Below are 144,179 nucleotides of genomic sequence, written 5' to 3' on the forward strand. Positions count from 1 at the left end.
TATCATTGTTGGAACGGGCAACATCGGTCCATGTTGCCCCCGGATTCCCCAAAAAACGTCGTTTAGGGCCTCAAAACGGCTCCGGAAGTTCAGGACCCGAAAAACGGCTAAAAATAGTAAGTTGTGCTATAATTAAGGAAACTGAAAATGCTGAGAAAGACAATGGTGGGGGTCCAGGTGGACTTGGCAGGTGGCCAGCAATATCCACCTGGATCAGTAGGAGAGTGAAAGCCCTAGGTAGGTCGCTAGGGCACATGGTGTCACAACTAGAGACTACGGTTAAATGTTTAAACGAGTAATTGAGACTTGAGGAGGTCAAAAGAAAGGCCTCATAACAGCTCTGATACCAGATCTTGGGATAACAAAGCACGAGAGAGATGTTAGTGTCTAAAGACACCGTTGTTTTTCTCAGTGGCCATCGAGAAAAATTATCTTTGATCTTTCTAACCTTTAAATAAGCTTCATTGAAGATGAATACCATGGGAAAAAACCATGGATGCTCGTATAGTTGGAGCCGAAATAACAACACTAACTTGAATGAGTTAAGTTTACTTGAACAACCCTAATAATCCCCCCTTTAAACTTGACACTAGGATATTGAACTAGTCCCATTCATCAACCTTCTACCATGAGTTTTCCCAATCCGCCTTTCAAACTAGGATTCCAGTACACTCTCACTCTGGTATCTCTTCAAGTGGTCCATTCCACAACGTGATAATTCCATGTGCCACTCACACTACATGTATGCCTAAGCAAGCTCTTAAGGCCTTACAACTATTTGTGATCCCACGCAACATGTCTGCCTGAACATAGGTCTTACAACTTCTTAGGGAAATTCTTTGGACCAAAAACCCTTCGGGTGTTCACTCATTGCACATTGGCTCCTTTGTTAACCTTCAACACCATTGATTCCATCTCCATTCTTTTTATCCATCCTACATCTCTCTCGGCTTCTATACCTTTCCAAAACCTAGTTTTTCATCATGACTTGCACTTGCCTAATTCATGCCCCTGATGCACAAATCTTTCATAAACACATCAATTATTCTCTAGCTTCCTCACATACCACTCTAAAATTGCCCTGACTCTGAGGCCTCTAAATTTCATCACATGCATCATTTCCATATCTTGCATACACAATATTATCTAACAAAATATCCACAAACTCTGGCTGGACTTCTCAACAATGATGGCATCTTTGGCATACTAATTATTGAAATCAATAAATGGAAGCAGACAATTTCTTCATGTAGCCAATCATTTGCTCACATTTCCTCTGGTAATTTACATAGTCTCATGAGTCTACCAACACTTCTTTGAATTCTAGATTCATCTATTATTTTGAGGATGCACTTATATTTAATCAATCTAAAAAAAAATGATTAATGCTTTTTTTTCATCATCTCTCGCGATTCTCACTACTGTTGCTGCATAAGGCTCAGATTTGAAAATCTATTGAACAATTGAACACAAGTTTCACTAAACAACTCAGACTGCACTTTATTTGATCTTTCTCTGTCCCCACCACGACCAAGCATGCCATTACCAAGCCACTTCACTTTCTATGTCAAGCCTCGGTTTACTTGGTCGAGGTCCGGTTGTGCACTCACCAGCAATTCAATCATGTGTGTTTGTGGCTCATGGCACTGGGGGGAAATAATTGGAGGATGTTTCTCTTTCTTTTTGCTTCCTCAAGTCTCAGGCGCTTGTTTAAACATTTAACCATAGTCTCTAGTTTTGACACCATGTTCCCTAGCCAGTCGGCTAGGGATTTCATGCTCCTACCATGTCCATATTCTACTACAAGACCCATTCATCCAACATCAACCTTTCAATGACCTCGGTGCCTTTTCTTACACAAGTTTTGTCAACACCATCTTATTTAGGTCAGATGTGTAGAAAGTTTGCCTCATATGTCAAACAACTGATTCACCTCCTTTTTGTCTTCCTTGCAGTGGATTTCCTCTCTTGTACTTTTCTGTTGGGATGATTCCACACTTTCATTTCTGTAGGTTTATATTAACCAAGACATAGAATATATTCTTACTTATGAGGGTTTCCCTCGTCTAGGGTTGAAATCTCAAAACTTGTGGTTATTCTAGCCACGTCTTGTCCCTATCCCTTGAATGCATAGCCATTTTTGGGTTCATTGATTTCTTTCTCAGGCATGTTTTATCATTTTAGTGGCATGGACCTTGGCCATAACAACATTCTCCGACATGTCATCTCCTTGGCTCTTTTTAGCCTTCATCGCCTTCACAGTGTTCTCATCCTTCCTCACTTTCACCAGTCCCTATTATCAGCCTCTCATATTTACCGGGTTTTGCATCTATATCTCTCTATCAACCTTCCGCTCTAATATTTTACCACTTGTGCTCTCATACTAGATGTCAGTATCACAAAGCACCAAGAGAGATGGTGGTGTCTAAAGACTCCATTGTTTGTTCTTAGTGGTCACTAATACAATTTACCTTTGATCTTTCTAGCCTTTAAATAGGCTTCATTGGAGATGAATACCATGGGAAAACCATGGATGCCCATAAATGTGGAACCCAAAACCATAGGTAGATTGATTGATTCAAGTTTACTAAAACAACCCTAACATGTCAAAATCCTAGATTAGTTGCTCTTAGGTGCAAGGTTGCTTGGAAGTGAGAGGGGAAGTAGGAAGTAGGAGTGAGAGTGATAAATTTTAGAAGCTTCTAGGCTTGGAGCTTTTTTTTATATAATATATACTTTATATATTTTGATGCATATATGTCAAAAAACACATGTAGAATGATGAATTAGTTATAAAAACACACAAAAACATGGATTAAAGCATATAAAATCAATAATCTAGTAGTTATAATCTTCATGAGACACATGTCCACAAGTTACAACATCCTGATTCTCATCAACCTTAAAGTTTCAAAGTTTGAAAATTCAATATATAACATTTGAAATCACTAATGTTGTACTTGAAACCATTACCAAACTATAAAAAAGAATATGAAACATGAAATGAAATATAAGAGAGTTTCTTCAGCGTAAATCACAAGAAATTTCATTTGTTGACGCGTTTCGAACCAACAAGTGTGGTTCATTGTCAGGACAAGTTGAATGATCAGATCGGGGTTAGTATGATTAAATAGATAGAGCAGAAACTCCAACGGCTGTATTCCAAGACTAGGGCTATATTGACAACGGCTAGATTTGACTGGATTAGGTGAATAACCAATATTTAGTTACAAAATTGATTTAGGTTTGTTAAAACCTTAAAAGAGAATGGACACTATTTAGCCACTTATATCTATTAAAATAAATTACAACCTAAATTAATTTACATTAATAATTAGTTATCAAATAATTTGTATCTAAAAAGTTAGAATAATTAATAGTTAGATATAAACATTATTAAATATATAACAATACATAAATATCAGGATATATATAAGTCAAAGGGGCTAATTCTATATACCAATAAATAATAAATTAATTATAAATTAAATTGATCTATAATAATAGTTATAAATAGAAATTAATCGAATAATAGAGTAAATTAAAAAAATAAAAAATATAAATAAATAAATATAAATAAATAAATAAAAATATAAATAAAAATAAATAGAAAGTCAACCAAGTTATTAAATCTAAATAATGGAGTAGTTACTTATAAAAGTTATAAAAATAGGGGTAATAGCAAGTTATAATATTATTTACATTTATAATATTGCTCATAAAATAATTAAAAATAAATTAATTTTAATTCAAAGGTTAGTTCGTTCTATATATATATATATATATTAAAAAAAAAAAAACTAGAGTAATTTAAGGGTTAAAAGAAAAGAAAAGAAAATAAATAAATAAATAAATAAAAATAAAAATAAATAAAAAAAATAAATAAATATTTAATATATAAAATTAAAGGTCAAAAAATCAAATTAATTTCAAGCTTATTTTCTCTAAGTTATATATAAAAAAAAAAACTACTACAAACCTTCCGACTAAAAGAACGTCAGGAAGGAAGGACCCAATAAACAAGAAAACCAATGGAAAAAATCTTAAAAGACCACAGGTAACCAAAAAAAAAAAGGGAAGGGGAGGCAGGAAGACCATGACTAGGAGGAGATGGCTGGGACCCAAAAAAAAAGGGGAAGGGGAGGCAGGAAGACCATGACTAGGAGGAGAGGGCTGGGACCCAGCAGCTACTGATCTTCCAACCATCCTCCCTATTGAGATTGTTTGGCTTTTTTTCAATCTCAAGCGCTTCCCTAAATTTCCGGTGATGGAAATGGGAAACTCTAGCAATTGATTGGTGGCTAGTGTGATTGCTAGAGTTTCCCATTTCCATCACCAGAAATTTAGGGAAGCGCTTGAGATTGAAAAAAGGCCAAACAATCTCAATAGGGAGGATGGTTGGAAGATCAGTAGCTGCTGGGTCCCAACCCTCTCCTCCTAGTCATGGTCTTCCTGCCTCCCCTTCCCCCTTTTTTTTTTCCTGTGGTCTTTTATGATTTTTTTCCCTTGGTTTTCTTGTTTCTTGGGGCCTTCCTTCCTTGAGGTTCTTTTAGTCGGAAGGTTTGTAGTAGCCTTTTTTTTTTTAACTTAGAGAAAAAAGCTTGAAATTAATTTGATTTTTTGACCTTTAATTTTATATATTAAATATTTATTTATTTTATTTTTTATTTTTATTTTTATTTATTTAAAGCCTTAAATTAGTCTAGTCATTTTTTTTTAATATATATATTGAACTAACCTTTAAAATTAATTTATTTTTAATTATTTTATGAGTAATATTATAAATGTAAATAATATTTTTTTTAGACAAAGTTCGAGTGCTATATATTGATCTGAAAAAAAGAGAAGGCTGTTCGCCATACATATAGTGCTTCATGAGCATTCTTGATCCAAGGAATTACAAAAAGGTTCTCTTCCTTGATCCTTGTTCTAGTATTCCTGCCTTTGAGGCTTCTTAAACTACTGTAAATCCGGACAAACTGTAGACACCAAAATTTACAACTACATAACATAATTAATCTATCTCTATGTGACTGATCTTCCTTGCAGTGGACGCTTCTGGGTTAGGATCTGGCTCATTCTGTTTAGCGCTAGAAGAGGATGGAGCATCTTTGAAATGTTTGTCCATCATGAATTTGAGGACAGTGATCGATTCTTCAGCATGGCTACATCTATTGGCCAGGCTGCTAAATTGCTCATGTAAGGAGCTGACTCTGTGAAGGAATAGATTTATCTCAGCCCGATATTTCTCATTAAGAATTCGGTATTGATCTTCCAGTCTTGCCTCTAGACTTCGCACTTGATCCTCCAAGGCCCGCTGTTGAGCTTGCAGTTCCTCAAATTCAGCCTGAAGATCTCTACAATGAAAGCAGTCTTCCGGGCGATCCATTAACGCTGGATGGTTCTTGCCTGCTCTATTCACTTCTTTAACACAGGAACTCAGGTCTCTCTGCTTATTGCAAGCTACTTCCATAGCGCGCACAGGGCTGCTATGATTTTGTTGGCTCCCACGAACTGTCTGAAGATAGGCGGATGCGGATTTGCTCGTCTGCTCGTGTACACAGGCGTTCTCGATGTGTTGGAGGTTCATGTAGCCCCATCTATATATAGAAACTGTCCTCAGGCTAGAGGAGCGGGAAAGAGCCCATTTACTTCTCCCAATGCTCCAGTTCATGGTCAAAGACTTATCCTGAATTGCACAAGTGCTCTGCCTACGAGGACGATTTTCACCTGCGTTGCGCTTGATTCCCATACTCTGAGTAGATCTCCCAATCTTATTTCTGATCAAAATCTTGCCTACCATACTTGTTCTGCCAACTGAAATGATTGTTTGTCGGCTGTCATAGATTCTATTGTCCACGGTACACCTGCTGTTGACTAGATGTGGAATATTCATGGTAACGGTTGTAAGGAGGAATTATTGTTACAACACAGAATACCTTTGGAGCGCTCGCATGCCCTGTTGGCGCACTTGTCAGCCTCCTTGTTCAGTCCACGGAGGATGTGATAAAAGATGACGTCTTCCATTGAGGCGCGAAGAATCTGGTTCCTATAGTTTATCTGCTGTAGAAGGATGTTCGGCGTGCTCAGCCTCTGCGCCATGAGTTTGATGATAATTGCTGAGTCCCCGAACACTATAGCCTTCCTTATCCCTAACTTAATCAGCTGAGTGAGGCCCTGGTACAAAGCTAACCCTTCTGCCCTGTTGTTGGACATTTCCCCCAGTCCCCATTCGAACTGAAGTATTCTTTCGCCATTAGCATTGCAGATGAGACCCCCTGCACTGGCTTGGCCCGGATTTAGTTTAGAAGCGCCATCAAAAAATAAGTAAAACTTATTACAGTTTCTCAACCAGCTTGCAAATTCCGCTTCCTTTAACCTCAGCTTCCAAGCCCTGTTTATTTCTTTCCTTTGAGTCTTTCCTTGGCTTAATTCCTGTGCACTAGTTATGTTCTCTTGGACATAACTGACCAGGTTCCTCTCTTCCATGCTGTAATTAGTAATCTCTATCTTACCTTTGGTGTGAACTGTGATTGTCTCCATCGCTAAGTACTGTGCCTTGTGACACATAGCTCTGATGTTAAAGCCTTTCTCCTGGAACACCCTTCTATTTCGTGCCAACCAGATGCTCCATATGAGGGTTAGGGGGATGGAATTCCATATCCTTTGCGTCAATTTACTACCTTTCTCTTTCCATGGACAATTCTTTCTCCATTTGTGAATTGTGTCTGCAATGGTTGCCTCAGGCTCCCATGGAGCATCCCCAATTGAGGCCATCTTTCTCCAGCATTCATCAGCAACCGGGCAATCTATAAACAAGTGTTGAATAGTTTCCTCTGACCTGCAGCAATTCAGACATTTGGATGGTCCCATTATACCTCTTTTCTTTAAATTCTCTGCTGTTAGTATTTTCCCTTTCAGGAGCAGCCAAATGAAGAATTTGACTTTGGGGGGTGCTTCTGCTTTCCAAACAAGTTTCCATTGGTTCCATATATCCTGTGGGAAGGTACTGTCACATAGATGTTGGTGCCCTGCTTTGGCCGTGTATTGAGTTCCTGTTGGGTCCCAACGATAACCGTCTTGCTTGCCTTTCTGAATCGGAGCTTTGCTGTGAAGGAGGTTCTTTAAGGCAGCAAGACTGGTTTCTAGCTCCCTGGGGTAATCCAGAAAGTTCCAACCTACCCATGCTTGGGAGTGGTTGTCCCATTGTGATATTTGAGCTAAATACCATATTCCTTTTCCATTTAGCCAGTTTATGGCAGGGGTTGCCTCCACTTTTGAACCAATAGGATGATGTCCGAGAATTCTGTCTGTGGAGAAATTGATGCTACTTCCCCCTCCTGGGACTTTTGAGATATTTTGAGACATGAAGGGTATGGATTTCTTGCAGAGTTGCCAAATTTTTGTGCTATCTCTGTTGGGAATATTGGTTTCCAAAAGTTGTTGCCTTGAGATGTTCAAGTATTTTGCCTCTAAAACCTTCTTCCACCATGCTGTAGGTCCTGTGATCATTCTCCATATTATTTTAGCTCCAAGAGCTAAATTCAGCAATTTTGGAGATCTTATTCCTAACCCTCCCTTTTCCTGAGACTGGATGACATTCTTCTAGCTGACAAGGTTGAATTTTCTTTTTTCCATTTTCCCTCCTTGCCAAAGAAAATGTCTGAGAGCTCTTTCCATTGTAAGATGGAAAATAGCAGGAGCTTGGCATAAAGAAAAACGATAAATGGGAAGAGAGGCCAAACCTGATTTGAGAAGTACAAGCCGTCCTGCTGGGTTCAACCACATGGTGCCCCATTGTTGGATTTTTCTCTTTATTTTGTCAAGGATTTCATTCCATGTGTCAGCTTTCAGCGGTCCCATACTTACTGGCATCCCTAGATAGGTGAAATGGCTCCAGACAAGTTTGTAAGAGACTCCTAATATACTTGCAATGTTATGGATGGTGTGAGTTGAAGTATTCCAACCATATATGCAACTTTTTTGCTGGTTGATCTTCCCCCCTGAGTATTCCATGAATTGATCTAAGATCTTTTTAAAGCGTCTTGCTATAGTGGTGGACGCTCCTCCTATTAGAAGTGTATCGTCCGCAAATTGGGAGTGGTTGATGTTCTTTGTTCCTTGCTCAAATTTGATGCCTGTGATTAGACCTATTCTCCTATTGAAGTCCAAGATTTGGCTAAGGGACTCGACCATGAGAATAAACAAGTAAGGAGACAAGGGACAGCCTTGCCTAAGGCCTCTAGTGGATTGGAAGGCAGCACACGGCCTCCCATTGATCAGAGGAGAGATCCAGGGTTCCGATATACAGGCTTTAATCATTGTGATGAAGGAGGAGTCAAAACCCATTTTGTGAAGGACAACAAATAGAAAGGAATGCCTTACCCTGTCAAAGGCATTGGCAAGGTCCAGCTTTAGAACAAACCCTTTCTCCTTTCTGCTTATGCTTGAGTGGATGGCCTCTTGCACAAGAAGGATAGAGTCAGAGATGTGCCTATTGGGAAGGAAGCCTCCTTGGTTTTCTGAGATCAGAGATTGAAGATGGGGCTTGAGCCTAGATGACAGAATTTTTGTGATTATTTTGTATGCTGAGTTACATAGAGATATTGGCTGAAATCTAGAAAAGGTGGAAGGTCTATTCTCTTTTGGGATTAGGGCTAGATAGGTAGAGTTGGTGAATCCCCCCATTTTGCCTTTCTTTAAAACCCAGGGTATCATCTTGATGAGATCCTTTTTGATCAGCTGCCAATGCTCTCTGTAAAAGCTGATTGGAAACCCATCAGGTCCTGGAGCTTTATCTGGGTGAAGACTCCAGATCGCTTTTTGGATTTCTTCTTCTTCTACTTCTTTCTTGAGGTTGCTGTTCATTTCTTGTGTGACTCCTTTGGGCAGATGCTGTAACAAACTTGAGTAGTCTTCCTCTCCTTTATCCTCAGTCAGAAGGTTCTTGAAGTGATTGGTGGCTGCTTCCTTTATGGTTTCCTGAGTATTGTAGCTGTACCCTTCACTATCCTTAATTGTGCTCACTGTGTTTCTAGCCTTTCGAACCGTAGCCTGCTTATGAAAGTAAGAAGTATTTTTGTCTCCCTCCTGGAGCCAGAGCTGTCTTGACTTCAATCTCCATTTGGTTTCTTCGTCGTTTGTAGTTTGTCTCAGCTGAGAGTATAGTTTTATTTCATTCTCTTTGATTTGCTGGGTCAGCCCAAAGGCTTCAATGTTTCGCTGCACTTCCTCCAGCTCTTGCTTAATTTTCTTTTTGCTCAACTCAGGCTCTTGGTAGTTGTTCTTTGCCCAATTTTTTAGAGCATGTCTTACTCTTTTTAATTTTGTTTCCCAGATATAAGTTGGGGAGCCTTCCACATGTTGTATCCAAGCCTGCTGCACCACGTCGTTTGCTGCAGAGATACGATTCCATATGGAACAAAATTTGAAGGGGAGAGGTCCTAGCTGACATTGACTATGCAAAGTGAGCGTTATTGGATAATGGTCAGAGGCGGAGACATTAAGAATATTTGACTGGCCTGTAGTGAAAGTGGACAGATACGCTATGCTTATGAGGAACCTGTCAAGGCGCTCCATGATATTGCCGACTCCTATTCTTCTGTTGCTCCAGGTATATCTTCGATTCTTGGGCCTGATATCTACAAGATCTTGCTCCTCCATTATACTCTCAAGTCGATTTCTGAAAGGATCTGGGTTGAAATGTCCCCCTCGTTTCTCGTTTGCATGCAATACCAAATTTAAATCCCCTGCAATAATGAGATTGTTGTCCCGCTCATCTTCTATACTAGCCTCCAAAGTGTTCCAGCATACTTCTTTCTCTCTATACTGATTCAGAGCGTATATATTGTAGATTACTACCGCTGCTCCACCTGTCTTACTTTCTAGATTAGCACGGATCCAGTTCTGGTGTATTCTGGTGGAGTTGCAATTCCATTTATTACTGTCCCACATTGTTAGAATGCCGCCTGAGGCTCCTCTTGCTTCGCTTGCGCATCCACTGTAATGCTTTTGTTGGTTGATGACTCTATTAATTTCTGATTGATCTTGCTTTGTTTCTTGGATAAGAACGATTTCGGGGTTTTCACTTTGGATTAAATCCTTGAGGGCTGCTATCTTGGAGGGGTGCCTTAATCCCCTGCTGTTCTAGGATAGTATTTTCATCATGATTTACTGGTTACGTGGAGAGGTGCTCGCCTCTCTTTGCCCTTGTTGTTGTTTTCTTTATCCGAGTGCCCAAGAATAAAGGATTCTATAGGAGTCTGAGAGCCCATTGCTATGTCTTTCTGGGTACTTTCTTCTCTCTGTTGTTTGGCCGATTTTCTGCTAGGCCCATGTTTCTTTGGAACATCGCTGGGCGCCCCATGATCCTTTGATGAACTTCTGGTAATCCTGGTGGAGGGGGAGTCAGGGGGGGGTGGGAAATGAGAGGGGGAAGCGAAGGGATTAAAGGATGGAGGGATGGGAGGATTGGTAATCCGAGGGGGAGAAGAAGGTTGATGAAGGGGGGGCTGCTCGGAGGAGGAAGAGGGATGTTGAAGGGAAGAGGGTTGGAGGGGAGGGTGCTGATGGGAAGGACGAGGGGCTTCAGAGTCCGAAGGCTTGAGGGGAAGGGATGATTTTTTTCTTTTAACAGTTTCCCATTGCCCATCTTGCTCTTCTGGTTCAACATTAACTATTTTAGGACATCTATTTGCAAAGTGACCATATTCGTGACATACCTTGCATTTGAAGGGTATTTGCTCGTAATCCAGCTGCTGAATATGGCACCAGTCATCTACTTTCAGTTTGATTGCTTCCGGCAGTCCTCGGCCCAGATCAACCTCCACGCAAATCCGCGCACAAGCCTGCATGTTGTCTTTGGGTTCACTGCGGTCTATGTATTTTCCAACCGCGTTCCCTATTGCTTTCACAGAGTCATCCCCCCAGCAGTGAAGTGGGAGGTGAGGTAGTCTAACCCAGACTGGAACCGCACTTGGAATATCTAGTTCAGGATCGAAATCCGGGGTCCATTTGTTGAGATAGAGGCCCCTGGAATCCATAAAGTAAGGCCCGTTTCTGAAAATAAGATCTTTATCCTCTTTGGTTTCAAAATGAAAGGTAAAATATCCTCTACCACAAAATCTGATGGATATTTTGCCCTGGATCTTGTCCGACCAATTTCTTTCGACCCATCTTTGCACTGTTTTGGGTGATGGCCATAGTCCTGTAAATTGGCCGATTAACCCTTTCTCTGCTAGGGAAATGGCTGCCATGCGTGGAATGGTCGGAGGCAAAAGAACTTCCTGTAAAACATCCAGCTTCTTCATAAACTTTGTTGCTGTTGGTCTAGGTCTTGGCGGAGGGAGAGAATTCACCAGGTTTGAGAAAGCTCGTTGCAGCTCCGGATCCCCACTAGGCGGATCCGGAGGATCCATGATTCAGATCGCTCAGTCGCAGGCAGGCTCAGGCGCGTGTGCAAGAGAGGGGGAACTCCAACTACTTCATATTCAAAAATATTAGAAGAAAGTGGGGCTTATGATTATAAATGTAAATAATATTACAACTTGCTATTACCCCTATTTTTATAGCTTTTATAACTAACTACTCCATTATTTAGATTTAATAACTTGGTTGACTTTCTATTTATTTATTTATTTTTTAAATTTACTCTATTACTCGATTAATTTCTATTTATAACTATTATTATAGATCAATTTAATTTATAATTAATTTATTATTTATTGGTTTATAGAATTAGCCCCTTTGACTTATATATATCCTGATATTTATGTATTGTTATATATTTAATAATGTTTATATATAACTATTAATTACTCTAACTTTTTAGATACAAATTCTTTGATAACTAATTATTAATGTAAATTAATTTAGGTTATAATTTATTTTAATAGATATAAGTGGTTAAATAGGGTCCATTCCCTTTAAATATTTTAACGAACCTAAATCAATTTTGTAATTAAATACTGGTTATTCCCATAATCCAGTCAAATCTAGTTGTTATCAATATAGCCGTTACCTAGTCTTGGAATACAGTCGTTGGAGTTTCTGCTCTATCTATTTAATCATACTAAGCCTGATCTGATCATTGAACTTGTCCTCACGATGAACCACACTTGTTGGTTCGAAATGCGTCGACAAATGAAATTTCTTGTGATTTACGCTGAAGAAACTCTCTTATATTTGATATGGATCACAAAAGCCTCAATGCAACAAATGAAATAAAATGTTTCACAAAGCATCATATTCATAATTCATTTCCAATGAGTTATAATTTCCAACTTCAAACTTAAATTGCCATTTATTGTTTACAAAAAATATCATGATAAATGATGGGCCTCCAAATTAGACAAAAATTAAGGCCCATCTAACCTTTCTTAGGCACATGAATGCTATAGTAAACCTGTCCTTTTACACTTAATAGGTTTTTTTTATCTTTAATATGTTCTTAGGAAGTTTAGAGATAATTCCATATTATATGCCTAATATTATTTATTTTTGTCGAATAATGTGAGAATTTTGGGCAGATTATGAAGATTTGGAGGAGATAATTTAGGGGCTTGCTCCCTACTACAAGAAGACCAATATTGGATAATAAATGAACAAATATCATGAAATTATTGACAAATTCTGGAGCTCCAGTGATTGAGAAAATCTAGGAATGTGTTTCGTGTCTTTTAATGCAAATTTATAATGTTGGAAACCAAATCCACTATTTGAGTGGTTTTGGAGGGGAAATCTTCCTCCTTTTAGGATAATTCTTCCCCATCAATTTTATAAGTATCCATTTGAATTCTCCTCTAGAGCCATGTATTTCTTAGTCTTCTTGTGGAAGAAACTTGTTTTTTAGAAGTTCCACTTTCATTTCTACTAGGGATGTACTTAGATGGATTCAAATAATGAAGTTTGGTTCCATTTTTGGAATTCTAAAGATTGGTTTCCTTTATATGACTACGATTTTCCTCAGGATTGGCCATCCCAGGAGTCTCAGAGCCCTCTCAATACAATTTCTCTATTTCCTTTGAATGTCTTTTCACCTGCATCTCTTATTTTTGCATTCAATGTTCATGCTTCTTTTTGTTGTAGGTACATTGGTTAAATGATTGAAGTGAGTTTTTTGTAGGTTATTTACAAATTCACAAGCATGATTCATCCTTAGAACAAGTTTCAAAATCCGTCTTCATCATTGAGCTACTTGGATTGGTGTACTATTTCATAAATCTAAAATTTCTGGAAGTCCCTTGTAGCAAAATAGTAGTAATTTTTGCTATTTTTTAGAACATGTTAATGAGATTAATTTTAGTTGATTTCACTTGTATTGGGTCAAAAAATCATTCAAGTTAATAAAAAAAATTACCCCATAGAATTTTTTCTTGATTAGGTTAGAAATTTGGTAGGTTAACTATCTCACTAGTTGTTGAATTTCCAGTTTTTAGAGGAGTAATTTTTTGCTATTTTTTAGCATGTGTTAATAGGGGTATTTGGAGTAATTCCACTTGGAATGGAGTCCTAAGACATCCTACTTAATAAAAAAAAAATTCCCATCCCATTTTCATTTGATTTACTTGGGAATTCAACAAGTTATCTCCTCCTGTAGCAAAACAAGACCTCCTGTAGCATTCTTGTAGCACGTCTAAACTTGAACATATTTTCTCCAAAAGATTGGTTTTTTCTTCTTAGGCTTGAATAAAATACCATAGGCTCTGAAACCATGATTGAGTAAGACCAGAAACCTCTTAAGCCTTGCCTCTTCTCCATTGCAATTCACCTCTGCAATTATGGTTAGTGGACACATTCATGAATTAAAGAGCATAATGATGATTTTCATGATTACTTCATGAAGTACCTTATGAACTCTATTGAAAAAATATATTTTGAATGTAGTGATTGAAGAACGATTTCATGATTACGTTTTGTTTCATACATATTTAGCTAGGGTTTCCATTTCCAACATTGTTATCTCTATTACATAGACTAGGTTTCCTTTTGATGCAACTTTCAAATAGAATATCATTTACATTCATGCATGTAGGTTAAACTTTAAATTTATGAAAAGTAGAGTAAAATTACATTCCTGCCAATAGATAAGAATTTCCGTTTTTGCAACTATTTTAGGTTTGATTCCATGATATTCACTTCATTGCATGAAATCAACGAAAGAAGGACACATTGCATGTTGCACATATAGTATCGACACCTCTTAAGTTTATATGAACTCCCGATTGATAATTTAAGTTAGTATATTTGGTAATTGCATCATTCTTGTTGCAATATTGGGGCTCATCAATAAATATGAAAGAGTGAATAGTTATAAAATTACCAGAAACCAAAAAAGACAAGTAAATCTACTATCTTCTAAAATTTCTTCTTGCCACGAGAAACTTGTAATTTCTTTTCTCACGATCTATGAACAATGGGAGTCTCCTCCTACATAGTGTGACGACCATGTCCAGAACCAGAAGGCACATGACCTCCATGTAATGCTATATATGGAGGTGGCTACAAAGCTGGTGCAACCTTAGCACTGCTAGTGGATGGGGATGGAATCGTTGATGATGATATTATTGCTACTTCATTCTCGTTGTCCAAAAGTTTTTCTTCCACTTGTTCTAAATGTAAGTTGTCATCCTCCGAATTATCCTCCTTCAGGTTGTTGTCCCGAGTGATATATGCTCTAGAAAATCGAGCCCATTCATAATAATGTGTCAACACTGTCAAGTTGTAGTGCACATAAACCAAGCTTTATCCTCATTTTTCATTGAGGAAGTTTCTTTTGACATTGTGGATGAAGCTATAGGTGCTCCAACACCTCTATGTAGAAGAAGTGTTAACCACTTGTGAAAGAAAATTAATTGCCATTTTTCCCAAAGGTCCCCCATAGCCAAACCTTTTCCACCGTACTAAAGTATTTTCTTAATTCTCCACTAAATATAGCACACTCCTCCCTGTTAGATACCAACTTGTCTAATGCTAGGATGTACCCAATTTATACCTCTCGATTCGTATAGAGTTTTCTCCTAACCCCACCCTTCGGTTGAGGTTTGGCCAACCAATATGGAGAGTTGTATTTTGGTGTAAGGACATATGCAAGGAATGGAGTGGAACATTAATATCATCCCATCTTTTGACCACATGTTTTTGAATATGATCATCTAAGATGACATATTTTGGCTCGACAATATCTTTTATTTTCCCTAGCATGCTATCCATCTTCTCGTACACCTCCCCAATCACTAGTGCATCTAAATATGCAAAACAAACCATTTTATAAATGGGCTTGGTGAACTACAAAACATAGTTCGCACTTTATCAAAACCGACCATCATGAACAATGTCCTCCACCTCTTGAAAATATTCCATCTTAGATGTGGTTGCAGCACTGCCCTTTTATACCTGCCATGATTTACTTGATACGATGCTAGTCAATGCCTTTCTTACCTTTAAAGGCATCTGAAGGTGAGGTAGTAGTTACAAAATATATTCTTTGCAATCTTCAATAGCTCTAGCCTTGAGTGATTGCGGTAAAAAGCCATGGGCATTTCTATGATTGGTAATAAATCATATCATGTAGTTTCCTTCACTACAAGAAAAAAGGACATTGGTGAGGGGTGAAAAATGTCACTATAAGCTCATTGGTGATGGTCAAAAGAGCCTTCGTCACCAAAAACTGAACGTCACCAAAAGTATAGGTGTTGTAATGACATTCAAAGTTTATCACCAATAATGATTTATAATGACGGATAGTGATTGTAACCATTTCATATGAGCAATGGTGATGGACCATAGCCTCCGTCACTAGAAACTGAACATCACCAAATATGGCGTCACCAAAAGTATAGGTGTTGTAGTGACACTCAAAGTCCGTCACCAATAATGATTTATAATGACAGATAGCGATCGCCACCATTTCATATGAGAAATAGTGATGGACCGTAGTCTCTGTCACCAAAAAATGAACGTCACCAAAGGTGGCGTTGCCAAAAGTATAGGTGTTATGGTGACACTCAATGTCCGTCACGAATATTGATTATAGTGATGGATAGTGACCATCACTATTTCATATGAACAACAACGATTTATTGTGATGGATCTTTCATGGCCATCACTATTGGTGCGTATATATGGTGACATTTGTTGACCGTCGCCAAAAGCCGCATTGCCATAAGTATAGGTGTTGTGGTGACATTCAAGGTCTGTCGCAAATAATGACTATAATGATAGACAACGACCATCACCATTTCATATCAACAGCAACAATTTATGGTTACGGACCTTTGAGGGTCGTCACTATTGATGTGTATATATGGTGGCATCTTTTGACCATCACCATTTCATATTTTGGTGAGGGTTGAAAAATGTCAACAAAGCTCATTGGTGATGGTTAAAAGAGTCTCCGTCACCAAAAATTAGTCGTCGCCATTCCATATGGATGTTAGGGCATGATGGAATTGAACCAACAACCTCTTTCTTGTAAAGCAGGTGCTCTTCCATTGAGCTAGCACCCTTTAAAGAATTATACTTTTAAAAATGAGACCTTGAAACTTCATAAATTGTAAATTCTACAACATTCAATAAATGAAAGTCTCAACAATATTTTACTAAAAAAGAAAAGAAACATCGAAGCTGCAGGTCCCTACCTAATGGTTATGGAAGTTATGAAAAGTGGGTGGAGGGAAAAATAATTATGTATAAAAATATCCATATGTTCAGTTGAGTACTCAATTAGAAGTGAAACTTTGAAGACATTTATATTCTATAAATGACCTATAACTAGAAAATGCACCAAATATTGCAAAGGAAATGTCATAAGTGGATAGCATATGGAAGATGAACATTGATAAAGACAGATGCAATATATTATAGGTTGAGTGAAAGAAAAATCTCAATATTGTTGTTGTTTGGTGTTTAGATATCTGAATGATATCTAAACTTTTGTGCAAATGTAACACGGATCTCCGGATACTATGAACGCCATATAATAATAATCATATATATATATATATATATATATATATATATATATATATATATATATATATATATATATATATATATATATATATATATATATATATATATATATATATATATATATATATCCCCTTTACATAAACCAACACGCAATTTGGAATTTCACAAGTCCGCACTCAAAACATGAAAACAACCAACAAATAAAGGAAATTGACTTGGACAAAAAGCAATAGATTCACCTTCATTCTTGAGCTGCTTCTATTTATTTCAATTCGACTCGTGACATTCTTTATCTAAAAAGGAATCAAAATAAACACTAGTATTAAATTCATCCAACACGGACTTTGGATATCTCACTGACATATGTGTTTTTGTTGCCATGCCTGAGAACCATGGAGTCTCCTATCGATAGCAGAATAAGATGAGTGCTTGTTGCTCAAGAACACATTCCTTATTAACCACTGTTACCTAACAAAAATGAAAGGGACAACACAATATCAGCGTACACAAAATCCCCTACTGAAATATAATCATAACTTAGCAAAGAAGTCTAAAAGATGTTCTTAATTAATAAACTTTGTATTTGGAAATACTGTTCCTTTATATTTAAAAAAGACTATGTTGTACAACGATTATGTCTATTTATCCATGAAATTATATCATAGCATATGTCACATAGTAGCAATCTACACTACCTAAAGTAAAAATACAAATTTGCTCAAGAAAATAGATTTAGAAAAGAGCTTTGAAAACTATAAGTTTGTCATCATGCAAGTAGCCATTATTTCAGAATGGTTGATGTTTCAGCCCTAACGGTTATTGTGACAACCACAATGAGCTAATGAATATATCATCTAATTATGTATTACAGTGTGTAAGATTATAGCGACAACAAGGTAAAAATACCAACACTTGAAAGGATATGTCAAATACTTAAGAAGTTTTTAGTTTACATATAAATAGAAAGGTATAAAATCATGTTTAACAATATAAATGAATTAATAAATATGGGAGCTACTATAGTCAAAGCAATGAGACTTTTGTAAAGGTAATTTAATTTGCAAGGCTAAAAAAGGATGTCTACCTATAACAGCACAACACGAGCTCCATCCCCAAAAAGAACGTAGGAGCTTTGGTCTGTCCAATCAACATATCTAGAAAGAGCATCTGCTCCAATAACCAAAACATTTCTAAATCCACCAACTATCATTCTTCCAAGAATACTAACCATAAGTAAATGAATTATACAAAAAAAATTGGATTTATCAGCAATCAGAATAGACACAACAACTCACCATTTAGGAAACATGCAGTTGTTACAAGACCCAACACAAAGCCATTACAAGAAGCTATAATGTTGAAAGCCAAGGCCCTCATACTACCCATCTCACTTTGCACCTGATAGCAAAATTGCATTTTTTCTAATATAGAATCACGAGTATGAATAATTAATGCAAAACTTTACAGAAAAATATCTAAAATCTACACGCAGTAAACTGTATTTGTTAAAATTATACAAATTGACACAAAAAATACCAATTTAATATGGTTAAGCGAAAAAAAGGTTACATACTAAAGACATAGGTTGTCATCATGCAAAAACCTAATCCTAACAATAACATGAAATCCAAAAAAATTGGAACTTTTAAGAGTCAAAAAACAAAATATTTTATAGACCCTTGGTTGGATCCCATTTAAAAACTGGAACAATTATATATTTCCATAAAATCAACACATTCACAATCATTAATATCAATTACTTTTCATTTGGATATCATAAGGAAATCCACTTTGTGGTGGCTACCGCATGCAATTTTCATTCAAACCCAATAGGAATGTAGTTGCAAAAAAAATTTCATAGACCAACATAATTATCAATATAGATGGAATACTTTGTGGTACCATTTTATTACATATGTGAGAATCAAATACTACTAATAGAGAACTGGCAATTTTTTAAAAACATAATACACACATGCGCACAAGAACAAGTTTTGAAGACACCAAATCATGCAAGTGATTGTAAAATGTATCCCAATGAGAAACTCTTACAGTGAAGTTCTTTGATTAAGTCTGTGTAAATACATTTGAAATTGGTTGCTACCTTGCATAGGTAACAAATGTAGCCCCAGTCATAAGGCCCATAACATTGAAGGAAGCTCATTTGTTGAAAATTCAAAACATTAAGCCTAACTATATACTGAAGTGTGGTTTAGTGACCATGGGGACATGTGGGTTAGAGGAACATCAAATTATGTTGAATGATTAAAATAGAACCTGCTTAACTATGATATTTCATATGTTGTGTCGGTTAGTCTAGTTAGTCATGAAAAATATGCTCACTTTCTCGTCTTGGTCATGGTATGCTTTTAGTTTGCTTGTGTTCTAACCACAGGGCCTTCACTTGGGGAGCAATACCATACCACGTGGGTTCATATTGGGGGATATTCATTGAGGAGAAACTGACATAATATATTAGGGGATATATAGGGGGTAGAGGGTTTTTATATTTCTAGGTATAAAAAATGGAACCCAAAGTTAATGGAAAAATATAAAGGGGTATAATAATGTTAATGAAAAAATGGATACCTACAATATCTAGTGAAAGTAGGGGTTTTTAAATTGGGAAGGTGTATTGGGTTTGTATTGGTAGGGGGTTAAATAATCTGATTTTTAGAGGTATTTTCCAATATGTAGTCAAATTAAGGGTATTATTTAATATGCCACGAACACACATGATATGTCATAGGTTCACTGAGTGAAGCCCCTATGGTTCTAACCTCCATCTAGTATCAATTGTTTCAACCATTTGTAACTTTTTGTCTTTATGCAATATGCAAAGAGGTTTTCAATACCTTTATAGATCAAATAGGGAATGTCTAGATCATCATATATAAAATTCTATAAATTTTATAGAATTTTATATATGGTGATATAGACATGCCCTATTTGATATGCAAAGGTATTGAAAACCTCTTTGGATATGCTGACAAGTGGAAACTCTTAGCTATGAGGGTTTCACTGTCCAAGCAAAAATTCAACTTTAAAAAAGGGAAAAACAAAGTCTCCTTAGGGAGTGAAAAAACAATTACAACCATCTTTTCTATACGTCTTATAGGTTATTTCCTTAATGATTTCTTGGTCGAATTTTGAACTGCTGTGAGAATCAACTCAAACAAATTCATGAATAGGTGGCTAAATGGTAAATACATGTATGCTCCAAAAGGATAGAGGATGTTGACAGTGATGTTTTTATAAAAAAAGTCTCTTTAGTCACTAAGAATCAGGCTAAAAAAATAAGGAAAATAGGGATTCTTAGCATGTGGAAAATAAGGATGCTTTGCACATATTATGACAAGGCACTATAAACTATTGCAAGGAATAACATATTAAAATATGATAAAATGATCATATTTGACTCATCGCTTTGCATACAGGAGGCACAAGTTCATTCATAAAGTAGAAGGATTTTCACAAGGCAATACAAACTATTTGTGAGAAGCAATAGACTAAACCAGGATAACAATCATATGCTTTAAGTCAGAAATTTGCACAACATGTACAAATCCCTCCACATGCAACAAAAGATTTTTGATAAGAGAAATTATATACAAGACCTACCCTATATAAGAGAAATTATATACAAGAACGCCCTTGAAGTTTTCTAGGAATCTCTAGAGTATGGCTAGCGAGTCCCTTCATCCCCAATGAAATCCATCACATAAAGGGACATTTCCTTACTCCCCAAAAAACCAGAACAGTAGGTATGATCTTTCTTTTGGTGGGGGGGGGGGGGGGGGGTGGGATGCAAGAATAGCAAAGGATAATGTCAACCATTTTATCATCAACTTGTAGTTAACATCTTTAGATCCATGTTCATCTCAGTGTTGCTAAAATTTGGAAATGAACAATCCAAACTAGAAGCAACTAGTTCTAGTATTGTTTTGAGCATTTCCAATCAGAACCCACCCATGAGACTAGAATATATCAATTTTTACCAAAACTCCCAGTTCAGGAAAAAACCAATCAAACTGGACAGTTTGACCAATTTTGTACCATTACAGCGCCAACCCCAGAAAGAGGAAAAAATAACCTACAAAAAATCCTAAAACTACCATAAACCTCATTTCCCATCTATTTAATCGTTCCCACTATATTTGCTTCACAACCTTCTCATTGATCATTTGAGTAGCATAGAGCATTGATTCAACAATATTCTTGTGGTAATTCATAGTGCTTCTCAATCTGATTCAGAGAGTTTCATCCGATGATTTGGAGCACTCAAGATTTGATTGGGGAGTTTCTTGGATCTTTTACTAAACCTTATTTGGATTAAGACTTGGATTATTGATTTGAAGATTTGATTGGGGATATTCTTTTCTTTTTGGTAATGTTTTAAACATCATGTGAGAAAAAATATCACCAAGAATCAGGAAAATAAAATATTGACAACATCAGGAAAATATCACAAAATATAGGCAAATTTAAAAAATACAAAATTATTCAAAGAAAAATAATTGACTTTTTGCCCCTCCATCGATGAATAGGGAAAATAATTTCATGCATCTCATGATAATATCAAGATATTTACAATATTCTCATGCTCTTTTAGAGAATGAAAACATTGCACAATTTATCGGCAATAATATCGTTCTGGGGTAAAATTTGCCACATTGCAATAATACTAGGACCATGATAATCACAATGTTTGCAACACTGGTTTTTGGAGCTACTCTTTTTTTGATTCCAGATGTTGAATCAATCTGTTCTTGCAATTTATTTAGATATGCTCCTGGAACTGTTTCAGATTTGATACTTGGAAGTTGTAAAGGTATTTACAAATATTCTTCAAACCCTATTTCTCTTAAGAGAGTTTGTTAAAAAAAATCTAGAAATTAAATTTAAGGCTTTATTTGCAAATTATTTATTTCGTAGAAAAAATTCCATGGCTCCCAAACATAAAAAAGGATCCTACATGGAACCATTTCCAAATAGTTGGGGATGAAATTGTATGCAACTATTGTCGCATGGAAATTGGTGGGGTGGTGGTTATACATAGATTGAGAGTCGAAACAACACCTATAAAATATACTAGGGAAAATTCAATATTTATCTAAAAACTCAGCAAAATCATAATCTGACATGAAAGCTGCGATTGAAAGCTATAACACGAGGAAAAATATATCCAAGAAGAAATAGGAAGAAATGGAAGTGAACATGATAATGAAAACCATAGTTTTGAAGACTCCACTACTCATCCTACTAGGGATACATTTAGAATCACAATCCATCCAAAAAATGAGGGGGATTATGGCACAAAGAACACAATCCTAATAGGAAACGAGTTGACTCAATCTTTGTATCCAACAGGCAACAACACCCTTAGTTCTTATCCCAACATTGATAACAAATGGAGGAAGATGCTTGGGAATGCATGGATAGATGGTGACATGATGAAAAGATAAGTTAAATCTAAGTTCAACAGGATACAGATAGGGATCTGGAAATAGATTCGCCAAATATTTGAAAAGCCAAGATCCAGATATAGTAGGAAAATGGCAAGTACAAAGATATTTTGTAATATATACAAGGAGAGACAATTAAAAAAATATAGTCAATAATCAAAACCATTTAGGAATGTGTTGTGCTTTACAACAACCCCCCATTTCATACAAATTTTATTCTCAAAACTATAATATGAAATGGGTCCCTTTTTATTTAAATTGGTATCAACTTATTATTATTCAAAAAGGTCCGAAACAAAATAAAAAACATTATAAAACCTTTTTGATAAACCAATTAATCGGTCTTATAACATATAAATGAGTAATCTTTTATCATTGCGATAAAGCGATTGCAAGATCGCATATCGCAATGACAAGGGAGGCATGACTTAAAAGACCCCATGCCCATTCATTTATACCATCAGAAGTTATGGAAAGCTCACTATAAGCACCATTTATATCAAATCTGCAACGGTTTTATGTTACCCATTCACTATTCCATTTTTGATAAACCTGCTCCTAAGATTTCCTACCAAGCGGGGATTGACTTGACATCCGTAGGAAGATGGTTCGGAGAAGAAAAATTCACCTAAGTAAGATTTTTCGGTAGCCAAGCCAACCCTCATGTCCTCCCTTTGTACATACCTGATAAACTATTAGCCCAGGAGGTAGCCTATCAGATTACATCCGAAGGAGTTACACAAACTCTAAAGAGAAAAAAGAAGTAGGTTTGGCCTCCTTTTCCTCTAAGATGCGGTGTCTACGATCTGCATGACTTTAAACATGCAGAGAAAGAAGCTGATAAAATCAAGGCACTAAGTCTAGCAACTCTTCCTAATAGGCGATTCGATCCAAACAAAGTCGCCTACAATGCACTTGAATAGGCAAAATTAACTAAATTTGATCATAAAGAAGATATGTTCGATGACCTCTTCTCCTAAGCCGAGTCAATATCCCATGTTAAATCGCTGGCCAGAATGGAATCTCAGGATAACGGGTTAGTTGAATTTAACAGACTTAGAGAATAGAGGTTGCAAACTCTGCCTCTAGATCTGTTAGCAACGACCCCAACGACAGAATCAAGCGAGCCTGAGCAACAACTCACTAAGGAACCTCCTGCTACATCAAAAGAGAAGGAGGAAGTGCATGCAAAAGAGCAAGAGGAAACCCATGCAAAAGAGCAAGAGGAAACCCAGAGAAAAGAGCAGGAATAGAGCAGCACAGAGGTGAATGTAGATGCCCAGATTGACCGGAAATTGCTCGAGGAATGGCAGCAGTTCGACTCAATCATAAGCAATCTTGAGAGCTCGAAGGAAGCCGAAACATCAAAAGCGGATGACACACAGGAGACAACATCTAAACAGGTTCCAAGTGGAACCAACGGCCTACCTAGTTCTACAGGAATAGAGATAATTCCTAAGGATCCCTTCGATCAGATTGTTTTGCAAGTAGAAGAAATTCCTCCCTTAGATGTCTTTTACAGCCCAAAGCACAAGGCTGTAGTAAAACGACAGCGGAAAAGGAGAAGGACTGATCAACCTTCCCTATTCGCTGAACAAACAGTGACAGGCAATGTGGTTTGGAAGGAGGAGTTTGATCCCTCTGATGACCAAACAAAACTGTCCCAATATGCTGGAGCCTATTCGACAACCACCATAGACAAGGCATCAGAGGTGAGTAATCTATTAAAAGGAAAAGACTAGGAAATCATTTTGCTACAAGCACAACTATCGGAGGCACAACAGAAGGCAGATCAAGCAGAACAGAAATTGTTTACACAACAACAAATAAATAATCAATTGAATAAACAATTGCAGGAAGAGAAATAGAGAATTGATTCGAGTGCAGTTCAAAAGAAAAAAGAGCTGTTAGAAGCATTGGCAAAACTAAAAGCAATGAATGAACAAATGCTGAAGTTGAAAGATGAGCAAATTGCTCAACTATCAGCCCAAATAGAGAAAACCAAGAATCTTCCACAGCCAGCTGAATTCAGAGCAGAGGCATTACAGATAAACAAGGCATTGGTAACATAGATAAGGTTGTTATGTCAACAAATTGCCCAAGCAGAACCTTTATGTGACTTAACAACATCAATAAGTGATAAATCGGTTGATGCTAGAATAGACTTGGAGCAGGCCGATGAGACTTTGACTAATTTTCTTGAGTGGCAAGACACTGATGAGGGACAGGCAGCTAATTTTCCAAAAATTATAGAATCGCATAAAGAGATATTATTTATGGAGTGGCAGTCCCAGTTAATGAAAGCAGAGAGAGCAGTTTCAAGATGCAAATTAACCACAAGTAATTTGGTTGAATTGATTAATGATACTCTCTACTTATCTAACATGATTTCTCAATGTACCCCAGGTAAATTGCTATCGGCTAAAACATTGGAGCAGTCATGTTATCAAGAGCTGGAGAAAAATGGGAGATTAATCGCAGGAATTAACAATTTGATATGGAACACCTATTGGTTGTTCTTAGTCAAACCATATGGCCAGAGAGACGCCCTCAAGTGCCTCACAGATGCAATCAGGTGTATCATTCCCGATATACAAGATGCCACCTATGCTGCCCAACTCAATTCTTGTCTCAACCGATCACCAGAAGTGGAACCAATGCTTGCAATATGCCAGCTCAGGTCTAAAGGCGAACAACCTAAGTGATGAATCATGCTGCCGACTGCCAGATTGCCGTGAGGAAGATATTCAGAATCAAGTTGTACCAATTAAATAGGATTTTAGTTTCATAGTTAGTTAGTTTTAATCAAGTATTTATAGACCCTTTCATGTATTTAGAAAGGGTCGTAAGTTTTTGTATATGACTTAAACCTGAAGTTGCACTACTGTACTTCAGGCATATTCTTTTATAAAGACTGGGCCAATTATTCCAATTTTGATAACGAAGATTTTATGTGAATTTTCACTACTGCTTTTGTTTAAAAGTGTTTCTGCGTCGAAAGAAGGAATCCAAATAGTGATTGATATTGGGAGTGATTTGCAGCTCATATGGTACTATTATCTATGTCTGAGTTCATTCCTTTTATGTGAATTGTTGTTTGATCACTCTTGCTATTATCAGATATATGCATGTGTTTTAACAACATTCTTTATACTTTCCACTACTGGATGTTTACAACATGCTTTCCTTTTAATCATACATGTATCGGTAATATAAAAAGATAGGTGTAACAATGTGTTAATCACTTTGTTCAACTATTTGAACAAAGTAATCATTAAGTAAAGGAATATCTATGTTTATTGCTTAGAGTCATCTATATGCCTATCAATGAACAAAGATTATCAAACGTTGCACTTCAAAGAATAGAAGCCTCCCAGGATAGAATAGTTATTCATATTTTCACTGATAGATTAGGTCATCCATTCATTATCATTTATTAGAAATCAATCACTCATCCATCCCCTTTTATTCATTATTGGGAAACTGGTCCCATTATATCCAGTCGGAGCCACCATTCCAAATGGAAAAGGAGTTGTATTAAGGTCCGGACCAGGGGGTTATCCCCCAATGTTGATACAATGATTTTCGGGGCATCAACATTGTTGGCGCTAGAAGGAGGGCCTGAACTATGAATGGCGAGAAAATCCAAATCTATAGACCATTCTCAGAGTAACTCTCCCTCCACATCACCTCGTACTTCCCAATTGCATGCTGGTTCTCCAGTATCCAAGCAAGAAGAAGAGGAATCAACTACCACTGCCCTCACCCACAATACTCTAGAACGATTAAGTCCCGAGTCCCCTGAAGTTCAGTTACTCATCCAGAAACTTCAAGGCTTCTCGATAACACCACAAAAATCTGAAGTATCTCAAAGCAGTGAGACTTCGCAGTTCAATTTACCTCATCCCCTCACTAGACTTCAAAGCGGAGAGCTCGATATTGAACACACTGAGTTCCCTTTACCTAAAAGGAAAAGGGCCAAGAAGAACACTGAAGGATCTGACAGTGAAACACTTTCATCCAAATCCTCCATCTCATCTTCCCCTGTGCGAAGTCAACCCTCCACCCCTTCATTACACATTGTTGTTCATTAGGGATTAGGAACTTCAAAATCTCAACCTGCGTAATCCTCGATATCAACTCCTTCCCAAACATATGGAATTTCAATAGTAGTATCATCCACTACTGGTGTTACAATGGCAGATCCATGGACCAGGCCTGGTGCGGTCAATATGCCTGCACCATTACATGCATTACCTGATGCTCCTGAAAAATGGCTACCCAAGTTTAACCCAGATGATGGAACACAAGCTGAGGAACATATTAATAACTTCATGTTATCAATTAATCTCAAAGGAGTAACTGAGGAAGATGTTGTAGTTAGGCTCTTCCCTTATACTTTGCAAGGATTAGCAGGATCCTGGTATTTTTCCTTGCCATCTGGTTCCATTACCAGTTGGAACACTTGCCAAGAACAGTTTCTCACTATGTATGGAGATGATAGATCTTTAGCCACAATAATAAATGATCTCTCCAATCTTAGGATAGAGCATAGGGAACCAATTAAAGAATTCAATGCGCGATTCAATAAACTCTTGAATAAAATCCCAACGGCCTCCAAACCAAGTGAACAAATCAGAAGCAAATGGTATATAACTGCCCTACCTGCCAATATAGCTATTTTTGTAGACAGTGCTGCAAAAACAACTTTAGCTGAAAACATGAAAGAAGCACTTGCTGTGGAGAAATGTATTAATGCTCTAGAGAAGAAAGCTGCTCTGGAAGATAGAAAAGCCAAAAAAGTTTCTTTTAAAGATGATTCAAAGAAGAAAACCCTGAAAGATCCCTACGATATGGAAGGTCTACAAAAGGTCCTTAAGACTTTGTCAAATGAAATGGTTGAAATAAAAAAGCAAGTAGCAGAAACCTCAACTAAAAGGCCCTTTAGAACTTTCAAGAAAACTGAATCAAAACCACCGAATGTTATATCTAATGCAGATTCAGACCCTGAAGAAGAAGAAGAGGAAACAATCTCACCAATTGATGATGAAGAGGAAGTTGTTGAATGCCATGGAATGTGGGATTTCATACTACCTAACTCCGATACAGAAAATGAAGAAGAAGCTTTTCCTGTCACTACTAGGAGTAAGGGTGCCCCTGAACCCATCCAGGCAACTTCAAAGAAAAGAAGTGCAAGTGCCACAACAACAAAGGAAAAGGTATCAACAAGGAAGCCCGCTGCAACGATTTCCCAAAACCAACCTTCAACCTCAAATATGCCCTCAACATCTAAAACATTAGTAGTATCCAATTCAATGGATTACAATATCATTGATGATATGAAGAAAACTAAGGCAAACATTACTATGTTTGAACTTAGTAAACTAAAACATCAGCGGAAATTGCTTCTCAAAGAATTGAATGTTGTTCCTTCCTCACCTCTTCCCAATGCTAAAGCTGCAAATGATTCAGGAAAACCACCTTCTAGCAGGATCGAAGCTACTGATACGATTCTGATTGGAGACAGATCCAATTCCCATACTCCTCCTTTCCTATTAACCTATGAGATTTATAATCGTAATCTGCACAATTGTTCGATTAATTCAGGGGCATCCTCAAATATAATGCCAGCTTCGGTTTGTTCGAAACTGAACATTGAACCCCAGAAATCTGCAATTCACATTGTACATCTAGATAGAACTAAGGTACATGTTGTAGGAGAAATCAACTCTGTAACGATTAGGTTATCAGCCGATTCGCTAGTAGTTCAAAGAATTGATATCCTAATCGCCGACATACCTGAATTTTATGGTTTAATCTTAAGTAGGGATTGGTCCGAGAAGCTCCATGGGTATATTTCTACCGATTGGTCCCATATGTGGCTACCCTACAATGGAAAGCCAAATCAAATAAAAATCAATCGGGAAAAGCACATGACCCACACTGTCACAGAGTTCGAACAGGAAAATCAACCCATAGCATTTAATAACAATATCTTAGGGAATTATTCGTCGGAATCATTCTTTGGCAACTTCACAGCCCAACCATCTCCTTTCTCAGTAAACAATTTTTCATCTCAGATAAAAAATTATTCACAAATAGATAGGTCAAGATGTTTTAGTGATACTGAGAAAATTATAAATACAATTGTAAATAATTCTTTATTTTGGTCTTTATATTTTGATGGCTCTAAATCTAATGAAGGCTCGAGAGCAGGATGTATCTTGGTTAGCCCGCAAGGAGAAAAAACAATGTTGTCCTGTAGGTTAGAATTTGAATGCACAAACAACACAGCCGAGTATGAAGCCTTAGTCCAAGGACTGTACAAAGCAATTGGCCTTAAAGTGCAATATTTAGAAGTGTTCGACGATTCTGAAATTATTGTCAAACATGTGAGAAATACGATTCATTGTCTTTCAAATCACCTCAAGCATTATCAATCGCTGGGGCAAGAACTCACCTCGGACTTTTAAGCATTCAATATCTCTTCCATTCCCAGGTCTCAAAATTCGGCAACCGACTTGCTAGCCAATGTTGCTTCCAAACTCCTACCTTCCGAAGATTATAGCCCAGATATATTTTCAGTAGAATTGCTTTTTAGGCCGTCAATTACTGACAATGTCACTAATTGGAGACTTTTCAATCACGATGAAGACATTTTACAATTCCTGACTTCTGAAAAATCCTATGATGATTAGATTATAGCGGAGAGCGATCATGATCTTCAAATGAGAGAAAAGCATGAAGAAAACTCAACACCGAAGCCTGTGGTGAAACTGGAGGCTCTTTATGACATTAAAGACAGATTTAAACCTGTGATCAATACAAAGCTCCACAGTTCCAGCTTGAGGTTTGAGTTGGTTAATCTTAGCACTGAACAAAATCCTCAAAACATTAATCTAGGATTAGGACTTTCTCTGGAAGAAAAAAAGGCATTCATTAGACTATTAAGAAAGAATAAACATGTCTTCGCTTGGAAGTATGATGATTTAAAGACATATCATACATCTATCATCCAACATACTATTCCAATGCTCGCAGAACAAAAACCAGTTCAAGAAAAGCTCAGGAAAATACATCCGAACCTAGAGAGTCAAATTAAAACTGAACTTAATAAACTCTTAAAGGCCAAGATTATTTTTCCTGTTCGACACTGGAACTGGGTCTCCAATATGGTGCTTGTTAGGAAGAAAAATGGAGATATCAGGATTTGTATAGATTTCAGAAATCTGAATAAGGCAAGCCTAAAAGACAATTTCCCATTACCTACTATGGAGCAGATACTCCATTCAGTAGCAGGCTCTCAATTGATGTCCTTTTTAGATGGTTTTTCAGGATACAACCAAGTTTTGGTCCATCCTGATGACAGACTTAAAACTACATTCAGGACAAAGTGGGGAACTTATGCTTATCAGAAGATGCCTTTTGGACTAATTAATGCAGGAGCCACGTTCCAAAGAGCGATGGATATAGCTTTCAAAGGATTGATCAATAAAACAATAGTTGTCTACTTAGATGATATTACTGTATTTTCTAAAAAGAGAACCAATCATTTGCATGATTTGAACCAAATCTTTCAACGCTACAGAAGGTACGGTATTTCACTCAATCCTAAAAAATCCTTCTTTGCTCTTGACCAAGGAAAGCTTTTGGGCTTTATTGTCTCCAAATATGGCATTTATATTGATCCGAGTAGGATCAAAGAGATCTCTGAAATCCCTTTTCCTCATAATAAAAATCCATGCAGTCATTTTTAGGCCAAATCAATTTTGTTAAAAGATTTGTTCTAGACCTTTCTCACATCATTTTACCACTACAAACTATGATTAAGAAAAAATCGGTTTTTAGATGGGGATCAGAAGAAAAGGAAGCGTTTGATTTAGTCAAACAATCTAATGCCCCCGCTTTAAATACTCCTAATTTTTCTAATCATTTCACATTGTATACTATTGCATCCGATTTGTCTTATGCAGCAGTACTCACTCAGATTAATGATCACAACTTGGAAGCACCCATTTCATTCTATAGTTCAAACTTGCAGGGTGCCGAACTGAATTACTCCGAAGTAGAAAAACAAGCCTTTGCTGTATATAAAGTTGTCAAACATTACAGACCCTTCCTTTTAAAAGCCCATACAAAAGTCATAGTTCATTTCTCTGCAGTAAAGCAAACTATTAATCCAAAGGGAATTAGGTGAAAAAAGGGCAAACTGGGTTACAGAACTTCAAGAATATGACTTGGAAATCAAGCCAGCAAAGATTGTTAGAGGCCAATGTTTTTGCAGGTTATTGGCAGGAGCATACAACATTCAACAACCAGGTGATACAGAACATTTCGAAGAAATCAATTAGATAAGTATTATTGATTCTGAATCACAATATGTAGACTTGATCTTTTATTTGAAAAATGGATGTGCACCCCCTAACCTGTCTTATAAAAGCAAGAGGGCCATTAGGTTGAAAGCAAGAAATTTCACAATTGTTGATGATGTATTTTTAGGCAAAATTATGATTCAATCTTATTAATATGCCTAGAAAAACCTGAAGCACAAAAGGTTTTGCAGGAATTACATGATGGACAAGTAGGAGGACATTTTGGAGCTAACACAACAGCCCACAAAATCATTCATGCTGGATATTATTGGCCCACCCTGTTTAGAGATGCTCATGAATATGTAAGGAAATGTCGAAGTTGTCAAACTTCTAGTGGAAGACAAAGAAAGCCAGTTTTCCCTTTGTAACCAGTCAACTTTGAACAACCATTTGAGATATGGGGATTGGACATCATCGGAGAAATCACTCCACATTCTTCCAAACAGCATAAGTATATCCTTACTGCCACGGATTATTTTTCTAAGTGGGTTGAAGCAACTCTGTTAAAGACAACAAATTCTGAGGCAATTATAGAATTGATAGATCAATTCATCATTACCAGGTTTGGTGTCCCAAATGCTCTTGTTTTTTATAATGCATCTTATTTCTCAGGCAATGCTATGTTTGATTTCGCTATTAAAAGAGGATTTAAATTGAAATATTATGCTAATTACTATCCCCAAGGTAACGGTTTAGCAGAATCTACCAATAAAAATCTAATCAAGATTATAAAGCGAACTATCGAATAGAGTCATAAAAACTGGCATAAATCTTTAATATTTGCACTATGGGCTGATAGGATAACACAGAAAGCTTCCATAGGTTCTTCTCCATTCAATCTTGTGTATGGAAAAGAAGCAGTTCTACCAACAAATCTTGTCCTTCCTTCTCTAGCCCTAGTTCAATTTATTGAGGAAAGCCCTTCTTCTTCTATTCAACTTAGACATGATCAAATCCTAAAATTAGAAGAGGAAAGAGAAAAATCCAAGGTTATTCATGCAAAACATCAGCAAATTATCAAGTCATCCTTTGATTCAACTTCATCCGGTTCAAAACAGTTTCAAGTCGGTGATTTAGTTCTGAAATGGGACAAAGCCCATGAGGATAGACGAAAACACACCAAGTTCCAGAAAATGTGGCTTGGGCCATTTCAGATCTGCGAGAAGATAGGCCATTAGACCTTCATGTTACAAGATTTATCAGGTTTGAGAGATTCTCTCCCTGTTAATGGCCTCATCTTAAAGAAATTCTTCAATTGAGGAGGTAACCCCTTCTGCTTTTTTAGTTTAGAAAAATTTGTAGTTTGTAGGACCATTAGGAAATAAAGTTGTCAGGTATCTTCCATTGACCTTTGCTGTATGAAAAAGTTGCTCAAGAGAAGTAGTGTTGATATTTACTTTTAAAATAATAGAAGCCTTAGACAAAAAGGACAATTTCTAGGAAATTAGGTATAATTGAATTCTAAAACCGCATTTCAATTTTTGTGAACTCTTCTCAAGATTTAGAATTATTGTAAATCATTTTATGTTTTCAAATTGGTCACAAAAGGTTATCAATATCAAAACAGAAACTAATCCAATTTCAGCATCTTCAACTCTTACCTTGTCATCTGTTCTCTCTTAAGGAGAAAATTGTCCATCCCATTCATCGGAGTTTGTAATTACTTAGAGTGTAATTCTAAAATATTTGATATGAAAGATAAGAGGTCTTATTACAAGCCTGCTTACCATGATCATCGGGAAATAGTTTAACCGACATTACCAACACTGCATACCAAAACAGGGTAATGGCTTATTATAAGACAAGGGGTCTCATCACGAGCCAACTTGTTCGGTTAGATTACTACCAGTGAATGGCATTGTCACTCAGCTAGCCACAAAACCAAGACAATGACTTTTTATCTTACAAAATAATAGAAAAGTAAAAGAAATACAAAATATGAAAGCATATTTTGAATTCATTCTGTTAATCATACTCTGAAGTGGATAGGATAATGGACAGTTATATGGTTAAAAGGTATCCCTATAGAAACAATGAACGTTTGCTGGCAGCAGAGGCTCTACCTATGACAGACGAGTCAATTCTAAAAGCTGATTTGGAAAGGTTTTCCGTTTTATCTTTATCAACCAATAGAGGCCAATTTAAAACTTAGAATGTATCTAATTTTAAACAAGAGAGGAAATTAGCAAAGATAGTTTTATTTTATTTGGAATGCATATATACCTAGTTATATTAGAATTTTCCTCTTTGATGAGATTCCTATTTAGAGAAAGTTTAAGTATTTCAGTACTTTTCAGAGATAATTGTTTCTTCCAGCGAATCGCCAATTCTTGTGCTCTACAACAACCCCCCATTTCATACAAATTTTATTCTCAAAACTATAATATGAAATGGGTCCCTTTTTATTTAAATTGGTATCAACTTATTATTATCCAAAAAGGTCCGAAACAAAATAAAAACATTATAAAACCTTTTTGATAAACCAATTAATCGGTCTTATAACATATAAATGAGTAATCTTTTATCATTGCGATAAAGCGATCGCAAGATCGCATATCGCAATGACAAGGCAGGCATGACTTAAAAGACCCCATGCCCATTCATTTATACCATTAGAAGTTATGGAAAGCTCACTATAAGCACCATCTATATCAAATCTACAACGGTTTTATGTTACCCATTCACTATTCCATTTTTGATAAACCTGCTCCTAATATTTCCTACCAAGCGGGGGTTGACTTGACATCCGTAGGAAGATGGTTCGGAGAAGAAAAATTCACCTATGTAAGAGTTTTCGGCAGCCAAGCCAACCCTCATGTCCTCCCTTTGTACATACCCGATAAACTATTAGCCCAGGAGGTAGCCTATCAGATTACATCCAAAGGAGTTACACAAACTCTAAAGAGAAAAAAGAAGCAGGTTTGGCCTCCTTTTCCTCTAAGATGCGGTATCTACGCTCTGCATGACTTTAAACATGCGGAGAAAGAAGCTGATAAAATTAAGGCACTAAGTCTAGCAACTCTTCCTAATAGGCGATTCGATCCAAATAAAGTCGCCTACAATGCACTTGAACAGGCAAAATTAACTAAATTTGATCATAAACAAGATATGTTCGATGACCTGTTCTCCTTAGCCGAGTCAATATCCCAAGTTAAATCGTTGGCCAGAATGGAATATCAGGATAACAGGTTAGTTGAATTTAACAGACTTAGAGAACAGAGGTTGCAAACTCTGCCTCTAGATCTATTAGCAACGACCCCAACGACAGAATCAAGCGAGCCTGAGCAGTGACTCACTAAGGAACCTCCTGCTAAATCAAAAGAGCAGGAGGAAGTGCAGGCAAAAGAGCAAGAGGAAACCCAGAGAAAAGAGCAGGAACAGAGCAGCACAGAGGTGAATGTAGATGCCTAGATTGACCCGAAATTGGTCCAAGAATGGTAGCAATTCGACTAAATCATAAGCAATCTTAAGAGCTCGAAGGAAGCCGAAACATCAAAAGCGGCTGACACACAGGAAACAACATCTAAACAGGTTCCAAGTGGAACCAGCGGCCTACCTAGTTCTACAGGAATAGAGATAATTCCTAAGGATCCCTCTGATCATATTGTTTTACAAGTACAAGAAATTCCTGCCTTAGATGTCTTTTACAGCCCAAAGCACAAGGCTGTAGTAAAACGATAGTGGAAAAGGAGAAGGAACAATCAACCTTCCCTATTCCTTGAACAAACAGTGACGGGCAACGTGGTTTGGAAGGAGGAGTTTGATCCCTCTAAGGACTTAACAAAACTCTCCCAATATGCTGGAGCCTATTCGACAGCCACCATAGACAAGGCATCAAAGGTGAGTAATCTATTAAAAGGAAAAGACCAGGAAATCATTTTGCTACAAGCACAACTATCGGAGGCACAGCAGAAGGCAGATCAAGTAGAACGGCAATTGTTTACACAGAAACAAATAAATAATCAATTGAATAAACAATTAGAGGAAGAGAAACAAAGAATTGATTCGAATGCAGTTCAAAAGCAAAAAGAGCTGTCGGAAGCATTGGCAAAACTAAAAGCAATGAATGAACAAATGCTGAAGTCGAAAGATGAGCAAATTGCTCAACTATCAGCCCAAATAGAGAAAACCAAGAATCTTCCACATCCAGCTGAATTCAGAGCAGAGGCATTACAGATAAACAAGGCATTGGTAACACAGATAAGGCTGTTATGTCAACAAATCGCCCAAGCAGAACCTTTATGTGACTTAACAGCATCAATAAGTGATAAATCGGTTGATGCTAGAACAGACTTGGAGCAGGCCGATGAGACTTTGACTAATTTTCTTGAGTGGCAAGACACTGATGAGGGACAGGTAGCTAATTTTCCAAAAATCCTAGAATCGCATAAAGAGATATTATTTATGGAGTGGCAGTCCCAGTTAATGAAAGCAGAGAGAGCAGTTTCAAGATGCAAATTAACCACAAGTAATTTGGTTGAATTGATTAATGATACTCTCTACTTATCTAACATGATTTCTCAATGTACCCTAGGTAAATTGCTATCGGCTAAAACATTGGAGCAGTCATGTTATCAAGAGCTCGATAAAAATGGGAGATTAATCGCAGGAATTAACAGTTTGACATGGGACACCTATTGGTTGTTCTTAGTCAAACCATACAGCCAGAGAGCCGCCCTCAAGTGCCTCACAGATGCAATCGGGTGTATCATTCCCGATATACAAGATGCCACCTATGGTGCCCAACTCAATTCTCGTCTCAACCGACCACCAGAAGTGGAACCAATGCTTGCAATATTCCAGCTCAGGTCTAAAGGCAAACAGCCTAAGTGATGAATCATGTTGCAGACTGCCAGATTGCCGTGAGGAAGATATTCAAAATCAAGTTGTACCAATTAAATAGGATTTTAGTTTCATAGTTAGTTAGTTTTAATCAAGTATTTATAGACCCTTTCATGTATTTAGAAAGGGTCGTAAGTTTTTTTATATGACTTAAACCTGAATTTGCACTACTGTACTTCCGGCATATTCTTTTATAAAGACTGGGCCAATTATTCCAATTTTTATAACGAAGCTTTTATGTGAATGTGCACTACTACCTTTGTTTAAAAGTGTTTCTACGTCGAAAGAAGGAATCCAAATAGCGATTGATATTGGGAGTGATTTGCAGCTCATATGGTACTATTATCTATGTATGAGTTCATTCCTTTTATGTGAACTGTTGTTTGATCGCTCTTGCTATTATCAGATATATGCATGTGTTTTAACCACATTCTTTATACTTTCCACTACTGGATGTTTACAGCATGCTTTCCTTTTAATCATACAAGTATCGGTAATATAAAAAGATAGGTGTAACAATGTGTTAATCACTTTGTTCAACTATTTGAACAAAGTAATCATTAAGTAAAGGAATATCTATGTTTATTGCTTAGAGTCATCTATATGCCAATCAATGAACAGAGATTATCAAACGTTGCACTTCAAAGAATAGAAGCCTCCTAGGATAGAATAGTTATTTGTATTTTCGCTGATAGATTAGGTCATCCATTCATTATCATTTATTAGAAATCAATCACTCATCCATCCCCTTTTATTCATTATTGGGAAACTGGTCCCATTATATCCAGTCCGAGCCACCATTCCAAACGGAAAAGGAGCTGTATTAAGGTCCGGACTGGGTGGTTATCCCCCAATGTTGATACAACAATTTTCGGGGCATCAACAGAATGTAAAGAGTAAAACTACAAGTTTATAACCAAAACCAAAAAATAAAACTCTAATGCATGTCACTATTAGCCATCCATCTATTATAACTGATAATTTGATAAGTCATAACCACCATTGACTATTGATAATTTTGAAGACCATCTTGGCATGAAACATCGCAATTCAAAACAATATTTTTGTAAGCAACATCCACATGTCCATGTCAATAGTGAATAAAGGGTCATCTTGAAGGCTATGGCAAGACTAAATAACAGTGTTAGTGTAGTGACCAACATCATAGCACATAAGGGTAGAATAGACATTGAGAACAAACCTTGAAATTGTTGATAGATCAAACCTTCTCAAACATTAACATTGTACAAAACATTAAGTAAAATGATTGGCCTCCAGTTTCTCACCATATCCCTTTCTATTCCTTTAAGAATAATCTTGATCAAATCTGCATTTACCTGCTCCCTCATGTGCCTATTTCCAAGGATTTTCAACACACCCCAAGGAAACACTTACATGAATTCAAGACAAATTTCTAGCCATTGAAATGGTAATTATAACACAACAACCCAACATCAAAGTGATTCCCTACATCAGAAACTAACATTAACAAGTTAACAAATAAATGCACGTAGAACTTCACATTTAACTTCAATGTCACTACATTTCATTTTTAGGTTAGGCAGAGTCTTCTCTTTTAATCAATGCAACAAAGGTAATGAGTTTAAACTTTAAAGGTATACCCTTATGTCAAATTATACACAAAAATTGTCACAAAAAAGACCAAATGTTGGCTACAAACATCATCTCAAAACAAACAACACAACAATATGAGGAGTTTTGATATCAACAAATTTGTGAATTGTATAATTTGAAAATCCAACACCTCTAAATTGAGATTAGCCTAGACAAACACAATTGCTCACCAATCCAATGAAAAAGAATTGTTTTCCACTCAATGAAATGCATCTGAACTCCATGTTAACTACTATAACATCAATAAAATATGATACCATCATGATATAGATTCTATAACTAATAAATTCCCATAAAAATGCTAACAATATAGCATAATATCTCTAGTCCAAGTAGCTCCCATATTATGGAAAACATTAACTCAAACAATTTGAACCAAGCAGAAACATGGGAAAACAAAAAAATATGGAGTACAAATACATTAAAGTGTCATAGAAAAGTTAACGATAATTATTCAGCTATAGATCAAATAAATATCATATGATACTTACTTAGGGAGCACCACCAAAAAGATCATCTGGAGTAGACGTACACATCAAAACCAAGTTAACATCCTCTGGCTTGACTTTCGTCATTTCAAGGGCTCTTCTAGATGAATTTATAGCTTAACCAATTATTGTTTCATCACTTGCAAAAAGTGATCTTAATGACGTTTTATTCCATGTAAGTGAGGAGGTTTTGGTGGGCCTTTTTTAAGTATCCACAAAAAATATCAATTCTATACTTTCCTTCATCTATTCCTTCCTTTGAGTACAATAATGCAATCCACATGCTTACATAGTAAGCCTTATTTCCTTCCATATGCAATAGTTCCTAATTAAGTGTTCCTTGTAATGATGCTCCCTAATTCTTCATTAAATATAAGATCTAGTAATACTCGGAGTCTCAATATGTAGGGAAAATATGTTTTCAACTTATAGAACTTTAAATGGTCATTCCAGTTAAAATACCTTCAACAACTTTGTAGTCTTTGTTGTTTCTAAGGCCTTTGGGATTGCATATACAATACCAAGCCTTGTTGGGTAGGGATAAGCTTTCTTAACAGCCTATTAGTGCTACATCCACTCATGTTCCCAACATCAACATCAAAGTTGAGGTGCCTCGTTTGATTAATCCATAAAAACTGAAATGATTTGATTTCGTGGTGACAATGTGTTTGTAACAACACTTTCCAAATAACTATAAAACCTCAATATAGAATTTTGGTAGCTACCTCACATAGAACTTGTTATCAATTTGGAATTCCAACATCTCTATCCACTTTCTTAATCTAAGAAATAGGATTTTCTATCAAGCAATCACAAAAAAGGTATTTTTACATAAAATCTTTGGAGGATTTCTAGCATTAGTTGCGAAAGTAATCAACAAAAAATATTTTACAATAGCTCTAGTCATCATCAAATAAGTAAATGACACTTGTATAGTGATCCATAGAATTTTAATTTGGTTGTGTTGTAACTAAGAGTGAAGGTGGCTCTTAAAATTTTGGGGCACAAGAAGTTGCTTCTGTTATCAAAAAAAGATGATTAGATGCATTATTTCCATAATCAAATGATCCTCCAACATCACCATTATTTTCAAAGAAAATACCTTCCCATTTGGCCTATTGCATGTCAATGCTAATGAAATTTTCTAGAAGACTATTGCTACTGTTTGTTGCAAATTAGAAGATGAAAGATGGGGCATGCCTAGTGTTTTTCTAGGCATGCCACCAATGGGAATGGAAATGGAGATTGTAAATTTCCCACTGCAATCTTAGTAGCACCTTCTATGCCTACTTCCATGACACCACATGCACTAACCGTAGTCAAGTTTGCACACTGAGCATTTTCTAAAGAAAATCAATTGCACAAAAGGGAGCTTAACTGGCTTTGGTATAATGCATTACAACCCAAAATCAATGATCCAGAATTCAAGCTTCTATTTAGGAGTGACCAATATCATCATGTCGTACTCTTTGAGAGGTGAGAGAGTTCATATCGGAAACATCTAATTTGATATTATTGCTCCAATATTCCTTAGCTTGCAATCTTGTTTCAATCACAATTCCACCTACAACAATTGACCCTTCACATGCCAAATGTTTCTACTTGATATGTTAGGGATGGAAATATTGTGGGGCGAGGAATTTCCTTGTGATGCTTGTCCCAGTTTAGTATTTTGCAACATCGGGCATTAATTAAACCTTTGAGCAGGGACCTGTGAACCTAGAAACAAATGAAAAGCCAAATGTTGTTCCAATGAGGATTAGTGAGTGAAGCAATTATTGTGCCTTTCTTATATTGTAGTTAACATTAGACGTCAAGTTAGGCATCAATAATTGAATTGTTCTTGCCAAAAGTTCTCCATAAACAATGCACATGGAATAGATCCAAACCATGAACTAGTGTGCTGAAAGTGTGCTTTCTCCCAAATAAGTAGCCATGTATGTAATAAATGTGTAAAATTCCACCTTGGAAATCAATGTTAGAAGTACTAGACTAGAAAGACAAATAACTTGTTGTTCCTCCATATAAGAAATTACTCTAGCAAACGGATTGTATTCTTTGGGATGAATGGATCTCAAAGTCAAAAGAGATCCAATAATTTGTGAAGTTGTTGCAAATTCTGCTACAGAAACTTTGGGAAACCATACCAATTAGCATGAATAGCCATGCATAGCCTCAAAGCTGCACTATTATGCTTATCATCTCACCCATGTATTTCAGATATCAAACCACTATGCCACTTGTCAGCTTACCATTAATTCTGAGGGTATGCTAAAGTTGTTTACGAAAATCACTTGTGGGAGTTGAGCCCGACAGTTGGTTACCAGATAATCCCTATAAATTCGAACTTGGTACACATGGTTTGCTGCCTACAAGCATTTATCAAATTGAACAATGAAAGGGTAGAAGACTACTATGTATTGCATAGAACATAATGCCCTTGCTGATGCGTATGGGCTCAAACTCTAGTAAATGGCTATTGATGGGCTCTAAGAGAATCACACAGCCCAAATCCTTCATAAATTTTTAGAGTCACCAGTTTATTAGATGGTTCTAGTCCAGTTTGACCCTTGACCAGTTTCAATACCAATTCCAACTTCTAAAACATTGTTTGTTTGTCTTGGTCAATACATTTGTTGTGTAGTTCCTTAAAGCCAATCAAATATTGCAGAGCACATATCTTCTTAAATCTCATGGATCTTCTAGGAATTATATATTTTTGTTAGTATTAAACTAACATAAATGCATAGATTCATATATAGATAGGCATTCTGAACAAACAATCTTTGAAAGGAATCCACATTATTGTTACCTTGACTCTAGGGTGTTGTATTTTAAAAATTTGGCAAGGTCTTGAAAGCTTCATTATTGGCTGTATGATATTTTTTGTCTTTAAATTTGGATATTGGTTTATTTATAATATTGTTGAAACATTCAAGAACAGTCATGTGAATATATCCACACAAGATAATGTTGTAAACCACACTCCAAACCTTATGCCATAGAAGGAAAGTGGAATTCATGCCATTAGGCTCCTGCTTTCCTTTCTAGAATCCATTGGAGACACATGAATAAAAATCAACCAGGACCTGCATATAAATGATGTTTGATCAGACAGATTCCACCCAATACCATGCATCAGAAAATGGTGAAATCCCAAGGATGATACTCAACCAAGATTTTCATCTAAATGATGTTTGATCAGATAGATTCCATAAATTAGCATGCATTAGACAATGGTGAAATCCCAAGGTTGTTGTAAGAGTTACACCCCATCTTCAAGGTTTGCATATATAGAATGAGAAGATCACTAATTTCTCAGGTTTAGCAATCCAAAATGGTTTTTTGGCAAAGTCAAAGTGGCTAGGCAGATTGAAGCCTCTTTCGACTAAGTTTTAATGCTATTGCACTAAACCCATGACACCACAGGTTTGACTCATGAATCTCTAACAGAGAAGATATGTGGAAGGGTAGTCAACACTATCATCAGTAGCACACTTCACCTTATACATCTCCCCAGAATCATAGTTACCTGGTTTGTGTTCATGTTTGAACATGAAATTAAAAAAAAAAATCACCCCATACAAAAATTCAATAAAATTCACCATTAAATTCAAAGATATCTATATAAAAAACATACATATAATTTTTTCAATATAACATATATCAAATAATAAATATATTAAATTTAACATTCATAAAACATGATACATATAAATTAATAATTGAAAAGAAAATATTGACAAGATTTATTTATTATAGATTCAAAGATATGTCTAGGCCAAAGAATTTACGGATATAAATTCACTAAAGATAAGCATTCTGTTGTGTTTGGAGCATGATTATTCAGAGGTCTTTGTTTCAGCTGGATGTATACCCTAGGAAGTTTGTACACCCCTTCCGGCTGGGGGGTCCGGGGGCCAGCGGTCCCCCGGCGGGGGCTCGGGGGCAGCGCCCCCGAAGCTAAAAACAAATGTAAAATTTCCTTGTAAAAGTATAGTAATTTCTAGTCAATCTGGGCCACTCATTAGGCAGATGATCTGACGGTAGAACTTATGTTTAGTTTAGGGTTTTTTTCCCTAGAAGGCAACCCCTCTCTTTGTATGAGGGCATTGTATTGGAGGCTGAGATATAGATGTGTATTCTGTGAGCGAAAAATTGAGAGGTGAGACTGTGAGAGAAAATAGAGGATATTACAGCGGATTTGTTGTAGGTTGTGTCTCTTCATTTTTCTGGATAATAGAAAGGAAGGACTGGATATTCAGGGTGGACGTAGCCCAAATTGGGTGAACCACGTATATCTGTGTCTCTCTTGTTTTATGCGTTCTCTGTGTTTATATTTTTGCAATATTTTATGTGTTCCATTGCTCCGTAATATATAATTTTGTAACAACTGGTATCAGAGCCAAAGGTCTATTTGGCTGATAAACTCGCAGGAAAGAAGGGTTTTCTGGTTCGAGTGGGAGCAATGGCTGAAGATGGTAAGTTTAGGGTCGAGAAATTTAACGGCCAAAACTTCTCACTATGGAAGATGTAGATGGAAGATTATCTGTATTAGAAAGATCTATACCTACCATTGGGTGGAAAATCAAAGATGCCGATGGGTATGACAGATGAAGAATGGAACCTTCTCGATAGAAAGGCACTCGGAACAATACAGTTGTGCCTTGTTGCGTGAGTCACCTTCAACATTTCGAAGGAAACCACGACAGAGGGTTTGATTCAGACGTTGTCGAAACTATATGAAAAACCCTCGGCCTCAAACAAGGTATCTCTTATGAAACGGTTATTTAATATGAAGATGTCGCAAGGTGGATCTGTTGCAGACCATTTAAATGATTTTAATACTGTTACAAGTCAGTTAAGTTCTGTAGGGGTAAACTTTGATGATGAAGTTAGAGCTCTGTTATTCTTGTGCTCATTACCAAAAAGTTGGAATGGTTTGGTAATGGCCATTAGTAACTCTGTTTCTGGATCTAGTACTTTAAAGTTTGATGATGTTGTCGGTTCTATCCTTAGCGAGGAAATGTGACGGAAAAGCTCCAGTGAGACATCGGGAAATGCTTTGAGTGCAGAGTATAGAGGAAGAAAAATGGAAAGAGGAAAGAGCTCAGGATATCGCAGTAAATCAAGGAAAGGCAGATCCAAGTCCAGATTGGGGATAGTGTGCTGGAAATGTGGAAAGAAAGGACACCTAAAGAAAGACTGTAGATCTCGGAAGGGAAAAGAAGGAGATGCACAGCAAGAAAAAAATCATGAAGCAAATGTGATAGGTGAGGTGTTACAAGATGCTTTGATTCTTTCTTTCGAAAATATTACTGATTCCTGGGTGGTAGATTCAGGGGCCTCATTCCATGCCACACCTGATAAGAAATACTTTCATGACTATGTCAAGGAGATTTTGGACAAGTTCGTTTGGGTGATGATAAACCCTGTAAAATTGTTGGAATGGGTAAGGTTCTTGTAAAAAAACAGAATGGAAACCAATGGCTACTAAAGGAGGTAAGGCATGTTCCAGATCTAAAGAAAAATTTGATTTCAACAGGGCAGCTAGGCGGTGAAGGTTGTGTGACAACTTTCACAGATAAAGCTTGGAAGGTCACCAAAGGAGCCCTGGTAATAGCAAAAGGCGAAAAGGTTGGTACATTGTATTTATGAAATGGTATTTCTAACTCTGTTAATGCTTTAACTTCCAAAGGAGCAGATGTAGCATTATGGCATCATAGGCTCGAACACATGAGTGAAAAGGGGATGAAGATTCTTCACTCAAGGAATTTGTTGCCGAGTTTGAAGAATGTTGATTTGGATTTCTGTGAGAATTGCATTTATGGAAAACAAAAGAGAGTCAGATTTCGCAGAGTTGGGAAAGAAATGAAGAGCGAAAATTTAGAGCTTGTGCATATAGATGTATGGGGACCTGCTCAGGTATCATCTCTCGGTCGCTCTCGTTATTATGTTACTTTTATTGATGATGCAACTAGAAAAACTTGGATTTATTGTATTAAGAATAAATCTGATGTATTTGATACTTTCAAGAAATGGAAAGCTTTGGTTGAGATTGAGACAGGAAAGAAATTGAAGTGTCTTAGATCAGACAATGGAGGTGAATATTGCAGCAAAGAGTTTGATAGGTACTACTCAGAACATGGAATTCACAGAGAGAAGACAGTTCCAAGAACACCACAAGAAAATGGTGTGTCAGAAAGGATGAACAGAGCAATCATGGAGCGTGCAAGGTGCATGAGATTGCATGCAGGATTGCATTTACAGTTTTGGGTAGATGGTGTAGATACTATTGTTTATCTAATAAACAGAGGGCCTTCAAGTTCCTTGGATGGTGGTGTTTCAGAGGAAGCATGGACAGGTAAAAAGGTAAACTACTCTTTTTTAAAGCCTTTTGGTTGTGAGGCCTTTGTCCATATTGATAAAGAAAATAGAACAAAACTTGAGGCAAAGTCAAAGAAATGTACCTTTATTGGATATGGTGTTAATGATTTTTGTTATCGCTTATATGATTATGAAAATCACAAAATCATTAGGAGCAGAGGTGTAATATTCAATGAAAAGGTCTTGTATAAGAATCAGTTGCAGGAAAAGAAACAGGAAAAAGAAAACAAGGAATATGTAGTTCTTGATGAAATCACTGAAAAGGTAAAGGTGCCTGAAAATAATAATAATCAACAACAGCAACCACCACAACAGCAACAAGCACCCCAAACACGTGAAAGTGGTGTTAGAAGATCTACCAGGATAAGTAGACCCCCTGAACGATACTCTCCTTCATTATATTATTTATTGTTGACTGATTCTGGTGAACCCGAATGTTATGAAGAAGCAATGCAGGTTGAAAGCAAGAAGAAGTGGGAGGTAGCCATGGAAGAAGAGATGGACTCCTTAATGCATAGCCAGACTTGGGATTTAGTCAGGTTGCCTGCAGGAAAAACTACATTGAAGAATAAATGGGTTTACAGGCTGAAGGAAGAAGATGGAGGAAAACAAAGGTACAAAGCTAGACTTGTGGTGAAGGGGTTTGCACAAAAGAAAGGTATTGATTTTGATGAAATATTTTCTCCTGTTGTTAAAATGACTTCAATCAGAACTATTTTAAGTCTTGTAGCAGCTGAAGATTTGCATCTTGAGTAGTTAGATGTAAAGACAACCTTTCTCCATGGGGATTTGGAGGAAGAGATATATATGCAGCATCCACAAGGATATTAGGTGAAAGGGAAGGAGAAACTAGTGTGCAGGTTGAAGAAGAGCTTGTATGGCTTAAAACAGGCTCCAAGGCAGTGGTATCTAAAATTGGACAAGTTTATGTCTGAACAAGGTTATACTAGATGTCACTCTGATCATTGTGTTTATCTAAAAAAGAAAAATGATGGCAGATATATTATATTGTTATTGTATGTGGATGACATGCTTGTTGCAGGATCGAACATGCAGGAAATAAATGTACTCAAAAGAAAATTGGCAAATTCATTTGCAATGAAGGATTTGGGAGCTGCAAAACAAATCCTTGGTATGAGAATCACTAGAGACAGGACAAATCGCAAATTAACATCGTCTCATAATGAGTACATACAAAAGGTGTTGAAAAGATTTAACATGCACAATGCAAAACCAGTTAGTACACCTTTTGCTAGCCATTTCAAACTTAGCAAGGAAATGTGCCCAAAGACCCAAGAATACATGGATTATATGTCTAAAGTTCCATATGCATCAGTAGTTGGAAGCTTAATGTATGCAATGGTCTGCACAAGGCCCGATATTGCACATGCAGTGGGAGTTGTAAGTATGTACATGAACAATCCAGGAAAGGAACATTGGATGGCAGTGAAATGGATTCTCAGATATTTGAAAGGTACCACAAATCAAGCATTATGCTTTGGTGGTTCAAACATCTCCCTACAAGGATATGTTGATGCAGATATGGCAGGTGATAGACATAACAGGAGGAGCACTACAGGATATGTATTTACTATTGGAGGAACAGTTGTCAGTTGGGTTTCAAAAATCCAAAGTGTTGTCGCACTTTCAACAACAGAAGCAGAGTATGTTGCTGCTACAGAGGCTAGTAAAGAAATGATTTGGTTACAAAGGTTATGGGTGAATTGGGTAAGGAGCATGATATGGGCACGTTATACAGTGATAGCCAAAGTGCCATTCATCTTGCAAAGAACTCAACATTTCATTCTAGGACTAAACACATACAGCTCAAGTACCATTTCATACGATTAGTGTTGGAAGATGGAGAGTTGAAGCTGGAAAAGATACACACTAGCCAGAATCCTGCAGATATGCTAACAAAAGTTGTAACCAGGGAGAAACTGAGAATATTCTCAGTTTCAATTGGTCTTCAAGGATGACGATGAACATGAGAAACAACCAGGTCCAAAGAGGAGTCATTGTCCAGCAAATGAAGCAGCGGTGGAGTTTCTACAATCATTCTCCAAGTGGGAGATTGTTGTGTGTGGAGCATGATTGTTCAGAGGTCTTTGTTTCAGCTGGATGTATACCGAGGACGTTTGTACACCCCTCCATGCGGGGGGATGCGGGGGGGACTTGTCCCCCCGCGGGGGTCTGGGGGGGCCGATCCCCCCTGGCTGGGGGGTCCGGGGGCCAGCAGTCCCCTGACGGGGGCTCAGGGGCAGCGCCCCCAAAGCTAAAAACAAATGTAAAATTGCCTTGTAAAAGTATAGTAATTTCTAGTCAATCTGGGCCGTTCATTAGGTAGATGATCGGATGGTAGAACTTATGTTTAGTTTAGGGTTTTTTCCCTAGAAGGCAACCCCTCTATTTGTATGAGGGCATTGTATTGGAGGCTGAGATATAGATGTGTATTATGTGAGCGAAAAACTGAGAGGTGAGACTGTGAGAGAAAACAGAGGATATTACAGCGGATTTGCTGTAGGTTGTGTCTCTTAATTTTGCTGGACAATAGAAAGGAAGGACTAGCTGTTCGGGGTGGACGTAGCCCAAACTGGGTGAGCCACGTATATCTATGTCTCTCTTGTTTTATGCGTTCTCTGTGTTTATATTTCTGCAAAATTTTATGTGTTCCATTGCTCTGTAATATATAATTTTCTAACACATTCAAGAAGATTTTGTTGAAAGAACTGGAACAAAATGCAAAAAGGTGAGTCTCAATGTATATCACAAGGTTTCAATAAGTGGCACAAATACAACGCAGTTCATAATCTTAGCAAATTGGAGGAGAAGGTTAATGGACAAAAAGTTGCTACCAACAACAAGCATATAGAAAATAACTTGTCTCACATCATCCCCAATGTAGAGTTTTCAAGAAACAATAAGAATGACCCCTCTTTGACCATAGATCTATAATAGCATGCCAAAAAAATGATAACCTGTCACATGGAATCAACCTCAAAGAAGAATCCCCTATTGAATGGTATTAAAGGAAAGCTACAACAATTCAATGATGAATACTACTTGTTGAAAGCCCTCCAAGGTTCAAAACTTGCTCCAAAAGCTAGGGATGAGAGACAAAGGGAAGACCACGAGGTTGGAGAAGACATCCACCATCCCATTTCCTTGATGTGAATGAATAACATGAAGAATCTTAGGTCCCACTCTCTATGAGGGTTTAGTTTATATACAACACTGGCATGTCCTGCTTCTGTTATATTTAGTGGACAACAACCAACTATACTTAGTATTATTTTTCTTATGAGTATATTACAAGACAATGGACAAGGGCCTAACTCTATTGTTCTAAAACTTTGTTCGACTTGGCTCAATGGGCCAATTTGGTTCCAAATAAGACGTGCTCAGCCAAGTAGATGCATGATGACCCCATACAAAATCCAAGAAACAAATTCACTATTTAATTAAAAAACTCAAAAAACCAAAGCATTAAATTGATAAAATTTGTATAAGGAGATATCCCACCCCTCTTTTTGTCTCACACCTTTCTCACAGAGCATTTGTAAGCATTTCAAGTTTTGGAGCAAAGACGAAATATTGATGACCAAAGTGACGCTTGAGCTTGGTGCTAGTTTGGCATTTCTTTGAGGTTGTTTGCAATGGATTTAGGTAGCTTAATCAAGAGGCTATAATGTATCTTAAGCTTGGAGGAGTTGTGGACAAATTCTTGTGCCGATTGCCCATTATTTTCATTTCAAGGCATGCTTTCCCTCTCTTTAAATTGCAAATGTATATGCTCTGAAATCTGTCCCTATTTTTAATCTTCTTCTCTTCAAAATTCAAATATGTTCCTCTTTAAATTACAAATGAAAATCATCTGAAATTTTTCCTTGTTTTGAATTTTAGGAGATAATGGACAATGGCCCAACACTAGTGCTCTAAAACTTGGTTTGTGTTGGCTTGAGGGGGCATGACCTAGGTTCAGTGTTATGAACCTAGCTCACAAAAAGATAGAAAATATAGATAAATGCCTTCAAAATAAGCCTCTTCAAGGGGGAAACCTCCTTTACATTACAAAAATGAACAATTCTTGGATGATACAAATGACAAGACCTCCTTTCTATATATAGGAGTCTAAGGGGTCATAATATAATCAAAGCCGACATAACAATAATAATGTAAGGGTACAATAATAACAATAGTGGGCTTCTATGGGGCACAATAATAACAATATGGGGACTACATGGGAACAACAATATAATAAGGGGGTTGTACTAATAACAATAAGGGGTTACCCTAGTAGTATAGGGACCTAACATGCCCCTCTCCTTCAAAAAGTGTTGTCCTCAATGCTTAAGTAGTTCTTGATGCTTCTGTATAAAATTATCATCCTTCCATGTGGAATCTTCAGTGGGTAAGTTCTTTCACTTCATGAGATGCTCTGAAATTGATCGATTTCGTAGCTGTAAACTTCACGGTTCTGTGAACGCTTTAGGTTCCAATATGATTTTTCCTTCCTTGTTAAGTTCTAGCAATATTGTTGGAACTTGGATCTTAGACAACTTTTGAATGAGTGCCCACCCTGATTCACCATTCTTCCATTCATCCCTTGCTTTGTTTATCAAATTTGGTTGGATAACTATACCAACCTCTACCATTTCTGCAACCATATGTTCAATTTCACTCCTTTGGGCATATGGATATCTATAAGGTCTGATATTTGGAGGAACACTTCCTGGAATAAAATGAATAGCATGATCATGATCACAAATACATGGGAGACCTTTGGGAGTCTCAAATACCTTGGAGTGATTGTCAAAGACTTTTTCGAGATCTAGAGAAATAGATGATTTCGATGTGGGAACCATTAGCGAACATAATTGTGCAATTACGCCTCGCTGATCTTTCTTTAGAAGCTTTGTCATTCTGTTAGAGTTGATTATCTTTCCGGTTTCTTTGTGATACCCCTTAATTCAACTTCCTTTCCTTCCCAAGAAAATTTCATGAAAAGTTCTTGAAAATTAGAAGCTATTGTACCCAAGGATTGTAGCCGTTGGACTCCTAGTACAACATCAGTAACATCCATTGGAACAGAAATCATTGGGCTATTCAATACATATTCTCCCATGGATAGCTTGATATAATGGCACTTTCCAGAGCAATTGATGGTTCCTCCACTTACAACCGTCACTTGACACTATGGTTCTGGATATATGAAGCAATTCAATTCCTTGGCTATCTTACAATTAATAAAATTATGGGTACTACCTGAATCAATCAACACTATTACCTTTTTCTTCTTGATATGTCCTTCTATATTTATAGTTTGAGGAGGGGTAATTCCGACCAATGCATTACAAGATATGGTCAGATTTATTTCTTCTTTCTCCGGGGTTGGTTCCTGGTGAGTATCCTTTTCTTTTGATGTTTCTTAATACTTTTCTTCCTAATATTTCACTACTTGAACCTTCTTCTTCTTGATATGTCCTTCTATCTTGAGAGTTTGAGGAGTGGTAATTCTTGCCATTACAATACAAGATATGGTCAGATTCATTTGTTCTTTCTCTAGGGTTGGTTCCCGGTGTATATCCTCTTATTTTGATATTTCTTGATCCTTTCATCATTAGGAGGCCTTTCTTGTAGCAAATTTGTCCCACCTTCCTTCAAACCTTCCATGTCTTTCTTAAAATCTTCCATGCCTTTCTTCCAACATGCTTTCATACCATTGATATCAGCTTCCATGTCATAGATAAAACTATTTATCTTTTGCTTCTCTAGAATATCATTTACCCTTTTATTCAATTTTTGAAAATCCTCAATGTGCTCTTCCATTGAACCCTTTTGTTTGAGATTTATCAATTGGCTAAAGAAGGTGTTGCTCTTGGTATCATCATAATGTCCTACCATTTCCTCCATGAAAATTGACCACGTGATAAGTGGTTTACGAGAACAAAGCCATTTATACCATAGAAACTGATTCAGCTCTAAATATTTAGATGCAATACGTACCTTTTGTAACAATGGTACACCATGTACATCAAAATGTTTCTCCATGTGTAGTATCCAATTTACTGGATCCTTGCCGTCAAACTTCCTCATCTCACTTTTTCTTGATTTTAGGAGCTTGATCTTGAAACGACTGTAACTCTGTAATTTCAGATCTTAAGTTTGGAAATTTTGGCCTGTAATAGCCCTCTGAGTCCTCTTTCAAACTGCACAAGTTGGATCCCAATTCGATTCCCGAAGAAAGATTTATTCCCAATCTCCTGCGATGACCTAATTATAGACTAGTTCAGTAGAGTGAACTTGTACGATGTGCCACGTGTCACTATTTCAACCTTCGGTTCTAAAAATTATGCCCAAACAAAATATAGTCTGTCCTCTTTCTGTAACTTCTTACAAAATTTCAATCTGATCCTTAGAGAGAATGTTATGACGATTTTCCCAAGGTCACATGTTTAGGATGTAATTTGGGAGTCTGCAAAAACCCTAACTTCCTCATATTATATCTCCACAAATATAGCAAGACAAGATCTTAAATTCAGAGCTATGGTTCAAACCACTTTCCTCTCAAATGGGTTTATTTTTTAGCTTCTGAAACTTCATAGAAAAGAGTTATAGCAAAAATTCCGGGATGATCTATTTTAGATGAAATTTTGGAGCTTGAAAAAACCCTAACTTCCTCAGATCATATATTCGAAAATATAGTGCGACAAAATCTGAAATTTGGACCCAAGGTTGAGCGAGATTTACACTCAAATGAGTTTTGTTTTTAGCCTCTAAAACATTGTTGAAAACAAGTTATAGTGAAAATTCCACGATGACATGTTTGGAGTAGTGAAACCCTAGAATACAAAGCTCTGATACCAAATGTTATGAACCCAGCTCACAAAAAGATAGAAAAGAAAGATAAATGCCTTCAAAATAAGCCTCTTCGAGGGGGAAACCTCCTTTACATTACACAAATTAACAATTCTTGGATGATACAAATGACAATACCTCCTTTCTATATATAGGAGTCTAAGGGCTCATAATATAATCAAAGCCGACATAACAATAATAATGTAAGGCCACAATAATAACAATAGTGGGCTTTTATGCGGCACAATAATAACACCACAGGGACTAAATGGGCACAAAAAATATAATAAAGGGGTTGTAATAATAAAAATAAGGGGCTACACTAGTAGTATGGGGACCTAACATTCAACTTTAATTAGCCAAACAAATCCCTACACTACTAGCCCTTTCGGCATCAGCCTGCGGAGCGCAGACCGAAGTCTCACCCAAAGCCGTATGGGTGGATGCTGGAACGAAGTTTCCACACCTTGAGATGGTTGTGATGTCATTTGATTCCCTTTATGCCTGTCTTCATGTAGGTCGCTTTGCCCCAGGGCTTGCAAGATGAGCCCTTTATTCTGTCCTCAATACCTCCGTGAAAGGCTATGATTGAGCTTCGCACAGCCTTAGCTTGCTGCTTAGGTACTTTTTCGCTGCTAAGGCAGTGCGCCGTTCAGATTCCCCTATTAATATATGTGACTTTATTATCTTATCAATTAATTATAGTTAATAACCGTAAAGGCGTTCAATTATTCAACGTAATTGAATTCATTTGTGCATCACATAAGCATAATAAAGGAATTTCATACATAACATATCAAGATGCAGTAACATAACAAAGCACTAGAATTGCTCAGTATTTCTCTTTATTGATATCTTCCAAGTGTTTACAAACTTTGTTCGCCCTACGCAAACCGCTGCAGGGGTCCGCACACTCAGCGACGGACTTCTACCCTAGGCCTCTGTGCACTTAGCTGTAGAGCCTTTACCTACGCTATGACCCAAGACTTAGACTTCTTACTTCAGAGATACCACTCTCTTACATTATTCATCATTGTCTGTCTCCAAAACTACTTAGAGCTTAGCTTTTTTTATACAATCCCATGGTCTGCAGACCATGGGTAGAACTCTTATAGCCGATTTTACTTTACAAAACTAAGGGCAGACTACCCTTTATGACACATAACACCTTCGCGTTCTCTGACCACACAGTGCAGATACTTTACAATTTTATTACAAAAATTGACTCAAACATGGGATTTTAGCCCCAAAACTTCCCTTGGGGGATCCTTCTCCTAATAGGCCCCCAACACAAACATTGTGACTCGCCCTCAAGTCACTCAGTAGGCACAGAGATCTTTGCGCGAAGCCCATCTAGCTCAACCCATATGACCTCTACCTCAGCCGTGCACTGAGCTACCACCTACTTCACATCTTCCACTATCTTCTCAGTCACTGCTCCTGCGTTGTCAGCCTGAAGATTTTGTTGTGTCACTTGAAGAGTTGCAAGATTGCTTTCAATATTTCATGTGGCTGCATAAGCTTCCTCCAGCCAGGGGTTTAGACACACCTTCAACACTACTTCCTTGTGTAGTGCTGCGTCCACCTTTTCCTTCAGTTGCTTGGCCTCTTGCAGCTTGGCTAGCCTCTGTGTCAGCACGATTGTTTGCGCTGTGCCTTGACCTCATCGTAGCATTGTTGTAGCTCGTGTGCTTCCATTTCTAGCCTCTGTATATTTGGGTCTTCCTGCAATCTTGTCAGGACCTCAAATGATAGCTCGAACAACTGCGTGGAGTCTGCTACTACACTTTCTACTGCTGCGACTGCCTCTGTGATAGCAGTTGGCCACTGTTCCTTTAACTCCGGTGGTGTTTAAGGTTGGGCCCTCAACTGTAGCTCTGTAATCTATAGGTTTAACTCCAATTGAACCTGTGCCATCTCAGTTTGAGTGTCGCGCACCCTTGTGGCCAACCTGTGGATGCCGACCTCGACTGGCTCTTTCTTTGGAATGGCCAACTCTGGGACCATTTTGCATGCCTCTTTAACGACCTGCATAATATTCTTGATCTATTGGTCGCCTCGGTCTCAATTAAGATGGCAACATTTCTCTGTAGGGCCATTTATTCATTGTTGATCCATTGTTCACTAATCACTTGGAGGGTGCGGTGCTCTCAGGTCCTCATTTCTGCAATTACTCCATCCTACAAGATGTGGAGTGATTCATGCGGAAGCCTCATTTTCTGTGGTCAGTGCTCCATCTAGCAACACTATCGCACTATAAGCCTTCGTGCACAACATATCGACAGCCTCTAAAGTGTCGATATCCAAGCTGGTAGACACCGTACCAGCTTGTGACGTGCGTGTCTGCAACTCCTACAAACCGGTCTAGATGGCCCCTAGGATGATCTGCTGTTGTTGTTCAAATTGTTGTAGGGCCTTGGCAGTGACTTGTCTAACTCTATCTCTGATATCATGTAAGTCGCCCTCTGTCAATATAATAGGGTCTAGCGACGTCTTGGTCGCCTTTTATTTCTTCCTGGACCCTCCCTTTTCTAGTTCTCTTGGGTGCTTAACGCGGGCGGACGTCTCCTGAGGGTCTGCACCGTGTTGTTTTGTGCCTTCCTCTTCAATCTTAGGTGAAGGCGACCACGTGCCTTTGTAAGAGCCCTGCTCTGTGTCACCTGTCTATTTTCCTGCCTGCTTTCGTACCTCTTCTGCCTAGGCCTTCTCAGTGGCCTCCTTTTTCCTCTTCTTGACTAGCCGTGCCATCTTCAGCTTGGCCTCCTCCTTCTTCTTCTGCGTGGCGGACTTGCTTCCACCCACCACCAAGTCTATGGTAGTGCGCCACTCCGCCGACCATTGATCAAGCACCGCATTGATGGCATCATCCGTGGCCAGATACGGTAAGTCATACCACTTCTACGTAGGGTCCTTCTGCACCTTGATTGAGACTCGATGGAAATTGGCTTTGAACTCGGCATAGCTCTGCAAGTTACCGTACACCGTGGATGAAAATCACGGCTTGTGATTGAATGCCATCCTGATACTCATCTGCATCAAGATCCAGAAGATCTTGCTCTCCCAAACTCATTGTGCATCGTTGGTCGCCCACAGTGAAGCGTACTTCACTGCTTCATGGAGGTCTGGCATGACTGAAGGGAACCAGTTGTCATATAGTAGCTCCCACGTTACCATCACAACTAACAACAAGAGCCACGCATAGTGGAATGTCTTGCTAAGCTCTTATGCTTCGCGGCAGTTCACCATGCACTCTCTGCGAAGGTAGTCTGACCAGTTAAACTGGACTCCTTCTACGCACTACTGTGCAAGTGCAACGACAGGCGCTGGCACCTCGTCGGTGTGACACTTCCATATCACCATCCCGGCAAGGATCTACGTTACTATCTTCACATCAGGGTCACATATGCTGGAGATAGCGTACCTGTGTGGCTTCTTCACCAGTTTAATTTTTCCTTCATTGACTCTGTGAGAGCTTGCTCGCCACCCTTTCCTCTAAAGATCATGGTTGGATTCTCACCTGTATACGATAGGCACGTTATGTGGTGAATCAACATGTCTGTGATGGGTATCGGCTCCTCCCGCCATAGAAACCCATCATTCACTAAGCACAACAACTGCTTGACGACCAAAACTATCACCAGGGTGCGGTTGTAGTGTGACACCCAGAGTAGGTTAAGTAATATTGACTTCTCTACTCCCTTGAGCCACCTCTACGACTCCAAGGTAGTCATTCCCGTATTTGTGTCAATGATGTGGTGCATCAGCTGCTCAGTTGCTAGGTGTGGGAACTTCTCATGGTCTGCCAAGTCCCAGTCTTCAAGGTTCAGTATTGGCACCCATGCCAAACGTGGACCATCGAAAGTAATTTCATCCAGTAGCAGAGGGGTTTGCAGGGGAGTCTTACTCTCATCAATGTCCTTTGGGACCTTGGACTTAGGCTTGCGCAGAGGGACGTACTCCAGCAACTGCGTAATAGTTTCTGCACCCTGGGCTTCAACCTCCTCCACTTCAGCTCCCACATCCTCATCTTCCATCAGGATACCTTGCCCTTCTCCTGTGTAGTGGGCTTTGGTGGACTTCTCCTTGGTGATGCGCACACTGGTATGGCAGGGTGCTTGCCCTTCTTGTCCTTCCAGGTGTCCTTGGTTTGGGTTGGCTTCGGTCTCGGTGTTCTCGGTGACTTAGGGACCTCTGCCAATAATTCGGTCACTTCCGTAGCAACAACTTCTACTTCTATATCCATTTCCTATTGTCGGCGCCTCTACTACTTGTTCGGTATTTATAACTTCTTTGGGTGTCGAGATAACACTCTCTAATAGTGCTCGTGTCGCCTCTGGAAAGTTTGGAAACTTGGGAGTTTCTTTGAAAGTCTCGAAGAATTCTCGGTTCATGGATCCTTGAGAGTTCAACAACTCAATTCTCAAAATGCCAAGTGTTTTTCGCTAGACATCCACATGTAATTTATAGGGCATTTTGAATTCAAATCTGACCATTCCCCCCAAAATTGGTTCATTAATGTCGGATTGGTGACATATTTTCAAGGATCCGAGCCACAAATTTTGTCTTAAATGTTGACCACCCACTCCATTTGGCCTCACTTCAGATGTTAAATCATGAATAGTGACTTTAACGGTCACTTTCCAGCTAACTTGCTCGATTTATCCCTGGGTAGCGCAACTCCCTACACGCTATCACACTGTCGCACTTCCTTACTTCGCACCATCCTCTAATCGCATAGCTCCCGAACCCAGGTAGTGTAGTTTATAGTCTCGCGCCTCCTTTCAGCTGTGTGGAGCGCTAAGACTATGCTACCTTAATTTAGTCACATGGATGGACTGCCAGAGTATGGCTTCAAGCAACTGCCATTCACCTTTTCGGGGAAGGGTTCTCCATTCAATTTGAGCGTCTGTACCTCTCCTCCATCAATAATCTCCTTAATGACATAAGGCCCTAACCAGTGCATCTTGAACTTCCTTGGAAATTTATCAAACTTACTATCATATACATTTACCTTAAAGGTGCGCAACTTAATATGTCAGTCATGCCATGCTTTTTCATGTTGCTTTTCGGCCTGTTGGTGAAATCCAGCTAAAAGTATTTCTTCCTCCAGTTCATCCAGCTATGTGAGCCTCTCCTCTAGCACTCCATGATCTGTCATACTTGTGAACACTACTATGTGCAGACTAGGCACGATATATTCCATAGGCATTACCGCTTCAACCCCATAGACGAGCCTAAAGGAGGTTTGTATAGTCAACTTCTTGCATGTCGTTTGATAAGCCCACAGTACTGTAGGTATGCATAGGCACCAATGACTTTTCTAAGCAATGAAAACCTTGGTCAGTGAATTTTCGAGCACTTTGTTGAATGCTTCCACCGTCCCGTTAGCCTGCGGGTGATAAGATGTGCTCTTCCCTGAAATTCCTCTGTTAGCGCGTTGATCATCTCATTCAATAAGTGCGTACGATGATCACTCATCAAGATATTTGGAAAGCCATATCACATCAATACATGCTCAAATAGGAACTTCACGACAATCGCGCCCGTGCAGTCCTTCACTGGCTGCGCCTCTACCCAGCGAGTCAAATACTCTATCGCGATGATGATGTACCTCGCTCATATATTTCCTTGGGGCTGAATGGGGCCCACAAATTCTATCGCCCATTTTTCAAAGGGTTGCAACATCATCTATGGATTCAAAGGCATCTCATCCCTCCACGATGGCTTGCAAGTCCTTTGACACACATCACATGCCCTGCAATACGCTTTTGAGTCCTAATGGAGGGTTGGCCACCACAACCCTATGCATAGAATCTTCTGCACGGTCGCTCTCCCTTCATAATGTCCTCTTGCAGCGCCCCCATGAGAATCCACGAGGATGCCACTTCTTTCCAACTCACGTACATACCATCATAGTATCTCATTAGTCTCCATCTTGTACAGATGCCCAGTAATGACAGAAATCTGCCGCGCGTACCACTAATTCCTTCTTCTGTTGGACAGTGTATCCTTCCAGTGTAGTACCTATCATTAGGAACTGTATTATATCCTCAAAATGACCATCCACGATGTGCACTGCAAAGTTTTGCACATCAAGAAATCCTTCTTCCAAATTAGTGGGTCCTTCTCCTATTTCGATGCACGACAGATGGTCTGGTCCCGTGTTCAGTCATTCAGGCTTCACAACAACTTCAAAATCATACTCCTAGAACAATAAGAGCCATCTACAGATTCTCGCCCCCAACATAGGCCTATTAACCAGGTATTTCAGCACGGAGTGATCTGTATGCATGTTAAAATGGCCTCCCAGCAAGTAGTGCCTATACTTCTGGAGCGCATACACCATAGCTAACCCTTCGCGTTTGGTGGTGGAATAATTCTTCTCTGCTTTGGACACTCTTCAGCTTGTGAATGCAATAGGACAATCCAAGCCTTCTCTGCCAGCCTATGTCAGTACTTCTCCCAGCACTATACATGACATGTCGACATGTACATGAAACTCTTTCTTCCAATCCGAGAAGACTAGAATTGGTGCGGTTATATTAGGGTTCTCAATCTGCGGTTCTTCAACCTCGCGGTGACCTCTGTTTTTGGAATTTTAATCTTTCGTGGATCCTCATCCTCTTCCTTGGTAGTTACATTATAACATTCTAGCGCGTGACTCAACTAAGTAGCGCATTCGGGCTGAATTAGGTCTAAAGGATCCTGCGATATTCTAAAGATTGCTACTTTCACCTCTTGTAGCGCTTCATCAATACTGTCAAACCCATCCTCAAAACTGAATGTCATCATGAATCCCTCATGTAGGATATCCCATTCACGTGTCCCATGGAAGAGCTCAATTTCTACATACCAGTTCATCAGGACGATATCCAGGGTATGACAGAACAAGTGCACCCATTCAGGATGGGGCTTTTCTCCATAATTGTGGGTCCATTTGGCCAAACGCATGCACGGATCATCCTGCCCATCATACTTGTTTATCATTCACATCTTAGGCTTCCTGAATAGTGTTCTTATCATCCTCCTACATTCGCACCAATCATGAAAGCTTCCCTTATGCATACCCCACCATCTTACGGGCATAGCGCGCAGTGCCCAGTCCAACGCCTGGAAGTGCTAATTTTCAGGTACCTCCCTTTCAAATGCATCCAGAAAGATATCTACCTCATCCAGACCATCATAAGTAGGCATATTTCTTACCTCTGACGACACACAGTGCAGCGATCAGGTCATCATGTTGCAGTTTAGCATAGTCACTTCATGTAACCGGTTGTGCCAGTTCTCTAACTCTTCATTGGAGTTCGAAGTGCAGGAACTCTCGTGATCCCTAGTAATTCATCCATTCGTGGTGGGATTCACCCAATCTTGGTCTTGTGCTGTTATCTTATATATACAGTCCAAATCGTCATCACTCTCATAATCGCAGACTGGTTCCGTATAACGCAATCCCTCAGTAGGACCTAGAGGTACTATTACACGTAGCAATTTATTCTCAAAGATCATCTTCCACTTCTTCAGATTGATTACCCCATTCGTATCAGTGGCCCATTCAACTCCTAGGAGTGTAGGATAGCGATTTCTGTCATCCATTATCTCCATTACTTCAAAATCATCCATTACGCTCGCTCCCTCAATATCCACGATAGCCCCTTGCAGTCGCCCCATGGGAATGATCTTTTGCTGATAGGCCATCCTTAGTTGAATCAGAGACCATTGCAGTGCGGGTCTCCCCATTCGCTCCCAAGTCTGCTTCGGTAGGACATTCACATTTGACCCCAGGTCCAAAATAACCTGATCCATTTCATACTCTCCTATCTTCGCGATCAGTCTCATCTCCCATCCTATCCTTGTTTTATGCTTGCCAATCTTTCGTACTATGCTAGGCTCACCCGACATTGTTCCAGCGCATCTATTGATGAACTCTTGTAACCCTTTCACAACCTTACTATCATGCAATAACTTCATATAGGCCTCTAAGAAAGTTGTGAGCATAGAGGGGTCCATCTCCTGCTCATGCTTATCCTTGCTTCCTAAGGTGGAGGCCTTAGTGAAGCTCTTCTTAGCTTCCATGAAGGTTTCACGTGCGCGGTCCAAATCGAACTTAGCCTCCTTCACTGGAGATTTGGGAACCCATGTACTATCTTCTGGTTGTTTTCCCTTGTCATCTCCTATGAAAATTCCACTCCTGAGCACTATATTTATTTTTGGATCCTCTTCGCGTAACTCAGACCTCATCATGTGCAAGTTTTGAGTCGGCGGAGGTGGTAGCACCCCTTTATCACATATCCTAGTTGTCAGCGTAGGAAAGTCTTCCATTTCATGATCAAACAATGTGCAATACTTTCATGACAGACATGTTGGGTTACTCCAATCGCGGGCAGAGTGTCCCTGTCCTCCGCAATTGTAGAAAATAAATTGTTCCTGACCTCTACTAGGCCCGCCCTTGCCTCGTCTGTGCCCCTGAAATCTTGTCCATACCATCCTTGCGCTCTGGTCAAGGGGCTGCATTTCTACCAGAACCCTATAGGCAAGAGTTCTATCCATAATTAATTCATAACTCCTACAATTACACTCATCATGCCCTAGCAACCTACAAAAGTTGTAAAACAATTGTTGTGGTGTTTGTACAAACTTCTGCAGCAAATGATAGTTATCTGTGGCATGTTTTCCTACTACTTGATAGATAGCATGCCATAATGTAGGCCCCACTCTAGGTCCTGCTTAAGCTTTTGGCCTTAAAGGCATCAGTCCTCCTCCTGTAATATAGATCGCAAAGACTGGGCAATGGTCCTTGTCATTCCCCTGACTCTTGCATTTCAAGCACCATACCTCCTCGTGCACCTCTGTTCGAACCGTCTTGTCCTTCTTCAGACTTTGCATCTCAAGGCACAAATTCTTTAACTACGCATGGATCTGCTAAATTCCTAGATTTGGATCTTGCATCAGAGTTTTGTGTAGTCTCATGGAAATCTCCAAGGCCTCTTCCTGAGTTGTTATCTTCTGCTGTGATAGAATAGCCCTTAAGTGTGGCAGGAGTGAAGCAAAAAACCACTCGCGATGTTGTCCATCCATTAGGTTCATGTTAGCTTCATGTATTGTACACATCAGCCTTTGATCTAGTTCCCAAGGTGTCTCGCCTGGTTGCATCATGATTTCTTTGAATCCCATAACCGACTGTGCCTTATATTTAGGCCTATTGAATTCTCTATCCAGTGATGTCTGGATATCTACCACTTCGGCATTTTGGTTATCATTAGAGTACTTAATATACCAGGTTAGCACGCAATCTTGCATAACACCAACCAGTGCTGCCTTCTCTATATGATCATCTGTAACACCTTGAGCTTCCCATACAGCCCTCACAACGAACTAGAATTGGTCTAGGTCCTCATTTTCCAAGCCTTTGAATAAAGGTAGCTTCACTGTATTTGCCATACTGAATTGCGGTGGAGGTGGAGGGCATACAGGTGAAGTTGGAGGCGATGGTGGGTAGGTCGGAGGTGGTGTGGGTGGAGGTGGTATTCACAGGAATCCTTGTCTTATTAACTAAATATCACTTCACAGAGAAACCTTCGCTATTTCTTCCTCATCACCTTACAGAGGTGAAATTAATGGACTATACTCCAGACCCTTTTTTCCTTCGTTCCCGTAAGTTTTTCTACTTTGCGTGGTTCTGAACATCAAGGTAGTTGCATAACCCATCTTTTTCACAAGAGCATTTTAATCCAAGTATTCAAAGATTTTTCGTACTTACCTCACGGTCCTTTGAAAAAGCATTGCTCCACCTCGCTATAGCTGACTAACGTGTTAACTGCGAATTCAGTCACAAATCCTCCTATGATGCGATGGAGCCAATGATCGACAACGTGGGTGATATTATCCTCTAATGCTTCCAACCTTCGCACTAGCTCCGGGATCCACACAATAGGACTGTCAAGTTTCCACCTTCCTTGATTGTTTCCTAGCTTCGCGATCCACTCGTATAGCTCAATAGGGAAGGAGTAGAAAAAGATCTCGTGGATCTCTATATATACGTATCGGTCCAACCACTATTCCTTTGTCAGTCGCAGGTTTTAGTTGTCCTATACCGCGAATTCGTGGATCTTCCTATCCAACTGGTCTTTGGTCTCCTTCTTAGATGGATTCTAGTGATACGACGTCACACATCTCTTATGCAGATTCTAGTCTCGAAAACGGAACCATTTGTTGGCTTGAGGGGGCTTGACCCAGGTTTAGCATTAATTTGCCAAACAAATCCCTACATTTTGGATTATTGGGGCCGGACCCAGGTTCAAAGGTGATTTAGCCAATCAAATCTTGGTACTACTAGCCATTTTGGCAATAGTCTGCAGAACATGGACTCAGGTCTCACCCAAAGTATTATGGGAGGGTGCTAGAACTAGGTTTCTGCACCCTAGATATGTCTGATGAGTTCAGGTGGTCTACTTTTCGACCCTGCACATGTCGCTACGTGCACTTTTCGTACCTCGTAGCCTAAGATGCTACCTTTGCGCATCCCTACTCAGGGGCCGAAAGCTGTTATTACTCAAGTCCTTACTAGTATTCCAATATTAGTTGATTATTTTAGCCTACTTGCGTTCTTTAAGTTATACTTAACATCATAAATCATTCATATAGGTGCGCACAATAAATAAATAGTATATTCACAAATTATATCAAACATGCATTAACCTAAGAACATATACACAAATTGCTAACAAAACTTCTCTTTATTGATTTCTTCTTTGGTTACAAACTCGACTCCACCCTGCGCACTCAGCTACAGGGGTCCGCACACTCAGTTGCAGACTACTAGGCCTTTGTGCACTTAGCTGCAGAGCCTTCCCCTACCCTACGACCGAAAGACACACTTGGATGCTTAGACTCTTTCTTCTCTCTACTTCACTATGCTCTCTTTTTACACTTAGAGCCTCACTCTATTTATACAATCCCATGGTCCGCGGACCATGGGTAGGCTGACATTACATTACAAAACTAGTGCAGAAAACCCTGTGACTTTATCATACATTCACGCTCCGCACCCGCAATTCACGGAGTCTTTACAACAATACCGGGTCAAAACTTGGGCTATGAGCCACAAAACATGCCTTGGGGGGATTCCATGTGCAACAAGCCCCCAACACAAAAATCGTGACTCGCCCTTGAGTCACTCGATTGGCACAATAGTCTTGGCGTGGAGTCCCTCCAATCGTTCTCGAACTGTGTTGAGGTCCACAGTGCACTGAGCTGCTACTTGTTGTATCTGCTGCATTTGTTGTTTTGATACCTCTATGTCTTGGGTGCTTCTATGCATTAATTTTTGCATCCCCTGAAGGCCTCGTTGATCCAAGGCTGAACACATGCTTTGAGAACTGCCTCCTTGTGTCGCGTCGCGTCCACCTGCTCCTTCAGTTCTTTGGCTTGCTACATCCTCGCAAGCCTCTGGGTGAGGACTACTGTCTGTGCAGTTCCTCAAACACTATTGTATTACTGTTGGAGTTCTCGAGCTTCCGTTTCCAAGCACTGGATGTTAGGGTCCTCTTGTAGAGTTGTGAGGACCTCAAGTGCTTGTTCCAACATGCTGATATAGTCTCGTACTGCACCTCCAATTTCCTCCAGTCCCGTTGTGATAGTGTTAGTGCGTTGTTCTCTAACTTCCAGGGGAGTGAATGGTTGCGCCTTTAACCACAACTCAATGATCTGAAGATTTAGCTCCAGCTAAACCTTTGTCATTTCTTCCCTGGCCTTGCAAACTCCTGCTACTAGCCTGTGGATCCTCACCTCCGTTGGTAGATCTGCTAGGATGGCTAGCTCCGGGCCTACCCCCTACACCAACTGCTGATTTTGCAACACCAATTCATCACGCTGCAAGCTGAGTTGTTCCATGTTTATATTTTACTTGCAAAGGACTTGGATGTGTCTAGATCTGCCATTGTCCCATCCTGTAACAGATATAGTGTCTCACGCGAAAGGTTAGCTAGATTAAGGCCAAGGCCTTTCACCATGCTAACCGAAAATCTATCAACCTCATTCGATGTCACTAAGGCCCCTTCCAACAAAACTATTGTGTTTTCCATCCATGTGCACAGCATTTGCTTTGCTGTGAGGTGGGTTGAAAGGGTACCCACTTGAGGGGGATGCACTTGTAACTCTGCAACTGCACTCTGAGGGCCCCCAACACAGTCTGGTGCTCCTGCATAAGATCCTGAAGAGCCTCATTGGTGACATCATGCACTGTCTCGCCGATGTCATGCAGATCACCCTTAGTTAGGGTGATCAGGTCAATGGCCAATTTCGAGGCCTTTGACCTTCTTTCTCGATCCTGCTCATTTTGCCGTGTGTGGGTGCTTCAACTGTGTGGACATGGTCCTTGGGTCCACGCCTCCTTCTTTCGTTTCAACTTCCTCTACATCTTGCCCATACGACGACATTGCTCGGCCCTAGACTGCCTTCGCGGTTGCTTCGTGTGCTGCTTCTGCGGCCTTTTTTCACTCAACGGCTTTTTGTGCCACTTCCTGCACTGCCCGTACCTCAGCTATTGTTGTTTCCTTCCTTCTTTTCTCAGCCAACTGTGTGACGCGCAACTTGGTATCGTCATTCTTCTTTTGTGCTGCCGCCCTCTCGAGTTCTGCAAGATTTGCGATGTGCCATTCCAGAGGCCATGCCACTAAGGCAGTGAAAATGGTGTCATCAGTGGCTACAAAAGGTAGCTTTGTCCACTGCTTCGTCGAGTCCTTTCGCACCTTGATAAAGACGTACTGCATGTCTACCTTAAATTTCGCAAAACTCTCAGACTGTTGTACACAATGGGTGACAAATGCAGCTTTCGGTTGATCCACATTCAGATGTTCATCTCCATGAGCACCTAGTGTTATAGCTCCAAATCTCACTCTTATGGTTTGTGATGCTGCACTTATGGCCTAGGGCAACCCCTCCTTCCAGACCTGGTCCAAAAATTTAAAAAACAGTGTTTTATTCCCTGTACGCGACTTTGCCCTGTGTTAAACGCGTGTACACGCGGGTCTGTCATACCCAACCCGCGTGTATCTATTAAAACACTTAAAAAAATATAATTTCCTCTTTTTCGGGCGGTGATCGCGGGTTTACCTGCTGGATCACCTGTTAGTGCCCGTGGCCCAACTGTTCCCAACCAACTCCTAACTAAAAAACTACTTTGGAGAGGGTATAAAAAGACATCAAAGGGAAGGCCAAGGGGAGAGAGAAAGGAGAGCAAGATTATTATGCTGAGATTTTTCCCTTAGACCAGGTCTGAAGTCCTTGGTGCATCCTGCACTTCCCCAGTGGAGTCGCCAATTCTGGTTGAAGGGAAAGTACCCCTAGAGTCCTTTGGGCTGAGACTCTACCAGACTGAAAATTGCTTATACAAAGAAACACACACACACAGCCATCTTTTTTACTTTTAAGCAAATTCTAATGTTTTAGGGTACATACCTAAGGTCCTACGTCTGAGAAGACCGTTAGGGTGGGATTTAGTTTGACTTAGGTAAGCCATAACCTTGTTATCGAGTCAGTTCTCCCCCGATTGGTTATCTCTTCCAATCATATGGAGGGTTCGTTCGTGCCTCCTGCATGACGAACTTATACAGATTCATTATATGCTGCCACATAGTCACATTGAGTCGTGCTTTTGTTCAAGGGAAGTTAGCCTGAGTCGGCCTTTCTGCGGTGTCTCTTGACTCATTTTTCAGTCGGCCATCCCTGGTTGTCAGTGTCATGTCTATCATCACATCAGTTATATTGGTCCTTCACTCGTGCCGGTTTGAGAAGGTCCCCATTGACTTCTTGCTGGCGGGTCTTGTCCTTATCGACGACGACACATTGCTCTGAGGGCAGACCTAGAGACCGCACCCTGGCCCTATTTTCATTATTGATAGGTCACCTTGTGCTCAGCATCGATCAGTATCATGGGTCTTTGACTGAGTGGTTTCCCTTGTGTTCGACATCAGCATACATTATCACACATTGGGATTCGTGCAGTACCTTGGTTTCCATTTGACCCTATTGGTGGATACCTCGCCTCTGTGTCAGCTTTCATTATTGGTTGGTTCAGAGGGTTTCTGCCGTGCGCTAGCCACATCTTGTGTACGCCGGAAACGTACTTTCGGTTGGGTTACTACATCTTTTTCGTCCGATTCCTTCCACATTATTGGCCTACGGGTTACACTCGCGCTAGATTGATGGAGGATGCCTTAATGCCTTCCTTCTAGCGGATCTTTCCCTATCGACTCCGACTCATTGCTCTGGGGCAAAGATCTAGAGTCCATTTGGCAGTACCTTGGGGTTTGCAGTCATTAGTGGCAGATTCCTCGCTATCGACAGTGGGAAACCATCATTGTCTCCTGATTGATAGATTCTTACAGGTGTTCGACTTCAGCTCATCTATTCACACTTGTTAGATTGTACTGGGTACCTTGACGCTCATTATCATTATCGGTGGGTAGTCTCGCGTTTGTTAACGGTATACATCAATGACCGGTAATCAAACGATTTCTCACATGGTCGACTTCAGATCATTTATTCCCATGGTGTAGAAATGTACCACGGCGGTCGGTGAAGACCTCAGGTTGTATCAGCATTCATTGGTTCACTTGACAGTTGCTCCTGTTACTGCTAGTTGATACCATTCCACCTTATATGTTGCAGTCAGTCATGGCGACATTCTATATGCTGGCACCTGAGTTTGCAGTGTAGTACCATCCTATTCCATCATGTTCAGTTGGTACCTTATGGGATCAGTCTTTGATTTCAGTGATCCGTTGCATCTTTCAGCATCATTGACAGTTTTATATGTGATATTCAGACATGTACTTACTCATTATGATCAGATGATCCATTATGTATTTTTACAGTCATTTATACTTGTATACTTAGTGGATCCGCTTGTACTTGATATGCGGACATGCTTTACTTTTCCTGAGCATGGGTATGCCCGCCTCAGACAGTGTTTCTTTCTGATCTCCTTTCGGTGGCTTGGCAGGCTGAATTCCGGTGAAGTCCTCCTCGGTTTTTCGGCAGAGTTCTTTTCCTTGTACTTACTTAATGTATTTCGGCCATCATGTTCCCCTTCTGACCTCATACATTAGGGGGCATCTGTTATAGCTCCAAATCTCACTCTTATGGTTTGTGATGCTGCACTTATGGCCTAGGGCAACCCCTCCTTCCAGACCTGGTCCAAAAATTTAAAAAACAGTGTTTTATTCCCTGTACGCGACTTTGCCCTGTGTTAAACGCGTGTACACGCGGGTCTGTCATACCCAACCCGCGTGTATCTATTAAAACACTTAAAAAAATATAATTTCCTCTTTTTCGGGCGGTGATCGCGGGTTTACCTGCTGGATCACCTGTTAGTGCCCGTGGCCCAACTGTTCCCAACCAACTCCTAACTAAAAAACTACTTTGGAGAGGGTATAAAAAGACATCAAAGGGAAGGCCAAGGGGAGAGAGAAAGGAGAGCAAGATTATTATGCTGAGATTTTTCCCTTAGACCAGGTCTGAAGTCCTTGGTGCATCCTGCACTTCCCCCATTTTGCATAGGAAACCCTTGTTTCCATGTGTATTGGTGATCATTCATCCTTGACATCATCATTGAGTAAGACTTGGAAGGAGCTCTTGTTGAAGGCTGGAGGCTGGAACGAATCCGGGAGGAAGCTTGCTTGGAGCCTGCTGAAGGTGTTCAGGTGATATCTTTCCGATATATGTACTTTATTTGCCTTTATATATAAAGAAACACGTCTTTGTTCCCGAATAATCTTTCTTTATGCTTATGAGATTCTAGTGTTGAATTCTTATGAAAGTAGTTACTTAAAGATTATTTATAACTAACTTTATAGCATAAAGATGATTTATACATAAACTTCTATACATGTACTGTTGATTTCTTTGATTTGTTTGTCTTGCAGGTCAGAGAAAGAAGAAGGGAACTCCAAGAAGGGTTTGCACCCTAACGGTCTTCTCAGACGTAGGACCTTAGGTATGTACCCTAAAACATTAGAATTTGCTTAAAAGTAAAAAAGATGGCTGTGTGTGTGTGTTTCTTTGTATAAGCAATTTTCAGTCTGGTAGAGTCTCAGCCCAAAGGACTCTAGGGGTACTTTCCCTTCAACCACCTAGAAGATCTTACTATTGCGTATCCTTTTCGCATCCTTCATGGCCCAGAGTGAAGCGTACTTCACGGCCTCTGGTAAATCTCTGTCAATTATGGGGAATTGACTGTCCTTTGGCAGTTCCCCCGCTACAAGCACTATGGATAGAAACAACCATGCATAGTGGAAGGTTTTACCCTGCTCCTGGGCTTCGTGACAATTCTTCAAGAATTCCATGCAGAGGAATTCAGCCCAGTTAAACTAGACCCCCTCCGTGCACTGCTTTGCCAGTGCGATCATCGGTGCAGGTACCTCGTCTGCATGGAACTTTCGCATAACTTTTCCTACCAGGATTTGGGTTGCTACGCGTACTGCTTTATCCTTGATGCTAGAGATGGTGTAGCCCCTCTTCTTCTTCTCTAGCTTGTACTTCATCTTCATGGCCTGCACGAGGGCCAAATCACTACCCTTCCCTTCCAATATGGTCGTGGGATCCTTTCCTTTGTGTGGTAGTGGGGAAATGCGATGAATTAGGTCTGTCGTGGTGGGGATGCGATCCTCCTGCCATAGATACCCATCATGCACCAGGCAGAGCAGCTGCCTGATGACGAAAATTGCTATTGGGGCATGGTGGAAATGTGGCACCCATAGTAATTTCAGTAGCCCGATCTTTTCCACTTCGCACAGCCACTTCTGTGGCTCTAATGTTGTCACCACCCTCACGGTTTTCTGCTTGATGAGGTTCCCGGTCTCCAGGTGAGGGAACTTCTCGCGGTGAACGAGGTCCCAATCTTCAAACTTCATGGTTGGCACACGACATAGGTGCATGCCTTCAAACACAATGTCGTCTGATAGAAGCGGGGTCTGGAGTGAACTCTTGGTTTCATCCAAGTCCTTGGGCACTTTGGCCTTCCCTTTTTCGTAGGGGGACATATGCACGTAATTTTGTTGCAGAGTGTGTAGGTTGAATATCCTCCCCCATGCCTTCGTCTACTTCCTTTGCGATGATAAGGGCCTACAAATCTTCTTCTTCCTCATCTATTTCTATCGTGACAACTTTCCCCTTCTCTTCCATTGATAGTTTTCTGCACAGTGGATTCCTCAGGGACACATGTACGGGAGCCATTTATTGTTTATCCTTCTTGGGTCTTGTCGTATGCGGCGATTTGGGGATCTTTGCTACAACCCTGACACCTTCTAGAACATCCTCCATAGTTAGGGCCTGCATGGCCTCACCGGTGGTTACCTCTTCTATTCCCAAACCATTCTTAGTTATTGTCATCATAGCTGGGTTGTAATTTGTCACTCACGAATTCAGGGGCTTGATCAACGCTCAACTCACAATGCTCAGGGCTCTGCTCAATCACTCAATTCTCAAATGACAAAGTGTTGTTTGCTGGGAAACCCTTTGTGTTTTATACTACTTTTTAAATTCGAATTCGACCGTTCCCCCCAATTCTAGTTCATTAATGCTTTCTTGGCAGCAGATTTTCCCAAATCTTGCCCATAACTCACGTCTTAAATGTCCTTCGCCCTCTCCATTTTCCCTCAAGTTGATCATCCCATCATGAACAGTGACTTCAACGGTCGGTTTCTGGCCAATTCATGCGATAGCACAGTCCCCTGTGCGCGGTTGTAGACCTTGTGACTCTTTGCTTCTACGCGCATCTCCAACATCGCGCAGCTCCCGGGCAGGATAGTTTATAGTCCCGCGCTCCCTTCCAACTACCTGGAGTGCTAAGACTGTCCTTCCCTTTGCTAGTCGGGTGGTTGCACCACCCGTGTGGGGCTCCATCCTGTCCTCCATCACAATTCTCGGAGAATCCCCACCTTGTATTGTTGTGTTTGGCATTGCACACTTCACGATTTGCAATGTGCTACCCTGGTAATTATGCTTGACGATATGCGATCCAAGCCAAGGCATCAGACTAACCAATTCACGACGATAGTTCTCAAACTTGTCGCTATGATCATATGCACCTTGCCTTACCATCCTAGTTGTTTCGACGAGAAACTCTTCCTTTATCTCGTCCTCCAGCTTCTTGAATTCTGCATCCATCAAAGCGCTTTTCTCTCTTAACCGTACCCTTTCTTTTTCAAGTTCACTGAGTCTAAGGTTTCCCTGTTGGATTTCTTCCTTAAGTCTCATGTGTTTTGTCTCTTGCGGCTACATCGTTCCTTCTTTCCGGGCTTCGCGAATTGTCATGTCTACGGGTGCTGCTATGCACGGACTAGGCTTTGCATGATCCATAGGGATTACAGCATCTGCTTCATACTTCAACGTCAAAAGTTCCCACGTGATCAGGGTTTTGCACATGGTCTTATAAGCCCATATAACAACTGGTATGTGTAAGTCCCAGTCAGTGCGTCTCACATGGTGGACCATGTTCAGTACTTCACATACTTTGTTAAAGGCTTCCACATGGATAATATTCGACACACTTGGTCTTATCATACTTCGTTGTTTGTGCCATCATCTTGCCCACTCCTGCTTTTCGGTCTCGTTTCCTATCGTGAGGACACTGTGCGTTCGTGCAGGTTGCGTACCATACACCTGTACCCATTTGAAGAGGTGGGCACATAGGTTGTTTCGTCCATCATACTTGGCTTTCATCTGCATATGAAGCTTTCCAAACCGCATGAGCATCATCCTTCTACATTCACGCCAATCCTCAAAACCTCTTTGATGTGTACCCCACCACCTTGCAAGCGTAGTGTGCAGTACCCATTTCAGAGCATCGAACCATTGTTGTTCCAGAACTTCTCTTTCAAATTTGTTCAGGAATAATTCACTTTGCTCAACGTGTCATACATAGGCAGATCTCTTACTTCTGTTGTCACGCAACGCAGTGACCTTATCATCATGTTGTAGTTGAGCATGGTTACCTCTTGTAACTAGTTATGCCATCGTTCTATTTCCTTGTCTAAATCTGAGGTGTAGGAGCTTTCACGTTCCCATGAAATCCTGCCATCCGCTGTTGGATTCACCAAGTCCTACTCCCACGTGGTTATCTTATAGATACATTCTAGATCGTTGTCACTCTCGTTGTTGTGCACTGGCTCTGTGTAGCGTGATCCTTCCGTAGGGTCTAATGGTACCGCTACGCGTAGTGCATTTTTCTCAAAAATCATCTTGCGCTTCTTTAAATTTATTACTCCATTCATGTCAGTGGCCCAATCTATTCCCTGTAGCATGGGATAGGAATTGATGTCATCAACAATCTCTATCACTTAAAAATCTGCAAGCATGCTCACACCTTCGATCTCTACCATTATTCCCTCCAATCTTCCCATCGGTAGGATCTTTTGCTGGTTCACCATTTGCAATTGCATAGGAGACCATTGCAACGTGGGCCTGCCCATGCACTCCCATGTCTGCTTTGGCAGGACATTCGCGTCCGATCCTAGATCCAAAATCACTTGATCCATCTCATATTCCCTGATTTTCGCATTCAATCTCATTTCCCTTCCTGTTCGCGTTGTGTGCTTCTCGAGATTCCGGACTACGCGCAGTTCTCATGACCCAGCGCATCTAGTAATAAGTTCTTGCAGTCCCTTCACATCCTTGCTATCGTGCAACAACTTCATGCATGTCTCCAGAAATGTAATGAGCATTGATAGGTACATCTCTAGTTCTAGTTTGTCTTTACTACCTGAAGTGGAGGCCTTTGTGAAGCTCTTCTTAGCTTCCATGAATGTCTCCTTCGCATGCTCCAAATAGAACTTTGGTTCCTTTGTTGGAGCCTTGCAAACCTAGGCACTCTCTTCGAGATGCTTTCCCTTGTCATCTCCTATCGTGATACTGCTTCGGAGCACCATATTTACATTTAGGTCCTCTTTGCGTGGCTTAGACCTCATCATTTGTAGGTTCTGAGTCGAGGGAGACTAGAGTGTTCCTTTATCGCGCAATCTCGCTATCAATGTGGGGCAGTCCTCTGTCTCATGATCAAACTGGGTACAATATAAAAATGATGCTCTCGTCAGATTTGTACAATTGCAGGCATAATGACCCGACCCTCCAAAATTGTAACAGATCAATTGTCCGTGACCCCTTCCTGGTCTCATTCCACCTCGACCTCGTCCACACCCCTGAAATTCGGTGCACGCCATCCCTGCATTTTGGTCGAGGGCTCATATTTCAGTCTGAACTCTGTAGGTAGGAGTCCAATCCATCATCAGTTCCTAACTTCTATAGGTACACTCATCGTGGCCTACTGACCTAAAGAAATTACAAAACAATTGCTGGGACGTTTGCATATACTTTTGTAATAGATGACAGTTATCTGTAGCATGCTTCCCTCCTATCTGACAAATTTTACACCATAATGTAGGCGCCGTGCTTGGTCCTGCTTGTACCTCTAGTTTCAATGGCATTGGCCCTCCTCCCGCCAAGTAGTTCGTGAAGATAGGACAATGGTCCTTGTCATGTCCCTGGGCTTTGCACTTTATGCACCATACTTCCTCGCGTGCTTTTAGGAGAGTTGTCCTGTCTTGCTTCAAACTCTGCATCTCCAGACATATGTTTTTCAACTACGTGTGGATTTGTTGGACTCCTGGGTTAGGATCTTGTATCGGGGTCTCGTGCAGTCTCATTACGATCTCCAAGACTTCGACCTGAGTGGATAGCTTCTGTTGTGATAGCGCGGTCCTTAGATGTGGCGTTAGTGATGCTACAAACCATGCGCGGTGCTGTCCATTCGTCAAGGTCATGTTGGCTTCATGAATCATACCCTTCAGTCTCTGATCCAAATCCCAAGGGGTCTCACCTGGAAGCATCGTGATTTCATTAAACCTGATAATCGACTGTGTCTCTGATTTTGGCCTGCTAAATTCCCTTTTTAGCGTAGCTTGGATATCCATGATCCCTACATTTGGATTGTCACTGGAATGCTGAATGTACCACATTAGTGTGCGATCCTACAATGCGCTTACCAGATTTGCCTTTTTTATATTGTCATCTGTGACTCCTTGTGCTTCCCATACAACCTTTACCACGAACAAAAATTGGCTCAGATATTCGTTCCCTACTCCTTTGAACACCGACAACTTTATCGTGCTCACACTATTGAACTTTGGTGGTGGCGGAGGTGGTGTTGGCGGAGATGGGGGTGAAGATGGTGAAATTGGTGGTGGTGTAGGTGGGGGTGGTATGCACAGAATTCGCTACCTTATTAGAGTGATCACACTTCTTGGTGAAACTTTCGCGAGCTCTTCCTCGCTTTCTCGCCGAGCTGAAATCAAGGGACTAGTTTCTATCCTTGCGCTACCTTCATTTCTGTAGATCCTCCCACTTCGCGTAGCCCCAAACATCAATTTATTTGCATAACTCGCTTTTCACATAGTAGCATCTTAATCCAAGTGTTCAAAAATTTAACATACTTACCTCGCAGTCCTTTGAGGAAGCATCGTTCTGCCTTGCTGTAGTTGACTGAAGTATCTACTGCAAACTTGGTGATAAACCATACTATAATTCGATCAAGCCCATGGTCCACAATGCACGCAATCCTATCTTCCAATGCTTCTAGTCTGCGCACCAACTCTGGGATCCACATAATAGGTTTGTCAAGCCTACACCTTCCCTGACTGTCTGCTAGCTTCACAATCCACTCGTACAGCTCAGAGGGGAAGGATGCAAAGAAAATTTCATGGATTTCCATATATAAGTAGCGCTCTAACCACTATTCCTTTGATACTTGTGGATTCCTGTTTTCCTACGTCGTGAACTCGTGAATTTTATTGTCCAAACAATCTTCAATTTATTTCTTTGTCAGATTCCAGTGACACTACATCAGACATCTCTTATGCAGATCCCGGTCCTGGCAACAGAACCATTTGTTGGCATATTGGGGCCTAACCTAGTTTTACAGGTGATTTAGCTAAACAAATCTCGGTACTACTGGCCCTTTCGGCAACAGTCCATGGAGCGCAGACTGGGGTCTCACCCGAAGTAGTATGGGATGGTGCTAGAACTAGGTTTCCACACCCTGGAGATGTATCATGAATTCAAGTGGTTTGCGTTTCAATCCTACACACATGTCGCTACGCCCACTTTCTGTACCTCGCAGCCTGAGATGTTGCCTTCATGTAGCCCTACTTGGGGGCCGAACACTGTTATTACCCAAGTCCTTACTAGTATTCCAATGTTAGTTGATTATTGTAGCCTACTTGTGTGCTTTAAGTTATACTTAACAACATAAATCGTTCATACAGGTGCGCGCAGTAAATAAACAGTATATTCACAAATTATATCAAACATGCATTAACCTAAGAACAGATACACAAATTGGTAACAAAACTTCTCTTTATTGATTTCTTCTTCGGTTATAGACTTGAATCTACCCTACGCACTCAGCTGCAGGGGTTCGTGCACTTAGCTACAGACCACTAGGCCTCTCCGCACTCAGCTGTAGATCCTTATCCTACCCTACGACCCAAAGACACACTTAGATGCTTAGACTCTTTCTTCTCTCTACTTCGCTATGCTCCTTTTTTACACTTAGAGCCTCGCTCTATTTATACAATCCCATGGTCTACAAACCATGGGTAGGCCGACATTACATTACAAAACTAGGGCAGACAACCCTGTGACTCTATCATACATTTTGTGCTCCTCGCTTTCAATTCACAGAGTCTTTACAACAATGCTGGGTCAAAACTTGGGCTTTGAGCCCCAAAACATGCCTTGGGGAATTTCCATGCCTAACACAACACTAATGGGCCTTTCGGCATTAGTTCGCAGAGCGCGGACCAAAGTCTCACACGAAGCATTATGGGGGGATGCTAGAACCATGTTTTCGCACCCTAGGATGGTTGTGATGTCGTTTGATTCCGTTTATCCCTGCCTTTGCGTAGGTTGCTTTTCCCTAGGGATCACAAGATGAGCCCTTTATTTCGTCCTCAATACCTTTGCGAATGGGTATGATCGACCTTCGCACAACCCTAGCCTGTTGCTCAAGTACTTTCATGCTGCTATGGCAGCATGCTGTATGGATTCCCAAATTAATTTAAGTTACTTGCTTATCTTATCAATTAATTATAGTCAACACCGCATAAGTAGATAATTGTAAAGGCATTCAATTATTCAATGTAATTGCATTCATTCGCGCATCACATAAGCATAATAAAGGAATCTCATACATAACATATCAAGATGTAGTAATAAAATAAGGACATAGGAATTGCCGAGTATTTCTCTTTATTTGTATCTTCCAAGTGTTTACAAACTCTGTTCACCCTACGCACACAGCTGTAGGGGTCCGCGCACTCAACTTCAGATTTCTATCTAGGCCTCTGCGCACTCAGCTGCAGAGCATTTACCTACGTTACGACCCAAGACTTAGACTTCTTACTTCAGAGCTATGAATCTCTTACATTATTCATCATTGTCTGTCTCCAAAACTACTTAGATATTAGCTCTTTTTATACAATCCCATGGTCCGCGGACCATGGGTAGAACTCTTACAGCCGCATTTACTTTACAAAACTAAGGGTGGACAACCCTTTATGAAACATAACACCTTTGCGCTCCGCGACCACAAAATGTGGAGACTTTACAATTTTATTACAAATTTTAACTCAAACATGGGATTTTAGCCCCAAAGATGCCCTTGGGGGATCCCGCTCCCAATAGTCTAACTTGGCTCAATGGGCTGATTTGGTACCAAATAAGCCCAACTTAGCCAAGAAGATGCATCATTACCCCATATAAAATCCAAGAAACATTCAGTATTAAATTAAAAAACTCAAAAAAGCAAAGCATTAAACTGAGAAAATTGCTATAAAGAGATCTCCCACCCCTCTATTTGTCTCACACCTTTCTCACGTAGAATTTGTGAGCATTTGTAGTTTGGAGAAAAGATGAAATCTTGAAGAGCATTGCGAAGACAATCCACCTCTCTCATGAAACTTCATTTCCATGGAATGTGATTTTGTAAGTCGCACACAACTGAAGAACCACCTTAATTTTAACTATTGGAAGGTGTAGTTGCAAATATTTGCAAGATATAATCATTACTCTGTTGTTCATCTGTTGTGATGTATCCCAAAGGATTTTCGAAATATTCATGAATGGACTATTGCCTTTAATGTTTTCATCCAAGGAAGACTTTTTACTGTTACCTACAACACTTGCACCAGCTAAAGTTGTATCTTCAGAATTAGAGAAAAGTGAAGTTCCTCCCATAGAACCAGTGTTCTAGACATCTATAGTCATCTGATGTCTGTGTTGCAACATATGGTCAAGTATGAGAAATAACACATTCACACACTTGGCAACTGAAGCTTTTTCCCATATCAGGTTATTTGGCATAAAAAGTTTCAATAAGTCCAATGTATACCAACAAGTCCATTCTTGGTTCCTATATCTCTAATATTGATGTCTTCACTCAAAACTAATGCCAAAATATGAGAAATAGTTGATAATGGACTAGTTCCTTTTCATATCCATCCACCTTACAAAGATTTAGTTGTTGAATAAGAAGGGAAAAAACTCTTAGAAGGTATTGGCCTTTGTTTTAGTTGAAAAAATTCACAATCAAATTAGTCATGGAAAAAGAAATTATGTATGTAATTTGCAATAGATTCATACATGTAGTTAAGATATCCTCAATGGGAGGATTTTCTAGAGATTTCTCTTCATAAGAAAAATCTCTTCCTTTTTCATTGGCATTGGCTTTGGGAACCTCATAATTACCTAGTGACAAGGAAAGAGCTTGCGCAAGTTCCTCACCTTCTTGTGTTGGCTCCTCAGGATGACTAAAGAGCCACTGCATAGCTAGTTCAATACTATTTGTTTCAACATGCCTCAATGCTTCCTCTGCCCTGGACCATAGAAATCCCATTCCAACCATCATAGAAATGGAAGCCTCATTCGGTGGATGACGTCTAAATCATTGACCTGTGCTTCTAGGAATACTATTTATGCTTCCTTTAACATCGTCTATGGAAGTGTATACATGGGTAATAATGGAAACAACAAAGGTAATCAAAGATGGACTATAGGGACAAAACATTGGATTGCTCCAAATAGGTATAGCAACATTGAGAACTTGAGATTGTAGAGTGCAGACAAAAACCTTTGGATCCCTTGGAACAGTGACAAATCCTCCAACAAATGGTTGCACTAACTATGATGCAGAGGTAATAGTTAACGACGAAGATGAATTCACAAGGTACTCCAAAAGCTTGCAATAGATTTGTAATGCCTCTAACAACGAAGGTACATGCTCTAGCTTGTCATTCTCTATTTCCATTCCTTGTTGTGACATAAATGGTATTGTCCACAAAGAATGACCTATTGCTTCAAAAGTAGTCAAAAGACTTTTAATTGTACCATGAGCATAGAAAGAATTCACCACTGTTGTATTGCACATTCGCTTATGGTTGTCATATATAACTATTGTATTGCACATTCACTTATGGTTGTCATATATAACTGTTGTCATGTCATCCACAACTTTCCTCGGGTAGTAACACTTTGAAGAAAGTGATGACTCAAACTCAGATGAGCTACAGTTCTCATCCACATCAAGACTCTCATGATTTTTTTTTGCAAGAGTAAACACCACAATTCAAGCTTCAAGCGTGCTATGGTGCTATCCAAGCCTCCAAAATCCCTAAAGGAGGTTTCAACAAGAATCTGTCCATGACCTCTATGCTAAGAACAAGGGTGAGTCGCAGTCCCTTTATGCCATATATGGAGAGAAATGGGATGAAGTGGTTTCATGATATCTCATGTTGATGGCGTCTATTTCAATAATCTGTCGTTTTCCATGCTAGTGACACCCTATATCTAGTCCCTTCATTCCTTTGATGTTTGAGAGGTGGAGTTGTCGACCAAGTAGGCCTTGAAGGTCCTTGTAGGAAACATTGTCTATTAGTAACTACAAATTGCATTATTGGGGTAAGCATCTATGGTTTGGGTTTAAAAAAAAGGTTGCAAGGGACTTGATAGAGTCTCTATAGAAGTAGTGCAATATCCCTAGTATCTTGTATTAGACGAGGCACTTGAAAAATGAAATTCTCTTTAGTCTCCACCTCCTGGAAGGAGGAGTGTCGACAAATCTTGTCCTCTTAGGGAGTCTAATGATACATATCTTGACATGTAAATGGTGGGAGTGTGATCCTAGTTGATGATGGGAATATTGAGTCCATGGTATTAGTGCCTTCATATGTAGTTGGACAAACAATTGACTGCTAACTTGCAAAAAATGCTTGGTGTAAAATGCTAGGTTAGATCTAAGGCATTGTGAGGGAGAAAACTAGGTGATTAGAATGTACTTCCATTATATGTCCTCCTTGATTGATTCATTATTCTACGCCTTGTGGGGGAGAATTCAAGGGAACCTATAGTGTAGGGAGTCAATAAATGGAGATAGTGGCAAAATGAAGAAAAAAAGTTGCCTCAAAGTCTCAATATTTCCTTTGACCAGAATGACCCAAGGAGACCAGATCTTTATAGGAAAGGAATGGAGAGCCAGATATGGATCTCTCTCCCAACTCAAGGTAGAGTCTCAAAGGGCCCAAAATATAACCTCTACACCAAATTATTTTGTGGGTTGTTCCCTAGTATTACAAATAAGTTAGATTTTCTTCTATTTCCTCCTTGAAACATTTTATGCAAAATTGCAAATTGGTTCCAATATCGAAGCCAAGTTACATAAGACCATTCAATGCTTTTAGATGAACATAATTTCGTACTCATTTTCTTTCTACTAATCACTCATCCCAACATATTGGGTAGAAAAAAGGAGAAACCAATTCCATATCCTCTACCCACAGTGGGAAGAAGAAATATGGCACCTATCATAGGAAGCTTTCATATTCCAATGAGGAATGTTAAACATTTAGGCCAAAGAGCTCTGAAATGAAAAATACTTCCTTTCTGAGCATTATTGAGAGGTTTGAGACTTAGAGGTTGATGTCAAAAATCCCAGATACATTGATCCAAACTTGATACTAATACCTAAAGATAGCCTTACCAGCAACAAGGAAGCTCTTTGTACATAGCTCTGCCAAATCAAGCACAAACTAGCATATATGGTAATTGATAAGGGCAACCAAAATAAAATTCTCTTACTTCAATTGGAAAATGAACTCAAGTTACTAACCTCAACTCATCCCAGCTCACATTATATTAGATAGGTCAAAGATGCACATTAGCTTGTGCTAATCACTTGACAATAGATCAGACTGTTGCTAGAAGATGGCAAAATTTTGCCCAATATCATATATGTTCTTACAAACAAAGATGAGAAGACTTACAAAAATCAGTCGATGATAACAACTGTAACTAATTGCTCCCTTTCCTTGAAGTAATATAGGTGGCATTTAAAAAATAAAAGGAAGACTACAAGAGGGGAATTCCATAAATGCAGATATATTGTAGTACATAAAATCCAAAATATAATGAAGTCAATTAATGGAATAATTGATGGAGAAATCAATAGGGGCATTGGTGGTTGTTTGTCTCCTAAATAGAGGAGTTACAATTAGATGTTTACAAATACACTGATACATTCCCACTTGCCACTTGTCACCTAGTATTATGCTCACCTCTTCCTCCTTGCTTGTAAGGAATTGTTCCCTAAATTAGCAAATGGAAACCATTATGTCTTCCCTCACAAGGAAGCCACATGTTTTCCATTAAAATGGGTGGTTGTGATATTTCTTTGGGTGATGAATGGGTAAGAACACTAGGACCTATCACCATGGGTTTCTTGGAATTATACATGAGTTTTCAAGAGAATGGCAATTAATACATGCTCAAAGGTTTCAAAGCAACCACTATAGAAATAATCAACTATCATTGTATGGAAAAGTTTCTGAAAAAGGGCCATTGGTTTTAAAATGGGGGATATGTGAAACATGAGGGAAAACTTATTGGTTTCCATTTTGCTAATTGACTAGGTGAAAGATTCAACTATTTTCTATAATTCCTCATGGCTGACATGCTATGGGTATCTTCCTTTGTGGCCTCCTCCTAGGTCCTGCAGACTCCAGCTGCCAGTTGGTGAATCTTTTCTGTGGTGGGGAATGCCGCCGGCACAGCCAACTCCTGAATGCTGCTATAGGCCTCCTCCACTGCCTGTTCTAATCCTTGGTTTTGGGTGACCAGGTTGTCACCTTGCAGGCCGAGCTGTTCTAAATTTACATTCTGCTCGCTCAAGACTTGGAGAGCATGGCCCTCTCTGGTGTGAAGCTTAGCAGTTACCCCATCCTACAGCTGGTATAGGGTTTCTCTAGGAAGGGTGGCCAAATCCAACCCCCAACCCCTTGTGTCACCTTCGGCCTCTGCGCCTTTTGGTAACACCAAAGTATTGTTGTGCGGCTGCGCAACATTTGCTCAACTGTGGATGCACCTTCCACAAAGGTCAGTGTCATTAATACTCTTGGGGGTCGCACCTGTAATGCCTGCAACTGCGCTCTAAGCAGCCCCAACACAGTTGTCTGCTCCGTCATCAACTCCTCTAGAGCATCCTTAGTGACATCACAAACTGGTTCGCTACTATCAAGAAGATCTCCCTCCAAGGTCTTCATTATCCTTTTCTTTTTGTGTGCGGTTGGTTGCTCCTGGATGCACAGCCCCTTGAGTTGGGTTGATGTGGCTGTAAGGTCCGTACGTTACTGTATCTCCACCTCCCCCTATATGTCATGCTTCGTGGAAATTTCCTGACCTTCCTTGGTCTCTTTGGTGGCCGCAGTTGTGGTTTCTGTCGTCCGCGTTGTCGCTGCTACCTCATCCGCCTTCCATTGCGTGGCCACTTCCTATTCCTAGTGCTTTCTCTCTACCAAATTTACGAGGTGTAGCCTGGCTTCCTTCTTTCGCTATCTTGCGGAAATATTTTCTAGTTCTGCCAAGTCTAGAGCACGCCACTCTGGAGACCATGCCGCCATTACCTCGAAGATTGCATTGTCCGTTGCAATGAACGGAAGCTTCATCCATGTCTGGGCTAGATCCTTTCACGCCCAAATATACAAATTATGCATATCCACCTTGAATTCGGCTGCACTTTGTAAACTGTGGGGGAAAAATGCGGCCTATGGTTGATACATGTTCGGATGCATGCCCCCATGAACACCCAAAACACCTTGATCTTGCGAATCCTCATCACATCTTTCATCGCCCAGAGCGAGGTGTACCTCGTGGCTTTGGGTAGGTTCTTCTCAATGGTGGGGAACTGGCTGTCCTCTAGTAGCTCCCCTTCAACCAACAGGATGGATAAGAGAAACCATGCATAGTGGAAGATATTACCCTGCTCATGGGATTCCCTACAATTCGTCAAAAATTCATTGCAGAGAAACTCTGCCCAGTTGAATTGGACCCCCTCAGCGCACTACTCTGCCAACGCAATTACCAATGTTGGCACCTCGTCTGCATGACATTTCCTCATTAGCTTGCCAGCCGGCAGTTGGCTGGCTACACACACCCCTTTGTCCTTGACTCTTGCTATTACATACCCTCGCTTCCTCTTATCCAGCTTGTCTTTGGCCTTCATTGCTTCCGCGAGAGTCAAGTCACCGGTGTTTCCTGCTATGGCTGCGGGATTGTTTCCTTTGATGGGCAGCCGAGAAATCTGGTAAATTAAGTTGGACGTGATGGGAATCGACTCCTCTAGCTAGAGATACCCATCATGTATAAGACACAATAGCTTTCGGATGACAAAAGTTGTGATGGGTGCACGGTGGTAGTGGGGTATCCATCACAGATGTAGTAACCTAGCCTTCTCTACACCGCGTAACCATTTCTACTGCAACAATTGCTCGACGACCAGCTATGGGAACTTCTCACTATCTGTGAGGTCCCAGTCTTCGAACTTTATACTAGGCACCAATCCCAGTGGTGGACTGTCAAATCTTATTTTGTTTGGAAGAAGCGGGGTCTGGAGCGCACTCTTCGTGGCCTCCAGGTCCTTTGGTATCTTGGTTGTCCCTTTCCACGGGGGGAGATAGGGGGGTAAATTTATCATTGAAGGTGTTTGGGAAACGTTCTCCGTCTCATTGTCCTGTGCCTCAATTTGGGCGATCAGGGCTTTCAAATCTTCTTGCTCCTCCTCTGTTTCAGCTATGACCGCTTTTCTCTTCTCTGTCATTGACAATTTACGCATTCATGGGTTCCATGGTGATACCTGGACTGGCCCCATTAGCTACTTGTTTTTCTATGGTCACGGTGTGCGTGGGGACTTGGGAACCTCTAGTGCAACTGCTGCGTCTCCAAACTCCTCCTATGGCTCTAGGGTTACTTCCGCGAATCACACTATGGTTCTTGCAGCCGTCATTATTTCTACACTGGATTTCTTTGGTCGTGTACTTATTGGTGGCAAGGTATCTTGGTGCTCAATGCTCTGTATCGGATTAAATCTCAAACAACCAAGTGTTTCTTCTAGGCTTCCCCAAGGGATTTTATAGTAACATTTGAATTTGAATTCGCCCATTCCCTCCACTTCTGAGTCATTAATACCTTCTTGGCGGCAGATCATCCCGAATCTAGCTCTTAATTCCTCTCTTAATGGCCCACTGCCCTCTCATTTCTGCCTTAAATTATACCTCTTGTCATGAACAGTGACATCAATGGTCCCTCCCAGCCTACTCGTGCTGCAGTGCAGCCCCTTATGCACGACCGCGATCCCTGTGACATACTGGCCTTGCGCAGAACCTCCTTTCTGCACAACTCACCTAAAAACTCGTTTATAGTCCCATGCCTTCTTTCAACTGCTTGGAGAGCAAGATTGTGCTTCCTACAAATAGTTAGGTGGTTGCATCCCTGGTTTGAGGCTTCCATTTCCCTACTAGCCTAGACTGCGAGCACCCTTCAAATACCCTTGCAGCCGGTTGTGCGTTGCGTTCTTCTCTGTATGGTACACTCCCCTGTTTGGTAAGGTGCAGTTGCAACCTGATAGTAGGGTCACAACTCTTTCTAATGCAGTAGTAGGGTTGGCTAGACTTGATCCCATCATGCTTAGTTTCTCACGGCCCGCTTGCGTGACTTCGGTTTCTAGTTTAATGATTTCTTCATCCAATGTCACACTTATTTTCCTCAGCCGGACCCACTCGTCATCAAATTTGCGAAGTTTCATGCTCCCTTGCCGAATGTCTTCTTGCAACTACCTAATTCCTTTGCCCAGGTCCTCACGTCTTGTCCCTACTGTGGGAGTTGTGGTCTGGGGATTCTTCTCTGTCGTCCTGGTTTCATCTCTTCTAGTCAATGCTGGGGTCATCTCCACACTCCTGTTTTTGCTTATGGTCCTATAGGCCCATCGAACCGCTGGTATGCGTAGGTCCCAATCCGTTCATCCCGCCTGGTAAACTCTATTCATGATTTCACGTAGCTTTGTGAATGCTCTGACGTGGGGTATTTGTGATGTGTGTTACTTTTCCTGCTGTCGTGTCGGGTTCTCATTTTTGATCCTTAGCTTGGGATGTGCTTGCATAGCACATGTCTACACCCATCGACATAGGTGGACGTGCAAACTACTTCGCCTTGGCTGCCTGGCTTGTGTTCGACACTGGGGACTTCCAAACCATAAGCGCATCTATCTTCTGCATTTGTGCCAGCTCACAATATTCTTCTGGTGTGTATTCCACCATCGTGCGGGTGTCGCACGCAACACCCATTCCATCGCACCGTATTTCTGTTGTTCTAGCATTGCCCTCTCGAATTTGTTTGAGAATTCATCCATGCTTGTCTCCTCATCATATGTTGGCAGTTCCCTTGCTTTGGTTGTCACACATGCAATGATCTAATCATCATGTTGCAATTTAGCATTGTTACTTCATGCAACCGGTTCTACCAGCATTCTATTTCTTCATCTGAATCCGAAGTATAGGAACTGTCACACTCCCATGAGATTCTCCCATCTACAGTAAAGTTCACTCGATCTTGGTCATGCGCTACTATCTGGTAAATGCAATCTAGCTCATCTTCGCTGTCACCATCGCGCATAGGTTTAGTGTAGCACACTCCTTTGGCTGGATCTAGTGGAACTACTACGCATAGGGACTCCTTCTCAAAAATCATATTCTGCTTCTTCAGTTTGATGACTCCATTCATATATGTGGCCCAGTCTATTCCTAGCAATGCGGGGTAAGCGTTGCCGTCATCAACAATATCTTCTGGTGTGTATTCCACCATCGTGCGGGTGTCGCACACAACACCCATTCCATCACACCATATTTTTGTTGTTCTAGCATTGCCCTCTCGAATTTGTTTGAGAATTCATCCATGCTTGTCTCCTCATCATATGTTGGCAGTTCCCTTTCTTTGGTTGTCACACATGCAGTGATCTAATCATCATGTTGCAATTTAGCATTGTTACTTCATGCAACCGGTTCTACCAGCATTCTATTTCTTCATCTGAATCCGAAGTATAGGAACTGTCACACTCCCATGAGATTCTCCCATCTGCAGTAAAGTTCACCCGATCTTGGTCTTGTGCTGCTATCTGGTAAATGCAATCTAGCTCATCGTCGCTGTCAACATTGCGCATAGGTTTAGTGTAGCGCACTCCTTTGGCTGGATCTAGTGGAACTACTACGCATAGGGACTCCTCAAAAACCATATTTCGCTTCTTCAGTTTGATGACTCTATTCATATCCGTGGCCCAGTCTATTCCTAGCAACGCAGGGTAAGGGTTGCCGTCATCAACAATATCTATCACCTCAATGTCCGTCTGTGTGCTCGCGCCTTCAATATCAACTGTTATCCCTTGCAACCTTCCCATGGGCAAGATATTTTGCTGGTTTTCCATCCGTAATTGAACAGGGGACCACTGCAATGTGGGCCTGCCCATGCGTTCCCATGTTTGCTTTGGTAGCACATTCACATTCAAACCCAGGTCTAGGATTACTTGATCCATCTCATATTTCCCAATCTTGCCGTCAATCTCATTTCCATCCTGGTGTGCAAGGCATGCTTTCCCAGCTTCCGGACTACGTGTGTTTCACCTGACCCCACACACCTAGTGATTAGCTCTTGTAGTCCTTTAACTGCCTTATTATCATGCAGCAGCTTCATGCATGTCTCTGAAAAGGTATCAAGCATAGAAGGATTCATTCCTGGCTCTAGTTGATCCTTACTACCTGAAGTAGAAGCCTTTGCGAAGCTCTTCTTAGCTTCCATAAACGTTTCCCTTGCGTGTTCCAAGTCAAACTTAGGTTCCTTCGTAGGAGCCTTGCGAACCCATGTATCGTCCTCGGGTTTCTTTCCCTTATCTTCACCTATGGTCACACTACTTCTAAGCACCATGTTCACGTTGGGGTCTTCTTCATGCGATTCAGAACTCATCATTTGGATATTTTGAGTCAGAGTAGGTTGTAGTACCCCTTTCTCGCGCATCTGTGCGATCAACATGGGACAATCTACCGCTTCATGATCAAAATAATAACAATACAAACAACATGTTCTAGTCAGATTTGTATAGTCACACACATAGTGCCCAGGTCCTCCACAATTATAGCAGATTAACTGTCCGTGCCCTCTTCTAGGTCCCATTCCTCCTCATCCTTACCCACGTCCTTGGAATCCACCGCGCACTATTTTTGCGGCTGGATCCTGACCTCGCTCCTAAGTCTGCATCTTATAAGCAAGTGTTCAATACATCAACAATTCATAACTTCGATAGTTTCGCTCATCGTGGCCCACTGATCTACAGAAGTTACAAAACAGTTGTTGCAGAGTCTGTGTATACTTCTGCAACAAATGACAGTTGTCCATCGTGTGCTTTCCTCCCACCTGATAGATCGTACACCAGTGTGTGGGTGCTGCACTTAGCCCTACTTGTGCTTGGTCTCAACGACATTGGTCCCCCTCCTGCCAAATAGTTCATGAATACTAGACAGCAATCCTTATCATGGCCCTAGCATTTACATTTTATGCACCATACTTCTTCGCGCACTTCTGGCTGGGGTGCCCTATCCTACTTCATACTCTGCATCTCCAAGCATAGCTTCTGTAGTTGCACATGGATCTGTTGGACTCCCAACCTAGGATCCTATATCGGGGTTTCATGCAACCTCATCGCCATTTCCAATGCTTCTTCCTGGGTTGAAAGCTTCTGTTGTGACAACGCCGTTCTCAGGTGTGGGGTCAAAGACACCACAAGCCACGTGTGGTGCTGCACATCTGTCAGTGTCATATTATCCTTGCGGATCATACTCTTTAGTCTCTGATCCAGATCCCAATGGGTCTCGCCTAAAAGCATCCCGATCTCTTTAAATCCGATGATCTTTTGTGTCTCTAATTTCGACTGGCTAAACTCTCTATTCAGTGCATTCTAGATCTCCGCTATTCCTGTATTTGGGTGATCATTCGAGTGCTTAATATACTAGGTCAGTGTGCGATCCTACAACACGCTCACCAATGTGGCCTTCTTAGTGTTGTCATCCGTGACTCCCTGGGCTTCCCACACTGCTCTTACCATGAACCAGAACTAATCTGGATCCTCATTCCTTACTCCTATAAATACAGGTAGCTTGATCGCGCTCACCATGTTGAACTGTAGTTTTGGTGGAGGTGGGGTGGTTGAAGATGGAGGTGAAGAAGGCGAAGTGGGTGATGGTGTAAGTGGAGGTGATAACTGTGGAATGCACTGCCTTATCAAACTAACTGCACTTCTTGGAGAAACCTGAACGTGCTCTTCCTCGCTTGCTCGCGGCGGTGAAATGAAAGGATTGTTCCCTAACCCTTTGATCTATTTGTATATCTTTCCGCTCCGCTTTGTCCCCACCATCAATGTATTCGCATAACCCACTTTTCACATAACAACATCTTAATCCAGGTATTCGGAGATTTAATGTACCTACCTCGAGTTCCCTTGAGAAAACGTCATTCTTCTAAGCTATAGCTTACAGTTGTGTCTATCTCAAACTTAGTGATAAATCCTCCTATTATCCGATCAAGCCAATGGTCCACAACCCATGCGATCTTATCTTCTAATGCCTCTAGTTTGCGCACTAGCTCTGGAGTCCACATTATCGGTTGATCGAGCTTGTACCTTCCCTAGATATCGGCTAACCTCGCGATCCAATCATACAACTTTGAAGAGAAGGTCGCGAAGAAGATCTCGTGGATTTCCGTATATACGTAGCGATCCAGCCACCTCTTCTTGGATATCTATGGAGTCCTGTTCTCATGTGTTATGAACTCATGAAGCTTCTGATCCAACCAATCTTCAATTTCCTTCTTCATAGGGTTCCAGTGTTCTGACATCAGACATCCCTTAGGCAGACCTCGGTCCGGCAATGGAACAATTTGTTGGCTTATTGGGTCATGACCTAGGTTTAGAATTATTTTATCCAAACAAATCTCGAAACTACTAGCCCTTTTGGCAACCGTCTATGGAGCGCAGGCTGAAGTCTCACTCAAGGTAGTATGGGAGGGTGTTGGAACTAGGTTTCTCCACCCTAGGTATGTCTTGATGAGATCTGGAATGGTCGTGAACTGTTCCTATGCACTAGTGCAGCTTCGCGCAACTGTCTGACCTCCGAGTAGCTCTGCGAAGGGGTGCTATCTAGATCCTCTAACATTACTGTGTTATTACTATAGATTTGACTTAATTTTGTGGGCCCAGTAATCTTTAGTAATCATTCAACATTTATAACTGGTGCACACAACCATAAACTGTAAAAGATGCATAAACATATAACAAAAGCATAAACCTATAGATCTGCGAATGGGTGCACAATATTTCAGAATCCAATTATCTTTTATTAATCTTCCATTCCAGTTACAATCCACTTCCTACCCTGTGCACTTAGTTGCAGGGGTCCGCGCACATAGTTGTAGACTCTACCAGGCCTCCACGTACACAGCTACAGAGCCTTTATCTACTACTTTGACCCAAGACTCAGACTTATAGACTTAAAGCGAATATCACATTCAAAAACCCATAACACGTAAGATCAAGACTAACCATAAAATTGACTTCTACATCTAGAGCCTGACTCTATTTATACATTCCCATGGTCCACAGACCATGGGTAGGTCGAAACATTCTATTTTAAATTACAATATTTTAGGCCAGACAACCCTTTGAATTGACTCATTACAGATCGTTCTCAATGCACTTCGCGGAGCCTCTACAATACCATTACCCACAATTGTGGGCTTTACACCCCAAAACTGTTACGCGGGGGATCCTCTGCCCAACAGTGGATAGATTTATGTACTTTGGATGGGCTGGACTCCCTACATTATGTCTATGAACTGCAGACTCATTTTCGTTTTTGGCAGGCTTATAAGGTACATCATTATGATCAAACAACTTCTCTAGGTGCACCAATCCTTTGGGTATATGGTTACTAGGCAGTTAAAAAATATTATCCTGACCAATCTCATCCTTTAGCTTGGACTGGTTGCATTCTTCAATGGTTTCATTTTCTTGGTCAATGTGCATTTAAGAAAATTCATCAATGACTTGTAAAAACCTATTAATTTCACCATCATCTTCAAAAACTTTCCAGTATTTGACATTGTCAGGCAGAGATGGTCTATATTTCACCTGAACTTCATAAGTCAATTTAGGAGGCAAAGGAGGAATATACATGCTAGCAGACACAACAAGGGAATTAGCAAGTTGGTTCTTCATTCTAGGGATGTAAGAAATGCTGAAACTATTAAAAGAACCCTCAAGTTTCCATACCTCATCTCTGTATTCTTTCAGCCTTGGATGCTTTTCTTGGAAAGTTTTGTTCACCTGCTAAATGATAAGGTCTGCATCTCCAAACACCTTCAAATCTTTTTGATGCCCATTTCTTTAGCAGCGTTTAAGCCCAATATCAAGGCTTCGTACACTGCTGTGTTATTTATGACCTGAAAATTTAACTTGAAAGATAAATGAATGGATTCTTGTGTGCGAGACACAAGGACTATACTTGCCCTTGCAGCTTCCTTAGAGAAAGCTCCACCAAAGAACATGTTCCAAATTTGTGGGCCTTCTTCCTCTGTGATCTGGCAAACTGGTTTCCTAAGCTGCATGGAGGCCAACTGGGATTCTTCGATATGAAGAATACAAGCTCCAAAATTAGTGTCGACAACATAGATGGGATGATTAGTGGGATTCCTTTCATCATTGACGATATAAGCCAACTGAGCTTCTTGTATAATCTCCTACTCTCACCTCCAAAAACTGGGACAGTAGCATAGGACATATTATTTTACAATGTTCCACCTAATCTCTTGATCCAACCTCTGAAAAGCAACATGCCAAACTTAGGGTTACATCTGCTACCACAATATCCATCATCATCCTCTTCATGGGTAGCTAAGACAGGGTGATGGATAGGCCTTTGATTAATCCCAAACATTTCACTTTTCTAGAGTCAAAAGAAAATAGGTCATGATAAGGCTTGGTAATGTCAAGACCCAACTCATCCATGACAGCCTTGGGCATTAGATTATGGCTAGCCCCTATGTCCAGAAGGCAGTTATGAAGGATTTTGTCATGAATAGTCAAAGAGACATAGAATGATGGGGAGTTGTCATCATAATTTTCAATCATTGGGCTGAGAACAACAACTGGTTTGTCGTCTTGCAGATTTACATAGTCAATGGAGGCTTGGGTGGCTTTAGGCTCAAGGGCCTCCAGGATAGATCTCTTGAAGGACTCATTCTTCACTAGCTCAATCAGGGGTATAGGTATTCTTAGCTTCTGGATTTCTGATTCAAAACTAAAAGGAGGAGACTTTTCAGGGCCTCTTACCTCTTGAGCTGGAGCTTTGAGGATGATGGGATCAACTACCGGTCATTTTTGTTTATTAGCTTGTTGTATTGCGGGGACAACAGCTCTCTGAACATGATTTTCCTTGGCATTATTCATCTTTGACCACAGATCATACCTGTGTTGATCATCAGTTTGTAGAACAGCTCCACCATCCCACTCTTGGTTGATCTGGTCATTGAATAATGACTTTTCATAGGCAGCTAAGGTCAAAAAGGAGGCACTGCCTTTGTCTTCCAGACAATGGATCTCCTCATCTTCTTCAAACTGCTCTTCTTCCATGATTACATTCTGGAAAGGGGTCCTGACCCTTTGGTCTTCATTGAAATCTTTGCTTCTTTGCAAAATCTAGAACTACTCATTAGCTCTTCTATATGGATTTGGATTTCTAGGAGCAAAGGTATTAGGAACTCTTCCTTTCCCACGGTGCTGCTCAACCTTTAATTTGGAGATTTTAGAGGCTAATGACTCTATCATCTTGGTCATCTTATCTATCTTGGGATCTGAAGATGATGAAGATTCGCCCCTCTGTCTCCTTCTATCAACATTCCCCTTCAGCTTCGCTACAGCCATGATGTTTGATTCTACTTCCAAGGCTACATCCTGCATATCAGCCAAGGTAGCACATCGTCTCTCCCTCAATAGTAGACAGACGTCAGAATGAAAGGCAAGGCATAGGTGATTTTAGCATAGGTAGTGGTGGGTTTTACTTCAACTGGTATCTTGTTGTACATGTGGTTAAATCTCTTATTAAAATCAGACAACTACTCACCATTTTCCCTCTTTAAGTTCCCAAAATCGGTGGGGTAGTAGAGTAGATCCTTCTTATCCCCCCAATGCTTTAGGAATGCATCGTCTAAAGCCTCAATATCTGCTATAGACCTTGGGGTCAGTTCTCTAAACCATTTTTTGGCCTCTCCATCTAGACTTTGGACAAAGACTCTCATCCATACGTCATCTTCACTAATGTCTAGGTTATCAGCATAGCTATAGAATGATTCAAGATGTTCCTTAGTTGTAACACCTTCAGTCCCACTGAACTTAGGCATATCCTTCTAATATTCTCCAGTAGGCATGGAATTCAAAGGAGTAGGCAGTACTAGAGGCCCATACCTAGCAGCTATGATTCTTTCCATTTTGGTAGGTGTTGCCATAACTGTGGTGGCAATAAGGGCATTGGAAGTCAAAATGATAGAGGTTTGAGGAGTGACTGATAGGACTAGAGGAGTATGATGGATAGGAGAAGAGGTTTCCTTTGGGCTTACAATGAAAGAAGAAACTAAAGAATAAGGAGCTATATGGATTTCTAAGATCTTTTCTTCACTGGTAGTATTAGATGTAGGAATTTATAGGGTAAGTTCCTCAGACAGAACACCAAAGGACATCGCTCACAACCAGATCTCAGATCAATACACCAGTACTTTTGATGTGGTTAAAACCCTCAAAGAGGGAAATAGTCCACGACCTGAGCCAACGCGGCCACTTCAGGAAATTTATTAATAAAAGAACGAAAATTTACATAAGCTTCTCTCATAGACGGATTACCCTACAAATGACCCTCCATGCGCTTTAAATAGAAATCATGGACCAATCGGGTGTCAAGCCATGGATCAAGTGTCGGTAATACCGAGGAGAGAATGAACCGTCGGATCACTACATATCATGACCGTCGGATTGTAAGTTACAAAATGTACAAGGTAAAGAAACACACTTTACCTAACTCTATACCTAACTCTATACTAGACCAAGTTGTACTTAACTATTTCCTATGTGTCGGAATATCCTAACATCCCCCCTTAAGAACAACTTGGGATAGGATTGAAGGATTTACAAATATGACACAATAGCAGAAGGAAGGAGGCACTAGAGCCTATCCCCCCTTAGTGACAACTTCCTGAACTCCAACCATAAATCAAAGTTTAGTGAACTTCGCCTCTGTGAGAGCCTTTGTAAAGATGTCTGCAACTTGATCATCTGTTGAACAATATTGCACTTCAAGAACATGGTCATGAATTAGCTTTCTGATGAAGTGCATGTGCAGTTCAATGTGTTTGCTGCGCTGATGTTGGATTGGATCTTTGCATAGCTGAATGGCACTTTGATTATCACACCAAAGTGTAGTCGGATGCTGCTGTTGAAATCCAAACTCTGACAGGATCTGATGAAGCCACAAGGCTTCCTTACTAGCTTCTATGGCACCACGATATTCTGCTTCTGCTAAAGAAAGAGAAATGGCACCTTGTTTCTTGCAGGCCCATGTAATAGGTCTTGAACAAGAGTGAACACATAACCTGCAGTAGACTTCTGATCATCAGGGTCACCAGCCCAATTGGAATCAGTGAAACCAGCCAATAGAGGAGATGCTTCGGCACTGTAATGAATCCCAAACTGAACTGTACCTCGAACATAACGAAGTATTCTTTTAGCTGCTTTCCAATGACTTTCACGTGGGTTTTTCATAAACCGAGCAACAAGGCCAACGACAAAGGAAAGGTCAGGTCGAGTATGGGTTAGATACAAAAGTTTTCCTACAAGTTGATGGTATAAGGTATCATCAACTTCAGGAGAAGTACAAGTGACTGAAAGTTTGATTCCACACTGGAAGGGAGAAGGGGATGGCTTACAGTCTTCCATGTGAAAATGGCGTAGAATATCACAGGCATACTTGGACTGGGAAAGGGAAATACCCTCCTTGGATTGCAAGACTTGAAGACCGAGAAAATAATGTAAGTGTCCTAAGTCTGTCATTTCAAATTTCTTTTTAAGGTTGGACTTCACATGGTTTATAAGGTTGGGATCACTATTGGTAAGGATAAGATCATCAACATAAAGAACAAGAATGATAAGAGACTTGCCCACTTTCTTGGTGTAGACAGTATTGTCAGAATGACACCTAGAAAAGCCAGATTCTAAAAGAAAGCTATCCATTTTGGCATACCAAGCTCAAGGAGCTTGCTTGAGACCATAAAGGGATTTCTTAAGCCGACATACAAGGCTGGAGTCTGTTTTTATGAATCCAATGGGTTGTTCCATGTAGATTTCTTCATGCAAGTCCCCATGCAAGAAGACAGATTTAACATCCATCTGATGGACTTCCCATTTGAACAAGGCAGCAAGGGAGAGAACAAGGCGGATAGAGTTCATTTTGGCAACAGGGAAGAAGGTTTCAGTGTAGTCAATGACTTCAACCTGTGAAAAACCTTTAGCAACAAGACGAGCTTTATGTTTATCAACTTTCCCATCTGGTCCATACTTGGTTCTGTAAACCCATTTGCATCTAACAAGTTTTCGTCCCTTTGGTAGAGGAACAAGATCCCATGTATCATTTGCCAATAATGAATGATATTCTTCATTCATAGCTGCTTCCCAATCTGGATGGCTTGAAGCTTCTGCAAAGGTGTCAGGATCATAATTTACTGGAGCTTGAGCCATTAAAGAATAGGCTCTGTCAAACTGAGAACGTGTGCGTCGCTGACTTGTAGGATCACCGGCAAGAGAACCTGCTGCATCTCGAGTAGCACGAACCCATTTTGGAAGCTGAGGAGCTGAAGGAGGATCCTGAGATGGTGGGGGAGGATTGTCATCCTCACTTTCATCATCTGGAGAAGAAATGTTTTCAAAAGTAGAAGAGATAGGGAGAGGTGGCACATCCGCCGGACTAGGCTCGCAGGTCGATATATTTTCATCAAATTTTACATCTCTTCTAATGATAACATTTTTGGACTTAAATGGAATAAGTCTATAGCCTTTTAAATCTTTAGAATATCTAGCAAAAGTACATTTTTCACTCTTAGGTTCTAAAGTTTTATGCTTCTCATCTGGAATATGGGCCCACGCTTCACTTCCAAAAACACGAAAGTGACTTACATCTGGTTTGATTGAGCTCCATGCTTCTTCTGGAGTGATATTCTTTAAAGCCTTAGTAGGAGTGCGATTTATTATGTAATTTGCACAGTTAATTGCTTCTGCCAAAAAACTAAGACCAAGTCCTTTAGATTGTAGCATACAATTAGCCATTTCCTTTAAGGTGCGATTCTTCCTTTCAGCTACACCATTTTGTTGTGGAGTATATGGAACAGTATGTTGCATTTGAATTCCATTCTCAGTGCAAAAGTTGATGAATGTGTTTTTAACATATTCTCCACCATTATCAGATCTTAGCTTAAGAATTTGATGTCCAGATTGTTTTTCAACAAAGGCCTTAAAGGCCAAAAATGTGTTAAATACTTCACTCTTGAGTTTTAAGAAGTATACCCAAGTGCGTCTGGAGAAATCATCAATGAAAGTTAAAAAATACTTGCAGCCAGAGAATGAAACAACTGGAAGTGGACCACATAAATCACTATGCACAAGCTGTAAAGGGGTTGAGACGTGCCAAGAGGCACGTTTTTCAAAACTGTCCCGATGATGTTTTCCGAGTACACATCCGGAACAAACACCATCTCTGCAAGATACCATAGGAAGACCTGTCACCATATTTTCTTTACATAGATGCTGAAGGGAGCGATAGTTTAAGTGACCAAATCGCTCATGCCAAAGTTTTCTCACTTCATCATTATGAGCAACAAATACTGAGGGAAGATTTGATGACCCAAAGTTGTGAAACTTATACAACCTTGTAGAATCATCAGCAATGCCAGTAGCTAAAATCTGTTTAGGATCTCTTAGGTCCTTGATTACAACATCATGAGGTGAAAATTCAACGATTTTACCTTCACCTGAATGAGTTATCTGATATACAGATAGAAGGTTGCAGGATAAGGTTGGAACACATAATACATCATTAAACTGACCATTGTCTAGATGAACAGTTCCAGTCCCTACAACACTAAGAGATCTATCATCACCAACATATATATTTTTGGTGTTACAATCATTTAAAGAAGAAAACATGGCTTTGTTTTTGGCCATGTGATAAGAAGCTCTAGAATCAATGAGCCACTCATGAGAATGAGAAGAAGAAGATACATTTAGTGCATAGCCAGACTGAGATGCTTGACAACCACATGCAGAAAGTGCCATTCCTGAAGATGAAGTTGAAGTTGAAGATTGCTCCAAATGGATGTTATGTTTCTTCATCGCTGCTTCCAAGGCTTCCATCTTCTTAAAGCATTTGGATTCTAAGTGGCCATCTCGATTACAAAAGTTGCAATGTCTATCAATCTTCTTCCATTTGTTTTTATTTGTCTTATCATTTTGTTGAAATGATTTTTCATTTTGAGGTTGAGATTTCTTAGGACCCTTGTTTGGTTTAGGACCATTCTTTTTAGGATATGACTTCTTAGGATTCTTTGAATTTGGTTGCTGCTGGGTGGCTAACGCTTTCTTGGAAGAGTTTCCAAGATTAAGAAGACCAAGGTGTAAGAGTTTTTCTTGTTCTCTTATTAAAGAATCACAAAAACAGTCAAAGGAAGGGGACTTGTAGTCTGTTCCTTGAGAAATGAAGGCTTCTCTTGTAGAATGGAAGGTGGAAACAAACACAGAGTAGGCTGGTCCCAACTTAGTAAGAATGGAATAGATAAGGTTACCATCTTCTTTCTTAACCTTAACACCTTCCAAGAGATATCTAAGGGTCTTGAAATTGGACAAGAAATCTTCAATGCAAGAAAAATTATTAGGGTCCAATGTAAGCAACTCATTTTCAAGTTGATGGGCTCTAAATTCATTTTTAATCCCAAAACTTTATTGATTTGTTTCATTGCTTCTTCAAGAGTATCAAGTTCTGCAATATGGAATCTAAGATCTGGAGAAATAGACATCCCTATCAATCCATGTGCTTGATCTTGCCTATTTTCCCATTTAGCAGCCTTATCTTCATCCTTCAGTTTCTTTTCTTGGCCTGAGGCTATTCTGTAGAGACCTTTACTTCTAAGTAAATCCTCAATGTAGGACAACCATTGGAAGTAGTTGGTGTTGTCAAGGGTAACTTGGTATTGACTTTCCATTTCAATAGAAATTGAAGCTAAAGATGCTGAAACTAAGTGTTCCAATGGATAGATATCGAAAAATTAGGCTGGTTTAAAAAAACCGGCTCTGAAAACGGCTTCCGGATGAATAAGTTATGGTTTTTTGAAAAAACGTTGATGAAGACGCCGACAAAGTGCGGGAATGTGCGGAAATGAAAAAAATCCGCCCCCAAAAAAATGGAGACTTGAACCCAAGACCTCTACTCTCTTAAAATAGCTTTGAATAATTGAGCTATACAAAAAATTTGATAGAGAGAGAGAGGGGGGGGGGGGTTGATGCTTTGGGTTGCGTGCTTGCTTTGAGAAGGCTCCTTTTCCCTACAAAACAAAAAACACAAAACCCAACACGGACATACAAAAAAAACGAACCTTGCAGCTCGAAGTTAGCTTTAACTGAAAAACTAAATATTTTCAAAAATGAACCTTGCGGCTCAAAGTTAGCTTTAGCCGGAAACTAAATATTTTCCTCAATGTTTCTGATTTTCCGAGATCAGACTAAGGCGCAGGGAAAAGAGCATACGCATGAGAAAAATCCTTCCTTTCTATTTCTGATTTGCCCAGATCTCACAGAGTCGTAGGGCAAAGAGCATACGCAGAAATGAAAGGTATAGATCCGGTAAAAAAAGGCTAAATAAACAGAGAGAAAATAAATGTAAACTGCAAATAAACACTGTATACCTCCAGATCTTAAAAATGACGCAGCTAGGGCTACCGGAAACCTTTTCGCGTGAAATGAAAGGGGTTCCTCACTGGAACATATGCTCCCAACACAATAGAGCAGTCCTCTCGGCCCGAAAGTAGTCAGAAATAGTAGATCTGGGAAACAACAGTCGGATGTAGTTCTACAGGCTTCAGATTTGGATCACCAATGGACGCGACCCTCAAATAGCTCTGATACCATGTAGGAATTTACAGGGTAAGTTCCTCAGACAAAACACCAAAGGACACTGCTCACAACCAGATCTCAGATCAATACACCAATATTTTTGACGTGGTTAAAACCCTCAAAGAGGGAAACAGTCCACGGCCTGAGCCAACGCGGCCACTTCAGGCAATTTATTAATAAAAGAATGAAAATTTACATAAGCTTCTCTCATAGACGGATTACCCTACAAATGACCCTCCATGCACTTTAAATAGAAATCATGGACCAATCGGGTGTCAAGCCACGGATCAAGTGTCGGTAATACTGAGGAGAGAATGAACCGTCGGATCACTACATATCGTGACCGTCGGATTGTAAGTTACAAAATGTACAAGGTAAAGAAACACATTTTACCTAACTCTATACCTAACTCTATACTAGACCAAGTTGTACTTAACTATTTCCTATGTGTCGGAATATCCTAACATTAGATGCTATACTCTCAACATGTATTTGTTCTATTATAGGATTTTCTTGAAGAGATATAGAATATTGTTTAGAACTACCTGAACATGATGCTCCTTTCTGCAACGACTTTCTTTCTTTGATGGTTTTTTCAGGATCAAATACTGGATCAGCTCGTGGCTTCGGAGGATTTCTCTGAGTATGCCTCCCAAACTAAGCCATAACTATGGAGTGGAGTCGCCAAGAGGTTCGTCCTCCAGTAGAGTCACCAGATAGATGATTACAACCAAAAAAGTGTCCAAGCTTTTTCTATCATCAAAGCTGGATCTGTGTCGTCCTCTAGGGAAGCTGAGTTTCAGTCTCCTCTCCTCGGCAGTGGCGCCAATTATGTTATCACTCGAGGAAACTCTCCTAGGTTGTAGCTTGGAGATTCCTGGTAACTTATAAATCTTTAAAATCATTCTTTGAACTATTGGAATGGACTGGGGTTTGGATCAAGTTAGATGACTGTTTCAACTCTGTTTCCACTCAAGATATCCATGAACGCCCTCAGCTTGACAAGGCTTTAAACCACTAATTCTCAATAGTTTATAGATTCAGTGAATAGGTGGAGAATCCTGATTGTACCAGTGGATGCATACATAAACACATACGAATGGCTAGCTACAGAAAGTAAATGAAGCTTGTAGATCTAATTTATCAACGCAGAGATAAGATGACAGTTATCTGGCATTAGACACAGAAGAAAACATGAATAACCTATTCAAGTGCAAGCTTAGAACAGAGGAGAAGATGGAAATTGAACATGTAATAGCAAAAGAAGCTTGTATTACTGGAATGAAGATGAGATGCTGGATGGAACAGAGTATCCACAATCTCCAAAAATTGAACCCTTAATACTTCGAACTTTCAGCCATTTATAGGCTTTTTACAATACTCTCCTACCCTTTGAGGCTCGAGATCTCTTAATCCATCCCCTCTGTATTCTAACCACTTGATGCCATAACTAGAAAACATGAGCCCAGAGGTCTCTTTTCCTAACAAACACAGTAACCAACTTCTGGTAATTTTGTTGTGCTGTCAGGTGGCTCACTTGTGCCATCTATGTTCCATGACCATTTCTGTTGGTTCAGTTGCATCATGTTGTTGTTTTTCCCCTTTCGACCATGTATTCTATTATTTAGTTCAACTGTCTCACTGTCAAAAACACTGACAGAGCCGAAAAATTTCCTCCTCGGGTGACTAATGGGAAGTGGGGTATGGGGGCACATGGGTCGTTGGATGGCGTGGATTGACGGTCAGGATGTTTGTCGGGCAATGGAGGACAAATTGTGGTCATCATGAATGAGGGTCGTTGGATCGGGAGGAATAGATAGAGGATATCGATCACCAAAGGCTTGAATTCATGGCGAGAGCGGAATAAGTTTGAGCCACCAGATCCAGATGGGTAGATCGAACAACTATCGGGTAGAGGAGGTGCTCGAAGGATAATGCCCAAGAGCAGTTTTATTTGAGCGGAAATGGTTTCTATCGAGTGGCCATTGGGCGGTAAGTGGTAAAGGTCAGAGCCTGCCCAATTCCATTCATCTGGCGCCACATAGTATCAGAGGAGAAAGAGGAAATTGCTTTTAACCGGTGGGTATCCCTCTCACTTGTTGCCTGAGCGATATGTGTGATAGATGTTAGATCTGGTGGGAATGATCTAACGGTGATGATTGATCAAGCATATCATGTCAGTTGGGTGATGTGCAGACTGTCAAATCAGTGGGGAGATCGACAGCGAGGGAACATGGAGGTACGGGACGTCCTCGAGAAATTTGCAAAGGGCACGTATGAGCGGAAAGGTAAGGTTTACGGGGAAAAAATTGGTTAATTCCCATAGGGCCAAGGTGAAAGTGGGTTTTGTTATGATGTGAGGGTTGGGTTAGGAAATGAGTGAATGAGAATGGGAGTGGATGAGTGAGAAAAGTGGGGTGATGGACCGTGTGGGAACCTCTCCCTGACAACAAAACAAACCATTTCCTTCCTTTAGCCTTCAAAATAGCAGTGCTGCGCCTCAGGGCTAACAAGATCTATGTTGGTTATTTATAAATGAATAGTATTTTCTTGTAATAGTACACCTATTTGTTTTGTATTTAAAATTTATTAAATGATGGATTTCTATTTTTATTTTGATTTTTCAAACTTGTTTAGTTTTATAAATTTACAATTATTTCTATCACTATTTTTTTGTAATTATGAAACTTTCCATATTTATCATCGTTGAAATTATGTTTTTATTATAGACATATTAATCAATAGCTTGTTTCTCTTAAGTTTTATTATTGCAAATTACCTAACATCATCTCTCTTATCACGGTGAAAATAGTACTTATGGGATAAAACTATTAATGGGATGGATAATGGATAATTATTATTTTTTATATATTAAATTAATGTCTTTGGTTGATGATATTTAATATTGTAGATAGTCTAATAGTTGATAAAAGTTTCTATAGGATGGTTTTATCAAAATCCTTTTCCAATCATTTGAGAGGTTATGAACCAGACCAATGGCAAAAAAAAATAGTGTCCCAATGTTTATATAAAATAATTAATTAACTAGAAAAATTAACTAAATTATTTAACTACTAATTTATAAAAAAATATATAAAAAAAACCTTATACGTTTAAATTTATAATTTTATATAAAAATACATATTTTAAATATTATATATAATCACTAAATCCACTTTTAAATAAAAGCAACACAAAAATAACAAAAAAAATTTGTAAAAACTTAACCATACACTGCTACACATCAATGGCTACAATTAAAAACATAACATAGCTTTAACTAATAAAATCCCTAAATAGTCAATGTTGTTAAAGATATATTAAGCACTATTGCAAGGTGTTGTCACTAGGGAAAACACCCAACCTATTTGCAACAAACCTGTTCTGATAGCACCTAAGATATATATGGTTGACTTCTAACCATAGACTATGAAAATGCCTTCAAAAACTATCCAGAAAACCAATGCTTTTTATGATTCATGTTGACCTCTAATCCGGAAGAGATCCATATTGCAAATGAACCAGATTAACGTTTTCCATAAAACAGTTTCAAGAAACGAACTATTTTTCGAAAACCCAGTTTCTTGCATTAAAAAACGAAAACTACCGTATAAAATACCATTTTCCATACCGTTCCGTTTTTTATACCATTTTTTTTTTTTTTCAGAAATGAAGACTTATGTTCTGTTTCTGGTAACAAAGCTTGAAATTGAGATTCCTGATTAAGAATTGTCGTGAAACGGAAAGAGAGCAAGAAAATATTTTTGTGTTGCATTGAAATGAGGGAGGGTAGGGAGTTACCTTGAGAAGTCCACGTTGTTGTTTTTTCCGATGTTTTCCTGGTGTGGTATACTACCAAACTACTATTTTTGTAATTTCTGGTGTGGTATACTACCAAACTACTATAAGTGTTCAATGTATATTTAATATAAACTTCATTGCTAATATAGTAATTGTGGGGCTAGTTCATTTGAAGCTAAATTCTTAAAAAACAAAACCCAAATAACCTAATTTCAGATGAAAAAAATGGTAGATTGTTTGAATCAATTTAAATCAAGGAAGGAATTAAAGGAGAGAAAGGGTACTTGTGCAAGTATTTTCTTGGGCTCTTGAAAGAATACCAAGGCTTCTGATCCTTACATTGTGGTCCAAATTTGCCTAGCGAAAATAGATCCATGTTTTGTGAGCAAGCCATTGAAGAGATCCTCCTCAATCTTATTTCTCAACGCATCCAAATTCAACCATGAAATAATAACTGCCAATGAATTACTGCAACATTTCATGTGAAAACATAAAACAAATTTGCAAATCAATTCTAAGAATGGCCATCGATCTAGAAACCATAAAAATTGATCCAATGACTTGTACCTGTTTCCATATAGACACAGATCAGATTGTACTATGCCCATGGTCTTTCCTTTTTTTTCAACTACTTAACATACATTTCATGTGAAAATATAAGACAAATTTGCAAATCAATTCTAAGAATGGTCATCCATCTAGAAACCCTAAAGATTGATCCAACAACCTGTACTTGTTTCCATAGAGTCACAGATCAGATTGTACTGTGCCCATGGTCTTTCCTTTTTTTCAATTCATTCAAATACACTAAGGCGGGGAAGAAAACTTGTTCTGGTCTTTCCTTTTTTTTCAACTATTCAATATTCATTCGAATACACTAAGGTGGGGAAGAAAACACGCCATACTGGTCTTTCCTCTTTTTTCAACTACTCAACATTCATTCGAATACACTAAGGCGGGGAAGAAAATGCAGAAAAATGGTCTTTCCTTTTTCTTCAACTACTCAACATTCATTCGAATACACTAAGGCGGGAAAGAAAATGCGACAGAAATTAAATTTTTAATTTGGATGATCATTAAATTTTTTAATTATAATTATTTATTTTTTATAAATTTTAAGAACATTATAGTTTATGAATATATGAAAATGTATGGGATGTATATTTTCTTATCTTATTGTATACTCTATTGGCATTGTGATGCATGTGTTGTACTTGATGGCAACCCACTCGTAGAAGAACAACTCACTTATATATAACTAGATGAATCTACAGAAGAGATATTAGATGTGATAGAATACATGGGATGCAGGACAGCTCAAAGGAATTAGATGACAAGTTCTCAGTACGACAAGTTAGCCTTGCCATCAAGTCCAAAGGGGGAGATTGTTGGCATTATGATACAAGTGTTGTCCTTGATGGCAACTCACACAGATGACAGATCATAGTGCAGCAGGTCAATAGAAAAGAGTTGATGATCAAACTACAAAGAATGAAGAAAGAAGAGTATATACGCAGGTTCACTATATACCAAGTCGTGTACATATACAGGTTATACGTAGGTTCACTATGTACGAAGTCGCGTATATACGTAGGTTCGCTATATACCAAGTAGGGTATACACGTAGGTTATACATGTAGGTTCACTATATACAAAGACGCGTATACACGCGGGATTGCTGGTCAAAAGTCGTGTATGCGTATGCACACACTTTCATGCACAGAAAAGCGCATACATGTGGGAAAGCTTATTTTTGGGTCCGTGGTATTTAAACCTATGGTTTTTGTCCTTGGTATTGTGTCTGAAGTGTTGAACCCAAGTATTGGGTCCCTAGTATTGGTTCTCAATGGTTTTGGACCATGGTATTGAGTAAGGCCTAAGACTATAAAAGGAGAAGAAGATCATTAGGCAAAGGCATTGAGAGAGTCTTGAATATTTGATGAAGGATGAGATCCAGTATGCAGGTTATGGGCTCATGATGCATTGCTTGATCTAAGCTAACGAGGAATCTCAACGGTTGATGGAGAACAAGATCTAAGGATAGATAGGGATCTAATGGCTTGGAATGAATCATCTCTATACGGTTTGATCTTGTTTAGTCTAGATCTGTATACTGACACGTGTAATGTTCTGTAAATGTTATGATCTGGGTATAACTCAAGTTTGGAATAGTTGCAAATCATGAATGAATATTTATAGATGTATATGCTGGTTGACTATGATAAAAGCGTGTACATACACAGGTTAGATACATCTAAGTAGCGTATACCATATGAGCTATGATGTTTGAAGTTACAGGTGTTTCTGGTTGTTGAAGAGTTCTGATGACTATTTACTGGTGTTAGTATTCTGCATATTCAGATTGGATGATTATGTTTAGCTTCAGTATTGATGGATGAGATCTATAATGGATCAGGATCATAATGACTTATCTTTATGTGATCTGATGGACTAGATCTGGTTGCTAACATATGTATTATCCTTGTATATGTAATGATCTAGGTATGTCTGAAGTCAGGAAGTGCAACGAAGTTATCAGTAAGTAATTGTTGACATATACGCTGGTTCACTTTGGTGAAGTTGCGTATACATGCTGGTTCGGCTCTTTCAAGTAGAGTATGCATGATTTCTGATGATACAGTTGGTTCTGAATATTGTTGCAGAGTTGTGCGTTCTACTCTGTGTTCTGGTGATTGCAGTTTGTTGACTGGGTTTCAGTGATTCAGTATTGGGTGATTCAGAGATTGATGATGCTAGTGTTGATTGATTTTGTGCTTCAATGATATTGATGGGTCCAGTATGAAAATTGGATGAAACGTGGCCTTTTAGATTATGGTGTTGTGCTTCAGGAGTATCCAGTCTGAAAATTTATGAAACGTGGTACCTGGAGGATGAAAGAGAAGGTTGTAGCCTTCTGTAGGTAGGCACCTACATACTAGTACATCAGTGAGTACAAGAGCTAATGGGGTGGTAGCTCCCTTCCAGTAGCAGTTGGAAAACGAGTGAAGGTTGGAGCATTTCAGTAGGCCAGCACCTACGTACTAGTAAGTGGATTGGATAGTACAAGAGCTAAGGGGGTTGTAGCTCCCTTCCAGGAGAGTCTGGAGAACGAGAGAAGGTTGTAGCCTTCTGTAGGTAGAAGCCTGTGTACTGCTATAAGACTGCACCAGTAAAAAAATATTGTAAAAATAAGTTTATTATTAAAAGAAGATAGAGACGACTTGCAGCAGGTGGTTTTCACCCACATTGGGTTTCCACCTTACATCATGGTGTTCATGTGTGTGATGATCTGTTTTGTTTTACTGCACCTGTTTATTGTTCATATGGTTAATAAAGTTCTGATGCACTAACTAAATATCAACAATTTAATGGATTAACTAAATCATAAGTTTACTGGATATACGCTAGTTGCATTAGACACAGTTGTGTATATACGCGGTTTGCCTTGACTGAAGTAGCGTATATGAATCTGAATATGGAAATGAAAAAGTTATATTGATTTGATAATACTGATTCGCGCCCCCCCCCCCCCCCCCCCCCCCCAGTATTATTTCCAGCAATTGGTATCAGAGCAGGTCCTTTGGTGGAAGCTTGATCACTTGAAGGAGATCCATAGTTCAATGGGAAAGAAGCTTAAGAAGAAAGCGCCTAAGAAGAAGAAGACATCACAAAAGAGCTACGACAGTGGGAGAATTGATTGGGGAATATGTGGAAGAAGCACTTTAGATTTAGAATCACTTCAGAATGAAGATGAACAAGCAAAAGAACTATTAGGTATGAATTGGTTACCCTCTAGTGATACATTTCTCCATTCATTTGAAGATGATGAAAGTGATAGCGAAACAACTGAATTTTCTCTTATGGGTGAGAAAGAAAGATATTAAATAGAGGCAAAATTTAAAAGACTTACTGACAAAATTAGAGATCAAAAAGATCTATTGAACAAAAGGGAATGTGCCTTCAAAGAAGAAGCTACCAAACTAAAAGCTCAACTAGAGGAAGAAAACAAGGTAAGGAGGCTATTCAAGGAAAAGGAAGATCAATGTCAAAAGTTGCAGGATGAAGTGACATCAATTAGAAACGAAGTGAATGAAAGGAGCACAACAATCAAGAAACTGAGAGATAGATCCAGTTACTATGAAAGTCTTGAAGCTAAGATCCTCTCACTAAAAGAAGATATTGAAGAATCAAATAAGCAGAATAAAGAACTACTCCAAGCTCTTGAAAAACAAGAAAATGAAGTTCTTCAATTAAGACATCAGGTGGAAGAAGGAAGAAAAGTTGAAGGAATCATGAAGAAGCAGTATCTTGAAAAGGAAGAGCAACATCAGGGTGAGATAAATATTCTAGATGACAAATTAGAAGAAAAGGATAAGCTCTTACGATTTCAAGATAGTACTAAGATCTTGGATGATATTCTTAGTATTCAGAGGTCTCCTGCTATCAAAACTGGTCTTGGTTTTCATGAATCTGTTGAAAGTGAATCTAGTTCAAAAAATAAGACAAGGAACTCTAATGCACAATCTGAAATACTCAACAAGGAGATGAGAGGTCAATCCCATCAACAACCAAGGAAAGAAATTCTTCAAAGAAAATATTTTACTCCTTCGATGAATAATGTTGAATGTTATGTATGTCATAATCTTTGACATGTTGCAGCCAGATGCAGAAGTGGAATGGTTCAAGACCATCACACAGAAAGATCATCATGTTCCAGGTACTTTAAGGGATATTGTTTTTCTTGCAATATGTTTGGTCACAAAGCTGTTGATTGCTACAAAAGGAATATGAAACGTGTAAGATGTTATGCATGTAACAAGCTTGGACATATAGCAAAGGAATGCAGGAACAAAGTACGGGAACCATACCAAAGGGAGAAAACATCATCACACTTGAAGATATGGAAGAAGAAGGAAGTACTGTCAGAAATATGTGGCATAGCACTATGTACAGACATAACAGACTCAGAGGAAGCTGAAAGTGTAAAACTTTAGTGTTCTCAATCTCATATGCAAGTTTCATAAAGAGAAGTCGCGTATATACATGAGTTAGACAGTGCACAGTCACGTATATGTCAATTTGAGAAAAGCAGTGGGACAGGCTTAGGAAACGGGTTTGATATGATTCAGTCCATTACTTACTCTATTTGATGATGGTTACAATCTGCTGATGAAGTGTGGAAGTGTCTTGATACTTGTAAGATGTTTAGAAGTGTTTTGATCCTAACTTGTTGATGATGATGCCTTGATACTTCTTGCTGATATATGCATGACCAAATCTGACAGTAAAACAAGATGGCACAGGTTCAGGGGGAGAATATACTTTTAATAATGCATTGTTGGCATTATGGTTAGTAGTCCTTAGTAATGATGCTTAAATGATATATCTTGCTATGATATGGTTATGAGTTATCCATGAAAAAATCCCTTATGATTCCTGGGGTTACATAGTTGATGTTCAGATCAGATTTGTGGTTGATTCCCTGATGATGCATATAGGGTGTTTACATCGTGATCCTCATAAGGATAAGGAGAAGTACAAAGCTTGAATACACATATTCATTACTTGATGATGAGTCACTCATATTCTGCTTTCGTCATATGAATAAATATCATATAATACAATTATGATGTAGGATTCCTATAGTTCTTGGCGCTCATTTGGATGAGGATTGTTGTTGTTGATGATATCAAGAAGTCTTGACAAATGATCTTGAGCTTAAGATACATAGTGCTGGATACATGAATGATTACTCAAATTTGGATTGTTGGGGACATGATGATGATGAGTTCTTACCTATATGATGATAGGTTGATACTTACATATGTTGATTGATGCAGATGTTCCCAAAGTGATGATACTTGGATCATGCAGATCTTGATGTTGATGAGATGGCTACGGTGTTTTTCACATATGATATAATGTGAATGATTCTGTATGTCATATGCAGAATTCTGTTCAAAAGGATGAGTTGATGCAGACATACCTTGTTGCTGGTCTAGATGCTGTTGTCAGATGATTATGGAGTAGATCATACATTGTGTATGATAGTTGTTGATGACTATCATGATCTTATTTAGATGTTTGGTCTCTGTTATAAATGTCATGTAAAGGTCATATCAAGACTCATGATGTAATAGTTTGTCTCTATCTGTGTAGTCATTTGATGAATACCTTTCGGTCATATGATGTAATTTGTACCCCCACTATGCATGAGAAGGATGATGTAATAATTCAGTCATGTATAAACATTTGGTATCTGGCATATCCCCACTTGGTTGGGTGGATGAGTCCATATTGGTATATCCCCACTGGGTTGGGAGATGGATGTATGTATGAGTCCTTGGTGATAGGAAGGTCATTTATGATAGAGTCATGTTCTTCTTGTAGAACATCTTTTTGAAAACATTGCTTACAGTCAGGGGGAGCATGAACATCACACTTTAGCAGAGCGGAGACTTCAGCATGTAATCAGAGGGAGCATGGTCAAATTGGTACACCTTGGCATATACAAAGGGGGAGCTCATTCAAATATTTTAGCAGGTACTCAGGGGGAGTATGGACAGTGGAATGTTTATCAAGGAAATAGAATATCTTGGTCTGCCCTTTTCCCTTGATGTCAAAGGGGGAGAGTGATTTGGTGTTGTTGCCATCAAGTCCAAAGGGGGAGATTGTTGGCATTATGATGCAGGTGTTGTACTTGATGGAAACCCACTTGTAGAAGAACAACTCACTTATATATAACTAGATGAATCTACAGAAGAGATATCAGATGTGACAGAATACATGGGATGCAGGACAGATCAAAGGAATCAGATGACAAGTTCTCAGTACGACAAGTTAGCCTTGCCATCAAGTCCAAAGGGGGAGATTGTTGGCATTATGATACTAGTGTTATCCTTGATTGCAACTCACACAGATGATAGATCATAGTGCAGCAAGTCAGTAGCAAAGAGTTGATGATCAGACTACAAAGAATGAAGAAAGAAGAGTATATACGTAGGTTCACTATTTACCAAGTCGCGTATATACGCAGGTTCGCTATATGCCAAGTAGGGTATACACGTAGGTTCACTATATACAAAGACGCGTATACACACGGGATTGCTGATCAAAAGTTGTGTATGCGTATGCACGCACTTTCATGCACGAAAAAGCGCGTACATGTGTGAAAGATTATTTTTGGGTCCATGGTATTTAGACATATGGTTTTGGTCCTTGGTATTGCGTCCGAAGTGTTGAACCCAGGTATTGTGTCCCTAGTATTGGTTCTCAATGGTTTTGCACCATGGTATTGAGTAAGGCCTAAGAATATAAAAGGAGAAGAAGATCATTAGGCAAAGGCATTGAGAAGGTCTTGAATATCTGATGAAGGACGAGATCCAGTATGCAGGTTATGGGTTCATGATGCATTGCTTGATCTAAGCTAAGGAGGAACCTCAACGGTTGATGGAGAACAAGATCTAAGGATAGATCGGGATCTAAAGGCTTGGAATGAATCATCTCTATACGGTTTGATCTTGATTAGTCTAGATCTGTATACTGACGCATGTAATGTTCTGTAAATGTTATGATCTAGGTATAACTCATGTTTGGAATAGCTACAAATCATGAATGAATATTTATAGATGTATACGCTAGTTGACTATGATAAAAGTGCGTACATATGCAGGTTAGATACATCTAAGTAGCGTATACCATATGAGCTATGATGTTTGAAGTTACAAGTGTTTCTGGTTGTTGATGAGTTCTGATGACTATTTACTGGTGTTAGTATTCTGCATATTTAGATTGGTTGATTATGTTTAGCTTCAGTATTGATGGATGAGATCTATAATGGATCAGGATCATAATGTCTTATCTTTATGTGATCTGATGGACTAGATCTGGTTGCTAACATATGTATTATCCTTGTATATGTAATGATCTGGGTATTTTTTTGGTGAAGTTGCGTATACACGCTGGTTCGGCTCTTTCAAGTAGTGTATGCATGATTTCTGATGATACAGTTGGTTCTGAATATTGTTGCAGAGTTGTGTGTTCTGCTCTGTGTTCTGGTGATTGCAGTTTGTTGACTGGTTTTCAGTGATTCAGTATTGGGTGATTCAGAGATTGATGATGCTAGTGTTGATCGATTTTGTGCTTCAATGATATTGATGGGTCCAGTATGAAAATTGGATGAAACGTGGCCTTACAGATTATGGTTTTGTGCTTCAGGAGTATCCAGTCTGAAAATTTATGAAACGTGGTACCTGGAGGATGAAAGAGAAGGTTGTAGCCTTCTGTAGGTAGGCACCTACATACTAGTACAATATCTAGTACAAGAGGTAAGGGGGTGGTAGCTCCCTTCCAGTAGCAGCTGGAAAACGAGTGAAGGTTGGAGCATTTTAGTAGGCCAGCACCTACATACTAGTATGTGGATCGACTAGTACAAGAGCTAAGGGGGTTGTAGCTCCCTTCCAGGAGAGTCTAGAGAATGAGAGAAGGTTGTAACCTTCTGCAGGTAGAAGCCTGTTTACTGGTATAATACTGTACCAGTACAGAAATATTGTAAAAAGGAGTTTCCTATTAAAAGAAGGTAGAGATGACTTGTAGCAGGTGGTTTTCACCCACATTGGGTTTCCACCTTACATCGTGGTGTTCATGTGTGCTTCTTATGTGTGACGATCTGTTCTATTTTACTGCACCTGTTTACTATTCATATGGTTAGTAAAGTTCTGATGCACTAACTAAAGATCAACAATTTAATGGATTAACTGAATCATAAGTTTACTGGATATACGCTAGTTGCATTAGGCATAATTGCGCATACACGCAGGTTGCCTTAACTGAAGTAGCGTATATGAATCTGAATATGGAAGTGAAAATGTTATATTGATTTGATAATACTGATTCACCGCCCCCCCCGCCCCCCCCACTCAATATTATTTCCAACATACTCATTTCAAAAAATTATATTTTTATTTTTCAAAATTACAAAATAATTAACCATGTTGTAAGTTGTAATTTTAAACAAATTCAGATTTGGATTTTATATAATTAAAGAAAAAAACTATAAATATTTTTTATTAATGTTTAATTATCTAATACTAATATTATGGGTTTCCATGTTATTTAAACAAATGAGATTTGGTTTTATGGTTATTATGTCAAACTTTAAAGCTAAAAATTAACTTTTAACAATGCAATCTTTCATAACCAATTTGGATGTAGTTCATTGTTATGGCAGTAAAAAATGAATCTCATGATTCAATTTGGTTGTAGTTCATTGTGATGGTAGTAAAAAATGAATCTCGTGAGCTTGGTCCCACACACACATTGGTATAGTTCCACCCAAGGAACCATTGATCTTTCTCCATTAATTGGTAATATTGTACCAAGAAGCACCATAATGTATGGCATTTCTATTTCCCACAACTGAAAAAGCACCATAAATCCTTCTACATTGTTGGCATTATGATTCAAGTGTTGTCCTTGATGGCAACTCACTCAGAGGTTGGTACAGATACTCAGAAGTTGGTTCAGGTGATGGCAACTTACTCAGAAGACAGATCCTAGTACAGCTTGCCAAGGAAGTTCATACACGCAGGTTTGTTAAGCCCAAGTCGCGTGTACACGCAGGTTGGCTTCAGAAAAAGCGCGTGTATGTGGAAAAGCACCTTTGGTCCATGGCGGTTAGTCCTTGGAAGTTGTGCCTATGGTTTCGGACCATTGTATCTCGACGGGCGTGTCGATCCCTAGTTTTGAAGTTGATGGTATTGTGTTTCTATGGTTTTGGCTCTTGGTATTGAACAAGGCCTAAGGCTATATAAGGAGAAGATCACTAGGCAAAGAGGAAGTGTGTGTGGTGTCTGACGCAGTGAGAGGATCTGGTATTGCTGGTTATCTGTTCGGGACGCTTGGCAAGGGTCGGATCTGACAGCAAAGGCAGAAGTAATCATTTCTAGATCTGCACGCGGGTTGCCTTTGGAGAAAGCGCGTATACACGCGGTTTTGGTACAGTGAAGTAGCGTATGCATGATAAGGGTTGATATTTCAGGTTGTTGCTGATTCTGGTGGTTGTTGCAGAGTTCTAGATTCTGGTTTGGGTTCTGTGTTCTTGATGACAGGGTTTCAGTGATTCGGTATTGGGTTGTTTAATGAATTATGATGCAAGTATAAGTTGATGATTGTATTGCGGTAATGTTTACTTTGTACTCTTGGATCCAGTCTGAAAATTGATGAAACGTGGTCCCTGAAGGTTGTAGGGTCAGCACCTACGTACTAGTAAATGGATCAGCTAGTACAAGAGCTGAGGGGGTTGTAGCTCCCTTCCAAAAGTAGTTGGAAAACGAGAGAGAGGGTTGTAGCCCTCTGCAGGTTGTAGCCTGCATACTGGTAAAGGACTGCACCAGTATATTGTAAAAGAAGTTTCTCATTAAAGAAGAAAGAGACGAATTGCAGCAGGTGGTTTTCACCCACATTGGGTTTCCACCTTATATCATGGTGTTCATGTGTGTGGCTCTTGTGTGATGTTCTGTTCTGTTATACTGCACCTGTTTACTGCTAAATTGCTTAATAATGTTCTGATGCATTTACTGAAGATAAGATTAACTGAATCATAAGATATCTGCATATACGCTAGTTGCTTTAGACACAGTCGCGTGTACACGCGGGTTCACTTAACTGAAGTCGCGTATATGTTTCTGAGTATGAAATTGAAAAGGTTTTATTGATCTGATAATACTGATTCACCCCCCCTCTCAGTATTATTTCCAACAATTGGTATCAGAGCAGGTCCTTCAGAGGAAGCTTGATCGCTTGAAGGAAAAGATCCATCAAAATGGCTAATCCAGAAAGAGAGGCACACATCAGGCCACCAGTCTTTGACGGGAACAATTTTACTCACTGGAAGATAAGAACCACTGCATATCTACAGTCTCTTGGAGCAGAAGTTTGGGGACTCATAGAAGGAGGATACAAATTCCCATCAGCAACTCCTACAGATCCAGCAGAGAAAAAGCAATATGAGCTCAATGCCAAAGTAGTTAATGTCCTATTGAGTACTTTGACTCAATCAGAATTTATGAAGATCATGCATCTCAAATCAGCTAAGGAAATATGGGACAAAATCGTTACAAGCTACGAAGGAGATGATCAGGTAAAAATAGCGAAGCTTCAAACTCTCAGAATCCGGTATGAAACTCTTAAGATGCGAAGTAATGAAAGCGTAGCTAATTATTTCCTGCGTATGGATGAGATTGTGAATTGTATGAGGGATCTGGGTGAAGAATTTGAGGAAGTTGTCTTAGTTCAAAAGGTTTTGAGATCTCTGTCTACTAAATTTGATTCTAAAGTATCTGCCATAGAAGAAAAGGAGAATGTGCGAAAAATTACCATGTCACAGCTTCACGGGATCTTAACTGCTTTTGAAATGCGACTAGAGGTACCACCAGAGGCCGCATTTGAAGTGTCAGAGGAAGAAGATGAGGTAAATTTTGTCAAGAATCTTGAACGGGGAACTGGACGGTTCAAAGATAAGCTGCCTTTCAAATGTTTTCTATGTGGTAGAGTTGGTCACTATGCTGCTAGATGTCCTCATAACAAAGAAAGGATATATGAAGAAGATGGTAGAAGCTATTATTCCCATATTAAAAGTTCATTTAATGATAGTGAAGATATTAGAAGTCTCATGGCGCACAAGAAGAAGAATGCTTCATCCAATGATAGCGAGGATATTAAAAGTCTCATGGCACATGAAGAGAAGAATGCAGAAACTGAAGAAGCTGCCAAATTAAAAGAACTATTGGAAACAGAAACCAGGGTAAGGGAGAAATTGCAGGATATAGCAAAAGATCAGAGCACAACTATTCAGAGACTTGAATCAAAGATCCTCTCTCTAAAAGAAGATCTTGAAGATCAAGAACATGAAGTGATCAAACTAAAGCGACAAGTAGAAGAAGGGAGAAAAGTTGAAGAAGACCTAAGGAAGCAGTATCTGAAAAAGGAAGAACAACATCAAGTTGAGGTAAATATCTTGAAAGGTAAACTAGAAGAAAAGGATAAGCTTTTACGATTTCAAGATAGTTCTAAAGTCTTGGATGATATTCTTAATAGTCAAAGATCTCCTGCTATCAAGACTGGTCTTGGTTTTCATGAATATGTTGAAGGTGAATCTAGTTCACAAGGTGAGACAAGAAACTCTAATGAGAAATCTGAAATGCTCAAGGAACAACCAAGAAAAGAAATTCATCAAGGAAGATCCTTTACTCCTAACTATGGACGTGATAGACGATTATTTCCTCCGCTGAATAAAGTTGAATGTTATGTATGTCATAATCTTGGACATGTTGCAGCCAGATGCAGAAGTAGAATGGTTCAAGAAAGATCATCTCATCCCAGGTATTTCAGAGGGTATTGCTTTGCCTGTAATGCATATGGACACAAAGCAATTGATTGTGATAGAAGGAACATGAAAAATATAAGGTGTTATACATGCAACAACTATGGGCATAAAGCAAGGGAATGCAGAAGCAGATTTCAAAATTCAAGACAAGGGGACCATACATCATCACAGTTGCAGGAATTGAGGAAGACAGAGACAGAAAGGTGTGGGACAACTCAGTCAGCTGACATAACAGACACAGGGGAATCTGAAAGTGATGAGATTCAGTATTCCATCCTGCATACGCTGAGATAATGAAGACAAGTCGCGTATATACGCGAGTTACATGCTGCAAAGTCGCGTATATGGAGAAAGGGCAGCAGAACAGATGGTTATATGGAGAAAGGGCAGCAGAACAGACCCAGGTTCAGTCATGGTTGGCTCAGGCTCAGGGGGAGCATAACAGACTCAGGAAATGGTTCAGACATGGTTGGCTCACACTCAGGGGGAGAATATTCTTCAAATAATGCATTGTTGGCATTATGGTTAGAAGTTGTTGATAAAGTCTATGAAGATAAATGATACATATTACTGTTTAGGAATGGTATTGCAGGCTGATGCTTATATCATGATGCTGTTGGTGGCTTTCATAAGTCTTGGTCTAGATATTTCGTCTCTATGTCATGTATCTCTTGTGATATCTCTTTTATGGTGTCAAGGTCATGTAACGGCCTATGTTGGTTTCCCCACTATGCCTGGGATGAATGATGAATGTATGTTGAGTCTTTTGGTGATAGGAAGGTCTTCTATAATGTATAAGTCCTTGTTCTTCTTGAAGAACATCTTTTGCAGATCTTGCCTACAGTCAAGGGGAGCATGAACAGCACAATTCAGCAAGAGCAGGATGGATAGATTGGTACACTTTGGCATACACAAAGGGGGAGCATAGTTGGAGATTTCAGCAAGTACTCAGGGGGAGTATGGACAGCAGAAGGTATACCAAAGAAGAGAATATCTTGGTCCGCCCTTTGCCCTTGATGTCAAAGGGGGAGAGTGACTTGGTGTAGTGGTTGCCATCAAGTCCAAAGGGGGAGATTGTTGGCATTATGATTCAAGTGTTGTCCTTGATGGCAACTCACTCAGAGGTTGGTACAGATACTCAGAAGTTGGTTCAGGTGATGGCAACTTACTCAGAAGACAGATCCTAGTACAGCTTGCCAAGGAAGTTCATACACGCAGGTTTGTTAAGCCCAAGTCGCGTGTACACGCAGGTTGGCTTCAGAAAAAGCGCGTGTATGTGGAAAAGCACCTTTGGTCCATGGCGGTTAGTCCTTGGAAGTTGTGCCTATGGTTTCGGACCATTGTATCTCGACGGGCGTGTCGATCCCTAGTTTTGAAGTTGATGGTATTGTGTTTCTATGGTTTTGGCTCTTGGTATTGAACAAGGCCTAAGGCTATATAAGGAGAAGATCACTAGGCAAAGAGGAAGTGTGTGTGGTGTCTGACGCAGTGAGAGGATCTGGTATTGCTGGTTATCTGTTCGGGACGCTTGGCAAGGGTCGGATCTGACAGCAAAGGCAGAAGTAATCATTTCTAGATCTGCACGCGGGTTGCCTTTGGAGAAAGCGCGTATACACGCGGTTTTGGTACAGTGAAGTAGCGTATGCATGATAAGGGTTGATATTTCAGGTTGTTGCTGATTCTGGTGGTTGTTGCAGAGTTCTAGATTCTGGTTTGGGTTCTGTGTTCTTGATGACAGGGTTTCAGTGATTCGGTATTGGGTTGTTTAATGAATTATGATGCAAGTATAAGTTGATGATTGTATTGCGGTAATGTTTACTTTGTACTCTTGGATCCAGTCTGAAAATTGATGAAACGTGGTCCCTGAAGGTTGTAGGGTCAGCACCTACGTACTAGTAAATGGATCAGCTAGTACAAGAGCTGAGGGGGTTGTAGCTCCCTTCCAAAAGTAGTTGGAAAACGAGAGAGAGGGTTGTAGCCCTCTGCAGGTTGTAGCCTGCATACTGGTAAAGGACTGCACCAGTATATTGTAAAAGAAGTTTCTCATTAAAGAAGAAAGAGACGAATTGCAGCAGGTGGTTTTCACCCACATTGGGTTTCCACCTTATATCATGGTGTTCATGTGTGTGGCTCTTGTGTGATGTTCTGTTCTGTTATACTGCACCTGTTTACTGCTAAATTGCTTAATAATGTTCTGATGCATTTACTGAAGATAAGATTAACTGAATCATAAGATATCTGCATATACGCTAGTTGCTTTAGACACAGTCGCGTGTACACGCGGGTTCACTTAACTGAAGTCGCGTATATGTTTCTGAGTATGAAATTGAAAAGGTTTTATTGATCTGATAATACTGATTCACCCCCCCTCTCAGTATTATTTCCAACAAGAGCATTTTTCTTTCGTATTTTTAAACTAAACATGACAATACTTTCCTGTGGCAACAACAATTTACGAAACCCTCATCCCCCCTATCACAATATGTCTTAGAATCCACCATGTTGGAGTGTAGTATCCCTAGTAAGCATATAGGAGTGTAGGGGAACACAACCTCAAAGTCAATGGGAAGCCAAGGGGAAAGGTTTGTGCATCTAAGAGGGATACCTCGATTACATAGATGTGGTTTTCTAAGCTTTTGCATTAATCAAATGTATATTTGAGGGGGAATTCAACCATAAAAAAATGCTTGACTGAATTTTCATACACAAGGGTTGATTCTACTTCGAATTTTGATACTTTGTGTTTACTAACTTTAATGTCATTACATATAACTAATAATTTGCGAGTCCTTGTCTAATTGATCTCATTTTATTTCAATTGTGATATGACTAAGCTTTGAACCCCAAATCCTCATAGCTAATATTTACAAATTATGCATTGCCTCATTTCCTCTCATTTTACTTCAGTTAAATGGAGCAACTATGCCTTAGCCCCAAACCCACACAACTAATCTTTGCACACTAAAAAATCCTCTCTCTACCTAGTATTGCACTTGGTTTAGATATACTTTTCTTAGAAGAGAAGCAATGTATCACTAAATACCTTACACGTTAACTTATCATTTGATCCCATTACATTTTCCAAGCATTAAGGACATTAATAAAATTTCAAAATTCAATTTCACACTCATTTGATGTAATCACCATGTTCCATCAATTTCAGGTAAACTCTACAAATAAATGTAAGTAATTATTTTGATTTTTTTCATTGATTCTAAATTAGCAAGTGAGAAAACTGCAGATGCATCTTTATTTTTAAGGTACAATCATCCAAAAAAGCTCATCAAAGACTAAAGATAGGTTAAAACCTTTATGGAGTGAAAAATAGTGTTGGTATCCTCCAGAATAACACTACTTTCAAAACCTGGGTTCAGATTTTACCACAAATGCAAGAACCAAAGTGAGAAGCTTATTTTAAAGTTTTTATAACATGATATATTATAAAAAAAATTTGAAGAAGCACACAATACAAAAACGTTTTGTATCTAGTATCATTCTAGATAGAGAAAAGTACTCGTTAGGCTATCTATGACATGAGTAAGAATTGCTACCCACCTACTTTCAAAATCATCATGGACATTTAAATATTAAAAAAGGAATTGATTAGGCTACCTATGACTAAATAAGAGTTATTCCCCACCTTTCCAAACTATCATGTACATTTAAGCTATCATATTTTATCAACATCCTTTCTATGATGCAACACATTACAACTTTCCATTACATTTATGCATTATATGAGTTGATGTACTTGTAAGGTGCATAAATTCCAAAATAATTGTCCAAATAGCCATGTTTCCACTAAATTAATGTAGAAATTTTGAATAATTTAACACATATTCAACAAAGATTATCCTGATCATGTACTATTGCGGAATACATACACAATACATAAGCTCCTCTACGTTGATCATCAATATAGCAGCATCAATAACAATAAAACATCAAGATCATTCACACATTAACACAGTATGTAACATGGGGAAAACATCTCGCTAAAAACCCCACACTATCTGTATATTAATGATTGAGACCATGCAATATTACAAAGTACAATGCTTATCACAAGCAATCCAGTACCAGCTCCACCTGTTATACACAATACAGCTAAGATCTGATCTCCAAATCTATTCCACTGCTTGCCTGCCTCCACTGCTCAATACTTGCTCAAGAATGAATGAGAATGGTCTACCAAACTCGTATTTCACCTCCAAAGAATCACTCACAATGTGTAAGATGTGAGTAGAAGCTACAAACTGGGCAAATACATGAGCAAACTCATTGGCATACTCAATCCCTTGATTGTGCAAGATCTTATGCACAACTATAGTCACAACTGATAGCAATTTGATTCTCTAACACCTGTCCCTGCTGAACTGAACATGCACTGACATGCAACTGAGTTAACTGATGTATTCTATAGTTGTATTATGAGTTAATAATTAGTTTAACAACTCATCATTAGTCTATTTGCAGTTAGACTAACTACAACTAGTTTAACCAAGTCAAACTGAACACAACTCCATCAACTCCACAATCAACTCCACCAAACTCAACTGATTGCGTTCTAACTGAAGTCATGCATGCAACAACTCAACTGACTCATAAGAAAAGCGTACTTCCTTCTGATAGCTGCATGGGCCACATCTGTAGCTCAAACTGAAGTGCTCCAAGAGAATAAGGTCAAGTTTATAGTCCAAATATTATTATGAGACAATAATATTTGACTTTTCTATTTTTGACAGCCAGTCTAAAAATAGACATTGATCACCCACACTGTGGTCACCGACACTTTGGTCACCCACATTGTGATCACTCACACTGTGATCACTCACACTGTGATCACTCACACTGTGGTCACCCACACTGTGATCATCCACACTGTGATCAAAAATAGAACTTGTGCCATAATTTGCCTGCGGGCCCACTTAGTGAAGGTGACTCTTTTCACTAAGCTCCATCATCTTGTTGCAATCTCAACACTCCCTCTCGACAAGATATGGATTATCAGCAACCCCTATCCTCCCTCGGTGGTACTCGAATTTTCTCCTGGTGAGAGCCTTGGTCAGAATATCAGCATCCTGATCCTCCGTTGGAATGTATGAAAGCAACATGATCCTCCGCTACACACAATCTCTGATATGATGGTACCTGATGTCAATATGCTTAGATCTATCATGAAATACAGGATTAGCCGATAGTTTAATGAAACTCTGGTTATCACAGTAAATCACAGTAGGATCCAAATGAGAACCGAACAAACCAACTAGGATCTTCCTCATCCATATAGCCTCGCATGCAGCCAAACTTGCTGCCATATACTCGGCCTCCGCTGAACTGAGTGCCACGGATCTCTGCTTCCTGCCGTACCAAGAAACTGTTGTTGATCCAATACTGAAGACCCCTCCTGATGTGCTCTTTCTGTCCGTTGGGCTCCCTGCCCAATCTGCATCCGTGAAGCCACATAGCTTCACCTCATCCTCTGTCTGTACCACAAACCATATCCCAATGTGCCTCTCAAGTAGCGCAATACATGCTTGCCCGCCTTCCAGAAGAGCTTGGTAGGCTTAACCATAGCTTGTGAAAACTGGTTAACTACATAGCATATGTCAGGTCGTGTATTGACCAAATACATCAACGACCCCACCAACTGTCGATAAACAGTGGCATCCACTTCTTCTCCTGAAGTGGCATCCTCCTTCCTCCAACCTCTAGGAAGAGGAGTATCAACAGGCTTGCAGCCATGCATGTTGAACTTCTCCAGTATCTCCCGAGCATAAGTGCCTTGAGAAACAAACAGTCCACCACTGCGCTGCCATATTTCCAATCCTAGGAAATAGTGAAGGAGGCCCAAGCCCTTCATCTCAAACTCTATAGCAAGATCCTTCTTGCATGACAGTATCAACAGCTCATCACCCGTTAGAATCAAATCATCAACATATAGTACAATGATAAGCAACTTACCCTCCACCACAATCTGGTATAGGTTAGGATCCGCCTCGCTCTTGGAGAATCCAAGTCCTGTGAAATAGCTATCTATCCGTGTGTACCAAGCACATGGTGCTTGCTTCAACCCATAAAACGCTCTCTTGAGCCTGCACACATGCGACTCGCTGCTGAAGACCTCAAAGCCTTTGGGTTGCTCAATGTACACCTCCTCCTCAATGACTCCATTGAGGAACGTAGTCTTCACATCCATCTGATGAATGTGACATCCCATCTACGCTGAGAAAGCAAGAATCATCCGTATGGAAGAATACCTTGCAACAGGTGCAAAGGTCTCCTCATAATCGATCCCCTCTATCTGTGAAAAGCCTCGGGCAACAAATCTTGCCTTGTACTTCTCCACACTCCCGTCAGCTGCCTACTTGACCTTGTATATCCATCTCGAACCCACCACTGATTTCCCTTCCGGTCTAGGAACAATCTCCCATGCACTGTTTCTGACAATAGAATCATATTCTTCCACCATGGCATCTACCCATGCGGGATCTTCCACAGCTTCCTCGAAAGAGGATGGCTCAGTGACAACACACTTGCTCATCAGAGCCATGTATCCAATGTACCGATCAGGTGACTGTCTCTGCCTGCGTTGGGCTGTAGGTGGTCCTACAACTTTCTCTTCATCTTGAGCCAGTCGCTCAGCTTCTGTCAAGCATGAGTGGTCTCTTCCACTCCATGAACCTCGTCCTGTGGCTGATCCACATCCTGAAGCTCATCCTTAGGAACTAATAGCTCCTCATCTGCATGCAAGTGTAGCTCCCTCTCAAGCGAACACTTCATGGCTTTCTCCTCCTGAAATTTTATATCCCATCGCACAACAGTTTTACCACTGTCTTGCAAATACACATGATAGTTGTGGGGCGTATCAGTGTACCCCACAAATATCCCAACCTCTGCGGTCGGCTCCAACTTCTTCCTGGCATCCTTCGTCACATGCATGTAAATGTTAGCACCAAAAATCCTCAAATGAGAAAGATCAGGCTTCTTACCAGAATAAGTCTCCTTAGGTGTACTCATGCCAAGTATCCTATGAGGACAACGGTTCTGAACATAAACTGTTGTATTGCATGCTTCTGCCCACAAGTGAAGGGGTAGGCCCTGATCATGCAACATTGCCCGTTCAGTACCCACAATCGTTCTGTTCTTCCGCTCAGCTACCCCGTTCTGCTGTGGGTTATGGGGAGCTATGAGCTCTCTACAAATCCCTTCTGCCTTGCAGAAATCCTTGAACTCGTCCGAGATGTATTTACCACCATTATCTCTCCTAAGAACCTTCACCTTCTTCCCCGAATCCTTCTCGACCAGTACTTTGAATTCCCAGAACTTTGAATATGTCTCGCTCTTCTTCTACATGAAGAAGATCCAGCACTTACGAGAGAAATCATCAACAAAAATCACATAATACCTGTGTTTTTCTGTCGAAGCAACTGAGAAAGGTCCACACACATTTGTGTGAATTCTCTCAAGGATCGTCGTGGCGCGACTATCCTTCTCGTGAAAGGTGGCTTTCACAAACTTCCCCAAAGTACACCCCTTGCACTGATCTGATTGTGCAAGTGTGCCTTTAGGAAGCCCTGTAGTGATCTGCTGCAGTATCTTCAAGGATCCATGGTGAAGGTGACCCAATCTCCTGTGCCACAACTCGCCATCATCCCGTCTCACCAATCCTTCTGCCTTGCCCGCCATTGTTGCGCATCCATCTACATGCAACTGATAAATGTTCCTCACTCGAACCCCTATCTTTCGGGTCTCACCAGTTGTCTTGCTGCGCAGGAAAGCCTTTCCCTCGCTGAAAACAACATCATACCCCTTGTCTTCTAACATCACCACTGAGATGAGATTCTTCGTCAATCCTGGAACATGCATGACTTCCTTCAATATGAAGGGTTTACCAGACTCCCTCTCAAAGGAAATGGTACCGATACTGGTTGCACTGTATCTACCATCATCGCCCATCTCGATGTGCACTCCAAGATCTTTGTCCTCCAGATCAGAGAACAAATCTCTATCTCCCGTCATGTGAAAAGACGCACCACTGTCCAAGAACCACACTAATCCCATCACACTTGAAACCAATCATGCGATCAATTAAAAATCAAGCTCAAACTGTGAGTCTAGAGCCTCTTCTGCTGAAGATCCAGCAGCCTGCTTGTTCTTCTTCTTTTGCGGACAATTAGTGGCATAGTGTCCATGCTGGTGACAGTGAAAACACTTCACCTTGGACATATCCTGCTTCTTGCCTTTCGCACCAGACTGAGAAGCTTTATCGTTCTTCCCCTTCTTTGCTTTGGCAACCAAAGTGCAATTCTCTTCATCAGCTCCCTTTGATGAAGATCCATTCTCATACTTATTGTTACTAAGTTTATCCTTGAGCGCCAGGTCACTCTTGATTTGGAATAACATTCGCAATCTATTGAAAGACATTTCAACAACACTGTTGCAAATTCGAATTCCACCAACACCAACTCAACTGCTTCCAATCTAAGATTCGTGAGAACACAATATTTCTCGTACAGAGATCGACTGTACGGGCATTCACTGGATATTTCACCTTCCAAAAGAAGGATGAATCCAGAGGCTACCTGGCCCGATTATAGACTCTGCCTAAAGAAATAGAATGTAAACACTTCCTGAATAGTAGATCAGATGATCAATCCTCACTTGATATCCTGTAAAAATCTCTTCTACAAATCAAGCAGCTCTGATAGCATGTAGAAATTTTGAATAATTTAACACATATTCAACAGAGATTATCCTGATCATGTACTATTGCGGAATACATACATAATACATAAGCTCCTCTACGTTGATCATCAATATAGCAGCATCAATAACAATAAAACATCAAGAGCATTCACACATTAACACAGTGTGTAACCCGAGGAAAGCATCTCGCTAAAAACCCCACACTATCTGTATATTAATGATTGAGACCATGTAACATTACAAAGTAAAATGCTTATCACAAGCAATCCAGTACCAGCTCCACCTGTTACACACAATACAGCTAAGATCTGATCTCCAAATCTATTCCACTGCTTGCCTGCCTCCACTGCTCAATACCTGCTCAAGAATGAATGAGAATGGTCTACCAAACTCGTATTTCACCTCCAAAGAATCACTCACAATGTGTAAGACGTGAGAAGAAGCTACAAACTGGGAAAATACATGAGCAAACTCATTGGCATACTCAATCCCTTGATTGTGCAAGATCTGATGCACAACTATAGTCACAACTAATAGCAATCTGATTCTCTAACACTTGTCCCTGTTGAACTGAACATGCACTGACATGCAACTGAGTTAACTGATGTATTCTATAGTTGTATTATGAGTTAATAATTAGTTTAACAACTCATCATTAGTCTATTTGCAGTTAGACTAACTACAACTAGTGTAACCAAGTCAAACTGAACACAACTCCATCAACTCCACAATCAACTCCACCAAACTCAACTGATTGAGTTCTAACTGAAGTCATGCATGCAACAACTCAACTGACTCATAAGAAAAGCTTACTTCCTTCTGACAGCTACATGGGCCACATCTGTAGCTCAAACTGAAGTGCTCCAAGAGAATAAGATCAAGTTTATAGTCCAAATATTATTATGAGACAATAATATTTGACTTTTCTATTTTTGACAGCCAGTCTAAAAATAGACTTTGATCACCCACACTGTGGTGACCCACACTTTGGTCACCCACATTGTGATCACTCACACTGTCATCACTCACACTGTGGTCACCCACACTGTGATCATCCACACTGTGATCAAAAATAGAACTTGCGCCATAATTTGCCTGCGAGCCCACTTAGTGAAGGCAACTCTTTTCACTAAGCTCCATCATCTTGTTGCAATCTCAACAATTAATTGTTTAAGTAAGAGACACATTTTATTGTAGGAAGAATGCATCAATCAAACACTGTTCTACTCATAGTTTACAAACCCAACCAATTTTTCATACACAAACACATTCAAGGCTAATCCATAATAACAAACAATGCTCAAAACAATATTCTTCATCAAACATCTATCAATGCATAACAATGAGGAGACAAGAGACACATAGAATATGTGATCAACTAAGGCCAAAACCTCTCCCATGAGAGGAAAACCAAAACAAGATCTTCTTGTTATATAGAATTTAATTGACAAATACCAAGACCACGACCTAGACCCTTGACTCAATGACCTCTCCAAGACCAAGTCACAAGCCTCCTTGATTGAACTTCCTTATTTTTCCTTGAGTCAACGATGATCAGGATTCTTCCTTAAATAACTCGACTATCCTTCAAATTCCAGTTCCATGGATCAGATCTGTAGCTCTTATCCCTCCTGAATAAACACTAGAACGTGTGGTTGACCAACCTTTTGAACCTTGATCTTCTTCACTTGGATGGTATGAACTCTCATTATAATTTGGCATGTAACCTTGCTTATCTTCTTCCTTGATTCGACTTCTTGGACAACAACAAGATCTTCGACCTTTTTGTAGTAGATAGTTCTTCCTTGCTTCACACGTGTGGATCTATTAGCCCTAAAACAGACCCACAAACAACACCAAAATCTTCTCTCTTTGTTTCCTTCTCTTGGTTGGTTATCTTTATACTTCTTATTACAAACTTACTTAACCAAATTTGCTTGTCCACAAATGGAGGATGAGCTTCCCTATATATAGTCTTTTTTACATCAAAAACACGTGCTAGGAAGTGTTAAGGAGTGCTAGGGGAACACAAGGGAGAAATAGGTGAAAATAATGCATGCAAATGAATGATTAAGTTTTTGTGACAGGAAGTGTTAGTGAGTTCTAGGTGTGCTAAGGAGGGAGTGATAAGGTATGCTAGGCAGTGTTGAGGCAATATTAGAAGTCAGGGAAACATGCCAAGATGTGTCAGGTGCTAGGGCATGCCAATGCATGCCACGGAGTGTTATGGAGTGCCAGGGAAACATAAAGGAGCACTAGTTTCAAATGCATGCAAATGAATGACTAAGAGTGTGTGACAAGGAATGTTAGTGAGTTCTAGGTGTGCTAAGGAGGGGATGGCAAGGTATGTTAGGTGGTGCCAAGAAATGCTAGAGCTTTAGGGCAACATGCCAGGGTATGCCAATGTGTGTCAGGGTGTGCCAATGCGTGTCAAGGTGTGCCAATGCATGTCAGGGAGTGTTAGGGAGTGTGACATAAACAAAAAGGAAAACTAGTTCAAAATACATGGAAATGAATGAATAAGAGTGTATGATAGGGAGTGTTAGTGAATTCCAAGTGTGCTCAGGAGGGAGTGACAAAGTTATATGCTAGGTAGCTCCAAGGCATGCAAGAGTGCCATGACATGTTAAGGAGTGGTACAGTATGATAGGGAGTGCTAAAGCATGCCATGGCATGCAGATAATGCCAACATGTGCCACATATTGCCAAGGGATTGTTAGACATGCAAGGTGCTATGCCATGTCAAGATGTAAACTATGTAAACTATGTTGCTTAGTTGTTTTATGGCCATGGTTAGACGTGAGGATTGACTTGGTAACTTCTTAAGTGAGATGAGCTAAGATTGGGCATAAGTAGCCTAAGATGAGTTATAGGCCATTCTTAGGTGAAAAAGGGATATTATAGTTGTAATAACTATGACTTTGTCAAGATGTTGTAGTCGAGGTAGGACTTGGTTGGTTCCCAAGTCTTAAAACCAATAAGGGTAGTTATGAGGGCATGATAGTTAAGGAGTGTCAGGGCATGCCAAGGAATGAAAAGGCATGATAACACATGTCAGACAATGTCAATGCATGTCGAGGAGTGTTGGGGAGTGTGAGGGCATCACAAGGGAGAACTAGGTCAAAGTGCATGGAAACAAATGAATAAGAGTGTCTTCTAGGTGTCCCAAGGATGAAGTGTATTAGGATAATTTCATAATGGTACTTGCAATAGGTAAGCCTACGATTACAATAAGTGGATGGAAAAAGCAATTTTAGACAAAGGGGGACTTTTGTCTAGGGACAACACTATTTTTTCAATGACTTGGTTGGGTTCCAAAGTCACAAAAAAGGTAAGGCTATCTATGAGGGCATGACAACTAGGGAGTCCAAGGTGTGCAACGAATTCCAGGAGATAACACATGCTAGAAAGTTCCAAGGCATGTTAGTCATTCCAAGACATGCCAAGTGCTAAGGCATGCCCAAAGGTGTCAGGTGCTAGGGTGTGGTGCCAACGCATGCTAGAGAGTGCTAGGGAAACACAAGGGAGGACTAGTTTCAATTGCATGTAAATGAATGAATAAGAGTGTGTGATAGGGAGTGTTAGCAAGTTCTGGGTGTGCTAAGGAGGCATTGACAAGGTATGTTAGGTAGTGTCAAGCAAACACTAGGAAGGAAAAATTTCAGTTGCATGGAAATGAATGAATAATAGTGTATGATAGGGAGTGTTAGAAATTTTTGGGTGTGCTAAGGAGGCATATCTAGAAAAGTTTTGGGAGGGTTGGGAGAAAATTTTGTGTTTTGGTGTAGACTTGTAATTTTTTGGCAATTTTTTGTCTAGAAGCACAATGAGCTCACTGTTGTAGCTCTGATCCAAAGATATTATGATAATAGAAATAACCCAAGAATAACAAGATCAAATATAGATAAATGCTTCTTTATTATCAAAACCCTTAAGGTAGGGCAACACCATACATTCACTCCTTAAGGAAGGAGAACACTCCACAAGCCATATGCTTGTTCATACAATAATACTTCACTTCATCTTCATGTGTGGAGTCTCTAGCCTTTATATAGGCCTCATACATACAATACCATGCATCATTACCCTGGTTTCCTCATACCATCAACTAATACCATGGGCCCCTTACATTATTATTAACTACTTGTGGTCCCTTACATGACATGGGTTAACCACCTTATTTATTACTATGGCCCATCCCATTATTACATTATTACCTTGGGTACCTCCCTTGGTACCCCATATTATCCCCCCTAGGTATATAACATTCCACCCCCTTAAGCATGTTTCGTCCCCGAAACATGGGAAGAACACAAATAATAAGATCTACTCAAAAGAGTAATCCACCGATACCATGCACGTGCATCTAGCCATCCAAGAGAAAGGTGAACCCTCGATCTCGCTGGTGCCTCGCTCGCTTGAGATGGAAGTTGACCGTGGCAGCTCTTCTGTGTTGATGTGCAGTAGGTGGATCGTCTCTCCTTTCTATCCATCATGTGACTACTTGGTTTCCATGATGGTTGTCGTGCGGGGTGATGATATGTTGAAGTCTTAACCCACAATTGCTTTTGCTTGACTTCATCTTGCTGTGGTGCCTGTTGTGGTGTCTTCTTTTTCAATATGACTTCAACCACTGAGCCCTCCTCTGATGTATCATCACCTGTAACCTTTTCTTCTGCAGCCTCTGTTTGTGTTTGATTGTCGATCATCAAAGGCTCATCATCTGATATGTCAGTCCCTTGAACATCATCTGCTTTCGCCTCCATGTGCTCTACCTGTTTATGGATGGAAATATCCTGTAATGTAATTTTCTTCTTTTTATACCATAGCTTCAGGAATTTCTTCTGCACATTAATATTGATAGTACCCACTGATTCCATCCAAGGATATCCCAAAACAACATCCATGTTATCCATATCTAAAGCATAAAAATCACCATGCAACACATATTTATCCATAGAAATCTTCAAATCCTTGTACACTTGAACATCCTCATTATCAACTTGTGCAGTTTCAATGAGTTTTTCTGGAACTTGCAATCTTTTTGCCAAATTAACACTTATAAGATTTTGCTTGCAACTAGGATTTATAGTCACAACGATTTTCTCCTTCTGAATCAATCCATGAACCTACAATAAGGAGACACCCGTAGCAATTAACCCCTTATGTGTCTCATTCTCCTTTTTTCTAGCACGAGACCATTTGTCTAAAAGGACTTTCTCAAATTCTGCATCTGAAAGTTTGATCAACTGCTGGTAGTCAAGTGATAATTGCCATTTTAGAGCCTCATCTCTCAAATTAAACCATACTACAGTTTTCCAACATATCCCATATTCAGACTTTATTCTTTGTATGAATTCTTCAATAGTAGGACCATTATCTTTCCCTGTAAAATATAGCTTCTCCATCAAGAGGGTTTGAAAAAACTTGGCGAAAATTTGAAATGGCCACAAATCCGTCAATATTGCTCAGAATCTCTATTATAACCTATTTTTGGAAATGGAACAATCATTCTGCATCTGCCCATATGATAAAAATCCTGATCCAGGCACTAGAATTCCAGATCTGCGCTGCTACGCTCCCGGCGTCACCCAAAATTTCTGCAAAAAGAGCTGATTTTAAATCAGCGATATCTCCCTCATCCGGACTCCGATTCGACTGATTTTTTTTTTGAAATCATGTGTTTTTTCCAAAATATTCCATATGTACAATTAGATCTTGAAGATCTGGCACCAGGACTTCTATATCTGCGCCGCAAAACTCGCTGCCCTGAAAATTGTCTGCAACCCCACTGATTTTTAGATCAGCGATATCTCCTTCATCCGGACTCCGATTCAACTGATTTTTTTTTTGAATTTGGGTATTTTTTCACAAGGAATACAGATCTACAATTATATTCTATAGATCTTTCACCAAAACGTACATATCTGACCTGCAACTCGCTGCCCCAGAAACCCTGCAAAAATGAAAAAAAATTTCTCCACGTTTTGCCCAAGAAAATGCTCTGATACCAATTGTTGTAGCTCTGATCCAAAGATATTATGATAATAGAAATAACCCAAGAATAACAAGATAAAATATAGATAAACGATTCTTTATTATCAAAACCCTTAAGGTAGGGCAACACCATACATTCACTCCTTAAGGAAGGAGAACACTCCACAAGCCATATGCATGTTCATACAATAATACTTCACTTCATCTTCATGTGTGGAGTCTCTAGCCTTTATATAGGCCTCATACATACAATACCATCCATCATTACCCTGGTTTCCTGATACCATCAACTAATACCATGGGCCCCTTACATTATTATTAACTACTTGTGGTCCCTTACATGACATGGGTTAACCACCTTATTTATTACTATGGCCCATCCCATTATTACATTATTACCTTGGGTACCTCCCTTGGTACCCCATATTATCCCCCCTAGGTATATAACACTCACGCTTTGCTTCTTTCTCAAGGCTCCAAAAGATGTAAAATCAACATTTTTGGAAAGTGTATGACCCCATATCAAACCCAATTTTCCAACTTTCCTAGTCGGGGGCTCAGGTTTTGAGAAATTTGAAAAAAAGAGGCCAAAAATCACCTTTCTGCCCTCTCTTTCCATTTCATTGCGCACCTAGAGACACCTTGGGAGAATGGCCATATCTCAGCCAAAAATTGGTCGTTTTGAGTGAAACAATACTCTAAAGATATCTACACTCTCCCAAATTTCCAGAAAAGGCTTTCGATCTTGATTTTGACTTCAGAAAGGAACTCAAAATTGGCCTCCAATAGCTCGCTGTACACTTGGAAATTTCTGACTTTTTTGTAAAATTTTCACTGTGATTTTTTGTAATTCCTAGTTTGACTCTGGTAAAAGTCAAAAGGGTGAAGTAGATGAATGTGAGTGGTAAAAGTAAATGTAAATAATGGGTGGTTAGTATTTATAAGTTGTTTTTATGTAAATTTGACCTCATTTATGAGAGAGGTTGGAGTCAAAGTTAATTGTAGAAGTCGTTTTTAACTTCCCTAGACATTAGGGTTTGGTTAGAACACCTCATGGAATAGTTCCTAATTCAAACCCTAAGAGTGGGGAGATGTTGTTTTGGTATTTATGTATTAGTTTTTCAGTGATAGAACATGTTGGATTTCAGAGGAGAGAACTATTGTAGCTTGTACTTGGACATTTTCTGGAAATCAAAGGACACAATTTGTAACTATTATCTAGGAATTCATGTGCAGTAAGTTTGTGATGTTATTTTTTCTCTTTTATAGCTTTATATGAAAGATATTAATCTTATCTTTCCATTCATCAATTATTCAATGGTTTTCCTTACATTTTATAAACAAAATTCTTTGCAAAAATGTTTGTTTTGATGGAAAACTCATTATGTGTTACTTTATTTCTTGCTTAATGAATTCATGTTTCATGCTCATTAATACCTTTCACTTCTTCTAAACACCACACTACACCAAACAACCCTAAGATACATCACAAAAGTATTGCTACCTTTCTCGCTTTTGTATTTTTTGTTGTAACCCTTTGCTCCTCTGACCTAGCTACCTGGTTTTTCTCCCTTATTCAGCAACAAAACCCTAAATTTTCCAAAACCCACTTGAACCTAGCTATCTAGCTTAAAATCCTTTACATTCCAGTCATCTCTTCGTTGTGATTTCATAGAGAGATCCCTCTCTGGTTTGGTAGGGCCAGCTACCAAACTAAACTTGGTCTTTGATTACCTCCGTTGATCTCCTCATCAGCTTGGGACATTGTGGAGGATAACAAAGGACATGAAAACTAGGGAGTGCCAAGGTGTTATAGTGAATGTAATGTTCCCAAGTCATGGAAAAATGTAATGCTAGTTATAAGTTCATGACTGTCAAGGTGTGTTAGTGAATGCTAGGGCATGCTAACATGTGCCAGATAGTACGAAGACATGTCAAACAAGATAAGACATGCCAAGTGCGAAGGCATGCCAAGATGTACAAGTGTGTGATAATGCATGCCAGGGACTGTCAAGAGAACAAAAGGAAGGAACAAGTTAAACTATAGGTAAATGAGCACATAATAGGGTTAATAAGTCATCAATTTACCTTTTCCATGAGGGTCATGCTAGGAAAACCAACACTAGGTGCCAATAGGTTCCAAGTGCCAAGTGTCTAAGTGCCAAATCTTCCTCTATTTCTTCTCATCTAGTTTCCAGTAATTTATCTCAAATAACTTTAATATTAAACCATGCCAAGTCATACCAAGTCATCTCAACACATGCCAAACATGCTAATACTTTCCAAGTGGCAACACATGCCAAGTGCCAATGTGCGTCAGGGAGTGTGATGCATGCTATGAAGTGGAAGAGCATATCGAAGAGTGCTAAGGTGTTGCTAGAGAGTGCCAATGCATGCTGTGGAGTGTTAGGGAGTACTAGGACACCACAAGGGAGCACTAGGTCAAAATGAATGGAAGTGAATAAATATAAGGGTGCATCAGGGAGTGTTAATGAGTGCTATTTTTCATGCCAAGGAGGGAGTGACAACGTATGCTAAGGACGAGTAAGGCATGCCAGGTAATATCAGGGAATGCCAAGAAGTGCTAGAGTGTTCTAGGTATTTTCAGGGTGTGCTAGCATGTGTCAAATAGTGCCAAGGCATTCCAGGTGCTAAGACATGCTAGGATGCGCATGGTGCCATAGTATGCTAATATGCATCAAGGAGTTTTAAGGCAACAAAAGGAATAAAAAATCTAAAATGCAAGGAAATGAACACATAAGAGGGTTAATAAGTCGGGACTTTATCTTTTTCAAAAGGGGCATGCTAGGAACACTTATAATATGTTCCAATACATGCCAAGTGCTAATGTGTGCCAAGTTCTAATGTTTTTCAATGCAATATTTTCTGAGGTGTTCCAGGGCATGACAACACATGATAGGGGAGTGCTATTCTATGCTATGGCATGCCAACATGTTCTTGGGAATCCTACTCATGGCAAGATGTTCCAAGACATGCGAGGTGCCAAGGAATGTTAGTGTACTGTTCCAAAGCATTTTAAGGTGTGCCATGAGTGTTGAGGTGTGCTAGGTCTCTCTCATTAATAGAATTGATAGAGCTTGATTATGTATTAAATAATATAGTTCCTACACACACTAGTGGAACTTTTTTAAAGGAAATTTGTTGGATAATAAACCTAATAGAGATGAATCATGTGTTGACTCATAGGAAAACCATATTATTATGACTTGAGGTAAATGATACACACTAATTAATTCTTAACAAATTGAATGAATATTATAACCACTATGACCTTGGACACATAATAAAAAATACTCCACAACAATGGTCTTAAATCGTTATCTTTTGACAAAAAATATAGTAACAAGTACATAGCTTCATCAAAAACTCATTGGAATGATCAATGATGATGAACATTTTTTGACCATCACCAAAAGTAACCAAAAATAACATTGGTGAGGGTCAATAAAATATCGTCACTAGAAGTGTCACCTAAAAGATAATCAGTGATTGGACTTTAACGACCCTCACCAAAAGTGTCACCAAAGAGAAAATTAGGACGGGCCTTTAATGACCCTCACCAAAAGTGTCATTGAAAATGGATTTGGTGACAAACCTTAAAGAACCACCACTATATACACTTACAACAACGATTTTTTAAAGACCATCTCCATATGCGACATTGGTGATGGACCTTAAAGGTCCCTCACAGGCATGAAGTGTCATAAAAAGCTCATTGGAATGATCAATGATGATGAACATTTATTAACCATCACTAAAAGTAACCAAAAGGATCAGTGGCGATGATCAATAAAATATCGTTACTAGAAGTGTCACCAAAGAGAGAGTTAGTGATGGGCATTTAACGACCCTCACCAAAGGTGTCATTGAAAATGGCTTGGTGACAAACCTTAAAGGACCATCACTATATACACTTACAGCAATGCTTTTTTAAAGACCATCACCATATGTCACATTGGTGATGGACCTTAAAGGTCCATCACAAGCATGACCATCACCAATAACCTTTTTACTTGTAGTGTCCTTTGCTGTAGTTAACTGTTTTACCCAACCAATTTCTTGTTTCTCTTGGTATTCTACTGTGTCATCTATATTTTAACCTTCATGCCTATACAAATCAACAACATTGAAAATTGGAGATATTCCAATATCAGGAGGTAATACAATTTCATATGCATTTGCAGAAAATTTCCTCAATACTCTGCATGGTCCAATTTTCTTGAACTTTAATTTGTTATACTCTCTTTTTGGAAATCTTTCCTTCCTCAGGCGGGCTAATACCAAATCTCCAACTTCAAAGTTAACTTATCTTCTCCTCAAGTCTGCTCTAATCTTGTAATTATGTTGCTATCTTGTAGCTGTTGTTTTACCTGTTCATGTATTGCCTGCATCTCTCAAGAAAAATCTTCCCCTTCAGCACTTCTCATCTCATCTTTTCCCAGATTTCTTAATTCAGACAATCCCCTTGGGTGCATTCCATAAGCTATATGGAATGGACTCTACCCTATACTCCTATTAGGAGAGTCATTATATGCATATTTAGCCTGTGCCAATAATTGATCCCATTGTTTTGGATGTTCACCTGTAAGACTTCTCAGAAGATTACCCAAGCTTCTGTTTACAACTTCAGTCTGTCCATCCATCTGAGGATGATAAGAAGAACTGAAACTTAGTTTAGTTCCAAGCTTCTTCCACAGTGTCCTCCGAAAATGTCCAACAAATTTGGAGTCTCTGTCTGAAACAATACTCTTAGGTAACCCATGCAATCTTACAATCTATTTAAAAAACATATTAGTAATGTCAGTAGCATCAGTTGTTTTTGGAAATCTGTCAACCACAACATAAATTGAATCATTTCCTCTTTGAGTCTTTGGTAAGCCCAAAACAAAATCCATGCTTACCATATCCCAAGGTCTATCTGGAATAGGTAATGGAACATACAACCCTGTGTTTTGGCTTCTTCCTTTTGCATACTGACAGACTTTACAATTTTTCACATACTTCTCCACTTCAATCCTCATCTTCAGCCAGAAATAAAACCTGTTCAACTGCTCATAAGTCTTGTCTGCACCAAAATGTCCTGCAAGTCCACCACTATGTTTCTCCTTGATTAAATTTTCCCTCATAGAACAATTTGGTATGCACAGCTGATTTCTTTTAAACAATAACCAATCTTGCAAGAAATAATCAAGCCACTTACTTATGTTTAATAAAACAGGATTTTTACAAGCTTCAAATGCCTCTTTAAATTCTAGATCTTTCTCATATAACTATTTAAGGAAATCAAAACCCAACACTTGAATTTGACTTTCTTGAACTAAAATGCTTTTTCTACTTAAGGCATCTACTACTTTGTTTGATTGACCAGTTATATGTTTTAATACAAATTTAAAAATTTGCAGGTATTCTACCCATTTAGCATGCTTTTGCTTAAGCTTTGGCTGTTGCATTATGTACTATAACGCATGGTTATCTGAATATAGTATAAACTCCTTGGACATCAAGTAATGTCTTCACTTCTTCAAAGACTGCACCATTGTATAAAAATCTTTATCATAAGAAGAATATTTCTTCTTTGATTCATTCAGTTTCTCACTAAAATAAGCTATAGGCCTGTCCTCCTGACTCAAAACAGCTCCAATGGCTTCTCCACTAGCATCACACTTCACTTGAAAATTTTTATTAAAATCAGAAAAAATCCAAATAGGTTTCTTAGTAATCTTTCTCTTCAACAGCTAGAAGTTCTTTTCTGCTTCAACGGTCCATTTAAATGGTTTTCTGTCCTTCTTTAATGTGTCAATAATTGAAGCATTAATCTTACTAAAATTCATTATGAATTTCCTTTAAAAACTGGCAAGACCATGAAAACTTCTTACCTCAAAGAGACTTTTTGGTGAAGGCCTCTCCATGATGTCCTTGATCTTCTCTAGATCCATCTTTAACCCTTCAACATAAACAACAAAGCCCAAATACACCAACTCCTCCTTCATGAATGAACATTTTTTTAAATTTAACAGTAATACTTCTTGTTGTAGCCTCCATAAGACATAATTAAGATGTCTCACATGTTCCTCCTTAGATCTGCTGTAAACTAATATATCGTCCAGATATACTATTACAAATTTACCAATAAATTCCATTAAAACATCATTCATAAGCCTCATGAACATACTAGGGGTAGTCAACAATCCAAAAGGCATTACCATCCACTCATAATATCCTTCATTGGTTTTAAAAGCAGTTTTCCACTCATCTCCCCCTCTAATTCTGATTTGATGATAACCACTTTTTAAATCTAAAATTTAAAATATCTAGCTCCGATCAAACAATCCATCAAATCTTCGATTCTAGGTAAAGGAAATCTGTACCTAATTGTTATCTTATTGATTTCTCTCGAGTCAGTGCACATTCTCTAGCCTCCATCCTTCTTTGTCTCAACACATTTGGCACTACGCAAGGACTCAAAATATCTCTAACCAGTCCCTTGTCTAATAGTTCCTAAACCTGCTTTCTGATTTCTTCATTCTCTATGGGAGTCATCCTGTAAGCTGCTTTATTTGGTAGATTTTTTCCTGGAATCAAATCTATGTGATGACTGATTTTTCTAATGGGTGGTAACTCATCAGGCAAATCATCTATAATGATATCACAAAATGGTATTTGGTTCAGGTTTCTTTGATGTATCTTCTTCTATTGGCAACAATGTATGATTGACACCATCTTTGATGAATTTGTAGGTGTTCTCCTTTCCATCATGCATAGATCCTCTATCATACTGCCATGGTCTACCCAACAATATATGACACACATCCATAGGCATTACATCACACAAAATTTTATCTTCATACTTTCCCAACTGCAAATCCACTTCACATTGTTCACTTACTAACAACTAATGTCCCTTTTGTAGCCATGACACCTTGTAAGGTGTTCGATGTTTCTTTGTCCTCAATTTCAACTTCTCCACCACTTCTGTAGAGACCAAATTATCAGTGCTGCCACTATCAATTACCATATGAAATCATTTTCCTTGAACCTTGCACACAGTCCTAAACAAAGTCTTCTTTTGTGTTGGTTCAACAACTTCCTTTGCTGGCTTTAGCAATACTTTGTTAGCTATCAAATATTCTCCTCTATCTGGTACATTTTATTCTTTTGTCATCATTGCTAATTCCTCTTCAGACAGAGCAACAATTGCATTTCTCTGAGGTGTTCCTACAATTTCTAGGCACTCATAAGCTCTGTGTCCCAACTTGTTACATCTGTAACATCTAACTTATCTTCATCTACCTCTGCCTCCTCTTCCTCTGGAAAAAATCCATCTGCCACTTGCATCACTTCGTGTGGGAGCATGCTGACTTGAGCTACTGCTATCTCCATGTCTAGGTGTTGTAGATCTTCCTCCACCATCTTGTCTTCCCCTTCCTCAGAAAGTACCTTTTTTCTGGCAGACTGCTTCCTCATGATTTTTTCTTCAGCCTTCAATACCATCTGATAAGCTTCTTCTACTATTTTAGGAGACACTACACTTATCTCATCTTGAATGTCCATTCTAAGACAATTCACATATCTAGCAACCTTCTCATATGTATCTTGGATTTCTCTTGCTCTTATACTCACTTTGTAGAATTCCTCTGTGTATTTCTTTATTTTCATAGACCTCTGTTTAAGATTTTACATCTATCTAAATAATGTTTGCTGATAGTCACTTGGTAGAAACTTGCTTTTCAGTTTTGCCACCATCCTGTTCCAATTCTTAATTGGTTGTTTTCCAAGTCTTCTTCTTTCTTCCTGCACTCCATCCCACCAAAGTGTTGCATGTCCTTTCAACTTTGTGACAACAAACTTCACCTTCTTTTCATCCTTTGTTTCTTCATAATCAAAGAATTTCTCCATGTCATTAGTCCAGTCTATCGGCTCCTCAGGATTTAATCCTCCTGCATAAATTGAAACCTCAGTTCTGGGTCTAGATGTGGATCTCAACACTGACTTAAAGAATCTCATCTCGGGAGTAACTTCTACAGGTTCCTCCTCTTTTGCAGCTTCTGCTTCAGGCTCACTAACATCTCCAACATCTGCATCTCTCCCTGTTTCCATTGCTTCTAATCTAGCTTGCATCTAATGCATAGCTTCCATCGCTTCAACATTTTCAATAGGTCTTCCTCTTCTAGCACGTCCTCTTCCAACTTTGAAAGCCATGGTGGATTTCTTTCTCTGATCCTTGAGATCTTGTTCAATGTCTTTAAGCTGCTCTGATACCACAAATGGTGGCCTGGGTGCAGGTGTTAGTGACAATCGTTCAAAACCGAAAAAAATTTCTAGTTCAGGCTAAATATCTTTTTGGGTTTCCTGCGGAGTATCAGTCATCTACCTCCAAAGTTATCTATTATGCTAAATTAGCAGAACTGCTTAATTTCCCCCAACAACAAGTGCCTTACAAGTCCTTAAAAACATTGCAAATCACAAATGCAAGTTCCTCAGGGCAAGGTTCATTTACTTATGACTGATGCGATGCGAGATTGATCTAACGGTCAGCAGTCTTCAGTGATCCAACGATCACTGTGATATCGCACGGGAATCTGCGCGACGATTATCCACCCTCACGGAGCCGATGAGGTTTATAAGTCCTCAATTTATAAAAGTTCAGGTCTGACACTTAGATTAACGTCCGTTCATTTTTAAGCCCAATATCCATTGGATAACAATGAATGTTATACAACAAATTGACCCAATCATCAGCTCAGAGGGGAAAGACATGATAGCTGAAGTAAAGACCAGGATCACATGCCTTATTTCCACACTAATGCTAGCTTTGCACTGACAACCTACTTTATAAAGCTTCTCTGTAATCCTAAGGGTGCATTAGTGACCCTACTAATCTAGTTGCTAGTCCAGGAATAACGTTAGTGGATCCTAATGAAGTTCTAAGGGTCAAAGGAGCGAATTGACTCATAAATATCTAGAAATTTGCTCCTAAATCTACTCAAGAAAAGAAAGGAAACATCTCAAGTTTGACCTACTTGGGGGATTTCTAATCCTAATGAAGGAGGAAAATGGGAAAGAGCTGAAAAGCATGGAAACTTCATTGCTTTTACCCTAAGGAACTCATGGAGGAACTTTGCAACCCTACCTCAATTGCTACATAAGCAAAGTTAGGGCTATGGTGATGGAGGTCAGATTATTTGGAAGGATAGCATACTTGATCGTTGAGCATTGTCTCGAATCAGAAGAAGTTGGTAAGAAGGGAGAGAGAGAGAGAAGCTGGATGGGTAAGGGAAGGCTGATGCAACAGGTGGTTGTAATCACTCTTCTGACATTAATATAGAACTGCAGTTGTACTGTCTACTCCTTGGTGTTGGTACTATCATTCATTAGCTTGTTTTTCCAATACCTTTTAGCATGAGTAGCTTAGTTATATGTAAATAGATGTTCTTTTATGTATTCATGTATCAGTTATAAAGGTTGTATGTTGTGATTATGCTTGTCTCTTCTATGTGCGGGACTTGATCTTGAGCCAGCTTAGGGGTTGCATTGTGCTCTCCAATAAATCTACATGGAGGCTTGAGGTAATCTATTTGTCCTACTTTGATAGTTAGTTATTGTTTATGAACATGCATGTAACTTTATGACAGTTGCAAATAATCTTACAGTCTGCCAAAGGTCCCAGGAAGACCTTTGAGGGTATCTCCATTCTCCATACACCGTGATTTTTATCCTACAAAAGAATTGACGACTCGGTTGGGGTCTATACATCTAGTTCCTGGTTTACTCGGACATTTCTCAGTTTCCTCCTCCTTCTAGGACCTCCCTATACTTTTGGATTCCCTTTCCGACCCACCAAAACCTTGTTGCATTCTGCCTTCACATATTCATCCTTGAATCTCATCCAAAAGGCCCTGTTTTGAGCTTTTTTCCCACACTAACGTAGGTTAGCAAACTACATAGTGCTTTATAAAGCTCTATGTCTGCATACACAGAGCGTTAGTGGACCCAGTAACTCTCTGTGGCCACTGCTAGATAGCGTTAGTCCCTTAAAATCTTGATATACAACTATGTCTGCAAACTCAAGGGGATAGGAAGCCTACTCATGGACTGAAATAGGGTCTACAACTACATTTTATTAGCAAGATCGGTATCCTGAAAGAATTTCTTTTTTAGGAAACAAGCTTTTTTTTCTTTCTTAAAAACATTTTTTATGGAAGAAAGATCCACATTTTTTATTCATTCCTCTATTTACCTGGTTATCAAATAGTTGTTAGGAAAGCATTGGAAAGATTTTTGCTGGTTATGCATGTGTTATAATGACTACGATGCATGGAACAAATACGAATATGTGAAAGACTCTCACTGGTAGAATACAACTTGTTTTCATCAAATTGAATATTTTTTAAAGCATTGTCTTGTGCATGATTTTTGAGTCAGAGTCCCATCACATTTCATACATCAACTCCCCTACCGAAGACAATGAAAAAGTACACATAAAATTTACCTATAATCAATCAACAACTCTTCATTGAGCAAACAAACATTAGTTCAGGCTAGGATCTTGGGATAGACAGTGTCAGTAAACTGCCCAAGATCAGAAACCAAAACTAGTGTCATTAAAAGAGAGAAAATTCCTTATGCACTCATACTACTAGGACCACTCCAGTCAAAGCAGAGCTAGATACGAGACAATGTCAGACTGTAAGTGAAGGTAGCCCGCCTTCGCTTGCAACTCCTTTGGGTATTCTGTGTATTTGGGATCCTTTCGGGGATTTTGGAGCTAAGTAGAGGACTCAGGTATCCTTCCCACACAGCATACTATCTGCGACTATGTCCCCCCTGGTAGTGTCTATGATATGAGGTATCCTTAGAGGCCAAGCTTTTAGGGACTTACACAAGGTGACTGGGGCGGGGTGCCCTGGTACCTGACCTGTCTTCTGTTTTTGGGAGGGTTCTCGTCTTCACGAGAGTACTTGGCCCCTCAATATGAGGTTCGGTCGAAGCTCTAGAGTAACTGTAACTATACATTTGGCCATCCCTCTCTGTTATTCATTGTGATACTGGGTTTCATCTCCAGTGATTAGTGCTTATCAGATAGGGTGATTTCGCTTTGTTTGCTGATTGATCAACTTAGTGTATTTATTATATTTTTTAGGTACCCGTGTGCTATCATTGAGACTTTAACAAATATCATGATAAAAATTATTGATAAAAATTAACGGTCACTATTGTTTCCGGGAAAACTAATGTCTTTTCAATTTGCTAGTCCCACTAGGATTGGCAGCTATTGTAGAAACAAACAATCAAAGCAATTTGTGATTTCCTCTATGTATGATAGATAAGAGAGAGGCAAAGGGACCAACTTGGATCTTCCGCTTAACTCCTTGCTTGATCTCTCTCCCCCTTGATAGATCTTGTAACTCCTCTTCATACTTATCCCTCTTGGAGAGAACCTATAGAAACACAGTAACAAAGAACTATCAAAGCATCTCGATCTATTATATCATAAGCATTGCAGAATCAGAAATACAATGGCATTCACAAATAAAAACATTAAGAAATACACGATTTTATGGAGGAAAACTCAAAGAACTTTATTAAATAGAAGGGAGAATTACAACTCAATTATCTGATCCAGCATCATCCTCCCAGTATCAAAGAAAAGAAAAATCACCCAACAATACAATGCTCTTTCTCAAAGGCAAACTATCAACACTTCCTTACAAATTACAAAATTCCAACCTTTAGATCTCTCAGATGAGGGATCCATTTATGGATGTCTGCAAGGGTGTGAGTCATCTTTGGGTTTTTGATTAGTGTCATTCCACTTTTTCTTGGTTCCACTTGGAGATTTCTTGGATCTCTTACTCATCCCTAGACGAATTCAAAGAGGCAAGTGTCATAGGAGAAGTTTCTGGAAGATTCCATGAGCATCCACTTAGAAAACTGTCTCGAACATTTGTCCATCATTTCTCATCACACCCTATAGAAGTCATCTTTAGTATGCATCGCTCCTGGCTAGTGTATAAGTCAGTATGCATCGCACCCTGAGAGTGGAGCAGTTAGTACGGTCCAGTTTTGTCCAATTTTGAGTGGTTTTTTAGGTGGAACTTTTGGGGAATGATGTAATCAATTGACCATGATGCTTTAGGGTATGAAACAACACTTTTAGGGGTTAAATATCCCTTGGTTTATCGACATATAAGATTGGGGTTGCAACTCCCAAATATGTCTATAATAGTTGCCCCCTAAAGCATGAAGTCGTAAATATTTTGATGTTAGGTGAAATGCTTTATCATGAGGATCCGAGGTATTCGAATTGGAAGGTGACTTGTATAAAATACAATACAATACATCATCATCATCTGATTTTCATGATCTAGCTAAGGTGAGCATTCCCATTCTCAGCTTTATAAATTCATCTTCATGTACATAGGACAGATAATCGTTTGCAGTTGTAGACTAGTGATTCTTCATATGAAGGGTCATCCTCCCTAGCTTAGATGACCATCTGTGCAGCCTCTATGTACATTTGATGTCTTTATTTTCCTGAATATATCGTAGCCTGGATGGATGAAACTAGATCTGGGGTCTTCAAACTCATTCAATCTTCACCTGATGTACAAGTCAATCCATGTGAAAAGATGTCCTGAAGTCGAACATGGAAAGACATCGTGTGATTACCAGCCAATAATGTAAGTCATTAACAGACGTGAGAGGAATCACCGATAATGATAATGATCCTCAAGGTACTACAGTACAATTCATGTGGTGTGAATATATGATCCAATGTTGAACACCACACAAAATCTTTCAGTCAAAGGTCGTTGATGTAAACTTGTCACCAGAAGTGAGAAACTTTCCATTGAGGCATGCAAGCTTTAAAGTACTGAAAGGGTTGTTACTAAGTCAACTTTTTGGATAATGAGTTGAAGTCAACAAGAAGTGACCCGTCATAGGAGGGCCTTAATGTATCCAACATCTACGACACGAAACGAAGAAAATGATTTTCTGGAGGTGAAAACGATCTTATGATACAAGGTTTAGGAATGTTGGTCATGAAAAATGGAGGGTGAAGGTATTGTAGTGGATGAGGCATTAATTGGATGGTGAATTCTTTGAATGACTTCTCTTGAACATATCAACAACACTGAGATGGATTGGTAGTGTTAACCCCAAAAGATGGATGGTATGGAGGACCAATGGTGATATGGCCGGTGAATGGAATAACCCAACTCGACTCAATCATGGTGATGGAGTGAAAGTGTGATGTTCAAGAGTGACCTGCTACCAATAAAATTCTTCAAGTTTTCTTCCCTTTTTCCCCAGTCATTGCTAACCAATACCTCTTTATTTTTGTTAAGCTTGAGGAGGATAACGTATGCTTGTTCTATAATTTTCCCTTTGGGAAAACCTGTTGCTATGTTTTAGCGAGCCTAGCGACAGTGAAACTCGTTCTTGTCTGGGTGGACAAGTTTGTCGTTATTGTTTTAATGAGTTTAACAACAAAGATAACTCGGTCCTTTTCATGTTTAGAGAGTTTGAAAGGGACGAAAAGAAAACTCCAACAGTTCTTTTTCGTAGCATAATCCCTTAAGTCCGAAAAAAATTAAAATAATACAAAAGGGATGACTTTTCCAATCACTTTAGCGAGTCGAAACAGACAAGCGCTCGAACGTTTTCATGAGATAATCCCTCAGGTTCGAAAAGTTTAAAATATACAGGAGGGATGCCACTTCCAATCACTTGAGCGAGCTGAAGAGACCAATAGCTCGACAATATTTTCATAGTTAATGATTCTGAAAAGAGTTTAAAGAGGACTCATTTTTAGGAACGAGTGGCCTTTCTGGGTAGCAACTGGTTCCGGGTAAGCTTGGAACTTCTCAAAACATGGTGATGTGAAGAGGGGGGCTAATAGGACCACTCATTGCAGCTATTCCTCAAAATGGTAAAAAATCAAGTGGAAGCGTATGATCAGCCAAACATATGGAGGTGATGGAAGGAACACAACCAAGGTTCAAAAGGCTGATATAATTGCAATCACAAGTGTTATTTACCGAAGGTGGGTTCATTTTCTAACAAGCTTGAACTCTAGGGAAACATATGCTCAGTTGGTAGGTTTATTTTTTAATGAGCTTGAGCCTTGCGGAAACATTGCTCATTTTCCTTTTCATGTAGGCTAGAAACGACCAAACTACAAAGCTAAAAAACACTAAAAAGCTAAGGAACTACTGAGGTTAGGTAGGATGGTTTCATCAGCAGTTTAGACAAAACCCTTCCTTTGCTCCATCTGCGGTGCATACATTGTCAGACCAATCACCTAACCTAAGAAGTTGAAAAACTAAAAAGCTAAAAAAAGAAATTGGTCGTTTTTCGCTTGCATAAAAAGGTTTGCATGCCCCCAGGCATCGAGAAAAGGAGAGTCTCCAAGTAACCATATGGAAGTCACTGTGGTTAAGCAGGATTGTTTTGTCAATAGAGCCGACAAAACACTCCCTTCGCTTTGTCCATCAAATAGAAAAAGGTGAATGGTGTGAGATAAAACTTCCAATCACATAACCTATAGGGAAACCTATCTTTTCAACTGGGTTCATCTCAAAATAAACAAGGGTGCATGCCCCCAAACTTCGTTACATTCACCAAAATACTCGCGATAATTAGGTGGATGGAATGAAGGTTGAAGAGACACTCTTGATGCAAAAGGACCATTTAGAGATGATTTTTGACTTGAAGCCATGGAAATTTTAAGAACCCCCCCAAATTTACATGTATAATAAATGGGCGAATCTCCATGGTATATAGGAAAAATGGAAGGCGGTTTTATCAATAATATGATATGTATATATAATTTTTTGGCGAATCTCTCACCAGGCATGGCGAATACTTTACTCAATTATAAAATCTTGTGTTTATTGAATACACAAATGAAATCATTGCATTTCTTTAAAATATCTTTTGAAATCAAAATTACTGAAATTACATATCGATAACCTAGTGGGTGTAGGATAAAATTCACCCATGCCATTCATAGAAAGCATGAGAGAAAACCTAATACTATATATAAAACCAAGAAAAATTCAAATTCATCACTTCTAGGGACCTCATAACCACCCTGCCAATACACAAGTATGTTCCTGTTTGCAATTAGAAAAATTACCCAAATTACAATCTGTTTACTCCAGCATATGTTGGAAAGTTATAGAAGGATGACTAGTGCAATCAATCCATTCCTTTTAGCCCTGGATTTGTTTCAGTTTAAAACAGAAGTATACAAATATACTTGTCCAATGTCTATGCTTTAACCATTCACCTTAAGATGTTTTTACAATATAATTTCCTAAGTCTATTTAATATCTTCATTATCATAAAAACCAACCTATATCCATCTTAACTCCACATCTACCACTCTTAGGGGGATGAATTCTATTTATCCCTCTGAGCACTTGGTAGACCCAGAATTAAGATGCATCTAAGATGATAGATTTTCCCCTTTAAATAGTCTATGCTCACATGAATACCATGGTATTACCATGGGTCAATACCATGGGTTATCATAAACCTGGAGCTTAAAAATTACTATTAGTAATTTATAAAAATTAATAAAATTAATAGTTGATTTTTATTTTAACCAAGCTAAAATGTTTAACATACATTAAATTACAACATCCATTTTTACTCTTGATCGGATCAAATATTTTTTCACTCTATGCTAGTTTGCATATCACGATATTTGATACCTCTCGGGGGTTAGTAGATCCAGAGTAAAGATGGATCTATGCTGGTTTAATTCCCCCATTTAAATAGGCTACATTCCAAGTGAATACCATGGGTGAATACCATGTGCCATTTTGGTGAATACCATGGGTCAATACCATGTGCCATTTTTATTTTTATTAATACTAATATTAGGGTTAATAATGTTTTTTTGCATGGTATTAATAACAATCTATTCCATGGTATTTGTCCAATAGTATTTTTCCCATAGGTTTCACCTAAATATAACCCATTTTTTGAGTGTTCATAAATATAAGGTGACTTATGGAGTAAATATAAAAAAATGTTTTATTTGTTTACTATACCTCTCGTTTATTTATATTTTTATTAATTTACCATACCTCTTCTACAAATATGGTATTTGGCCCATAGGATTCACTTAAATAAAACCTCTTTCTTGAGCCTTCATAAATAGAACGAGGGTTATGGACTAAATATAAAAAGACATTTTATTTATTTACCATACCTCCACTTTACTTATATTTTTATTTGTTTACACCCTTGAATGTATATAAGGTGACTTATGGAGTAAATATAAAAAATGTTTTATTTATTTACCATACCTCTCATTTATTTATATTTTTATTAATTTACCATACCTCTTTTATAAATATGGTATTTGGGCCTTTGGCCCATAGGAATCACTTAAATAAAACCTATTCTTGAAAATGGGCGAATGGAAGGTTGTAACTCCTAATTTCAAGGGTAAATTTACCTTTTTTACCCTCTCCCTTAAAATAAGGTGGGCTATTTGAGGTGATTTGTAAAAATATACTATGATACAAAATATTCGCCCACTAAAAATTTAAAACCCCTTAATTTCGCCAAAGGGGGAACATTCGCCCCTAAAATTTTCTATGCTTGAAGCTGTGTTTGGACCGAGAAATTAAAGCTGGGAAACAATGACAATTTTGCCTTCATGTGGGAAGCACATCACTCAAAAGAGTGTGGAAACAATAGCTTCCATGCTATAAACATAGTCATGTCTAAGGAGGAGATTGTAATATAACGGTCCTTGGACTACCATCACGTTCAAGTGAACGATTTTCCTTCCCAAAGTTATCGGTAACTTAGGAAGGATCCCTAACGGTTGATTGGTTCCTTTGTTAAAGCCTGACAAATTCTATGTAAAAGGCATAAGCGATGGCAAACAAAATGCTTTCCAAGCAGTTGAGGAAAGGATACTCACTGAAGCCCCTTCATCTATGATAGTGCCAGACACGATCATTTTGTAAACTTGTACTATGATCCGAAATGGTACATTAGAAGGAAGGCAGGATCTCGCTAGTCGATTCCAATCAAAGGATGTAACTAGATTGCTTGGAGGGGGTACCGAATAAACGGTTGAATTAACCCCTTGAGTAGCAGGAATTGGGGGATTCTCTTCCTGTTGTGAAGGAACAGGCGGATTTCCCCCAAGTTCATCAGACTCTGAAGTAACAAAATAATTTGAATAGTATCATTCTCACTCTCTTTGGGAATGGTATCATCTGAAGGTGGACCTTCCGAAGGTAAAACTGGGTCAACTGCCATCTCGACCTATTGACTTTGGTTCGGTATGGACTCAGAAGGTTCACTTTCAATGATAGGTGTTTCGATTGACGATTGAGTTATATCAGTTAGATTTTCAACTAGTAAAGGACTTGGGGAGAGTTTCTGGTATCCATATGGAAGTCACTGCGGTGAAGTAGGATAGTTACGCAAGAATCTTTTGGCCTCATCCAAAAAAGGACAATGAGGAAGGTGATGGTCCCCTTCACATAATCCACATGGGATATTGACTTTCCTTTCTGTCCATGAACTTCATTTTCACTAGTT

This window comes from Pinus tabuliformis, chromosome 6 (assembly GCF_031772625.1).
Source record: "Pinus tabuliformis cultivar Carrire ecotype Pingquan chromosome 6, CPIR1, whole genome shotgun sequence".
NCBI lineage: Eukaryota > Viridiplantae > Streptophyta > Pinopsida > Pinales > Pinaceae > Pinus > Pinus tabuliformis.